This window comes from Dryobates pubescens, chromosome 13 (assembly GCF_014839835.1).
Source record: "Dryobates pubescens isolate bDryPub1 chromosome 13, bDryPub1.pri, whole genome shotgun sequence".
Lineage (NCBI taxonomy): Eukaryota > Metazoa > Chordata > Aves > Piciformes > Picidae > Dryobates > Dryobates pubescens.
Window position 1 is genome coordinate 21425594 of NC_071624.1, and position 120093 is coordinate 21545686.

The window sequence follows — 120093 nt, forward strand, 5'->3', positions numbered from 1 at the left end:
CTCTGGCAGGAGCAAAGGCTGAGAGCCCTGGGGCTGAGAGCCTGCAGAAGAGCAGCCCCAGAGGGCAGCTGAGCAATGCTCAGCAAGAGCTCAAGGAGCTGTGGGGGGCAAGAGGCTGGGGCCAGACCCTGCTCAGTGGTGCCCAGGGCCAGGCCAAGGGGCAGCAAGGGGCACAGAGTGGAGCCCAGGAGGTTGGATGTGGAGAGGAGGAGAAAGTTGTTTGGTGTGAGGGTGCTGGAGGCCTGGAGCAGGCTGCCCAGAGAGGTTGTGGAGTGTCCTGGTGTGGAGAGCTTCCAACCCCCCCTGGGCATTGTGGTGCTGGGCATTGTGCTGTGGGTGCCCTGCTGGAGCAGGGCTTGGCCTGGCTGATCTCCAGAGGTCCCTTCCATCCCCTCCATGCTGGGACTCTGTGAGCAGTGAATTAGCAGCCCTGGGGTGTGAAGCTGGAACCTTCCCCACTTGCCAAAGGCTTGAAGTAGCATCCCCCAGCAGCTGAGTTCCTTGTGTCATCCTCTCTCCTCTGCCTTCACCTCTCCTGAGCAGCAGCTCCTCACACCCCACTCTCCTGTGTCTCTCGAGTGTGCTGTCTTCTGCTGAGGCTCCCAGGGAGCAGGGCTGTGTCAGCCCAGCCTGCAGTGTCACACTCAGCAGTGTGCCAGACAGCTCCCAGACGCAGCTAGCACATGGCTCAGGGGGTGGAGGGAGCTGCTCAGCTCTCTGATCAGGGCCACGCTGCTGCTGTCATCCATTCACAAAACCCTTCCCTCCCCACGCAGTCCCCAGAGCCTGGGCCTGCAGAGCTCATCCATCAGGAGCTGGGCAGCTGGGGAGGTGACAGCCCCTCCATATGCCCTGCTTTGGCCCCAGGGGCTGTGCCTGGGGACAGCTGCTCCTCCTGCCAGGCTGGAAGCCCTTCACACCCCAGCCTATTAACAAATTGCTAATTACAGCATTAATCTGGCTGGAAAACGTGCTCTGCTTGCACAGGCTCCCTGGGAGGGCAGGGACACAGAGATCCAGCAGAGGAACAAGGGGAAGGCAGCCTCGGCGTGTGGGCTGCGCTGGGTTGTGTGCCAGGCTGCCCGGGGCTGCAGCAGGGCTGCTCTGTGGGGGTGCTGGCACCGAGCTGCAGCCTGGCAGACACTGTGGAGAGGGCAAAAATGTGAAGGGATGTGAGCAGCCAGGCCTCCCACACTTCCTGGGGGTGGTGGAGGCCTCCAGAGCTGCTCCTGCCTGCCCCTCACCCAGAGCCTTCCTCAGCAAAGGCTGAGTGCTTCCAGAATCACAGCTGTAGGGTTGGCAAAGCCCTCCAAGCTCATCCAGCTCATCAGCCCAGCACCACCATGGCCACTAAACCATGTCCCAGGTGTCCACACCTTCCTGGAACACCTCCAGGGATGGGGACTCCATCACCTCCTGGGCAGCCTGTGCCAGTCCCTGACCACTCTTTTCCTCCTTTCCAACCTAAACCTCTCCTGGCACAGCTTGAGGCCTTTCCCTCTCATTCTATCACCTGAACCTAGGGAGCAGAGCCCAACCCCCACCTGGCTGCAGCCTCCTCTCAGGGAGCTGCAGAGAGCAATGAGGTCTCCCTCAGCCTCCTCTCCTCCAGGCTGAACACCCCCAGCTCCCTCAGCTGCTCCTCCCCAGCCCTGTTGTCCAGACCCTTCCCCAGTTTCATTGCCCTCCTCTAGTCCTGCTTCAGCCTCTCAATGTCCTTCGTGGAGCAAGGGCCCCAAAACTGTCCCCAGGATTAGGAAAGCTCCTCAGGAGGTCTCAACACACAAGAGCTGCTTTGACAAGGACCAGGGAGCTGAACTGTGTTTGGTTTGCACTGCAAACACTTCCCTGTTGTAATGCAAATCCCCTGGGGTCCCAGCAAGCTCAGTTCTGCCAGCCCAGCACTCTGATTCCAAGAGCTTTGTACTGCACGATGAATACTTCCTCTTTTTGTGTCACCTGAGCAAATCACACACAGGCTGGGTGAGGAGTGGCTCCAGAGCAGCCTGCAGGAGAAGGCCTTGGGTCTGTCAGGTGGTGACAAACTCCCCAGGAGCCAGCAGTGGTCCCTGGCAGCCCAGAGCCAGCTGAGTGCTGAGCTGCAGCCAGAGCAGGGAGAGCAATAGCACAGGGAGGGGATTCTGCCCCTCTGCTCTGCTCAGCCCCCACCTGCAGCACTGCCTCCAGCTCTGGGGCCCCCAGCACAAGGACCTGGAGCTGCTGGAGAGGCTCCAGAGGAGGCCACAAAGATGATCAGAGGGCCACAGAACTTCCACTGTGGGGACAGGCTGAGAGAGCTGGCACTGCAAAAGGCTTCAGGGAGACCTTAGAGCAACCTTCCAGTACCTGAAGGGCTCCAGGAGTGCTGGGGAGGCACTTTGGACAAGGGCTGGGAGTGCCAGGATGAGGAACAATGGCTTTGAGCTGGGAGAGGGGAGACTGAGACTGGAGATGAGGAAGAGATTCTTTGCAGTGAGGCTGGGGAGACTCTGGCACAGGTTGCCCAGGGAGGCTGTGGCTGTGCCCTGCCTGGAGGTGTTCAAGGTGAGGCCTTCTGGTGCTGAACATCTGCAGGGAGGAGGACATCCACAAGCTCCCTGGGCAACCTGAGGTTGTTCAGGGAGCTTGTGGATGTTCTCCTCCCTGGTGGTGTTCAGGGCCAGGCTGGATGAGGCCTTGAGCAGCCTGTGCTGGTGTGAGGTGTCCCTGCCCATGGCAGGGGGGTTGGAACTGGCTGAGCTTTCAGGTCCCTTCTAACCCAACCACTCTGTGATTTTATGGTCTGTTCCTCCCTCCCCAGCAGCTACACTCCAACAGCAGGTCCCCAGCCAGGCAGTTTGAGATGCTCCCAGGTCTCTCCCTACACTCTCCGCGTGGGCTGCAGGCAGCTGCCTGTTGAACCCTGGGGCTGGGAGCTGTCACTGGCACAAACCACACTGTGGGCAGCAAAGTGGAGCTGCCCAGCTGCTCCCCACAGCCCTGGGGCTGTCACAGTGTCTGTGGGCAGAGCCACCACTCTGCCTTCCTCCCGTGGGGGCTGGCAGGAGAGGGCTGAGAGCTGGCAGCTCATCCCTCACCCCCACACTGTTGGAGGCTGTGTCAGAGGTGGCTGTGACATCAAGGAGGAAGGAGCAGGGTGGCAACTGACAGAGCTAAATCCTGTGGTGCTGAGGACTCAGCAGAGCAGAGGGGAAATGCAATCCATGTGCAGCAGCTCTGCTTCCAAAGCCTCCTCTGAAGCAACTGAGAGAGGATGTGGGCAGCCCCAGCCGGTGTCTCCCTGGCAGGGACTGAGTGCAGGCTGGCACTCCCTGGTTGCTTTCCTGGTGGGATGAAGAGGACCTGAGGCTGGGAAAACTGTGAGCTCAGGAGCTGGCAGGCAGCACAGGGGAAGCTGCTCACGGTGCTCCCAGCCAGGGCTGCAACTGTGCAAGGATGCCTTCCAGGGCCAGCGGGGCCAGCTGGGCACGGGGCCAAGGCTAAATTCACACCATTCTTTTACAAATCAGGTTGGTAAGACAAACAGGAGGCACAGAGCGGCCTGGTTGCCATGGCAACCTCGGCAGAGGTTGAAAAGTCTTTTGTAAACATCGGCTTGGACCTGAGGATCAGCTCCAGTTTTCTGCACAGAAGAGGGACGAGCACGGGGCTTAATGCATTCAGGTCATACAAACGACTCCATAAATCTCAGGAGGAGCCTTTCCCAGCCTCTCTGTTCCCCTTTCTCTCGCCCTCTCCACATGCACGGCACGAAGCTGTCTGAAACCCAGAGCCCATCTTCCCCGCTCCGGTTTCGGGCTCCAGAGAGCCCTGCGCCCCTCTTCCCTTGCAGCTGACCTTTCCCAGCTAATGCTCTGACGCACAGCCAGCCCCGGCACATGCCATGCCGTTCCTGTAGGGCCACAGCAGCTCCACAGGACATGTGGCTCGCTGAGGACGCCTGCACGGCAGCCAGCCCCGGCCCCGCTCCCCGACGCGGGGCTTCCTCCGTCCCCAGCAGACAAGCCTGGAGCTGGCTGCACAAACCCGCGGCTGCCGCAGCCGCCACCGTGCCCGCAGCGCCTGGGAGCGGATCCGAAGGCGGGCAGTGCAGCGTTCCCCGCGCCGGCCCCCGGCACGGCTGCTCGGCGGGGAGCGGCGCTGCCCCTCCTCACTGCCAGCGGACAAAGCGCAGGGGCAGCGCCGGTTCATTACCCAAGTGACACAAACAGATGGTGCAGGCAGCCTGCCGGGGAGGCACCAGGCAGCCCCGTATCGCTTACACCATCACCGCCAAGGCATTTGGCAGGCCTGGGGGTGCCGGAGCGAAACGCACTGAATTTTCCCCCTCCTCCGGGCGCTGCTCTCTCTCAGGGGCTGAGCCCAGAGCGCGGCAGATGCTGGAGCTGCTCTGCAAGGGGGTCCCGTGGGGGCCAGGTTGCACTCGCTGCAGCCTGCAGAACGTGCCTGGGGACACGGGGCGGGGGGGAAGCAGAGCCGCAACAAGAGCGGCTTTCGGGGGAGGCGAGCGCTGCAGCTGGGCCCGGCCAGAAGCCACGCAGGGACCGACTGCAGCCCGCAGCGAGGGTCGGGCACCGGGCTGGGGGCACCGGGCTGGGGGCACCGGGCTGGGGGCACCGGGCTGGGGGCACCGGGCTGGGGGCACCGGGCTGGGGGCACCGGGCTGGGGGCACCGGGCTGCACGCCAGGACCTCCCGAGGCCGCCACACGCCCATGTCCGCACGGCAGCCCCCCGGGCACGGCGCTCGCCCCTCCGTGCGCCGCTCGCTCGCCCGCCCGCCTGCCGCAGGCTCTGCCCCGAAACCGCGGCAGCGGCGAGCGCAGCGTGACGTAGAGTGACGTACGGCGACGCGCAGGAACGTGCGGTGACGTGGCGCACGTGCCGTGACGCGCCATGACGTGCCGCGACGTGCGGGCGGGGCGGGGCGCGGTGTGGGCTGGAAAATGGCGGCGCCCTCGGCCCCGCGGCCGCCCCGGCCCCGCAAGGAGCCGCAGCCGCTCGTCATCCCGCGCAGCGCCGCCGAGGAGCAGCGCCTCCGCCTTGAGCGGCTCATGAGGAACCCGGTGAGGGCAGCCGCCGGGCCGGGAGGGGGTAGAGACCGAGCCACACCCCCCCCTTCTTTCTCCGCAGGGTCTGGTAGGGAAGAGAGACCGGCTTACACACGCCCCGCAGCCCGGGAGGCTCCTGTCCTCCTGAAGGAGAGGCCGGCTGGCCCCCGCCCCTCCTGCTCCTCGCGTCCGTGAAGGGAAAGGGCCTGACACCGCCACCCCCTGCTCCCTTCTGTGTGGGGAGAGGCCGAGTCTATTCTTCCTCCTTCTTCGGGCCTCGAGGGGAGGGGGACCGAACCCACCCCCCGGGGGCTGTGAGAGGCGAGGGTCTGATCTCCCTGTTCCCTTCCCCGGGTCCTTGAGGGGGCGAGAGAAGAAACCCCCACTGCGGGGTGTGTGAGGGGAGAGGAACCAATGCTCCTCTGTGGCTCTGTAAGGAGAGAGGGACCGACAGCCACCCCACCTCCATTCCCCCTCCTCCCCAGGTCCGTGAGGAAAAAGGCACCGACCCCCCTCTTTCTCCCCATGTCTAACACCACTGTTCCCCGCATCTGGGAGGGGACCAACACTGGGTTGCCATGGGGGGAGCGGCACCCATCTACCCTGGGGCTCTGTGAGGGGAGGCAATCATTGCCCTGGATTGGCTCCCGAGACCTCTGCCTGCTGGTTTTAATGACCCTGGCTCCTCTAACCGGTGTGTTTTGATCCTTGTTCTGAGGAGGAGGAGGTGTTTGGCAGTTGGAGACTTACACTCTCTCTCTCTCTGTTCTTCCCCTGACCTTGCACCGTGTGTTTTCCTCCCCTGTCCCTCATAGCTCTGGCAGGGAGGGTGCACAAATGCCTTTCACCTCTTCCCAGACTGCTGCCAGTGGGGGTAGATGCATTGTTTGTGAGTGTTTGAGGTGCTGCCTTGCTTCCTTCCAGCTCCCATGCTGAACAGAAGCACAGACAGCTCCCAGTCCTGCTGGGAGAGGACCACAGGAGACCTCCTGAGTCCTCTTTGCTGCCTGCTTCCCATCCCTGCAGCGGGGCCTCCTCGCAGTTCTGCCAGCTGGTGGCAGAGGCTGCTGTGCCCCACACCACTTGTCCCACTGTGTTTTAAGAGTGCAGGCTTTGCTCCTGGGAGCTCACTGCTGGCTGCTGGGTTTGTTCTTGCAGGAAAAGACTGTGCCAATTCCTGAGAAGCTGAACGAATGGGCGCCGCGGCCTCCCCCGGAGTTCGTCAGGGATGTGATGGGTAAAGCTTCTTCAGCTGCCTCCCTAAACACACAAATGTCTTCAGCAGAGAAGGCCCAGAGAGGGGTTTGCTGCTCATTTTGCTGCAGAAAAGAGGTGTGAGGTCCTACCATCAATAAGGTTGGAAAAGAGCTCAGAGATCATCAGGTCCAACCTCTCACCCAGCACCATCTGATCAACTAAGCCATGGCACCAAGGGCCTCATCCAGGCTCTTCCTAAACACCTCCAGGGATGGGGACTCCACCACCTCCCTGGGCAGCACATTCCAGGGGCCAATCTCTCTTGCTGTGAAGAATTTCTTCCTCACCTCCAGCCTAAACCTCCCCTGGCACAGCTTGAGACTGTAGGTGCTCAGGGAGGGAGCTGGCAGCTGCACAAGGAGCCTGACACAAATCTGCTGCTTACACTCTGCTGTTTCCTGCAGGGATCAAGTGTAGTAGTTGTGTAAATTCCATCTCCAGAGGTTGTGTCTTTTCCCCTTCATCCTTATTGATGAGCCCTTTCAGAAGCTGCCTTCTCCTTGTTTCAGAGCCTTGGCCTAAAGCTTCAGAGTAAACTGCTCAGCTTCTTGCAGCTCCTCCCTGGCTCTTTCAGTGAACTTTGCTGTGTTCCTGAGCTGAGTGTCTCATTTTCCTGGGAGCTCCTGAGGTGCTGGCATCCTGTTGGTGCTCAGCACCCCCAGCTGCCTGGGTTGCAGGGCTCAGGCTCTTCTCTGAGGCATCTGTTGGGAAATGGCTGGCGGGGGGGGGTGGGCAGTGAGTGGAGTGTGCTATTGAAAGCTCCTGTGAGGCTTCCACCTGCAGCCTGGTGCCAGGAAGAGGGAGCAAACAGTATGAGCAAACAGTCCAAAACTGTCTTGCCTGGGCAGGTACCATCTGAGGAGCTTTGGCATCTCTCTGGCGACCTTTGGGTTTTGGTGTGAAATGCCAGAAGTCATCCAGCAGCAGCCCCGCTGGGATGTTTGAGCTCATTTCTGCCTAGCAGAGAAGGGGCTGTGCCTTTGATCCCTGCTTTTGTCTGTACCTCAGTGTCCAGCCAAGACTGGATTCTCTCCAGGGAGGGTAACTGAGCAGTACAGACTGGAGTGAGCCCTGAGTGTTTGGGCTTGCAGCTCGCTGTGGCTTTCGGCTGCGAGCGGGTTGAGCTCGCGCGAGACGAGGCCTTGGCTCTGGGCCTGGCTAACCTCCACCTTGCAGTGCCCTTTGGTGTCCTGGCCCTTAGCACCTGGCTGGGGGCATCTGGAAGCAGCTAGTTGAGGTTTTTTCTGGTAGGCTTAACTGCTCTTTGCTGCAGGTTCCAGTGCTGGAGCTGGGAGTGGGGAGTTCCACGTGTACCGGCACCTGCGGCGCAGAGAGTACCAGAGGCAGGATTTCATGGATGCCATGGCTGAGAAGGTCAGCAGAGCTTTGCAGCTTTCTTCCTCCTGACTGTTGGATGCTCATTACAAATCTGTTTGTCTTTTCCCTCCCCCACCATAGCATCACAGTATCACTCAGGGTTGGAAGGGACCACAAGGATCAGCTAGTTCCAACCCCCCTGCCATGGGCAGGGACACCCCACACTAGATCAGCCTGGCCAGAGCCTCATCCAGTCTGGGCTTAAACACCTCCAGGGCTGGGGCCTCAACCACCTCCCTGGACAACCCATTCCAGGGCTTCACCACTCTCATGGGGAAGAACTTCCTCCTCCCTTCCAGCCTGAATCTCCCCACCTCCAGCTTCATTCCATTCCCCCTAGTCCTAGCACTGCCTGAGATCCTGAGCAGTCCCTCCCCAGCCCTCTTGTAGCCCCCTTCAGATACTGGAAGGCCACAATGAGGTCACCTCAGAGCCTTCTCTTCTCCAGACTGAACAGCCCCAACTCCTTCAGTCTGTTCTCATAGGAGAGGTACTCCAGCCCTCTGCTCATCCTCATGGCCCTTCTCTGGACACCTTCCAGCACCTCCAGATCCCTCTTGTCCTAGGGGCTCCAGAACTGGAGGCAGTACTCCAGGTGGGGTCTCACCAGAGCTGAGTAGAGGGGGAGAATCACCTCCCTGGCCCTGCTGGCCACACTTCTCTTGCTGCAGCCCAGGCTCTGCTTGGCTCTCTGGGCTGCAAGTGCACACTGAGAGCTCCTGTTGAGCTTCTCCTCCCCCAGCACCCCCAACCCTCTCTCCTCAGGGCTGCTTTCCAGCCAGTCCCTGCCCAGCCTGGATTTGTGCCTGGGATTGCCTCCACCCAGCTGCAGGACCCTGCCCTTGGTCTTGTTGAACCTCATGAGGTTGGCTTGTGTCCACCTCTCCAGCCTGTCCAGGTCCCTCTGGATGGATCCCTTCCCTCCAGCTGTCTGCTGCACCACACAGCTTGGTGTCAGCAGCAAACCTGCTGAGGGTGCACTCAGTGCCACTGTCCATGGCACCCACAAAGATGGTGAACAAGCCTGGTCCCAGGACTGATCTCTGAGGGACTCTGCTTGTCCCTGGCCCCCACTGGGACATGGACCCATGGACAGCCACTCTCTGGGTGCAGCCATCAAGCCAGTTCTATATCCATCTAGTGGTCACCCATCAAACCCATGTGTCACCAGCCTGGAGACCATCAGAGGGCTGGAGAGCCTCCCCTCTGAGGACAGGGTGAGGGAGTTGGGGTTGTTCAGCCTGGAGAAGACTCTGGGGAGACCTCAGAGCAGCCTTCCAGGGGTCTTCAGGAGAGCTGGGGAAGGACTTTGTACAAGGAGTGACAGGACAAGGGGTAAAGGCTTCAAACTGGAAGAAGCTGGATTGAGGTCAGACATGAGGAAGAAAATCTTCCCTAGGAGGGTGGGGAGAAACTCAAATAGGTTGCCCAGAGAGGTTGTGGAGGCTTCAAGCCTGGAGGTGTTCAGGGCCAGGCTGGATGAGGCCTTGAGCAAGCTGTGCTGGTGGGAGGTGTCCCTGCCCATGGCAGGGGCTTGGAACTGGAGGAGCCTTAAGGTCTCTTCCAGCCCATTCTATAGTACTGTGATTTTAGTGTAGACTGTGACCAAGGTATGGCATGTGCTCATTCCAGCAAAGACTGGATGAGGAGTTCCAGAGGAAGCTGGAGAGGAACAAGATGATTGCAGAGGAGCAAACGGCCAAGCGCAGGAGGAAGCGGTGAGTGCTGCCCGGCCCTGGGAGCCCAGCCCGGCCCCGGGAGCCCGGCCCGGCCCGGCTGCTGACCCGGCCCCGGGAGCCCGGCCCGGCCCGGCTGCTGACCCTGCCCCGGGAGCCCGGCCCGGCCCGGCTGCTGACCCGGCCCCGGGAGCCCGGCCCGGCCCGGCTGCTGACCCGGCCCCGGGAGCCCGGCCCGGCCCGGCTGCTGACCCGGCCCCGGGAGCCCGGCCCGGCCCGGCTGCTGACCCGGCCCCGGGAGCCCGGCCCGGCCCGGCTGCTGACCCGGCCCCGGGAGCCCGGCCCGGCCCGGCTGCTGACCCGGCCCCGGGAGCCCGGCCCGGCCCGGCTGCTGACCCGGCCCCGGGAGCCCGGCCCGGCCTGGCCCGGGAGCTCGGCCCGGCCTGCATGCTCTGCAGGGAGCTGTGGCTGCAGCAAGCAGCTCAGAAGGCTGCCTGTGGAAATCAGAGAATCAATAAGGTTGGAAAAGACCTCAGGGATCAGCAAGTCCAACCTCTCACTCAGCACCATCTGATCATCTGGCACCAAGGGCCTCATCCAGGCTCTTCCTAAACACCTCCAGGGATGGGGACTCCACCACCTCCCTGGGCAGCACATCCCAAGGGCCAATCTCTCTCTCTGGGAAGAATTTCTTCCTCACCTCCAGCCTAAACCTCCCCTGGCACAGCTTGAGACTGTGTCCTCTTGTTCTGGTGCTGAGTGCCTGGGTGAAGAGACCAACCCCAACCTGGCTCCAACCTCCCTGCAGGGAGTTGTAAAGAGCAAGAAGGTCTCCCCTGAGCCTCCTCTTCTGCAGGCTAAGCAACCCCAGCTCCCTCAGCCTCTCCTCCCAGGGCTGTGCTCCAGACCCCTCCCCAGCCTCATTGCCCTTCTCTGGACACATTCCAGTGTCTCAATGTCCTTCTTGAGCTGAGGAGCCCAGAACTGGACACAGGACTCAAGGTGTGGCCGAAGCAGTGCTGAGCACAGGGCACAAGGACTTCCCTGCTCCTGCTGGCCACACTCTTCCTGATGTAGGGCAGGATGCCCTTGGCCTTCTTGGCCCCCTGGGCACACTGCTGACTCATGTTCAGGCAGCTGTCAATCAGCACCCCCAGGTCCCTTTCTGTTTGGCAGCTCTCAGCCACTCTGCCCCCAGCCTGTAGCACTGCCTGGGGTTGTTGATCACCTTGCTTCATGTCACTGCCTGATTCTAAAGGTAGCTGTTGGCTGGGCAGGCTCTCCTGGCTTGGTTTGCTTCCCAGGCCATCATCAGTGGGATGGCTTTGGACTGGTTGAGCTTTTGCTGCCACTGTGACGTGGGCTGCACTGTGTGTGTTCTACCCATGGCAGGGAAGGTTTGTGTGTACAGCCAGCTGAAATAACTGCCTGAAACAGCTGGCACCAAGCAGCTTAAATGCAAGGGTGGGGGCTGCTGAGTTGGGTACCTGTGTGGCTTTGGGCTAGCAGAGCATGGTGGGGCCTGATGCTGTCCTCTGTGAGCACTCCAGGCAGTCTGAGTCCTGCAGTGCTCACTGGTGGGTGCAGTGCTATTGAAGCCATCTGTTGCTGCCTACCTCTTTGAAAGCTCTGGCAGGTCACAGATTGCATCAGGCTGGAGGGGACCCTCCAAGGTCACCTTGTCCAAAATCCCTGCAGGCAGCAGGGAGATCTCCAGCTAGAGCAGGCTGCCCAGGGCCACATCAAGTCTGATCTTGAATATCTCCAGGGACAGGGCTTCAACCACCTCCCTGGGCAGCCAGTACTTCCCCACTCTCTTTGTGCACTCCTCCTGGTGTCCAACCTAACTCTGCCCTGCTCCAGTTTCAAACCATTGCTCCTTGTGCTCTCTCTGGGGCAGGTCTGGTAAGTTAGGTGGAACAGCTGAAAACTGCTAAATCCATCCCTGCCTTAGCTCTAGACACAGTGAGACAGCTACAGGGTTGATACCCTCTGGAAATAGTCTGAGCATTGTAGCACAGAGAGCCAAGAATCCAAATCCCACCATGCCTTCCAGAAGCAGCAGAGTACCACAGCCTGGCTCTCTCAGAGGCTCTGACCCTGGCATCCCCTCTCTTGCTCCTTTGAGGATTTCACATCTTGGAGCTTGAGAGCTGCTGCTGAAAGGCCCCTGCCAAGTGACTCACTAGCCACAGAAGTGCACAACACTCTCACTGTTGCCATCTCATTTGAATGTAGTGAGGCCCAGCAGATGGCCAGCAAGTAGGATCTGGCCTGCTGCCTTTTCCCTGCCTGAGATGGAGAGCAAATGCTCCACCAGCACATGCTGCCTGAGCACTGACACCTCCTTGGCCCCTTTTGCAGCCTAAGGGTGGAGGTACCAAATGGTTCTGCCCTGCAGGAGCCTCTTTAACTGCCCTCACCACTCTTTCTCTGCTGTGCTGACCAGACAGGTCCAGCACTTGGCTTTTTGTTTCAAGAGAACTAATTCATGGTGTTGAGAGAGAAGCAGGGATTCCAAGTTGCTTTGCCCTCTGTCTGCCATTGGATCACACACAGGCTGGGTGAGGAGTGGCTCCAGAGCAGCCTGCAGGAGAAGGCCTTGGTGGGGTCAGGTGGTGACAAACTCCCCAGGAGCCAGCAGTGGTCCCTGGCAGCCCAGAGCCAGCTGAGTGCTGAGCTGCAGCCAGAGCAGGGAGAGCAGCAGCACAGGGAGGGGATTCTGCCCCTCTGCTCTGCTCAGCCCCCACCTGCAGCACTGCCTCCAGTTCTGGGGGTCCCAGCACAAGAAGGACCTGGAGCTGCTGGAGAGGCTCCAGAGGAGGCCATGAAGATGATCAGAGGCTGCAGAACCTCCCCTGTGGGGCCAGGCTGGGAGAGTTGGTGCTGTTCAGCCTGGAGAAGAGAAGGCTCCAGGGAGACCTCACAGCAGCCTTCCAGAGCAACCTGAAGGGGCTCCAGGAGAGCTGGGGAGGGACTTTGGACAAGGGCTGGGAGTGCCAGGATGAGGAACAATGGCTTTGAGCTGGGAGAGGGGAGACTGAGACTGGAGATGAGGAAGAAATTCTTTGCAGTGAGGCTGGGGAGACTCTGGCACAGGTTGCCCAGGGAGGCTGTGGCTGTGCCCTGCCTGGAGGTGTTCAAGGTGAGGCCTTCTGGTGCTGAACATCTGCAGGGAGGAGGACATCCACAAGCTCCCTGGGCAGCCCAGGGAGCTTGTGGATGTCCTCCTCCCTGGAGGTGTTCAGGGCCAGGCTGGATGAGGCCCTGAGCAACCTGTGCTGGTGGGAGGTTGGATTCTTCAGGGCTGCTCTCCAGCCAGTCCCTGCCCAGCCTCTCTCAGTGCTTGGGATTGCCCTGCCCCAGCTGCAGGACCTTGCCCTTGGTCTTGTTGAACCTCCTGAGGTTGTCCTGGGCCCAGCTCTGCAGCCTGTCCAGGTCCCTCTGGATGGATCCTTCCCTCCAGCAGTCAGCTGGACCACACAGCTTGGTGCCATCAGCAACCCTGCTGAGGGTGCTCTCAGTGCCACTGTTCTTGGGAGATTCTCCCTATCCCACTTTGGTTGCTGTGCCATCATGGCAGGCTTCAAGCACTCCTTTGGGCTCAAACCCACCAGAGACACAGCTGGGCAACAGAAACTTAAAGAGTTCTGAGTTGGCTCTTGCTGAATTTTCCACTTGGAAGCCAAACTGAAGCCCAAACCCTCTCCTGAAAGCTGCTGTTGCAGGCTGCCTGTGGCCTTGCTCAGTGTGTGCATGTGCAGAGGCTTTCCAGTGCTGCCTGTGGCAAAAGAGTCTTTTGGGGTTGTGGTTTTCTCTGTTATTTTTTTTGCTTTGCTTTGTAGCCAGAAGTTGAAAGAGAAGAAACTGCAGGCTAAGAAAAACAAACTGGAGCAAAAGAAGCAGGAGAAAGGTCAGTGACATTTCACTTCTCTGCTCTCAAGGCTTTGTTCTTATCCCCACTTGGAGCCTTACAAGGGTTTGTGCCCACCCCCTGCCCCCAACCTGCTCAGGAGAGGGGTGGGAAACACTTCAGCACTGAGTCTTAAGCCAACCTGAAGACTCTCTTTGAAAGCCATCTGTGGTGAGATTTAACCTCCCAGCTCCTTTGGCCTGTTTGGGGAAGGCTTCTTTTGCCTCTCAGCTGGGGACATGTTGGGGTCCCTGTTGGCTGTGGGTGTTTTGCCCCATCTGTCCTGGCAAGCTGCAGGTTCAGCAGGTTGTTCACAGCAGCACTTTGCTCCTGGGCTGTGCCTTGGCTTCTTAAAGTGTGTTTGGAAAGGTGCACAGGAAAACAGGTGGGGAAATGGCCCAGCAGGAAACTTGGAGTGTGAGCAGTGGAGCCCCTGTGGTGCCAGCTGTTCCACCCCACATCAAATCAACACCAAGCACCTGACTGCCTTTGGTCCTCCCCAGACCTACCCTGCAGCAGTGTCACTTTGAACAGGCTGCTCAGGCTTCAGGGCTCTCCTTGCTTCCTTCCAGTGAGGGTGGTTTTAGTTTCCTCTTTCCAGCAGTGGCCCTTTGTGTCCTGTGCAGTAATCCAGAGCCTGGAGATGACTCCCTGCTCATTCTGCTGCAGCAGTGCCTTGTCTGACAGCTCCACCTTAGCTCTGCTCTGCTGTGCAGGGTTGGATCTGTTCCAGTTGAACTCTTGCCAGCTTCCCATTAGAAACACAGGAGGACAAATTAATCATTAAGTTAATTTTCCCTTCTGGCAGCACATGAATGGAGCAGGAGGGATTCATTTGGTTGGGGGGTGAGTGAGGGCTGCTTTAGGTTGGTTCTGTGCTGGTTTGCCTTGTTTTGGGGTTGTTTTAAAGTACTCATTTATGAATTGTGACTGGGAAAGGGAATTGAAGCAAGGAGCCAAAGTGCTGACTGGGAGGGACCAGAGTAAGCCATCCCTGCTGGGAGGGAGCAGGGCTGGAGCAGGGGCTGGTGCTGTGCTGTGGCACTGCCAGGTCCCAGTGCTTTGTTCTGCTCAAGTCAGTGATCTTCTGGAAGCCAGAAGCCAAACTCCCCTGTCTTTAGAGCAGTCCTTCACAGAATCACAGAACCCAGCAGGCAGGGGCTGGAAGGGAGCTCTGGAGATCATCCAGGCCAACCCCCTGCTCCAGCAGGGCACCCACAGCAGCTTGCCCAGGAGTACTGTGCCCAGGGGCAGTTGGAAGCTCTCCACACAAGGACACTCCACAACCTCTCTGGGCAGCCTGCTCCAGGCCTCCAGCACCCTCACAACAAACAACTTTCTCCTCCTCTTCACATCCAACCTCCTGGGCTCCACTCTGTGCCCCTTGCTGCCCCTTGGCCTGGCCCTGGGCACCACTCAGCAGAGTCTGGCCCCAGCCTCTTGCCCCCCACAGCTCCTTTAGCTCTTGCTGAGCATTGCTCAGCTGCCCTCTGGGGCTGCTCTTCTGCAGGCTCTCAGCCCCAGGGCTCTCAGCCTTTGCTCCTGCCAGAGCTGCTCCAGGCCCCTCAGCAGCTTTGCAGCCTCCCCTGGATTCTCTCTCCAGCAGTTCTCTGTCTCTCCTCAACTGGGGAGCCCAGAACTGGACCCAGGACCCCCTTGGCCTTCTTGGCCACCAGGGCACATTGCTGCCTCACGGGGAGCTTGCAGCATTTATCTTGAAGGAAGCAGCAAGAATAAAGGTTGGTGGTGATGCACGGGAGCTGCGCGGCGGTGTAGACCCCTGCAGGTACCGAGCGTGGCCGCACGGTGGCGCCAGCGCGCTGCGCCTGCCCGCCCGCAGCTGGCTGCCGCTGGCCGGAGCTGAGCAGGGGGCGTCGCGGCTTCAGGAACGGTGAAGGCACCAAGAGGTGGTGGCAGCAGAGTAGTGGCTCTTAGATGCAGGCCTCCCCTGGAGCCCCTCCTCATCTCCAGGGTCTGCTGTTTAATTTCTAGTAGGTGCTTTCTGGTCTTTGTGAGTTTGCCGTGAGCCTCCTTAATCTTAAAGTCACAGAGTCGTTTAGGCTGGAAGAGCCCTTTAAGATCATTGAGTCCAGCCATGCCCCAGCACTGCCAGGGCACCACATGGCCCTCAGCACCACATTACACACCTCTGAAACCCCTCCAGGGATGGGGACTCCTCCACTGCCTGGGCAGCCTGGGCCAGGCCTTGACAACCCTCAAGGGGAAGAAATTGTTCCTCATGGCCAACCTAAACCTCCCCTGGGGCAACCTGAGGCTGCTGCTTATTGTCCTGTCACTAGTCCCTTAGGTGTAGAGCCCAGCCCCCACCTGGCTCCAGCCTCCTCTCAAGGAGCTGCAGAGAGCAATGAGGTCTCCCTCAGCCTCCTCTGCTCCAGGCTCAACACCCCCAGCTCCCTCAGCTGCTCCTTCCCAGCCCTGTTCTCCAGACCCCTCCCCAGCAACTCTAAGGTCTCCCTGGAGCCTTTTCTTCTCCAGGCTGAACAGCCCCAGCTCTGCCAGCCTGTCCTCACAGGGGAGGTTCTCCATTCCTCTGATCATCTATTGTGGCCTTCTCTTGACCTGCTGCAGCAGTTCTAGGTCCTTCTTGTGTTTGGGACACCAACACTGGATGCAGTACTCCAGGTGGGGTCAGAGCAGAATAGAGGGGCAGAATGTCCTCACTCATCCTGCTTCTCACACTGCTTTTGATGCAGCCCAGGCCATGGTTGGCAAAGCCCTGTGTATCTGGGACTCCTTGGTGGTGAGATATTTAAGAAGGAAGCCCCATGGGAACGTGTTATCCATCTGTGCTAATTAATGTGACCTAATAGGCACAGGTTTGCTGAGCCCCTGAGACTGTTTGGTTGTGAAAGACCTCCTGAGGAAGCCCCCTGGGGCCATGTTCTCATTTCACAGCATCACAGAACTGTCAGGGTTGGAAGGGACCTCAAGGCTCAGCCAGTCCCAACCCCCCTGCCATGGGCAGGGACACCTCACACCACAGCAGGTTGCTCACAGCCACCTCCAGCCTGGCTGCAAACACCTCCAGGCAGGAGGCTTCCACCACCTGCCTGGGCAACCTGTGCCAGGCTCTCACCACCCTCCTGGGGAACAACTTCTTCCTCACATCCAATCTCAATCTTCCCCATTTCTAGTTTTGCTCCATCCCCCCCAGTCCTATCCCTCCCTGACACCCTCCAAAGTCCCTCCCCAGCTTTCTTGGAGCTCCCTGCAGATCCTGGAAGGCCACAATGAGGTCTCCTGGGAGCCTTCTCCTCCCCAGCCTGCACAGCCCCAGCTCCCTCAGTCTGCCCTCATCGGATCTCCTCCTGTTTGTGTTTTCAGACCCCAGCCAGCCTCAGGAGCGAGGCAGCAGCGAGGACGACGACGAGGACAGCAAGGAGGAGGAGGAGGAGGAGGAAGAGAAGGAAGATGATGCTGAGGAGCCCAGTTTTGTGATGGGCAGAGGCTGAGGGCTCGCAGGGCCAGCTGGCAAGCACTGTTCATCGCTTTGATCCGCAGGAGCATGGAAGCTTTCATCTCAGCCAAGCAGAAGCCATCGGCCTGCACCACATCTGCTTCGCGGTGAACGACCTTCACCTCCCGGGCCCGAGGGATGCTGACAGAGAAATGCCAACTGAGAGAGATCTCCTTTATTTCCTTCCTTGCTTGTGGAACTGCTGTGCAGCCTGCCCTGAGCTCGCTCTACAGACTCGGCCCACGAGCCTCTGGCCACCCCAGAGGGCTTCCTCGCACGGCCCCGGGGCGGTTTCGCTCTGCCTGACAGCTCAAACATATCCCTTCCCATTTAAGGCAAAGAGTTACTGTGAGGGCTCTGTGGTCTGCTGCTGGCCAAGCTGGGAGCAGTGGGCTACACAAAACAAACAAACAAACAAAAAAACAACAAACAAACCAAACAAAACCACACACAAAAAAAAAAACCAAACAGAAAAAGTCTAAGGGAAGAGTTTAACCTAAAGTAGAAAAGTGGTCTGGAGCCAGACCCTCCTGCACTGTGAGTGTTCTGAGTTGGGGCTTTTGTATGGGGTCACCTCTAACCCAAAGAAAATCAGTTTCTGTTGCTAGACAAGTCCTCTAGATTTTTAAAGCAGGATCCCTTTTCTATTGCTCAAAACTTGACCCTCTTTACTTTTCTGCCCTGCTCTTTTGTAAATGAATAAAGGGGACGTGTTGGATTGTTCTGTCTCCCTCTTTCTTCCTGGAGGTGGTGTCAGGCAGCACTGAGGTGCTGGCAGTGCTGCAGGAGAAAGGACAGAAAGACCCAAGTGCTGTGGGGCATGTGAGAGTGCAGGCAAAAGGAGCTGGCTGCATTTCCTGCCCTCCTTGCTTTTGGATTGGAACAATGGTTTGGTTTGGTGTTTTTTTAACCAAAAGACTGTGGCTGTAAAGCCTCCAAAGCCTGGGGCAGAAAGGCTTGGAATGGAATGGCTTTGCTTGCCTTCAGCTTCATGCAGTGACACTTGGCCTTTCTCTCTGCTTTGGCCTTGGGGTTCCCTCCTAGGAGCCATCACCTCCCTGTGTGTGTTTCTTTGTTGGTGCTTGACTGAAGTGCTTAGGCAGTGGTGGTTTTATTTGTAACTTGGGTGTTGTCTTCTCAGTGTCTCTTTGAAGTGCCTGATAGCTTTCAGACACACTCACCTGTCTGAGGAGCAGCTGGGGGTGCTCAGCCTGCAGAGAAGGAGGCTGAGGGAGGCCTCATTGCTCTCTGCAGCTCCCTGAGAGGAGGATGGAGCCAGGTAGGGGGTTGGGCTCTGCTCCCAAGGAACAAGTGATAGGACAAAAGGAAATGTGCTGTTTAGAAACAGGCTTAGGTTGGGCATGAGGAACAATTTCTTTCCCTTGAGGGTTGTCAGGGCCTGGCCCAGGCTGCCCAAGGGCAGTGGTGGAGTCCCCATCTCGAGGGGTTTCAAAGCCATAGAGATGTGGTGCTGAGGGCTATGGTTTGGTGGTGCCCTGGCAGTGCTGGCTTGGTGGTTGGACTCCATGATCTTCAAGGTCTCTTCCAACTGAAACAACTCTGTGATTCTCTGTCAGGACTGTGCTGCTCCTTCCTCTCAAGCCTTTGCCAATGCCAAATTATTCAAAGCAAAACCAAGTGAGAGAGAGAAGCTCATTTTAGCTTTAGCCTTTGCTGAAGAGTGCTGCCAGGAGCTTTGTCTGAGCTGACTTTGTGTCACAGATCCTCAGTGGTGGCAGCATGGTGGCAGGGAGGCTGATGTGATTTAAGTGCAAGTGATGTTGGTGTTTTGTTGCCCTGTGCAGAGCCAAACACTTCAGAGCAGGTAATCTCTGAGCTTCAGGGTCCACATCTCTACCACTCCCTGGGTTAGGGATCTGCATGAACTTTCCTGCTTCATCTCCAGGTGCTTTGGAGCAAGTTGTGACAGTGTTTACCTCTGGAGCACTTCAGCTGCAGATCAGATGTTGTGCACTTGTTGGTGTTTTCCCTGTGGAGAGGAAAATGAGTTAGGAGAAACAGAAGGAGAAAGTTGTTTGTTGTGAGGGTGTTGGAGGCCTGGAGCAGGCTGCCCAGAGAGGTTGTGGAGTGTCCTGGTGTGGAGAGCTTCCAACCCTCCCTGGGCATTGTGGTGCTGGGCAAGCTGCTGTGGGTGCCCTGCTTAAGCCAGGGGGGTTGGCCTGGCTGATCTCCAGAGGTCCCTTCCACCCCCCAGCATGCTGGGATCCTGTGAACTGCTTTACTGAAAGCCCCCTTAGGGCAGGGGAGCCCTGCTGGCAGGTCTGATGTGGATGAGCCATGAAGATGTTGTGCTGTTCCTTTGCTTTCCTGGATGGAGCAGTGAGAGTGTCACAAATAAACAGTGACTGTTCTGCCTCTGAGCTTGTCACTCTGAGCTGAGTAACTAAATGTTTGTGTCAGTGGAGCAGATGCTACTGCAGGAGGGCAGACTCCTCTTACTCCTGAGGCAGATGAACTTGAGTTTGTCCTGGTGCCATCCTGCCTCCTCTGGACGCCATCATTACCCGTCCTGAGTTACTCGTGCTCTTCCTTCTCTCAGAACTGAGCTTGGAGGTGAAATCCACAACAAACAAGATGAGGTGCTGCTGAAGGTGGCACCTTCCTCATGGCCCTTCCTGCTGAGCTGGCCAAATGCAGCAGAGGAGCTGCAGGTGGGGTGGGTGTTGCCAACAAGTCCCCTGCGTGCTTGTGGCCGTTCACATCGCTGCTGGAACACAGAAGCTCTTCAAGAGAGTGTCTGGAGGGATGTTTCGTCATTAAGAACAAATGCCAGTGCTCTCTTATCTCCAAACACGGGAAAAACATCATGCCTGGAGCATAGGAGAAGTGCTCCCACATGTAGTGACACGAGAAACACCTCCAGGGCTGCATCTCCTTCCAAGTGCCACACCGAAGGAGCAGCAGTAACGGAAAGGCTTTGAACTGCCAGGGAGTTTGACCCGCTTATGTTGGGTTCCTGAGCTGGATTCTCTCTGAGGGGAGTCCCTCTCCTTCCTCTGCTGGAGGCTCCTCCTCAGGAGCTGAAGTTTGCTGCTGTTTGATCTCCACCTGCCTTCCTGTGAGCCTGGCAACCTGCGGCAGCGGGATTCACCAAGCTCAGAGGTGAAAAGCACCCTCGGGGGCACCCCTCAGGGTCACCAACTGCTCGTCAGTTGAGTGTGGAGTTAGGGATTGTTTTCTGTTGTCCTTTCCCTCCCCTAGGCAGAAGTGAATTCTGAGGATGGGGTTCCCCTGTGATAACACCTTTGAGCTCTTTCTTTTTCTCTCCTTTTCAGGGCAGCTGCTCCTTCCTCTTCCCTGCAAGCCTGTCCTTGCTCTTTTGCTGGGTTTAGACAGGATTTCCTGCTGAGTCAGTCGAGGAGGAGTGCAGGAGATAGATGATCAGTAGACAGACAGCAGCCTGGCTTCCTCAGCCCTCCCTCGCTCCAGGAGCCTCCTCCACGCCTCAGCAGAGCCCAGCACTGTCTCCTGACTTATGTAAGTGGTGGTTTTTTGCTGTGTAATTAATCACTAATAAAAGCGCCTTTCCACCCCGCTGCACCGAGACCTCCTCTGTGGCAGGATGGAGAGATGCAAGCTGCAGACCCGGTGACACTTTGATCGATGAAGAGGTTCCCCCCCACCCCCGGCTATGAATTTTGGGAGCTGCAGACCTGTTGTCTTCTCCCACAGATGCAGGAGCGCCCCCCCCCCGCGAACCACAGCCGCAAGACCCTAGAGGGCCACAGCCCCCTAAGACCTCCTGGAGCCCAGCCCTCTCCAGGACCACAGCATCCCCCCAGGACCCCATCCCGGGGCTGGACGGGGTGCGGAGGCGCTGGGTTCAGCTGGGAATCGCCGCCTTCTGTAACGGCCGGGTCCGTTCCCCCGTTCGGCAAGGCCCCGGAGCCCTCGCGGTGGCGCAGGAGGCCAGCGACGCCCCCGGCCCCGATGCCGCAGGCCCCCGTGCCCGGCGCTGCAGGGCGGGGCAGCCGCCCCATGGCCCCGCCCCGGCCCCGCGGCCCCGCCCCATCGCCTAGGGGGCGGGGCTTTGCCTCGCCGTGGCCCAATGAGGCGTCGGTCACGTGGGGCGGGCGGGGCCTCCGCCGCCCCCCCCATTTCCTGCGGGTCACGTGGCGGGGCCCCGGCGTTGCCTTGGCAGCGGCGGAGGCGGCTCCGGCTAACGGCGGCGGGAGCTCCCGGGGCGCCGCGCCCCACACGGCCCGGCCCGGCCCGCCCCCGGCCCGCCCCGGCCTGCCAGCGCGGTGAGCTGCGGACCGCACCCCGGGGGGCTGGGTCCCGACCTGTGGGGTAAGGGGGTTCGTCCTGCCGGGGGTCCCGGGTCCCGTCCTATGGGGTAAGGGAGTCCATCCTGCCCGGGGTCCCGGGTCCCGACCTGTGGGGTAACGGGGTCCACCCTGCCCCGGGTCCCGGGTCCCGACCTGTGGGGTAACGGGGTCCATCCTGCTCAGGGTCCCGGGTCCCGTCCTGAGGGGTAACGGGCTTCATCCTGCCCAAGGTCCCGGGCTGTGGAGTAACCGGCTCCATCCGGTCCGGGGACCTGTGTTTGGGGGTAACGGGCTCCATCCTGCCCGGGGTGCGGTGATGGGGGGTAACGGGCTCCATCCTGCCCGGGGTGCTATGCTGAGGGATAACGAGCTCCATCGTGCCCGGGGAGGTGGGTGCCGTCCGGTGGGGTAATGGTCTCCATCCGGTCCGCGTGTTTGGGATGTGGGGGCTCATGCTGCATAGCTGGAGCATTTCCTGCCTGGGGTGCTCCAGGAGGAAAGGGCTCATCCTGCCCGGCTGGGTGCTGGGGAGGGAGGGGAGAACAAGTCTTATCCTGCCTGGAGTGGGGGGTACGAGCCTCATCCTGCCCCGCTGGGGGGAATTCCCAGCCCCAGGTGCTGGGGATGTGCTGGCAGGGTCTGCTGTGAGCAGAGGGTCCCACCATGCCTGGCGCTGTTTTGGCACTTCCCTGGGATGCAGAGGATGGGCAGCTCTCGGGGGTCCTATCCTGACCAAGGGATCTTCTCATGGAGAAGGTCCAGTGCGGGGATGCCCCTGACCCACGGTGCTGTTGGAAGAGGGATCCCAGCTCGGGGGGGGCAGTGGGTCCCATCCTGCCTAGGGAGGCGCAGCCTCGGCGTGCTGGAGGCCCTTCCCTTTATGGGGAGGATCCTGGCTGGGAGAGGATTTCATCCTGAGGATGCTGTTGGAGGGGACATCCTCACCATGGGGGTCACATCCTGCCCAGGCTGTGCTGATAGTGGCTGGGAAGGGGGAGGAGGAACGCTGTGCTCAGGGGAATGAGTAGAACCCTGGCCGTGGTGGTGCTCAGGGCTGATGCCCTGCTGGAGGGGTGCTGCTGTGAGGGTGTTCACAGCCACTTGTGGTAGTGGTGGGACTGTGAGCTCTAGGATGGCCTTCATGATTACAAAGGTCTCTTCCAGCCTCAGCAGTTCTGTGACATCCTGCCTGGGTGCTGGGGTGCCCAGGGGTGCTGCTGAGGGAGGTCCTGAGCCAGCAGAGACCCTGAGAAGCAGTTGCCCATAGCAGAGGGGCTGAGCTTGCTGCAGAACGAGGAGCAGCAGGGCCTGTGGTTAGGCTTAGCCATGGTCTGCAGGGTCTTGAACTGGACTGGGGAGAAAGGTGCTGGTACCAACACCAGTCTGGGGGGTCCCAAAGGCAGGCAGAGGAGCAGTGACAGCTCTCTGTGGGTGATGCTTCAGGGCAGGCTGGCAGCAGGAGGGGGATCCACAGGTCTGGGTCTGTCTGCCTGTCCCCTGCTGTGAAGAAATCCCCCAGGGTGGGCTTGCAGCTGCAGGGAGGCAGGGGGAAGGTGCTGCAGGCCAGGACAGCCTCTCTGGGAGGTGGTGATCATGGGGAGCTCACTTCTGCAGAAGGATCAAGTGGTGTGAAGGGTGGCAGTGAAGACCTGGCTGGGATGGACTCAGCTGGAGCTGGCTGCTGGGCTGAGGTCTCCTGGGGGAGTCCTAATTCTCCACCCAGAATGTAACAGCCCTGGGTGGCAGAACCCTGCAGAAGAGTCACTTCTGCAAGAGCCAGCGTCCTAAACCTTGAGCACTGCAGGGCAGGAGCATGAAGCCTGCAGAGGAACTCTGCCCTGGAGCAGAGGGCTGGCTGAAAAGTGTCCCCAGGGCAAAAGCTGCTGGAGGCACAGGCATGTGAAATGCTTCTCTGCTCTTCTGTTGCAGCCTTTGGAGCCCTCCAGCCAGGCCCTCCATGTCCACAGCCAGCAAGGTGAGTTCTTGCCTGACCAGTGCCTGCTTCTGTCTCCAGTTCTGGAGCCTCTGTGCCAGGAAGGATCTGGAGGTGCTGGAAGGTGTCCAGAGCAGGGCCACGAGGAGGAGCAGAGGGCTGGAGCTGCTCTGCTGTGAGGACAGACTGAGGGAGTTGGGGTTGTGCAGGCTGGAGAGGACAAGGCTCCAGGGAGACCTCATTGTGGCCTTCCAGGATCTGCAGGGGGCTGCAGGAAAGCTGGGGAGGGACTTTTGAGGGTGTCAGGGAGGGATAGGACTGGGGGAATGGAGCAGAACTAGAAATGGGGAGATTGAGATTGGATGTGAGGAAGAAGTTGTTCCCCAGGAGGGTGGTGAGAGCCTGGCACAGGTTGCCCAGGGAGGTGGTGGAAGCCTCCTGCCTGGAGGTGTTTGCAGCCAGGCTGGAGGTGGCTGTGAGCAACCTGCTGCAGTGTGAGGTGTCCCTGGCCATGGCAGGGGGGTTGGAGCTGGCTGAGCCTTGAGCTCCCTTCCAGCCCTGGCAGTTCCATGGTTCTCTGGGCTCCTGCAGTTGTTTCCTGGCTGGGGACCATCTCCTGAGCTGCTCCCCAGTGAAAATTCAGCCTCCTGGTATTTTTAGTTTGTTTTCCTAAGGCAAGAGGCAGATGTGATTGGGTCTCCTCTTGCTCTCCTCTCTAACCTCTGAGCTCATTTGTCTTTGCAGTGGAATTTCTCCCCAGGGGGCTGGAAGTTTCCTCTTGTGTTTTGTGGGGGGGGTGGAGGCCCCCCCTGGCCCAAGCTGAGGACGAAGCCCTCCTGAGCCACCCCCGAGCTGTACATTGCAGCATCCACACAGGATGTTGTCACAGGAAACAGCTTTTGTAACTCTGCTGCTCTCTGTCCTCCCTGGTGCCTTGCAGAGAGAGGGTTTTTTTTTCCCCTCTTTCTCTAAAATAGGTGATTTTTGCCTTTTCTGGAGGAGGGGGGAAGGTTTCTCCCTGCTGTTCTGTTCTGGTGGTTTTTCTTCCTCTGTGAAAGTTCTTCTAGGTTGTTTGGGTTTGGGTTGGTTTTTTTTGTTGGAGGGGGGAGTCTGTGTTTCTCTTTAGCCATTTGGAACTCCTGAGCAGGTCTGGAGCCATCCCAGTGTCCCTCCCTCCCCGCCAGGGGATGTAACAGAGGCCACAAACTGCCCAGGAGTTGTTCCCTTGAGCTCTTGCTGCCACCCTGAAAGTCATTCACAGCTTCATGGATTGCACTGGGCTGGAAGGGACTCTCCAAGGTCATCCTTGGCCAAGCCCCTGCAGTCAACAGGGAGATCTCCAGCTGGAGCAGGCTGCCCAGGGACACAGCAAGTCTGATCTTGAATGTCTCTCAAGCACCTCTCTGGGCAGCCTCTTCCAGGGTCTCGCCACTCTCACTGGGCAGAGCTTCCTCCTGATGTCCAACCTGAATCTGCTCCGGTTTCACAGAACCACAGAATGTTAGGGGTTGGAAGGGACCTCTAGAGATCAGCCAGTCCAGCCCCCTGCCAGAGCAGGGGCACCTGGAGTGGGTCACACATTGCCCCTCATCCTGTCACTCCAAGCCCTTCTAAACAGTCCCTCCTCAGCCTTCCTGTAGGTCCCCTGCAGGCGCTGGAAGGCTGCTCTGAGGTCTCCCTGCAGCCTTCTCTTCTCCAGACTGAGCAGCCCCAGCTCTCCCAGCCTGTCCCCACAGCCCTCTGATCATCTTTGTGGCCTCCTCTGGGCTCTCTCCAGCAGGCCCATGCCTGTGTTACCGTGGTGCTCCTGCCTCCCTCCTTGCCATGCCTGGGGGGCAGGGGGGTGGAATGTGAAGCCCACCGGGCACAAACAGGAGGCACAAACAGCCTTGGAGCTGCCAGGCTTTATCTGCTGCTGCAGTCTGTTGTTGTGTCTGGAGCAGCTCTGTCACGGGCTCAGAGCTGTGGGCAGTTGGTGTCCTTTGTAATCTCTGCCTCTTCCCTCAGAGCTTGCCTGCAGCCCAGGCTCTGGGGGCTGCTGGCACCGCGGGGGCTGCTGGCACCGGGAGCTGCCTGCCTGCGGGCAGGGCTGGGGCTCCTCCAGGAGCAGCAAGGTGCCCTTGACCTTGAGGTGTGGTGCTGGGGCTAATTAGTAGCACACCAGGTGTGATTCTGGGCATGCATCTGCGAAGAGGAGGAGGAGGAGCTGGGGAGTGCTGCTAGCCAGCAGGGTCCCCGGGGCTGCAGCTCCGCTCTGGCTGCCTGCCTGGCACGGCGGCGGTGGTCGGCGGCAGAGCCGAGTGGGAGGATTCAGCAGGGAGCTTGTGGGTTCCCTTCTCACCAGGGCTGGGCTGAGCTGAGCAGCCAGGCTCAGATGCTTGTCAGAGGAGGGAAATCTCTGCTCCAAGCCTGTGGTGAATTCTGCTCCTGTGCCTGGGGAGCTCCCCAGGGCTCTGTGGCAGCAGCCTGGCTGCGTGGTGCTGTGGGGAGGGGGTGGCTGGGACCTGATGCAAGCATTCAGCACCTGAAGGAGTCTGGCTGCTTGCTCCCCTCTTTCAGTGGGACCTCTTAGAATGATGGAATGGTTTGGGTTGGAAAAGAGCACTGCCAGGGCACCACTCAGCCATGGCCCTCAGCACCACATCTCTGTGGCTTTGAAACCCCTCCAGGGATGGGGACTCCACCACTGCCCTGGGCAGCCTGTTCTAAGGCTTAACAATCCTTTGGGGAGAGAAATTTTCCCTCATGTCCAACCTAAACCTCCCCTGGGGCAACTTGAGGGCATTTCCTCTTGTCCCATCACTCCATCCCCCACCTGGCTCCAGCCTCCTCTCAGGGAGCTGCAGAGAGCAATGAGGTCTCCCTCAGCCTCCTCTTCTCCAGGCTGAACAACCCCAGGTCCCTCAGCTGCCCCTCCCCAGCAAAGGCTGAGTGCTTCCAGAATCACACAACTGTTGGGTTGGAAAATCTCTCCAAGCTCATCCAGTCCAACCATCAGCTCAGCACCACCATGGCCACTCCTTTCTGGAACACCTCCAGGCATGGAGATCCACCACCTCCCTGGGCAGCCTCTGCCAATCCCTGACCACTCTGGCACCAAAGAAATTTTTCCTTCTCTCCAACCTAAGCCTCCCCAGGCACAATTTCAGGCCAGTTCCTCTCCTTCTAGCACCTGATCCTAGGGAGAGGAGCCCAACCCCCCCCTGGCTCCAGCCTCCTCTCAGGGAGCTGCAGAGAGCAATGAGGTCTCCCTCAGCCTCCTCTGCTCCAGGCTGAACACCCCCAGCTCCCTCAGCTGCTCCTCCCCAGCCCTGTTCTCCAGACCCTTCCCCAGCTTCCTTGCCCTCCTCTGGACATACTCCACACTCTTGAATCTGAAGCTGCTGGAGCTGTCTGGAAAGCAGCTCTCCTTTCCCTTTGGAATTGTCTTTTCCTTTGCCTGTGCTGCCAGGCAGCAGTGGAAGCAGGGGAGCAGGCTTCCTGGTCAGGTGTGGCTGAGATGTGGAGTGTGAGCAGCTCAGGAAATTCCACTCTCCCCTGCAGAAGCCTGGGAAGTCCATTTGACCCTGCAGGGCATCCAGCTCTGGCACTGCTGGGGAGGTGCTGGCAAGAGCTGTGCCTCTCCAGGCCCAGCTGTGATGAGCAGGGCTTCAGCTGGGGAAAAACTGCTTCCCAAAGAGCAAAGAGTGACTCCTTGAATGTGCAAGCTGCTGCTGCTGCTCTGAGATGCTGCTCCATGAGGCACAAGCTGCTGCTGCTGCTCTGAGGAGATGCTGCTCCATGAGGCACAAGCTGCTGCTGCTCTGAGATGCTGCTCCATGAGGCACAAGCTGCTGCTGCTCTGAGATGCTGCTCCATGAGGCACAAGCTGCTGCTGCTCTGAGATGCTGCTCCATGAGGCACAAGCTGCTGCTGCTCTGAGGAGATGCTGCTCCATGAGGCACAAGCTGCTGCTGCTGCTGCTCTGAGATGCTGCTCCATGAGGCACAAGCTGCTGCTGCTGCTGCTCTGAGATGCTGCTCCATGAGGCACAAGCTGCTGCTGCTCTGAGATGCTGCTCCATGAGGCACAAGCTGCTGCTGCTGCTCTGAGATGCTGCTCCATGAGGCACAAGCTGCTGCTGCTGCTGCTCTGAGATGCAGCTCCATGAGGCACAAGCTGCTGCTGCTCTGAGATGCTGCTCCATGAGGCACAAGCTGCTGCTGCTGCTCTGAGATGCTGCTCCATGAGGCACAAGCTGCTGCTGCTGCTCTGAGATGCTGCTCCATGAGGCACAAGCTGCTGCTGCTGCTCTGAGATGCTGCTCCATGAGGCACAAGCTGCTGCTGCTCTGAGATGCTGCTCCATGAGGCACAAGCTGCTGCTGCTCTGAGATGCTGCTCCATGAGGCACAAGCTGCTGCTGCTCTGAGATGCTGCTCCATGAGGCACAAGCTGCTGCTGCTCTGAGATGCTGCTCCATGAGGCACAAGCTGCTGCTGCTCTGAGATGCTGCTCCATGAGGCACAAGCTGCTGCTGCTCTGAGATGCTGCTCCATGAGGCACAAGCTGCTGCTGCTGCTCTGAGATGCTGCTCCATGAGGCACAAGCTGCTGCTGCTGCTCTGAGATGCTGCTCCATGAGGCACAAGCTGCTGCTGCTGCTCTGAGATGCTGCTCCATGAGGCACAAGCTGCTGCTGCTGCTCTGAGATGCTGCTCCATGAGGCACAAGCTGCTGCTGCTCTGAGATGCTGCTCCATGAGGCACAAGCTGCTGCTGCTGCTCTGAGATGCTGCTCCATGAGGCACAAGCTGCTGCTGCTGCTCTGAGATGCTGCTCCATGAGGCACAAGCTGCTGCTGCTCTGAGATGCTGCTCCATGAGGCACAAGCTGCTGCTGCTGCTCTGAGATGCTGCTCCATGAGGCACAAGCTGCTGCTGCTCTGAGATGCTGCTCCATGAGGCACTGTGAAACTCATACCAGCTTAAATCCCAGTTCCAAGCTGGGGCCCTGTCTGCAAAGTGTCTTTATGTCAAGCAAACCTCCTCTTGGCAGGGGGGAGTGGAGAAGGTTGAGATGCCAGCTCTGAGAGCACCAGCTGGGTGCTGCTGGAGCAGTCCCTGGCTGTACTCTGTCATCTTTCCTACTCCTCATGATCCTTTTGAGCACTTGGGGAAGGTCCTTTCTCTGTCCTGTGCCCTGCAAGTGTGCTGGTGGCATTTGGTCCATCACCACCTTGCTGGCCAATGTGCACTGCAGCTGAAGCAGTTCACAAGATCCCAGGAGGTTAGGGGTTGGAAGGGACCTCCAGAGATCATCCAGTGCAAGCCCCTGCCAGAGCAGGAGCAGAGAATCCAGCACAGGTCACCCAGGAACACATCCAGATGGGGCTGGGAAGGCTCCAGAGAAGGAGACTCCACAACCTCTCTGGGCAGCCTGCTCCAGGGCTCTGGGAGCCTCACAGGGAAGAAGTTCCTCCTCATGTTGAGGTGGAACCTCCTGTGCTGCAGTTTCCATCCATTGCTCCTGGGCCTATCCCAGGGCACAGTGAGCAGAGCCTGTCCCTGTCCCTTCCTTCCTGACCCCCAGTCCTCAGCTATTGATAGGCATTGATCAGATCCCTCTCAGCCTTCTCCTCTCCAGCCTGAACAGCCCCAGGGCCCTCAGCCTCTCCTCCCCAGGCAGTGCTGCAGTCCCTTCAGCATCCTTGGAGCCCTCCTTTGGGCTCTCTCCAGCAGATCCCTGTCCCTCCTGAGCTGGGGAGCCCAGGGCTGGATGCAATATTCCAGGTGTGGCCTCTCTAGGGCAGAGCAGAGGGGGAGGAGAACCTCCCTGGCTCTGCTGGCCACACTCCTCTGAATGCCCCCCAGGACCCCCTTGGCCTTCTTGGCCCCCAGGGCACACTGCTGTCCCATGCAGCACTTGCTGCCCACCAGCACTCCCAGCTCCTTCTCCTTGGGGCTGCTCTCCAGCAGATCCCCTCCCAGCCTGAGCAGGTTCTGAGCAGGTTCTTCTTCCTGCCCAGCTGCAGGACTCTGCTCTCATCCTTGCTGAAGCCCAGCAGGTTCCTCTGTGCCCAGCTCTCAGCCTGCCCAGGTCTCACTGAATGGCCTCACAGCCTTCAGCTGTCTCAGCTTGCCCAGAGCTCACAGCCCTGCCTCTGCTGCTGAGCCCCTGCCACCAAACCCCCTCCAGAGGCACAGAACTGTTCCAGCTGGACAAAGCCTCTCAAGATCCAACCCTCAACCCACCGGCACCACGGCCACTGAGTGGTGTCCCCAGGTGCCATGGCCCAGGGAGGGGGCATCCACAGCCCCTCCTGTCCCCTCAGCCACACAGCCTCCTCCCCTGGGCATCCACACCCCCTCCTGTCCCCTCAGCCACACAGCCTCCTCCCCTGGGCATCCACAGCCCCTCCTGTCCCCTCAGCCACACAGCCTCCTCCCCTGGGCATCCACAGCCCCTCCTGTCCCCTCAGCCACACAGCCTCCTCCCCTGGGCATCCACAGCCCCTCCTGTCCCCTCAGCCACACAGCCTCCTCCCCTCTCTGTGCTGAGCCTCCCCACACCCCGCTCCCTGCTTCGGCACCGCAGCCCCGGGCTGGGTTGGCTGAGCTGCGGTTAAGGGGGGGTGGGCTGAGCCATCAGAGGGGGCCTCAGCTTGGCTGTGCTGCCTCTGCCTGCTCCTGACCCTGCCCCTCCTGCCCCCTCAGCAGCTCTCCCACCATGAGCTCTGAGCTGAACGTGCCGGTGGATCCCTCCCCCCCCGCCTGCTGCGCGGAGCCGGGCGCCAAGGGCATGGACTACCGGGACTGGGTGCGGCGCAGCTACCTGGAGCTGGTCACCTCCAACCACCACTCCGTGCAGGCCCTCTCCTGGAGGAAGCTCTACCTCAGCAGGGCCAAGCTGAAAGCCTCCAGCAGGACCTCTGCTCTGCTCTCGGGCTTTGCAATGGTAAGTGTGCTGGGCAGCCCTGCTCTGGGCCAGGAACCTTTGGGGTCTCCTAAACCTATGCCCCCCCAGCCTATTCCCCCCTCCAACCTATCCTCCCCCCAACCTATTCCCCCACCCCCCAACCTATCCTCCCCCAACCTATCCCCCACTACATCCTCCCCATCCCCCCCCCAACCCATCCCCCAGAGTCACAGAATCACCAAGGTTGGAAGAGACCTCAGAGATCACCAAGTCCAAGCTGTCACCACAGACCTCATGGCTAACCCATGGCTCCAAGTGCCACATCCAATCCCCTCTTGAACACCTCCAGGGATGGGGACTCCCACCACCTCCCTGGGCAGCACATCCCAATGGCTAACAACTCTCTCTGGGAAGAACTTTCTCCTCACCTCCAGCCTAAACCTCCCCTGGCACAGCTTGAGACTGTGTCCTCTTGTTCTGGTGCTGGCTGCCTGGGAGAAGAGACCAACCCCCACCTGGCTACAACCTCCCTTCAGGGAGTTGGAGAGAGCAAGAAGGTCTCCCCTGAGCCTCCTCTTCTGCAGGCTAAGCAACCCCAGCTCCCTCAGCCTCTCCTCCCAGGGCTGTGCTCCAGACCCCTCCCCAGCTTTGTTGCCCTTCTCTGGACACCTTCCAGCATCTCAACATCTTTCCTGACCTGAGGAGCCCAGAACTGGACACAGGACTCAAGGTGTGGCCTAAGCAGTGCTGAGCACAGGGCACAATGACTTCCCTGCTCCTGCTGGCCACACTCTTCCTGCTGCAGGCCAGGATGCCCTTGGCCTTCTTGGCCCCCTGGGCACACTGCTGGCTCCTGTTCAGCTGCTGTCCACCACTACCCCCAGGTCCCTCTCTGTTTGGCTGCTCTCAGCCACTCTGCCCCCAGCCTGTAGCACTGCATGGGGTTGCTGTGGCCAAAGTGCAGCACCTGGCACTTGATCTCCCCCCAACCTTGCCCCTAAACCATCCCCCTCCTCCCCCCCCACCTCTTAGTGTTTTCCTGGCACCACAGTACAGTTTGAGTTGGGAAGGACCTCAAAGACCACCCAGTTCCACCCAGCCTAGGTGGACACCTCCCAGCCCAGGTTGCCCAAGGCCTCAGCCCACCTTGATCTGAACCACTGCCAGGGCTGAGGCATCCACAGCTTCTTTGGGCACCCCTTGCAGCGCCTCCCAGCAAGGAGGCTGCTCCTCTCAGGCCAGGTGGAGGAGCAGGAGCTGAGGACATGCTGTTGTCTCCTGCAGGGGCAGCAGGCATCTGCCTGGGGGGCTTCTGCTTGGCAGCTGCTGGAGGCTCGGAGGCTGGCTCCCTGGAGGCAGCTCAGGTCCAGCAGCAGCCTGGCAGCCAAGCCACACGCTGCTGAGGCAGCCAAGCCCTGCTCCCCAGCCTGCAGCTGCTCCCCCAGCAGCTCTCAGCACCCTGGGCTCTCCCTCTGCCCCGAGGCAGCTGGCTGCTGCCCTGGGGCTGTGCTTGGAGCTGCCCTGCCCCAGGGCCCTGGCGGTCGCTGCGGTCCTGCAGCTTTGCTCTTGCTGCCTGTGGCTGCTTCTGCAGGTCCTGGTGTCCAAACTGAGGTGGAGCTTGGCTCCCAGGCTGCACAGCGTGAGCTGGGAGATCCTGTTCTAGGCTGAGGGGTGAGAGGAGGCCCTGCAGCCTCAGCCCTGCTGCCAGGGGACTCTGTGGCCTGAGGGCAGCCAGAGCTGCTGTATTTTTGTCAGTGCTGCCTGTGGGGACTAATCCCTGGCAGTCTCCTCTTGTGCAGCCCTGGGGTGGTGGCCAGGAGCTGTTTGTGGAGCTCAGAAGCAGGCCAGATAAACAAGAGGCAGTCACTGGGCCAGCACTTGGGCTCCTCTGGGCTGGGCTGTGTCCCTGGGAGCCTCTCCATCTGCCCACCAGCTCCTGCTGAGCAAGAGCTGGGAGTGAGACTTGCAGCCTGTTTGGAGAGGGGGCTGGGGCTCAGGAAATGGGCAGGGCTGCCTGCTGCTGCTGAGGAGGGCTGAGGGCTGCCTGCTGAGGAGGGCTGCCTGCTGCTGAGGGCTGCCTGCTGCTGCTGAGGAGGGCTGCCTGCTGCTGAGGGCTGCCTGCTGCTGCTGAGGAGGGCTGCCTGCTGCTGCTGAGGAGGGCTGCCTGCTGCTGCTGAGGAGGGCTGCCTGCTGCTGCGGAGGAGGGCTGCCTGCTGCTGCTGAGGAGGGCTGCCTGCTGCTGCTGAGGGCTGCCTGCTGCTGCTGAGGAGGGCTGCCTGCTGCTGCTGAGGAGGGCTGCCTGCTGCTGCTGAGGAGGGCTGCCTGCTGCTGAGGAGGGCTGCCTGCTGCTGCTGAGGAGGGCTGCCTGCTGCTGCTGGGGAGGGCTGCCTGCTGCTGCTGAGGAGGGCTGCCTGCTGCTGCTGGGGAGGGCTGCCTGCTGCTGCTGAGGAGGGCTGCCTGCTGCTGCTGGGGAGGGCTGCCTGCTGCTGCGGAGGAGGGCTGCCTGCTGCTGCTGAGGAGGGCTGCCTGCTGCTGCTGAGGAGGGCTGCCTGCTGCTGCTGGGGAGGGCTGCCTGCTGCTGCTGAGGAGGGCTGCCTGCTGCTGCTGAGGAGGGCTGCCTGCTGCTGCTGGGGAGGGCTGCCTGCTGCTGCTGGGGAGGGCTGCCTGCTGCTGCTGAGGAGGGCTGCCTGCTGCTGCTGGGGAGGGCTGCCTGCTGCTGCTGGGGAGGGCTGCCTGCTGCTGCTGGGGAGGGCTGCCTGCTGCTGCTGAGGAGGGCTGCCTGCTGCTGCTGGGGAGGGCTGCCTGCTGCTGCTGAGGAGGGCTGCCTGCTGCTGCTGGGGAGGGCTGCCTGCTGCTGCTGAGGAGGGCTGCCTGCTCCTGAGGGCTGAGGGCTGCCTGCCCCTGAGGGCTGCCAGCTGCATGCAGAGAGGGCAATGGTGGGTGAGGGGTGTGAGGGTGTTGCATCCTGCAGTTCAGGAGCTGGGGGAAGGCAAACCTCAGGAACTTCCCAGGGAGCTTCCCTTGGTTTATTTGATCTTCTTCCTCTGCTTTTCCTCCCCCCTTCAGCCCCCCAGAAGGTGAATCATCTGCAGCAGCCTGGGCTGACAAAGTTGGCCACAGGGAAGTTGAGAAATCATAGAATAGAGCCACAGAATGCACTGGGCTGCAAGGGACCCTCCAAGGTCATCCTGTCCATCCCCCTGCAGGCAGCAGGGACACCTCCAGCCAGAGCAGGCTGCCCAGAGCCACAGGGAGTCTGATCTCCAGGGTTGAGGCCTCAGCCACCTCCCTGGGCAGCCTGTGCCAGTGTCTCCCCAGCCTCACTGTGCAGAGCTTCCTCCTGGTGTCCAACCTAACTCTGCCCTGCTCCACTTTCAAACCATTGCCTCTGGTCCCAGCCCTTGGAGGAAGTTCCTCCCCAGCCCTCCTGTAGCCCACTTCAAATGCTGGAAGGCTGCTCTGAGGTCTCCCAGGAGCCTTCCCCAGGCTGAACAAGTTCAACTCTCCCAGCCTGTCCTCATAGCAGAGGTGCTCCAGCCCCTTGATCACCTTTGTGGCCTTCTCTGGAGCCTCTCCATCAGGTCCAAGTCCTTCCTGTGCTGAGGGCTCCAGAGCTGGAGCCGGCCCTGCAGGTGAGGTCTCCCCAGAGCTGAGCAGAGGGGCAGGATGCAAGCAGGGAGCTCAGTGGGAGCAGGCTGTGGGGAGGGAAGGGTCCCTCAGCTGGGAAATGCTTTCCACCATGGATGTAGGTCAGTGACCTGTGCTGGGGTGGCAGAAGCTCCCTCCTTGCTTGGAGAAAGCCAAGTGCTCTCCTGCAGGCTCCTTTCACAACCTGAAGGCCACTCCTGTGCTTGCCCTCTGTGCCTCTGGGTTCCTGGAGCCCTCTCAGGCCCTCTGTGCCTGGCTCTCATTAAGGTGATCAGTAAATGAACTTTTGGGTGGTTGTGAAGCCATCTCTCAGGGTGCAGATCTCTCAGCCTGGCTACACAAGCAGCTGCCCATGCCTGGGGGGTGCTGTGCCACCACCACTGGGACTCAGGGGGGCTCTGTGGGGCAGAGCACAGGGACAGGCTGCCCAGAGAGGTGCTGGAGTCTCTGTCTCTGGAGGCTTCCAAACCCTGCCCAAACATCTTCCTGTGTGATGGCTTCAGGGGGAGCCTGCTCTGGCAGGGGGTTGGACTCAGTGGAGCTGCTGGAGGGGCTCCAGAGGAGGCCACAGAGATGATCAGAGGGTTGCAGAACCTCCCCTGTGGGGCCAGGCTGGGAGAGTTGGGGCTGTGCAGCCTGGAGAAGGCTCCAGGGAGACCTTAGAGCAACCTGAAGGGGCTCCAGGAGAGCTGGGGAGGGACTTTGGACAAGGGCTGGGAGTGCCAGGGTGAGGAACAATGGCTTTGAGCTGGGAGAGGGGAGACTGAGACTGGAGAGGAGGAAGGAATTCATTGCAGTGAGGCTGGGGAGAGCCTGGCACAGGTTGCCCAGGAAGGCTGTGGCTGTGTCCTGCCTGGAGGTGTTCAAGGTGAGGCCTTCTGGTGCTCAACATCTCCAGGGGGGGGAAGGACATCCAGAAGCTCCCTGGGCAACCTCAGGTTGCCCAGGGAGCTTCTGGATGTCCTTCCCCCCCTGGAAGTGTTGAAGTCCAGGCTGGCTGAGGCCCTGAGCAAGCTGTGCTGGTGGGAGGTGTCCCTGCCCATGGCAGGGGGGGGGTTGGAACTGGCTGAGCTTGAAGCTCCCCTTCTGTGCATCTATGAGAGGTCCTTTCCAAGCCTTGTGGCTGTGCCCCTGTGGTTGGCAGCCCCAGCCACAGGAAATGGCAGCCAGCCCTTGGCCAGCACTCAGAGCTAACCATTTGGCTTCTCTTCCCCTTAAGCTGCTTAAAATGGAGGCAGACAGACACAGAGCTGATGATGGTGATGGTGATGGCCACCAGCTGAGCAGCAGAGAGTGCTGCTGAAGTCAGGAGCTGTGGGGCAGGGCCACCTCCCACCAGCACAGGTTGCTCAAGGCCTCATCCAGCCTGGACTTCAACACTTCTCCAGGGAGGAGGACATCCACAAGCTCCCTGGGCAACCTGAGGTTGCCCAGGGAGCTTGTGGATGTCCTCCTCCCTGCAGATGTTCAGCCCCAGAAGGCCTCACCCTGAACACCTCCAGGCAGGGCACAGCCACAGCCTCCCTGGGCAACCTGTGCCAGAGCCTCCCCAGCCTCACTCTCAACAATTCCTTTCTCCTCTCCAGTCTCAGTCTCCCCTCTCCCAGCTCAAAGCCATTGTTCCTCACCCTGGCACTCCCAGCCCTTGTCCAAAGTCCCTCCCCAGCTCTCCTGGAGCCCCTTCAGGCTGCTCTGAGGTCTCCCTGGAGCCTTTCCCAATGCCATCTCTCCCAGCCTGTCCCCACAGGGGGAGGTTCTGCAGCCCTCTGATCACCTTGGTGGCCTCCTCTGGAGCCTCTCTCCAGTAGCTCCAGGTCCTTGTTGTGCTGGGGGCAGTGCTGCAGGTGGGGTCTGAGCAGAGCAGAGCAGAGTCCCCTCACTTATCCTGCTGGTCACACTGCTTTGGATGCAGGCCAGGACCTGGTGGCCCTCTGGGCTGCAAGTGACCATTGCTCCTCTCCTCAGAGCATGCCCTTGGCTGGGGATGAAAGCAAGAGGAGTCATCTGCAGTCAAATACTTTCCCTGCAGCCCTTCAGCTATGCAAACAAATGTCACCCAGGGCTTGGCTGTCACTGTATTTACTTCCTTGTCAGTGTGGCTGATTCAGACCTGTTCCATATTGGCTGGGAATGGTGAGGGGCTGATGGATATTCCAGCCACAGGCAGTGGCTTTGCTCCAGCTCCTTCTGGACAGGCTGCAGAGCACTGTGACCTTCCCTCCTTGCTCCCTGCCACCTCTGCTATTCCAGAGGTGAGGAGGATGTGGGTCCCCTCCAGGGCCAGGGCTGTTTGGAGGTGGGCTGAGGGAGCCTGCAGGTGAAGGAGAGTCAGAGGGAGCTCAGGAAACTTCCTGAGTGCTCCTAAGAGCTCTTAGTGCTAATGAGGCTCCTCAGCACTCACCCAGCCACTACAGGATGTGTATTGAAGAGCCCTGACAGAGCTGCTGGAGTGGTTGCCCTGAGCAGCTGCCAGACCATCTGTGTGCATGGAGCAGGGTCCACATTGAGCCATTTGTCATCCTCTGGCCTGGTGGGAATGGCTCAGGGTGAGCATCATCTGCACTGGGCTCAGGCTGAGCTGCCCTGGTGGGGCACAGCCTCATCAGAACACAGAATTCACCAGGTTGGAAAAGACCTCAGGGATCATCCAGTCCAACCTTCCACCCAGCACCATCTGATCAGCTAAACCATGGCTCCAAGTGCCTCATCCAGGCTCTTCCTAAACACCTCCAGGGATGGGGACTTCACCACCTCCCTGGGCAGCACATCCCAAGGGCTAACAACTCTCTCTGGGAAGAACTTTCTCCTCCCCTCCAGCCTGAACCTCCCCTGGCACAGCTTGAGACTGTGTCCTCTTGTTCTGGGGCTGGGTGCCTGGCAGAAGAGACCAACCCCCAGCTGGCTACAACCTCCCTTCAGGGAGTTGGAGAGAGCAAGAAGGTCTCCCCTGAGCCTCCTCTTCTGCAGGCTAAGCAACCCCAGCTCCCTCAGCCTCTCCTCCCAGGGCTGTGCTCCAGACCCCTCCCCAGCTTTCTTGCCCTTCCCTGGACACCTTCCAGCATCTCAACATCTTTCCTGACCTGAGGAGCCCAGAGCTGGAGTGCAGTGCAGCTCTGAGCTGCTCTGAGTGCTCTGGGCCTTAGCCAGCCTGAGCCCAGGACTCAGCAGGGGCATTCTGAAGCTTGATCAGGGAAGCACAGGAAGCTCTCTCAGGTCATCCAGCCCAACCATTATGTAGCTCTGGTGTCCCTCAGCACCACAGGCTGCCCAGGGAGGTTGTGGAGTCTCCTCTGGAGACTTTCCCACCCCAGCTGGCTGCATTCCTGTGCAGACTGCCCTAAGTTCTGCTCTGGCAGGGGGGTTGGACTGGATGACCTCTGGAGGTTCCTCCCAGCCTCTGATGTTCTGTGACACTGTGCTCTGCCACTTCCAACACCTCCAGGGATGGGGACTCTGCCACCTCCCCAAGCAGCCCTGTTGCAGTATCTGAGAACCCTTTCAGTCCAGAAGCTTCTCTCCAGCCTAAGCCTCCCCTGGTGCCACCTGAGGCCATTGCCTCCTGTCACTTGTGCCTGGGGAGAGGAGACCAACCCCCACCTGGCTCCAGCCTGCTTTCAGGGTTGGAAGGGACCCTCCAAGGTCATCTTGTCCACCCCCCTGCAGTCAGCAGGGACATCTCCAACTAGATCAGGCTGCTCAGGGCCACATGGAGTCTTGACTTTGGAAGTCTCCAGAGGTGGAGCCTCCACCACCTCTCTGGCCAGCCTCTCCCAGTGGCTCACAACCCTCACTGTGCAGAGCTTCCTCTGATGTCCAGCCTGAACCTCCCCTGCTCTACAGGTTGTAGAGAGCAAGAAGCTCTCCCCTCAGCCTCCTTTTCTCCAGCCCATGGCTGGACTCAGTGACCCTTAGAAGCCTTTTCCAACCCAAACCAATTCTCTGATTGTTAAAGCTAAGCCCACCCTGCAGTGCCTCATGGCTCAGCACAGTGCTCAGCACCATCCAAAGTCAAGCCCTTGATACCTTGGCTTCTGGGAAGAGAATTGCATCACACTGAGAAATTAATACTCTACAGCCTGTAGCAGCATCTTTAATGACTTCTAAATAGGTTGTGGCAGCTTGGCCTCAATTCTCTTGTCCCAGTCAGAAAAAGGCAGGAGTCTGTCTGGGGCAGAGCTGAGGGGCCTGGGGCAGCTCTGGCAGGAGCAAAGGCTGAGAGCCCTGGGGCTGAGAGCCTGCAGAAGAGCAGCCCCAGAGGGGAGCTGAGCAATGCTCAGCAAGAGCTAAAGGAGCTGTGGGGGGCAAGAGGCTGGGGCCAGACTCTGCTGAGTGGTGCCCAGGGCCAGGCCAAGGGGCAGCAAGGGGCACAGAGTGGAGCCCAGGAGGCTGGATGTGAAGAGGAGGAGAAAGTTGTTTGTTGTGAGGGTGCTGGAGGCCTGGAGCAGGCTGCCCAGAGAGGTTGTGGAGTGTCCTGGTGTGGAGAGCTTCCAACCCCCCCTGGGCATTGTGCTGCTGGGCAAGCTGCTGTGGGTGCCCTGCTGGAGCAGGGCTTGGCCTGGATGAGCTGCAGAGGTCCTTTCCAACCCCTCCCTGCTGGGACTGTTCTGTTGCTCCAGAGGCCATCCCAGTTTTCCCCTTTCCAAGTCTTGCTGGGGTTACTGAGCTGCTTTTCTGCCTTGCTGCCCTACCTGGCTCCTTGATGTTTATCTCTGCAATGTCTCTTAGGGAGCCAGCAGCTCAGTGTTAAATATTCATCACCTTGCACAGCTGAAGCCAGCCCTGGGGAGGAGGTTAGGTTGGGAGGAAACACCTAATTAGCTGCTGAGTTCTGCTCCTGCAAAGGGCAGCAAGCAGAGGTGGATGTGGAGAGTCCGGAGAGGAGAAGGCTCCAGGGAGACCTCATTGTGGCCTTCCAGGATCTGAAGGGGGCTCCAGGAAAGCTGGGGAGGGACTTTTGAGGGTGTCAGGGAGGGATAGGACTGGGGGGGGATGGAGCAGAACTAGAAGTGGGGAGATTGAGATTGGATGTGAGGAAGAAGTTGTTCTCCAGGAGGGTGGTGAGAGCCTGGCACAGGTTGCCCTGGGAGGTGGTGGAAGCCTCCTGCCTGGAGGTGTTTGCAGCCAGGCTGGAGGTGGCTGTGAGCAACCTGCTGTGGTGTGAGGTGTCCCTGGCCATGGCAGGGGGGTTGGAGCTGGCTGAGCCTTGAGCTCCCTTCCAGCCCTGACAATTCTGTGTGGTGGCAGCAGCCAGGCCTGCAGCTTGCTTGCAAAGCTAAAATGGGACACCCAGCTGCAGCTTCTCTTGAGCCTGCTGAATGCTGTGCCCATGGGGACTGCAGCACCCAGCAATGCACCACACACTTCTGAGGGACAGCCAGGGAGCTCCACCAAGCCATGGCACAGAGCAGTGCAGCACAGGGGAGGGCTGATCCCATGCAGCAAGGGAACTGCAAAGAGAACATCTTTGAGGTGATGTCATCTGCTTTAATTACCTGGACCTTGCAGAGGAGGGTGAGGCCCAGTCCTGCCCTGTTGTTTTCTCCTCTGTACAGCAGTCCCAGCAGGGAGAGGCTGGAAGGGACCTCTGGAGCTCATCCAGGCCAACCCCTCCTCCAGCAGGGGACCCACAGCACAATGCCCAGCACCACAATGCCCAGGGGGGGTTGGAAGCTCTCCACACAAGGACACTCCACAACCTCTCTGGGCAGCCTGCTCCAGGCCTCCAGCACCCTCACGACAAACAACTTTCTCCTCCTGCTCACATGGAACCTCCTGGGGTCCAGAAAAAGGAGCAGATGGCTCTGCTCTGGGGAGACCTCACCTGCAGGGCTGTGTCCAGCTCTGGAGCCCTCAGCACAGCAAGGACATGGAACTGATGGAGCTGGTGGAGCAGGTCTGGAAGAGTGACACAAAAACAATCAGGAATTTGGAGCAGCTCTGCTGTGGGGACAGGCTGAAGGTGTTCAGCCTGGAGAAGAGAAGCCTCCAGGGAGACCTCAGAGCAGCCTTCCAGTCCCTGCAGGGGCTGCAAGAAGGCTGCAGAGGGACTGTTCCCAAAGGCCTGCAGGGACAGGCCCAGGGGCAACGGTTTGACATGAGAGCAGAGCAGATTGAGATTGGATGTGAGGAACAAGTTCTGCCCCAGGAGGCTGCTGGAACACTGCAACAGGTTGCCCAGGGAGGTAGCTGTAGACCTCATCCCTGGAGATATTGAAGGTTGAGGCTGGACAGGGCTCTGAGCAGCCTGCTCTGGTGGAGGATGTCCCTGCTGGGTGCAGGGGGCTGGACTGGATGAGCTCTGGAGGTCCTTTCCAACCCAACCCATTCCATGGTTCTATCCATCAGCTGGTGTGGGTGCTTGGGGGAGGATGGGGCCAGTGATGAGCACTGGGTGCAGGTCCTTTCCCACCCAACCCATTCCATGGTTCTATCCATCAGCTGGTGTGGGTGCTTGGGGGAGGATGGGGCCAGTGATGAGCACTGGGTGCAGGTCCTTTCCCACCCAACCCATTCCATGCTCTGTGGTTCTTGGAGGGCTCAGCCCCATGAGCCAGTCCTTGTCCACTTGTGCTGAGCAGATCAGGGAGTGCTGAGCTGCCCAGGGGAGAATTCTGAGGCTGTAACTCACTCCTCTCTGGGCATGTTTGCAATCACAACAAACCTACAACCCTCTCAGAATAGAAAGCAGCTATTTTAGTTTAGCTTAAGGTAGCTCCTGTGCTTCCCACGGGGGGGTGGGGAAGCCTTTGCTGGCCCCTAGCCAGCAGAGCCTCCAGCCCTGGCTTCCCTCTGCATGCCCTCAGCAGGAGGGCACCCGAGGGGCAGGCAGGTGGCAGCCTGGCAGCTGCCTCCCACCTCCTCTGGCTGGCTGAGGAGTTCCTTCTGCTGCCTGGTGGGCTCCATGCAGCTCCTATGACTCAGGGCTGCAAGCAGGGAGCTGTGAGGTCAGGAAATCTCTTTTGGGTGGTGCACAGTAACCAGACAGGGAGCGACAGGTTCAAGCTTGAAGGTTTCAGCTCAACATGAGGAGAAACTTCCTGACAGTGAGGGTGGCAGAGCCCTGGAGCAGGCTGCCCAGGGAGGTTCTGGAGTCTCCTTCTCTGGAGACTTTCAAGGCTCCTCTGGATGCATTCCTGTGTGACCTGAGCTGGATTCTGTGGTCCTGCTCTGGCAGGGGACTTGGACTTGAGAATGAGCAGAGGGCTGGAGGTGCTCTGCTGTGAGGACAGACTGAGGGAGTTGGGGTTGTGCAGGCTGGAGAGGAGAAGGCTCCCAGGAGACCTCATTGTGGCCTTCCAGGATCTGCAGGGGGCTCCAAGACAGCTGGGGAGGGACTTTTGACGGTGTCAGGGAGGGATAGGACTGGGGGGATGGAGCAGAAGTAGAAATGGGGAGATTGAGATTGGCTGTGAGGAAGAAGTTGTTCCCCAGGAGGGTGGTGAGAGCCTGGCACAGGCTGCCCAGGGAGGTGGTGGAAGCCTCCTGCCTGGAGGTGTTTGCAGCCAGGCTGGAGGTGGCTGTGAGCAACCTGCTGTGGTGTGAGGTGTCCCTGGCCATGGCAGGGGGTTGGAGCTGGCTGAGCCTTGAGCTCCCTGCCAGCCCTGACAATTCCATGATCCTATAATCTCCAGAGGTCCCTTCTGACCCCTTACATCCTGTGATCTGAGATCTCTGGAGGTCCCTTCCAAACTCTAATGTGGTGTGATCCTGTGAGAGCACAGCAGAGGAGGCTGCCTCCACCAGCCAGCAGCTCCCCCATCCTCCTGGGGAGCAGGAGCCATCCATCCAGGCTGCCTCTCTCGGAAGCACTTCGGAGTGTGTACTTGACCTTAGGTGCTCTCCCCGGAGCGAGATGCTTTCCTGCACAACAGCCTTGAGAAGAGGGAAGAGCAGCAGCTGCTGCTGACAAGCTTTGTGTTCCTTTCCCTTCCTTCCCCCACTGCAAGAGGACACAGTCTGAAGCTGTGCCAGGGGAGGTTCAGGCTGGAGGTGAGGAAGCAGTTCATCCCAGCAAGAGAGATTGGCCCTTGGGATGTGCTGCCCAGGGAGGTGGTGGAGTCCCCATCCCTGGAGGTGTTTAGGAAGAGCCTGGATGAGGCACTTGGTGCCATGGTTGAGTTGATCAGCTGGTGCTGGGTGAGAGGTTGGACTGGATGATCTCTGAGGTCTTTTCCAACCTGGATCATTCTATTCTATTCTATTCTATTCTATTCTATTCTACTCTATTCTACTCTATTCTACTCTATCCTGTCCTATCCTAATCTATCCTATCCTACCCTATCCTAATCTATCCTATTCTGTTCTATCCTGTCCTATCCTACCCTACCCTATTTTATCCTATCCTAATCTATTCTATCCTGTCCTACCCTATCCTATCCTATTCTAATCTATTCTATCCCATTCTATCCTATCCTGTCCTATCCTATCCTATTCTATCCCAATCTATCCTATCCTATCCTATTTATCCTGTTCTATCCTGTCCTATCCTACCCTATCCTATCCTGTCCTATCCTATCCTATCCCATTCTATCCTATCCCATTCTATCCTATCCCATTCTATCCTGTCCTACCCTAACCTATCCTACCCTATCCCACCCTACCCTACCCCACCCCTATCCTACCTTACCCCGCCCTGCCCTGCCCGTTGCAGGTGGCGATGGTGGAGGTGCAGCTGGAGGTGCAGTACAAGTACCCGCAGATGCTGCTGATCGCCTTCAGCGCCTGCACCACGGTGCTGGTGGCCGTGCACCTCTTCGCCCTGCTGATCAGCACCTGCATCCTGCCCAACGTGGAGGCCGTCAGCAACATCCACAACCTCAACTCCATCAGCGAGTCCCCCCACGAGCGCATGCACCCCTACATCGAGCTGGCCTGGGGCTTCTCCACCGTGCTGGGCATCCTGCTCTTCCTGGCCGAGGTGGTGCTGCTCTGCTGGATCAAGTTCCTGCCCGTGGGCTCCCTCCCCAGGAGCGAGGCCGGGGGCGGCGGGGAGAAGGCGGGGGGCCACGCGGGCTGGCAGTCGGCGCTGGTCTCCACCATCATCATGGTGCCGGTGGGGCTGATCTTCGTCGTCTTCACCATCCACTTCTACCGCTCCCTGGTGCGGCACAAGACCGAGCGCCACAACCGCGAGATCGAGGAGCTCCACAAGCTCAAGGTGCAGCTGGATGGCCACGACAGGGGCATGCAGGTGGTCTGACCCCCACCCACCCGGGGGCGCTGCGACCCTCCCTCCCCGGGGGCGCTGTGCCTCCTCCCTCCCCGGGGGCGCTGCGACCCTCCCTCCCCGGGGGCCCTGCGACTCTCCCTCCCCGGGGGCGCTGTGCCTCCTCCCTCCCCAGGGGCGCGGCGACCCTCCCTCCCCAGGGGCGCTGTGCCTCCTCCCTCCCCAGGGGCCCTGTGACCTCTCCCTCCCCAGGGGCGCTGTGCCTCCTCCCTCCCCAGGGGCCCTGTGACCTCTCCCTCCCCAGGGGCCCTGTGCCTCCTCCCTCCCCGGGGGCGCTGTGCCCTCTCCCTCCCCGGGGGCCCTGCGACCCTCCCTCCCCGGGGGCCCTGCGACCCTCCCTCCCCAGGGGCCCTGCGACCCTCCTTCCCCAGGGGCACTGTGACCTCTCCCTCCCCAGGGGCCCTGCGACCCTCCCTCCCCAGGGGCGCTGTGCCTCCTCCCTCCCCAGGGGTGCTGCGACCCTCCCCAGGTCGGAGCCTGCTGCCAACCCCCACCCAGCCACAAAACACAACCAAAACCCAACCCACCCCAGCCCCCTCCTCTGCTCTTTGGTGATGGATGGTCTCCAGGCTTCACCACCGAACTGCTCCTTGCCTGCCCTGCCCTGCTGCTGTTCCAGGGGGCTGGGGGGGTTGCTGGGTCCCACACACCTTGCCAGCTGTGGGGTGGCACTGCCATGGGGGTTTAAAGGGCAGAAAAACTCGCCTTCAGGCAGCCCAAGGAAGACTCCTCTGGATCTTTGCCCTCGTTGCCAGAAGTCCAAGTGCCTCCTCAGCTGCCCACAAAGCTGTGTGTAGGACCTGCCTTACCTCTCAGCACTCCCTGCCTTGCCAGCAGCAGCAGCAATGAACTGGCAGCTGGCTTCTGGAGCTTGAAGTGGTTAATGTGGCTATCTCCAGCTGACCCTGAGGACATCCAGGAAAGCCCAGGAGGAGACTGTTGAGTGTTGATCACCCTTCCTTCCAGAGCCAAGTGTTCCATACACACACAGCCAGAAAGAAATCGGGCCTTAGCCTTTCTGCCTCTTCCTCTTTGTTGCTTGGTCCTTCCTCTTCCATTGTACCCAGCTCAGGAGGTGGAATTTGAGGCTGGGAAGTTCTGCCACACTTCCCTTCAGCAGCATCTGTCACTGGGAGCTCGAAGGGAGGCCAAGCTCGTGGCTCTGGGGTTGTTTTGTTCTCCTTCTCCCCAGAGTGCCCAGGGAAGGCTCACAGGTGGCTTAGTTTTAACAAGGACATGCTTAAAACAGAACAGCCCCAGGGACTTTAATGAGGCAAAACTCTGAGGGACTTGGGGGGGGGGGGAACCCAACCCACAGCAAAACCCAAGAGGTGAGGAGTGCCAGCAGGCTGTGGAAGGTTGTCTCCACATCATCCTTCGTTCCCCTCCTGGTTGGCATGCCTTTTGCCCAGCTTGCTGCAGGGAGCAGGCCTCAGCCCTGCACATTTCACTCGATTTGGGCCTTTTTCTCCTTTTGGTTGGGGGCAGCTGTAGCATTTGCCTGTGGAAACCGACTGCATCCTCCCTCCACCAAAGCAGGCAGCTCCCCTGGTGGCCCCCGGGGCTGTCAGCAGGGGCTGAGAGGGCTGGGCTCCAGCCGTGTGCCACTGAAGAGCCACCAGCTTCCCCTGAGCTGCTCCTCTTCAGCAGCAGAGGGGAGGCCACTTGCATGCCTGCGTTGCTTAGCAAGGGAAGCTTCTACCTCCTGCAGCACCCCGGGGTGGGAGAAGGGCTGTGAAAAACCATCTGCTGCCTGCCGGGGGCTTTGTGGAGGGGAAAGAGTGGTTTGCAGTCATCAGCTCTTGCAAGGGAGGGCCACAGAGGGCTGAGAGGGGCATGAGCACGTTTCCTTGGCCCTGACCCTGCTCTCTTCTCCCTGCTCTGAGCTCAGACACCTTGGAGCCTCCCCGGGGCTGCTGAAACCGGGAGGAGTGTTTGTCACGTTCTGTTTAACCCTGCTCCCTTCTTCCCCTGAGGGCTGAGAGCTCTCCTGGCAGTGTATTACATGCCAGCTCCCCAGGAGGGAGGGTGCTGTGCACACAGCTCCCAGGGCAGCTGGGCACAGGCAGCCTGCTCCATCCCCCGCTGCCGAGGAGCCTTGGGACCCCAGCTCCGATCCCGCTTGTGTGCAGGCGAGCCCGAGCCCGGCCGAGCAGGCTGCTTGGCACCCTGCCTGTGGCTCTCATCTGCTCTTCCCCTGCAGCTGGCATGGCCCAGGCTGGCTGATGGCAGCACAGAAAGCCCTCTGTGTGCGCTGCACCACCAGGCTGCACCGACAGAGCAGTGTCCTGGCCGGGAAGTGGGCGGTCAGGAACCCTCCTCTGATCTCCCCAGGAGCCTGCCTGCCCTCCCTCCCTCCCTCCTCTTTTTACCCTAATAAAAAAAGTAAAGGTTTATACAACAAAAGCCAGAGTTGAGTTTGCTGCCAAGAATGCATCCTGCTGGGTTCAGGTTTTGGGGCCTCTTGCTCCAAGGAAGGCACTGAAGGGCTGGAGTGTGGCCAGGGGAGCTGGGGAGGAGCCTTGACCACAAGTCTGGTGAGGAGTGGCTGAGGGGAGTGGGGCTGGGTAGGCTTCAGAAAAGGGGAGAGAGACCTCATCAGCCCCTGCAGCTCCCTCAGAGGAGGCTGGAGCCAGGTTGGGCTCTTCTCACATACAACAAGTGATAGGAGTGGTGGTGAATGGTGCCACAGCCAGCTGGCAGCCAGGCACCAGGGTGTGCCCCAGGGATCAGTGCTGGGCCCTATGCTCTTTAACATCTTTATTGATGATCTGGAGGAGGGGATGGAGTCCATCAGCAGTAAATCTGCAGATGACAGCAAGCTGGGGGCAGGAGTTGATCTGCTGGAGGGTAGAGAGGCTTTGCAGAGGGTCCTGGACAGACTGGACAGATGGGCAGAGGCCAAGGGCAGGAGATTGAACACATCCAAGTGCCAGGTGCTGCACTTTGGCCACAGCAACCCCAGGCAGTGCTACCGGCTGAGTGGCTGAGAGCAGCCAGGCAGAGAGGGACCCGGGGGTAGTGGTTGATGGTAGGCTGAACATGAGCCAGCAGTGACCCCAGGCTGCCAGGAGGGCCAATGGCATCCTGGCCTGCATCAGGAAGAGTGTGGCCAGCAGGAGCAGGGAAGTCCTTGTGCCCTGTGCTCAGCACTGCTTAGGCCACACCTTGAGTCCTGTGTCCAGTTCTGGGCTCCTCAGCTCAAGAAGGACACTGAGAGATTGAAGGTGTCCAGAGAAGGGCAACAAAGCTGGGGAGGGGTCTGGAGCACAGCCCTGTGAGGAGAGGCTGAGGGAGCTGGGGTTGCTTAGCCTGAAGAAGAGGATGCTCAGGGGAGACCTTCTTGCTCTCTGCAACTCCCTGAAGGGAGGTTGGAGCCAGGTGGGGGTTGGTCTCTTCTCCCAGGCACCCAGCACCAGAACAAGAGGACACAGTCTCAAGCTGTGCCAGGGGAGGTTTAGGCTGAAGGTGAGGAGAAAGCTCTTCCCAGCAAGAGAGATTGGCCCTTGGGATGTGCTGCCCAGGGAGGTGGTGGAGTCTCCATCCCTGGAGGTGTTCAAGAGGGGCTTGGATGTGGCACTTGGAGCCATGGTTTAGCCATGAGGTCTGTGGTGACATCTTGGACTCGATGATCTTTGGGGTCTCTTCCAACCTTGGTGATTCTGTGATTCTGTGATCCAGACAAAGCCCTCAGGTTCTGGGTCAGTTTTAAATGATTTGCCCTTTTTTTCCCTCCCTTTTCCCCTCCAAGCTAACAGATCAGTTTGACAGAGCTGGGGAGGAACACCACCAGACACCAGGATGGGTTTGGGGTGATCCTGCTGGAAAGCAGCTCCATGGAGAAGGACCTTGGAGTCCTGGTGGGCAGCAAGTTCTGCATGGGACAGCGGTGAGCCCTGGTGGCCAAGAGAGCCAATGGGGTCCTGGGGTGCAGCAAGAAGAGTGTGGCCAGCAGGGCCAGAGAGGTTCTCCTGCCCTGCTGAGACCACAGCTGGAATATTGTGCCCTGTTTTGGGCTCCCCAGCTCAAGGGAGACAGAGACCTGCTGGAGAGAGGCTACAGGGATGACTTGAACACCTCTGCTATGAAAGAAGGCTGAGAGCCCTGGGGCTGTTTGGTCTGCAGAAGAGTGGGCTGAGAGGAGGGAGACCTTATCAATGTCTGTCAGTATCTGAGGGGTGGGTGGCAGGATGAAGGTCCCAAGCACTCTGTGGTGGTGCCCAGTGACAGGACAAGGAACAACAGGGACAAGCTGGAACCCAGGAGTTTCCACCTCAACATGAGGAGAAGCTTCTTTGGTGTGAGGGTGCTGGAGGCCTGGAGCAGGGCTGAAGAGCTGAGGGCTGGGGGTCAGGAGGGAGGGGACAGGGACAGGCTCTGCTCACTGTGCCCTGGGATAGGCCAAGGGGCAATGGATGGAAACTGCAGCACAGGAGGTTCCACCTCAACAGGAGGAGGAACTTCTTCCCTGTGAGGCTCCCAGAGCCCTGGAGCAGGCTGCCCAGAGAGGTTGTGGAGTCTCCTGCTCTGGAGACATTCAAAACCTGCCTGGATGTGTTCCTGTGTGAGCTGCTCTGGGTGACCCTGCTCTGGCAGGGGGTTGGACTGGAGGAGCTCCAGAGGTCCCTTCCAACCCAAACCATTCTGTGACTCTGTGAGGTTTCTGGCAAGAAAAGGCAGCTTCCAGAGGCAGAAAAATTCAGCTGCACAAATGCAGGGCACAAAAGGAATGACCATTGTGGATCTGGGGCCACTTTGATCCACCAGAAGCCATCGTCTGCTCTCACCATGGGGGGGGGGAGGAAGCAGCAGGGGAGTGCAGAGAAAGGATTTCATCTAAAAGGGAAACCACAGCCCAGCATGGATGGGAAATGCTCATGGCTGCAGCGTGCTGAAGCAGGGAGCAGGGTGTGGGGAGGCTCAGCACAGAGAGGGGAGGAGGCTGTGTGGCTGAGGGGACAGGAGGGGCTGTGGATGCCCAGGGGAGGAGGCTGTGTGGCTGAGGGGACAGGAGGGGCTGTGGATGCCCAGGGGAGGAGGCTGTGTGGCTGAGGGGACAGGAGGGGCTGTGGATGCCCAGGGGAGGAGGCTATGTGGCTGAGGGGACAGGAGGGGCTGTGGATGCCCAGGGGAGGAGGCTGTGTGGCTGAGGGGACAGGAGGGGCTGTGGATGCCCAGGGGAGGAGGCTGTGTGGCTGAGGGGACAGGAGGGGCTGTGGATGCCCAGGGGAGGAGGCTGTGTGGCTGAGGGGACAGGAAGGGCTGTGGATGCCCAGGGGAGGAGGCTGTGTGGCTGAGGGGACAGGAGGGGCTGTGGATGCCCAGGGGAGGAGGCTGTGTGGCTGAGGGGACAGGAGGGGCTGTGGATGCCCAGGGGAGGAGGCTATGTGGCTGAGGGGACAGGAGGGGCTGTGGATGCCCAAGGGAGGAGGCTGTGTGGCTGAGGGGACAGGAGGGGATGTGGATGCCCAGGGGAGGAGGCTGTGTGGCTGAGGGGACAGGAGGGGCTGTGGATGCCCAGGGGAGGAGGCTGTGTGGCTGAGGGGACAGGAGGGGCTGTGGATGCCCCCTCCCTGGGCCATGGCACCTGGGGACACCGTTCAGTGGCCGTGGTGCTGGTGGGTTGAGGGTTGGATCTTGAGAGGCCTTGTCCAGCTGGAACAGTTCTGTGCCTCTGGAGGGGGTTTGGTGGCAGGGGCTCAGCAGCAGAGGCAGGGCTGTGAGCTCTGGGCAAGCTGAGACAGCTGAAGGCTGTGAGGCCATTCAGTGAGACCTGGGCAGGCTGAGAGCTGGGCACAGAGGAACCTGCTGGGCTTCAGCAAGGATGAGAGCAGAGTCCTGCAGCTGGGCAGGAAGAAGAACCTGCAGCAGCTCAGGCTGGGAGGGGATCTGCTGGAGAGCAGCCCCAAGGAGAAGGAGCTGGGAGTGCTGCATGGGACAGCAATGTGCCCTGGGGGCCAAGAAGGCCAAGGGGGTCCTGGGGGGCATTCAGAGGAGTGTGGCCAGCAGAGCCAGGGAGCTGCTCCTCCCCCTCTGCTCTGCCCTAGAGAGGCCACACCTGGAATATTGCATCCAGCTCTGGGCTCCCCAGCTCAGGAGGAACAGGGATCTGCTGGAGAGAGCCCAAGGGAGGGCTGCAAGGATGCTGAAGGGACTGCAGCACTGCCTGGGGAGGAGAGGCTGAGAGCCCTGGGGCTGTTCAGGCTGGAGAGGAGAAGGCTGAGAGGGATCTGATCAATGCCTATCAATAGCTGAGGGCTGGGGGTCAGGAGGGAGGGGACAGGGACAGGCTCTGCTCACTGTGCCCTGGGATAGGCCAAGGGGCAATGGATGGAAACTGCAGCACAGGAGGTTCCACCTCAACAGGAGGAGGAACTTCTTCCCTGTGAGGCTCCCAGAGCCCTGGAGCAGGCTGCCCAGAGAGGTTGTGGAGACTCCTGCTCTGGAGACATTCAAAACCTGCCTGGATGTGTTCCTGTGTGAGCTGCCCTGGGTGACCCTGCTCTGGCAGGGGGTTGGGCTGGATGATCTCTGGAGGTCCCTTCCAACCCCTGACACTCTGAGAGCCTGTGTGTGATTGGTCATGACGATCTCCAAGTCTCTTCCAACCTCAGCAGTTACTCTCTGATCCTCACTCTGTTTCCAAGAGCTCAGCCTTTGCTTCAGAGAGGACAGATGGCCTCAGATCAGCTTCTGCTACGAGCGGCTGCGTGGAGCTGAGGCAGGGACCGTGACTCAAACCTGACTGCTCGAGCTGCCAAGAGCAGAAATGAGAGCTGCCAGTGTGGCAGCCTGCTGGCCAGCTCGTTCCCAAAGCCTGCTTCTGCCCTGGGAGGGACAGCAGGGCTCAGGGATGACCAATGAGCAGAAAATAACACAGCCTTGGGGCTGAGCTCTGCCCAAGCTGCCTCTGCAGAGGAGCCACCGTCGGCCCTCTGCGAGGGCTGCTCTTTGCTCCCACAAGATCCAGGTCACACAGGGCAGCTGTGATTAATCCTGGCAGAACAGGAGTCTGCAGCAAAGGATAATTACTTTAATTAGCTGTCAGTGTGTTGTTCTGTCTGTGGAGACATGCTTGCTTACCCTTCTCCCCCAGGGAGCTGATCGCTGAAGGACTCATCTGAAGGGGGTGAGGAGCCAGCAGTGTCCCTGTGGCACAGCACAGCACTGACAGCAGAGTGACAGAGCCAGGGACAGGCCAGGGAGGGTTAACCTGCTGCAAGGGCATGGGCTGAACCTGTGCCCAGCTCAGCTGTGTGTTTCCAAGTTGCTTTCTTGGTTTCATTTAAGTATTTCAAAGCTGTTTGCTTGCTGCATGAATGCAGCAGCTCCTGGCTGCCTTCTGCTAACAGCTGCCAGTGCCCAGGACAGGCATCGAGGAAAGCAGCAGCCCAGCCCTGCCTGACTTCTGCTGTTACACTGCCAGCTGGCTGAGCCCATCCCACAGCCTCAGGAAAGTGGCACTGGAAGGGAGCTCTGGAGATCATCCAGGCCAAGCCCTGCTCCAGCAGGGCACCCACAGCACAATGCCCAGCACCACAGTGCCCAGGGGGGGTTGGAAGCTCTCCACACCAGGACACTCCACAACCTCTCTGGGCAGCCTGCTCCAGGCCTCCAGCACCCTCACAACAAACAACTTTCTCCTCCTCTTCACATCCAACCTCCAGGGCTCCACTCTGTGCCCCTTGCTGCCCCTTGGCCTGGCCCTGGGCACCACTGAGCAGGGTCTGGCCCCAGCCTCTTGCCCCCCACAGCTCCTTTAGCTCTTGCTGAGCATTGCTCAGCTCCCCTCTGGGGCTGCTCTTCTGCAGGCTCTCAGCCCCAGGGCTCTCAGCCTTTGCTCCTCCCAGAGCTGCTCCAGCCTCCCCTGGACTCTCTCCAGCAGTTCTCTCTCTCTCTCCTGAACTGGGGAGCCTAGAATTGGATGGAGGACTCCAGATGTGGCCTCCCTAGGGCAGAGAAGGTGGTGAGGAGAACCTCCCTTGCCCTGCTGGCCACACTCTTCTTCATGGGTCAGAGCAGAGGTGGGGGAATCACGTCCTTCTATCTGGTCACACTTCTCCATGCACCCCAGGACCCCACTGGCCTTGCTGGCTCATAGAATCATAGAATCAATAACGTTGGAAAAGACCTCAGAGATCATCAAGTCCAACCTATGACCCAACACCTCCTGACAACTAAACCATGGCTCCAAGTGCCACATCCAGTCCCCTCTTGAACACCTCCAGGGACGGGGACTCCACCACCTCCCTGGGCAGCACATCCCAGTGGCAAATTACTCTGTCTGGGAAAAACTTTCTCCTCACCTCCAGCCTGAACCTCCCCTGGCACAGCTTGAGACTGTGTCCTCTTGTTCTGGTGCCTGGGAGAAGAGACCAACCCCTTCCTGGCTATAACCACCCCTCATGAGGCCCAGCCCGGTCCCCCTGTTCCCCCCCGCCCGGCTCTTTGCACGCCCGCAGCGCTCAGCCCCTGCGCACAGCTCCTCCGCTTTATTTCTCGCCTCTGCCAGCAGCGCCAGCCGCCCGCCCGGCTCACACGGGTCTCCCTCGAAAGGAAAGCGCTATGCCCAGCAGCTCCCTGCCCAGCTCCTCCTGCGCCCCTCCGGGGCTGAACTCGGCGGAGAGCTCCCGGAAGGTGACTCCGACGCGGCGGCGGCGGATGTGGCGCCGGTGGATGCTGTGCTTCCAGCCGTAGCGCGCCGCGCCGCGCAGCACCAGCAGCGAGCGCCGCGCCAGGGCGATGCCCACCCGCACCTCCCGGCTGCCCACCAGCCTCGGCGGCGGCACAAGCCGCTCGCTCCGCTCCCGCCCTGCGTCTCCGCCTGCCGGCAGCGCTCCGCGGAGGCTCCCTTCCCCGTTTCCTTTCCCGGCAACGGGAAAGAGCTGGATGCTGTCCTCCGAGTCGCGGGACATGGAGAGCACGGTTGGGGAGAGCAAGTTGAGGCTAACCAACCTCTCCCCCCACAGCCAGCAGTCGTCGAAGTGCGGGTCGATGGCAGAGCCTCTCTCTGGCCTGTAGTCCAGATTGCACTGCTCCACGGGGAAGAAGTCACCCAGCACAGGGCAGGCCTCCATCTGTGCCACAATCTTCTTGCTGAAGCTTGGCAAACCACTGAAGCTGCCAGCTTTCAGCCTCTGCTTCTTGAAGTTCACTTTGGGTCCATAGTCCTGTTGGAAAAGAAGGGAAGGAAGTCACTGTTAAGGAAAAATTCCAGGATGAGTCTTTCTGGTGAGGCTGTGGTCCCCATGGGGCTCATGGTTAAGACTCTGGAGTGCTTGTCTCTCCCAGGGACTTGATCACCAGATAGCAAAGGGACTCAGAGAAGTGACATAGAATCATAGAATCAATAAAGGTGGAAAAGACCTCAGAGATCATCAAGTCCAAGCTGTCACTCAACACCTCCTGACAACTGAACCATGGCTCCAAGTGCCACATCCAAGCCTCTCTTGAACACCTCCAGGGATGGGGACTCCACCACCTCCCTGGGCAGCACATCCCAAGGGCCAATCTCTCTTGCTGGGAAGAACTTTCTCCTCCCCTCCAGCCTGAACCTCCCCTGGCACAGCTTGAGACTGTGTCCTCTTGTTCTGGTGCTGGGTACCTGGGAGAAGAGACCAACCCCCACCTGGCTACAACCTCCCTTCAGGGAGCTGCAGAGAGCAAGAAGGTCTCCCCTGAGCCTCCTCTTCTCCAGGCTAAGCAACCCCAGCTCCCTCAGCCTCTCCTCCCAGGGCTGTGCTCCAGACCCTTCCCCAGCTTTGTTGCCCTTCTCTGGACACCTTCCAGTGTCTCAGTGTCCTTCTTGAGCTGAGGAGCCCAGAACTGGACACAGGACTCAAGGTGTGGCCTAAGCAGTGCTGAGCACAGGGCACAATGACTTCCCTGCTCCTGCTGGCCACACTCTTCCTGATGCAGGCCAAGATGCCCTTGGCCTTCTTGGCCGCTGCACAATCACAGATTCATAGAATGGGTTGGGTTGGAAGTGACCTTAAAGATCCAATTCCAACCCCCTGCCATGGGCAGGGACATCTCCCACCAGCCCAGGTTGCTCAAGGCCTCCTCCAGCCTGACCTTGAACACCTCCACCAGGGAGGGTACACCCACAGCCTCCCTGGCCAACCTGTGCCAGTGCTTCACCACCCTCATTGTAAAGAATTTCTCTCTAATATCATCAATCTCTCTGCAATGAGGCTCTCACCTGTAAAGTAAAACCAAAACACCCACTTCTAGCACTGGGAGATCTAAAAGAGACCTAAGAGGTCTAAAAGAGATCTAAAAGAGGGAGATTGAGAGTAGAAGAAACTTTTTACAGTGCAGGTGGTGGGCACTGGCCCAGGCTGCCCAGAGAGCTGGGAGCTGCCCCATGGCTGGCACCAGTGCAGGTTAGGTTGGTTGGGGCTGTGAGCACCCTGCTGTGGTTGGGGATGTCCCTGTTGGACTGGATGAGCTTGCAAGGTCCCTTCCCACCCAACCCAGCCTGGGATTCTGTGAGAAGAGCTTCCCTTTTCCAGCAACATCTAGGAACAAGTGAGCTGCTGCAGGCAAACCTGTTTCCTCCGGCCAGACTGTGAGGGTTTCCAGTCATCTCGATCCATCAGCTCAACTATCTCAGCTTCTTCATCTTCAGTAATGAACTCCTCTAGGAGAGACACCCCTGGAAATGGGAATGCCCAGCCAGCAAATTCTGAGTGCTCATTTCCTACAGCCAGGCCTGATGCTGGACAGTAAGTGAAATTATCTTCTCCCTGCAGGAAATAGCAACAGAGAGGAAAACAGCAGTGGGAGACACTCAGCACGAGAAGGTGATTCTGCAAGCAGGACACTGAGAGGCTGGAGCAGGTCCAGGAAAGGGCAAAAAAGCTGGGGAAGGGTCTGAAGAAAAGAGCTGGGAAGGAGCAGCTGAGGGAGCTGGAGGTGTTCAGTTGTTCCCCAGGAGGGTGGTGAGAGCCTGGCACAGGCTGCCCAGGGAGGTGGTGGAAGCCTCCTGCCTGGAGGTGTTTGCAGCCAGGCTGGAGGTGGCTGTGAGCAACCTGCTGCAGTGTGAGGTGTCCCTGCCCATGGCAGGGGGTTGGAACTGGCTGAGCCTTGAGCTCCCTTCCAGCCCTGACAATTCTGATTCTGTAGTTTAGTAGTGACCTGGCAGTGCTGGGTTCATGAGCTGATGATCTGAAAGGTCTTTACCAACCTAAATGATTCTGTGATTGTGTATTTACACAAGCAGAAGATAGCTCTGCCTGGTAAGCTCCCTGCAGTGGAGCTCTGGCCTGGAGAACCAAGCGTTCAAGGCAGCCAGGCATCAATACCTGAGTGGTGTGAGGGGAAGTCACTTCTGCAGGTTGGGAAGCAGCAGCCCAAACTGCCTTGGGAGGCACAAAACCAATGGGGCCTGGCTCAGGCTGCCCTAAAACGTTCTGCCTTTGAACTAGGAAGAGATTCTTTAGAGTGGGGACACACTGGAAACTTGAGCAAGGCCTCATCCAACCTTACCTTGAACACCTCCAGGGAGGAGAACATCCACAACCTCCCTGGGCAGCCTTAGGTTGTCTTAAACACCTCCAGGGAGCCACAACCTCCCTGGGCAACCTTAGGTTGTGGGAAATAACAACGGAGAGGAAAACGGCAGTGGGAGACACTCAGCACAAGAAGGTGATTCTGCAAGCAGGACACTGAGAGGCTGGAGCAGGTCCAGGAAAGGGCAAAAAAGCTGGGGAAGGGTCTGAAGAAAAGAGCTGGGGAGGAGCTGGGGGAGCTGGGGGTGTTCAGTTGTTCCCCATGAGGGTGGTGAGAGCCTGGCACAGGTTGCCCAGGGAGGTGGTGGAAGCCTCATCCCTGGAGGTGTTTGCAGCCAGGCTGGAGGTGGCTGTGAGCAACCTGCTGTGGTGTGAGGTGTCCCTGGCCATGGCAGGGGGGTTGGAGCTGGCTGAGCCTTGAGCTCCCTTCCAGCCCTGACAATTCTGTGATTCAGCCTGGAGAAGAGGAGGCTGAGGGAGACCTTATTGCTCTCTACAGCTCCCTGAGAGGAGGCTGAAGTTAGGTAGGGATTGGTCTCTTCTCCACGGGAGCAGGTGACAGAAGGAGAGGACGTGGCCTGAAATTGTGCCAGGGCAGGGTTAGGTTGGAGAGGAGGAAAAATGTCTTTGGTGCCAGAGTGGTCAGGGATGGGCACAGGCTGCCCAGGGAGGTGGTAGAGTCCCCATCCCTGGAGGTGTTTCGAGAAAGGTGTGGCCATGGCACTTGGGGACAGGGTTTGGTGGCCATGGTGGCGCTGGGTGGATGGTTGGATGATCTTAGGTGGCTTTTGCAAGCCAAACAATTCTGTGCTGTCCATGATTTATCCCTGCAACCTTGATGCTGCAGTGTGCAAAGTGGCTGTACAGGGCATTTGCCAGCTGCTTTTGGGGAACAACCCTTCCCTGCTTTTCTTGCACCTGCTGGTTTGAAGGTGATTTTCTTCCCTACTAATATCCTGCAAAGAGCAGGGAGAAGAGATGATCCTCAGTGAGGAGATGGATGGTGGATATCACCCAGAGTGGCTGTAGAGGGGGTTTGTCACATCAGTAAATGTTGGATGAGGGAAATTGATGCCAATGGCCAAGGTCAAAAGGCCAAGCTGCAGCAAACCTGCCCTGTCTTGGTGAGACTCTGGCACAGGTTGCCCAGGGAGGTGGTGGAAGCCTCCTGCCTGGAGGTGTTTGCAGCCAGGCTGGAGGTGGCTGTGAGCAACCTGCTGTGGTGTGAGGTGTCCCTGGCCATGGCAGGGGGGTTGGAACTGGCTGAGCCTTGAGGTCCCTTCCGGCCCTAACAATTCCATGAAGCCCATGTGAGAGCGGGGAGCTGCCGGGTGCCTCTGCAAAGTTACTCCAGCAGAGCCACGCAGGTTCTGCTCACAACCACCCCGGGGAGGTCGCCGCACCTAGCCCTGGGGGGGGCTCTGCTTTGCCCCCAGCCCCTCCAAGGGCCATGCAGCCCCCTGGCAAGCCAAAGCCAGGTCCCAGGGGGGTGCCGCATCCCCTCCCGAGCCCCCTCAGCGCCGAGCTCTGCCGCCTCCCCCTCCCCTTCCCCAGCTCGCTCGGGACCCGCCGGCACGCACCGAGGGGCACAGAGCAGCCGCGCCCCCATGTCCCCCCCCATCCTCCCGCCGAACCGAGCCCCGCCCCGCCGCTGGCCCCGCCCCGCCGCCCCCTCCCCGGTACCTGCGGGGGCGGAGCGGCCTGCGCGGGCCCCTCGCAGAGCAGGCAGGAGCGGATCCCCTTGCAGCCGCAGCCCGCCGGCGCCTCCATCCTCCGGCTGCGCTGAGGATACGGCTTCCCCTCTCCTCCTCCCTCCGTTCCTCCCCGGCTCCTCTTCCTCTTCCTCTTCCCCTGCCGGCGGCGCGGCCCGCTCCAGGTGAGGGCAGCAGGGGCGTGCCGGGGCCGGGGCCGGGGGCGGCGGCGGGACGCGGGGGCCGGGCGCAGGCCGCGCGGGCCGGTGCGGGGTGGCGCCGGGGGGGCGGGCGCGGACTCGCTCTCCCAGCAGCCTCCGCGGCACGGAGCAGCGGTGCTGGGCCCGGCCGCCTCGCGGGGGCTGCTGGGAGTTGTAGTCCGCGCCCTCAGCGCACACCCCGCGGGCCGCCTGGGGCCGCAAGATCGGGGCACGGGGGAGGCGGTGTCGGCCCGGAGCCGCTCAGCGGCCAGCTCGGCGCCAAGCCGGGCCCACCGGCCCTGCCCGCGGGCGGTGCTGCGGCCTGCGCCCAGCCCCCGGTGGTCCCACGGCCTGCGCCCAGCCCCCGGGTGGCCGCGGCCCCAGGGACCGGCCCGGAAGGCGACCCCGGCAGCGCTGCCGGTCCGAGGGCATCGCTGTCATCACCGGCACGGCGTGGCGAGCGCCGCGGGCAGCCCCAGGCCCTCCGCTTCAGGCCAGGCTGTGCTCCAGCCGGAGCGGGGTACCTAAAGCCGGACTCGGGTTAATTTCAGGTCCTTTAGTCTGGCCTAAATCGCCACCTGCCGTGGGGCTGCTGACTGCGCCGAGGGGCTGCCGCGGGGCAGGAGGAGGCCGGGCGGCCGTTCCTGGAACTGGGTTGGGGGTCCGGGGGTCGCCTTTTGCAGCATCACCCGGGGGGTGTGGGGGTGGTGCAGCACGTGATGGGGCCTTGCCAGCAGCTCCCGTGGTGTGACAGGGGGCACAGCTGTGGCTGAGGTGTTGGTGAGGTCAAAAAGAGGGTGATGAGAGCGTCCACAGTCACGTTTGTCTTCCATTAGAGCTTGGGGAGGTTTACTCTTCTCAGAGAGAGGAATTGGCCCTTGGGATGTGCTGCCCAGGGAGGTGGTGGAGTCCCCATGCCTGGAGGTGTTCAAGAAAGGCTTAGATGTGGCACTTGGAGCCATGGTTGAGTTGTCAGGGGGTGTTAGGGATTAGGTGATAGGTTGGACTTGCTGATCTCTGAGGTCTTTTCTAACCTGGTTGATTGATTCTGTGATTGTATGATTCTGTGGTTCTATTCAGTTCAGCAGGTGATGCTCTGATCCTGTGGTCTGGCTGCTTTCAGTGACAGCTGAGCTGAAGGATCAAAGCCTGACCAGCTGCTGCTCAAACTGTTTTTCAGGCTGTTTGTGCTGGTGTATATAATCCTCCACCCAGGAGGGATTGTGCAGGCCCCCAGGTGTTAACAAAGCAGTGCCCTGTTGCTCATCATACCAGTGGTCCAGGGGCTGAAGGTATGTCAGGGTGCTGGAGTCCAGCCTAGGGACAGCTTGGTGCTTTGTGTGTTCCTCAGGCTGTGCTGGAGTGCTGTTCAGGCAGCCATGAGGCTTAACACAGAGAGACAGTTGTGAGCCAGGCCTTGGAGCTCTTCTCTCTGTTACTTCCCTCTGTTGGAATTTGTGTCAGAAAGAGTGGCAGGCCGTGAAGCAGGAATTTCCTGAAGCTCCTCTGGCCCTGTTGGGGTTGCTGTTCCAAGCCTCAGTGTAGCCATGGATGTGTGTGTGCTGTCCTGCCCACAGCCAGGCATGGAGGCATCTTTAATTAGCAATAACATATGGAATCTGTTGGTGTTTTTGCCTTGGTGAGGAAAGGATCTTATTGAAGCAGGGCTGGAGGAGGCCACAGCAGTGCTGGCAGGGCTGGAAGCCCTCTACTGTGAGGCCAGGCTGAGAGAGTTGGCCTTGGGCAGCCTGGAGAGGAGAAGGCTCCAGGGAGAGCTTCTGGTGGTCTTGCAGAGCTTCAAGGGGAGATCAGAGAGCTGGGCACAGACTTCTGAGCAGGGCCTGCTGGGCCAGGCCAAGGGGAGATGGTTTGAAGTGCAAGAGGGAGCTTGAGAGTGGAGAGGAGGAGAAATGTTTGGTGCTGAAGGTGGGGAGAGCCTGGCCCAGGCTGCCCAGAGAGCTGCCCCATGGCTGGCAGCAGTGCAGGGCAGGATGTGTGGGGCTGGGAGCAGCCTGCTGGGGTTGGGGATCTGACTGCAGGGGGTTGGACTGGGTGAGCTTTAAAGGTCCCTTCCCACCCACCCCAGCCTGGCATTAGCAATTGGTAGGTGTTTACATTTCTGCTAATTAATTCAAACTGGAGGGGAAATTGAGAAGCTGTCAGCCAAGAGTCTCCATCTGGCCAGGCCAGTGAGTGCTCTGTGCTGTGTCCTTGGGAGGGAGGTGTTCACCACAGGGGGGTTTCTTCTGGCTGTTGCTGTTTATGTGGAAGCCTGTTGGAGATCTTGGAGCAGAGCCCTGTTGCTGAGGAGAGGTACAGAGAGGCTCAGAAGAGGTGCAGAGGCTGTCCTGGTTGACAGCAGCTGAACATGAGCCAGCAGTGTGCCCAGGAGGCCGAGAAGGCCAAGGGCATCCTGGGCTGCATCAGGAAGAGTGTGGCCAGCAGGAGCAGGGAGGTCATTGTGCCCTGTGCTCAGCACTGCTTAGGCCACACCTTGAGTCCTGTGGCCAGTTCTGGGCTCCTCAGTTCAAGAAGGACATTGAGAGACTTGAAGGTGTCCAGAGAAGGGCAACAAAGCTGGGGAGGGGTCTGGAGCACAGCCCTGTGAGGAGAGGCTGAGGGAGCTGGGGTTGCTTAGCCTGCAGAAGAGGAGGCTCAGGGGAGACCTTCTTGCTCTCTCCAGCTCCCTGAAAGGAGGTTGTAGCCAGGTGGGGGTTGGGCTCTTCTCCCAGGCCTCCAGCACCAGAACAAGAGGACACAGTCTCAAGCTGTGCCAGGGGAGGTTCAGGCTGGAGGGGAGGAGAAAGTTCTTCCCAGCAAGAGAGATTGGCCCTTGGGATGTGCTGCCCAGGGAGGTGGTGGAGTCCCCATCCCTGGAGGTGTTCAGGAGGGGACTGGATGTGGCACTTGGAGCCATGGGTTAGCTGTCAGGAGGTGTTGGGTGAGAGCCTTGATGACCTCTGAGGTCTTTTCCACCCTTATTGATTCAATGATTCTATGAGAGGTGAGACCCTCCTGGTCTTGAGTGCCATCAGCCTGTGTACAACTGTCACCTACAGCAGGTCTGTCACTTGATCAGCCAAGGGAAGACCTTGCTGTGGTGTTGGGGGGGGGGCTGGGTGCCCAGCAGCTTCTGCTGCTTGTGTTGCATCCACGTGGCAAAGGCAGCACCAAACCCAGCAGCGAAGCTCATAGCATCCCTCGCCCCCCTGGAGCCTCCTGCAGGGGCTTCCTCTGCTGCTTCTGCTCCCTCTTCTGCTTCTTTCTTTGACCAGGAAGGCTACAAGGAGAGCTCCTGCAGCTGCCTGCTTCCAGCAGAGGGGTGGAGATCAAAGATGTCCAAGATCACCACAGAGCTGCTGCTGGAGAGAGCGGTGCCCAAGTCCACCAGGCTGCGGAAGATCGAGACGCTGAAGTGAGTGCCGAGCCCCCGGGCCTGGGGGGCTGCAGCTCAGCTCAGCCTGGGGCACACTTCCCCCTTCTTCCCTCTGTCCCCCCATTTGTTTCCTTTTTGCCCCTCCATTCTCTTTTTTCTTTTCCCCTTGGCTCCCTTGCTTCCTGCCCCCCCCCCCCCCTTGGCTCCCTTGCTTCCTCCTTGGTTGTTCTTTGTTATTTCCTTCCTCCTGGAAACAGAAGGCTGGATCCACAGCCCAGGAGGGGAGGTGGCCCTGCTGATGGGGGAGGACTGGGGGAGCTGCCAGCACTAGATAGCTTATCAGCAGTTCCCTCCTCTTTTCCCCCTTTCTGTTCTCTGTGTGCTGCCATCTTCTCTCTGCAGACCAGCCTCAGGCTGCTTTAAAACTGCTTAACCTTCAGGGATGCTCCCCAATACACTTTTGCCCTTGCTGGGTCCTGAAAGCCAACAAGAATCTCTTCTGGCCTGGATTTTGGGAGGTTTCAAACCCACTCTGGGCATTGTTTGCCCTCCCTTCATTCCTCCCCAGTGCTTTCTATCCCCAGGAGGTCTGATGATGTTGGTACCTCAAACACTGCAGGAAAGGAGAAGGAACTCTGACACACTTCACTAAATCCACCTCAGTTGCTCAGATCCTTAGCCCTGGAAGGTGTCTTTCCAAACCTTCAGTACAGTGGAACTCCCCTGTTGCAGGTCTGCCAATTCCTGCTTGGCACTTTGGTTGTTGCTGATGACAACCTCAGGAGGCTCAACAAGACCAAGGGCAAGGTCCTGCAGCTGGGGCAGGGCAATCCCAGGCACTGCTAGAGGCTGGGCAGGGACTGGCTGCAGAGCAGCCCTGGAGCAAAGGCCTTGGGGGTGCTGGGGGAGGAGAAGCTCAGCAGGAGCCAGCAGGGAGCACTTGCAGCCCAGAGAGCCAAGCAGAGCCTGGGCTGCAGCAAGAGAAGTGTGGCCAGCAGGGCCAGGGAGGGGATTCTGCCCCTCTGCTCCACTCTGCTGAGACCACAGCTGGAGCTCTGGGGCCAGTTCTGGAGCCTCTGTGCCAGGAAGGATCTGGGGGTGCTGGAAGGTGTCCAGAGCAGGGCCACGAGGAGGAGCAGAGGGCTGGAGCTGCTCTGCTGTGAGGACAGACTGAGGGAGTTGGGGTTGTGCAGGCTGGAGAGGAGAAGGCTTTGAGGAGACCTCATTGTGGCCTTCCAGGATCTGCAGGGGGCTCCAGGAAAGCTGGGGAGGGACTTTTGAGGGTGTCAGGGAGGGATAGGACTGGGGGGGATGGAACAAAACTAGAAGTGGGGAGATTGAGATTGGCTGTGAGGAAGAAGTTGTTCCCCAGGAGGGTGGTGAGAGCCTGGCATAGGCTGCCCAGGGAGGTGGTGGAAGCCTCCTGCCTGGAGGTGTTTGCAGCCAGGCTGGAGGTGGCTGTGAGCAACCTGCTGTAGTGTGAGGTGTCCCTGGCCATGGCAGGGGGCTTGGAGCTGGCTGATCCTTGAGGTCCCATCCAACCTTGCCAGTTTTGTGATTCTTCCATGCAGCTTTGTACCTGCAGGGGTTGTGCAGGGTTAGGTTTCATGAGGTCTATTTGGGGACCACTCTGAGCCTCTCCCCAGAGTGCCACAGTGGCAGTGCTCTGCTTTGCTGCCCACTGGCTTCTGGTCTCCCTTTCTGTGCTTTGCCTGGTGAGGTTTCTGAGAGAAGGAGAAGTGTTCCTGCTCTGGCTTCCTAATCTTGTTTACCTCATTTGCTCACACTTTGTTTAGATTTAGGAGGCCTTTGTTTGCTGAAGGAACTCAGCCTTGTTTTGGCTGTGTGGACTAGAAGCTCCCTTTGAGGCTCAGCTAAATGATCTGATCAGATCTAAATGACCCTTCTCTTAATATCATAAACTCACAGACTGCTAGGAGTTGGAGGGGACCTCTGGAGCTCATCCAGGCCAAGCCCTGCTCCAGCAGGGCACCCACAGCAGCTTGCCCAGCACCACAATGCCCAGGGGGGGTTGGAAGCTCTCCACACCAGGACACTCCACAACCTCTCTGGGCAGCCTGCTCCAGGCCTCCAGCACCCTCACAACAAACAGCTTTCTCCTCCTCTTCACATCCAACCTCCTGGGCTCCACTCTGTGCCCCTTGCTGCCCCTTGGCCTGGCCCTGGGCACCACTCAGCAGAGTCTGGCCCCAGCCTCTTGCCCCCCACAGCTCCTTTAGCTCTTGCTGAGCATTGCTCAGCTGCCCTCTGGGGCTGCTCTTCTGCAGGCTCTCAGCCCCAGGGCTCTCAGCCTTTGCTGCTCCCAGAGCTGCTCCAGGCCCCTCAGCAGCTCTGCAGCCTCCCCTGGACTCTCTCCAGCAGTTCTCTGTCCCTCCTGAACTGGGGAGCCCAGAACTGGACCCAGGACTCTCCCTAGGACAGAGTAGAGGTGGAGGATAACCTTCCTCAACCTGCTGGATACACTCAGGACCCCATTGGCCTTCTTGTCCCCCAGGGCACATTGCTGCCTCATGGGGAACTTGTCTCCTAGCACTCCCAGGTTCCACCCTGTGCCCCTTGCTGCCCCTTGTGCTGTCCCTGGGCACCACTCAGCAGAGTCTGGCCCCAGCCTCTTGCCCCCCCCAACTCCTTTAGCTCTTGCTGAGCCTTTCTCAGCTCCCCTCTGGGGCTGCTCTGCTCCAGGCTCAACATTCCCAGGGCTCTCAGCCATGCTCTTGGACCCAAAGTGCTGCTGTCACAGAGGAGGGGGATCTCTTCCCCCCCCCCCCCCCCCCCCCCAAATCTGTTGTACATTTGCTATTGCAAAGGAGAATCCCTCTGGCTTGGTGGCAGCCTTGGCATCTGATTTGGATGGTTTAGGTTGGAAAGGACTTGAAAGATCACCTAGTTCCACCCTCCCTGCCAACAGGCAGGGACTGCTTTCACTAGGCTAGGTTGCTCCAGGCCTCATCCCACCTGGCTTTGAACACCTCCAGGCTTGGAACATCCTCAGCTGCTCAGGACAGCCTATTGCAGTGCCTCAGCACCTTCAGGAGGGAGAACTTCTTCCTGATGCCCAGTCTAAAGCCAGGTTTTTCCAGCTAGGAGCCCTCATCCCTTGTCCTGTCATGCTGTGTCTTTGTAACAAGTCCTTCTCCAGCAGCTCTGTAGCCTCCTTCAGATACTGGAAGGCTGCTTCTGAGCTCTCCCTGCAAGTTAGTTCCAACTTCCCAAGCTGGGAATTTAGTTCTTTGGAAGCAGCCCAAATGATCTGGGGACCTACCTTGCTCTTGGCCTGAACTGACTTCCTTACTCCAGAGAAGAAAACCTCTGGGCTGGCTCAGCAAGCTGATCCAGTTTGCCCCAAGGGGGTGGGAGTGCCCCAGGCTGGAGCTGTGCCAGGGGAGCCTCAGCTTGGACATGAGGAAAGATTTCTTCCCAGCAAGGGCTCTCAGGCACTGGCCCAGGCTGCTCAGAGCTGAGCTCCAGCTGCCAGAAGGTCTCCAAAGCTGAGGGAGAAGCTGGAGGGGAGGGGAGGATAGGATAGGATAGGATAGGATAGGATAGGATAGGATAGGATAGGATAGGATAGGATAGGATAGGATTAACCAGGTTGGAAAAGACCTCAGAGATCAGCAAGTCCAAGCTGTCACTCAACACCTCCTGACAACTCAACCATGGCTCCAAGTGCCACATCCAAGCCCCTCTTGAACACCTCCAGGGATGGGGACTCCACCACCTCCCTGGGCAGCACATCCCAAGGGCCAATCTCTCTTGCTGGGAAGAACTTTCTCCTCCCCTCCAGCCTGAACCTCCCCTGGCACAGCTTGAGACTGTGTCCTCTTGTTCTGGTGCTGGGTGCCTGGGAGAAGAGCCCAACCCCCACCTGGCTACAACCTCCCTTCAGGGAGTTGGAGAGAGCAAGAAGGTCTCCCCTGAGCCTCCTCTTCTGCAGGCTAAGCAACCCCAGCTCCCTCAGCCTCTCCTCCCAGGGCTGTGCTCCAGACTCTTCCCCAGCTTTGTTGCCCTTCTCTGGACACCTTCAAGTCTCTCAATGTCCTTCTTAAACTGAGGAGCCCAGAACTGGACACAGGACTCAAGGTGTGGCCTAAGCAGTGCTGAGCACAGGGCACAATGACCTCCCTGCTCCTGCTGGCCACACTCTTCCTGCTGCAGGCCAGGATGCCCTTGGCCCCCTGGGCACACTGCTGGCTCCTGTTCAGCTGCCATCACCCACTCCCCGTCCAGGTCCCTTTCTGCCTGGCTGCTCTCAGCCACTCTGCCCCCAGCCTGCAGCACTCTCCCAACCTCCAAGGACCTTGGTGGTGGGGGGGTTTCCCCTTCCTTTTGGCAGGGAGCCCCTGCAGCCCATTGCTGCCCTGCTTGCTTTCCAGCCTCTCCAAGCTGCAGCTGAAGCCTGGGGACCTGGACCCTCGCTTGTTCTCCCGCCTGAGGCACCTGCAGAAGCTGGATCTCTCTGACAACCTCCTGGACAAGTTCCCCAGCAGCCTGGCCCTGCCTGACCTGCGTGTCCTCAACTGCAACAACAACAAGCTGGAGGATGTCACTGCCCTCAAGCAGTTCCCCCTGCTGGAGGAGCTCACCTATGAGAACAATGTCTACCTGACAGTGAGTCACCCCCCACCTGTCCCCCTCCTTCTCCCCCCCTGCCCAGGGAAGCAGAGAAGCCAGCAGCAGTGATGCCTCCTCCTCCTGGATCCTTCATAGAGTGATGGAGAAAGGACCATAAAGGTCATCCAGTTCCAACCCCCCACCCCACTGCCATGGGCAGGGGCACCTCACACCACCACAGGTGGCTCAGGGTCTCATCCAGCCTGACCTTGAACACTTCCAGGGAGGAGAACATCCACAACCCAGAGGGGAGCTGAGCAATGCTCAGCAAGAGCTAAAGGAGCTGTGGGGGACAAGAGGCTGGGGCCAGACTCTGCTCAGTGGTGCCCAGGGCCAGACCAAGGGGCAGCAAGGGGCACAGAGTGGAGCCCAGGAGGTTGGATGTGAAGAGGAGGAGAAAGTTGTTTGTTGTGAGGGTGCTGGAGGCCTGGAGCAGGCTGCCCAGAGAGGTTGTGGAGTGTCCTGGTGTGGAGAGCTTCCAAAGGCACCTGGGCATTGTGGTGCTGGGCAAGCTGCTGTGGGTGCCCTGCTGGAGCAGGGCTTGGCCTGGATGAGCTCCAGAGGTCCCTTCCAGTGCCACTTTCCTGAGGCTGTGGGATGGGCTCAGCCAGCTGGCAGTGTAACAGCAGAAGTCAGGCAGGGCTGGGCTGCTGCTTTCCTCGATGCCTGTCCTGGGCACTGGGAGCTGTTAGCAGAAGGCAGCCAGGAGCTGCTGCATTCATGCAGCAAGCAAACAGCTTTGAAATACTTAAATGAAACCAAGAAAGCAACTTGGAAACACACATTTAGGTCTCCCTGGAGCCTTCTCCTCTCCAGCCTGCACAACCCCAGCTCCCTCAGTCTGTCCTCAGAGCAGAGCAGCTCCAGCCCTGTTTGTGGCTTGACTGGGGAGCTGCTGCGACCTGAAGCAGCCCTGAGCCGCAGCAGCCCCTGGTTCCCTGGGGCAGGGCCTTGCTGTGTGCTGGGGCTGCAGGCTGGGAGCAGGGCGCCTGGCAGCGCCCCGGGCCGAGCCCGGGCACACCGCCGCCGCCTGCTGGTGGCTGGCAGTACTGCAGGGGCGCTGCAGGGCTCTGCCTGCCCCTGCTGATCCCAGCTCCAAGGAGAGCATTGATGAGCAGCTGGAAGGTGATGTTCAGGTTCAAGCTGGAAATCACAGAAAAGGTTTAGTTGGAAGGGACCTTAAAGCTCAGCCAGCTCCATCCCTCTGCCATGGGCAGGGACACCTCCCACCAGCACAGCCTGCTCAAGGCCTCATCCAGCCTGGCCTTGAACACCTCCAAGGAGGGGGCAGCCACAACCTCTCTGGCCAACCTGTGCCAGAGTCTCCCCACCCTGTCAAGAATTTCTTCCTCATCTCCAGTCTCAATCTGCCCTCTCCCAGCTCAAAGCCATTGCCTCTCATCCTGTCACTCTCAGCCCCTGTCAAAAGTCCCTCTCCAGCCTTCCTGTTGCTTCCCTTCAGGTACTGGAAGGTTGCTCTAAGGTCTTCCTGCAGCCTTTTTCTCTCTATGCTGAACAGCCCCAACTCTCTCATCCTGGCCCCACAGGGGAGGTTCTGCAGCCTCTGATATCTTTGTGGCCTCCTCTGGAGCCTCTCCAGCAGCTCCAGGTCCTTCTTGTGCTGGGACCCCCAGAGCTGGAGGCAGTGCTGCAGGTGGGGGCTGAGCAGAGCAAAGCAGGGGGGCAGAATCCCCTCCCTGTGCTGCTGCTCTCCCTGCTCTGGCTGCAGCTCAGCACTCAGCTGGCTCTGGGCTGCCAGGGACCACTGCTGGCTCCTGGGGAGTTTGTCACCACCTGACCCCCCCAAGGCCTTCTCCTGCAGGCTGCTCTGGAGCCACTCCTCATCCAGCCTGGATTTGTGCTTGGGATTGCCCTGACCCAGGAACAAGACCTTGCCCTTGGCCTTGCTGAGCTGCATGAGGTTGGCCTGGGCTCACCTCTGCAGCCTGCCAGGGTCCCTCTGGATGGATCCCTTCCCTCCAGTGTGTCAACCACACCACACTGCTTGGGGTCCTCTCTGACTTGCTGGGGGTGGCTCAGGCCCACTGCCTGTGTCACCAGCAGGAGGTGACATCACAGATGGCTTTTGCTGGCTGGACACATTCCCCTCTGTGCTGGTGTGAGCCTTAACTGTGGTTTGAGAGCTCAGATGATAACAAGTTGAGAATTCCTCCCCCCCCTTTCCCTGGCAAGGAAGGGGAGAGGGAGAAAAAGAGAGAAAAAGGGGGGGTAGGGGAAGGGGCAGGAGGTGAATCTGTGAGAGTTGCCTTGGAAGGAGGAGAGGTGAATCTTTTAACTCTCTAGAGCAGTGCCAGGGAGGCTTTGCAAGGGCCAGGGGTAAGGACAAAGAGGAGAATACACAAAGCCAAGCCTGGGTGGCCTTGGGGTTCCCTGGATGTTGGTGGGTTCAGTCCTTCAGAGAGCATGGGTGCAGCTTGGAGAGAGAGCCAGGCCTGCCCACAGGGCCAGGGCAGGAAAGCAGCAGCAGCTGAGAGCTCTTGGGAGCAGGCCAGGCAGGAGAAGAGGCCAGCAGCAGCAAATGGCCTCCTTGAGAGGCTGGCTGGGCAGGAAGGGGGAAGGGGATGGAATGGGATGGGATGGAATAGGATGGGATGGAATGGAATAGGATGGGATGGGATGGAATGGGATGGAGTGGAATGGGATGGGATGGAATGGAATGGGATGGAATGCAATAGAATTAACCAGGTTGGAAGAGACCTTTGAGATCACCAAGTCCAACCTCTCACCCAGCACCATCTGATCAACTGAACCATGGCTCCAAGAGCCTCATCCAGGCTCTTCCTAAACACCTCCAGGCATGGGGACTCCACCACCTCCCTGGGCAGCACATCCCAAGGGCCAATCTCTCTCTCTGGGAAGAATTTCTTCCTTCCCTCCAGCCTAAACCTCCCCTGGCACAGCTTGAGACTGTGTCCCCTTGTTCTGGTGCTGGCTGCTTGGGAGAAGAGCCCAACCCCCACCTGGCTCCAGCCTCCCTTCAGGTAGCTGCAGCCAGCAGACCACCTTTGACCCAGGGGAGCCTTCCTCCTGGGAGGGGAAACCCAAGTCCCTCTCTGCCTGCCTGGAGCAAGCTTCTTTCCTCCTCCTGAGGGGCTGGGCTCTTTCACACACACACAGCCCCCACCAGGATGGGTGTCAGCCAGCACACCCTGCTCCTTGGCTGTGTTCTGTGCCCCCTGTGACTGTGGTGCCCTCTCTCCCCAGCTCAACGACGACTACAAGGCGATGTTCCTGCTGGAGAACCTGCGGCTGCTCAACGGCAAGGACATCACCAAGCTGGCCAACCACGTCAGGAGAGTCAACAGCCAGAAGCTCACCAGCAAGGTGAGGTGGGAGCTGCTCTCTCCAGCCCCAGCAGTTACCCAAAGCACACAGTCTCACCCAGCTGCCTGCTTGCAAGAGACCTGAAGGCTCAGCGAGGCTGGCCACAGCCCAGCAGCTGTCTGCAGACAGCTCCCAGGCCGTGCCCCGAGCTCCTCAGCCTAACAGCCTTTAAACCCCTCCAGGGAGGGGGAGTCCAACCTGGTGGCAGGAGACAGAGAAGCACAGAATCTCCTGGCTGGAGAGGACCTTAAGATAGAATCATAGAATCAATGAGGTTGGAAGAAGCCTCAGAGATCAGCAAGTCCAAGCTGTCACCCAACACCTCCTGACAACTAAACCATGGCTCCAAAGTGCCACATCCAATCCCCTCCTAAACACCTCCAGGGATGGGGACTCCACCACCTCCCTGGGCAGCACATCCCAAGGGCCAATCTCTTTTGCTGGGAAGAACTTTCTCCTCCCCTCCAGCCTAAACCTCCCCTGGCACAGCTTGAGACTGTGTCCTCTTGTTCTGGTGCTGCTTGCCTGAGGGAAGACACCAACCCCCACCTGGCTACAACCTCCCTCAGGGAGTTGTAGAGAGCAAGAAGGTCTCCCCTGAGCCTCCTCTCACTGAGTCCAACCATAACCTAACCTCTCCCTGTACACAACTCTGACACCATGGCCCTGAGCTCCTCAGCCAAACAGCTTTTAAACCCCTCCAGGGATGGGGACTCCACCACCTCCCTGGGCAGCCTGGGCCAGTGCCCAAGGACCCTTTAGGTGCAGAAATTTTTCCTAATATCCAAGCTGAACCTCCCCTGGGGCAACTTGAGGCCACATCCTCTTGTCCTGTCAATTGTCACCTGGCACAAGAGCCCAACCCCCCCTGGCTCCAGCCTCCTTTCAGGGAGCTGCAGAGCCATGAGGCCTCCCCTGGTGCAGCTTGACACCATCCATGGCTTCAGGAATTGCCATCCTGAGGTGCTTGATTCAGCCTGACCTTGGTGCCTCCACTGCAACCTGCTGGAAGGGAGCTCAGCAGGCCCCCTGCACCAGCAGGATGGGCTTGGTGCTCCCACAGCATCTCCAGGGAGCACATTTTGAGGAGGGCTGGTTGCATTCTGCAGTGTAACCATCTCCTCTCAGGCCATGCCTCTGGGGATGGAGCCAGGCCTGGGTGGGGGAAGCCAAAGGAGCCCAGCCCCAGTTCTGCTGCTGTTCTTCTTCCTCATTGATGCAAATGCTCCACATCCAAACAGCTTTTAGACCCCTGCAGAGATGGAGAGTCCACCACCTCCCTGGGCAGCCTGGGCCAGTGCCTGATGACCCTCTGGGGAAAGAAGTGATTTTGAATGTCCAACCTGAACCTCCCCTGCTGCAACTTGAGGCCATTTCCTCTGACTTGTACTTGGAGAAGAATCCAGCCCCTGCCTCACTTCAACCTTTCAGGAGATGTAGAGAGCAAGAAGGTCTCCCCTGAGCCTCCTCTTCTGCAGGCTAAGCAACCCCAGCTCCCTCAGCCTCTCCTCACAGGGCTGTGCTCCAGACCCCTCCCCAGCTTTGTTGCCCTTCTCTGGACACCTTCCAGCAAGTCAACCTCCTTCCTAACCTGAGGAGCCCAGAACTGGACACAGGACTCAAGGTGTGGCCTAAGCAGTGCTGAGCACAGGGCCCAAGGACTTCCCTGCTCCTGCTGGCCACGCTGTTCCTGCTGCAGGCCAGGATGCCCTTGGCCTTCTTGGCCCCCTGGGCACACTGCTGGCTCCTGTTCAGCTGCTGTCACCCACTCCCCCCAGGTCCCTTTCTGCCTGGCTGCTCTCAGCCACTCTGCCCCCAGCCTGTAGCACTGCCTGGGGTTGCTGTGGCCAAAGTGCAGCACCTGGCACTTGGATGTGTTCAGTCTCATGCCCTTGGCCTCTGCCCATCTGTGCAGCCTGGCAAGGTCCCTCTGCAGAGCTCTCCTACCCTCTCACAGCTCAACTCCTGTCCCCAGCTTGCTGTCAGCTGCAAACTTCCTGCTGATGGACTCCATCCCCTCCTCCAGATCATCAATAAAGATATTGAACAGGCTGGGGCCCAGCATTGATCCCTGGGGCACACCACTGGTGCCTGGCTGCCAGCTGGCTGTGGCACCACTCACCACCCCTCTCTGCCACAGGAGCAGAGCCAGCAAGGGCTGTGTGTGACACTCACCCTTCCAGGTCAGTCCAATCATCTCCAGCAGTGGGAGAAGCATGGTGCTGCCATTCCACCTGCAGAAACCTCCCCATCCAATGTCCCTGGTGGCCCTGGCCCCAGGAATGGGGAGCACAAGCCCAAGCTCAGGAAAGCCTTGCTTTTTCCAGCATCCACCAGCACCAAGGATTTGTTCTTCCTTCTTTGAGCTGTTTGTTCCCTTGGTCACTCACACAGTTCAGCTCCTGGCAGGTTGTCCCCACAGAGCTCAGGATCATCTACAGCACAACTCTGATATGAGAATCAGGGAGCTGTGCAGGACTGCTCTTACCACTTGGATTCTGCTTACCTGATCTTCTTAGTTTCTTCTCTGTAGCAGTGGGGCAGAGCTCAGACACTGAAGACTGGGATGGCTGATTGTGCTCAGTGTTATCCCAGACCCCCAGCAGGGAGGGTTGGAAGGGAGCTCTGGAGCTCATCCAGGCCAAGCCCTGCTCCAGCAGGGCACCCACAGCAGCTTGCCCAGCGCCACAATGCCCAGGGGGGTTGGAAGCTCTCCACACAAGGACACTCCACAACCTCTCTGGGCAGCCTGCTCCAGGCCTCCAGCACCCTCACAACAAACAACTTTCTCCTCCACTTCACATCCAACCTCCTGGGCTCCACTCTGTGCCCCTTGCTGCCCCTTGGCCTGGCCCTGGGCACCACTCAGCAGAGTCTGGCCCCAGCCTCTTGCCCCCCACAGCTCCTTTAGCTCTTGCTGAGCATTGCTCAGCTGCCCTCTGGGGCTGCTCTTCTGCAGGCTCTCAGCCCCAGGGCTCTCAGCCTTTGCTGCTCCCAGAGCTGCTCCAGGCCCCTCAGCAGCTCTGCAGCCTCCCCTGGGCTCTCTCCAGCAGTTCTCTGTCTCTCTTGAGCTGGGGAGCCCAGAACCAGCACTCCAGATGTGTCCTCAGGAGGGCAGAGCAGAGGGGGAGGAGAACCTCCCTTGCCCTGCTGGCCACACTCTTCTCCCTGCCCCCCAGGACCCCATTGGCCTTCTTGGCCCCCAGGGCACATTGCTGCCTCATGTGGACCTTGTTGTCCCCCAGCACTCCCAGCTCCTTCTCCTTGGAGCTGCTTCCCAGCAGGTCCCCCCTCAGCTGTCCTGCTGCAGGAGGTTGTTCCTCCCCAGGGCCAGGACCCTGCCCTTGCCCTTGGTGAGCTTCATGAGGTTCCCTGTGCCCAGCCCTGCATCCTGGCCAGGTCTGGATGGCAGCACAGCCTGAGGGGCCACTGCTCCCCATTGGGTGGCAGCAGCAGACTGAGGCTCCACTCTGTGCCTTCATCCAGGTCACTGATGAAGATATCAAGCAACACTGGTCCCAGTGCTGACCCTTGTGGACCACCTGGCAGCTGCTCCCTGTTAGCAGAGCACTCAGGACCATTTGCTGTGGACCCAGAGGCATGAGGCATTGCTCTGGGTCCATGCAGAGGGCATCTGCTTAGCCACACTCACATGAGCCTGGCTCAGAGGTTTGCCATTAGCTGAGGGCATGGTTTGAACCCTGCTGACTGGAAGCTGTTCCAGCATGGAGGTAGCAGAGCCTCAGGCTTGGGGACTTTGGGTCTTGGGGACTTTGGGCTCCTGGGGACTTTGGGCTCCTGGTGGCTGTGGGCTCCTGGTGACTGTGGGCTCCTGGTGACTGTGGGGACCTGGTGACTGTGGGCTCCTGGTGACTGTGAGCACCTGGTGACTGTGGGCCCCTGGTGACTGTGGGCTCCTGGTGACTGTGAGCACCTGGTGACTGTGGGCACCTGGTGACTGTGGGCTCCTGGTGACTGTGAGCTCCTGGTGACTGTGGGCTCCTGGTGACTGTGGGCTCCTGGTGATTGTGAGCACCTGGTGACTGTGGGCTCCTGGTGACTGTGGGCTCCTGGTGACTGTGGGCACCTGGTGACTGTGGGCTCCTGGTGACTGTGGGCTCCTGGTGACTATGGGGACCTGGTGACTGTGGGCTCCTGGTGACTGTGGGCTCCTGGTGACTGTGAGCACCTGGTGACTTTGGGCTCCTGGTGACTGTGGGCTCCTGGTGACTTTGGGCTCCTGGTGACTGTGAGCACCTGGTGACTTTGGGCTCTGGTGACTGTGAGCACCTGGTGACTGTGGGCTCCTGGTGACTGTGAGCACCTGGTGACTTTGGGCTCCTGGTGACTGTGAGCACCTGGTGACTGTGGGCTCCTGGTGCCTGTGGGCTCCTGGTGACTTTGGGCTCCTGGTGACTGTGAGCACCTGGTGACTGTGGGCTCCTGGTGACTGTGAGCACCTGGTGACTGTGGGCTCCTGGTGACTGTGAGCACCTGGTGACTTTGGGCTCCTGGTGACTGTGAGCACCTGGTGACTTTGGGCTCCTGGTGACTGTGAGCACCTGGTGACTTTGGGCTCCTGGTGACTTTGGGCTCCTGGTGACTGTGAGCACCTGGTGACTTTGGGCTCCTGGTGACTTTGGGCTCCTGGTGACTGTGAGCACCTGGTGACTGTGGGCTCCTGGTGACTGTGAGCACCTGGTGACTGTGGGCTCCTGGTGACTGTGAGCTCCTGGTGACTGTGGGCTCCTGGTGACTGTGAGCACCTGGTGACTGTGGGCTCCTGGTGACTGTGAGCACCTGGTGACTTTGGGCTCCTGGTGACTGTGAGCACCTGGTGACTGTGGGCTCCTGGTGACTGTGAGCACCTGGTGACTGTGGGCTCCTGGTGACTGTGAGCACCTGGTGACTTTGGGCTCCTGGTGACTTTGGGCTCCTGGTGACTGTGAGCACCTGGTGACTGTGGGCTCCTGGTGACTGTGAGCACCTGGTGACTGTGGGCTCCTGGTGACTGTGAGCACCTGGTGACTGTGAGCACCTGGTGACTGTGGGCTCCTGGTGACTGTGAGCACCTGGTGACTGTGGGCTCCTGGTGACTGTGGGCTCCTGGTGACTGTGAGCACCTGGTGACTGTGGGCTCCTGGTGACTGTGAGCACCTGGTGACTTTGGGCTCCTGGTGACTGTGGGCTCCTGGTGACTGTGAGCACCTGGTGACTGTGGGCTCCTGGTGACTGTGGGCTCCTGGTGACTGTGAGCACCTGGTGACTGTGAGCACCTGGTGACTGTGGGCACCTGGTGACTGTGGGCTCCTGGTGACTGTGAGCACCTGGTGACTGTGGGCTCCTGGTGACTGTGAGCACCTGGTGACTGTGGGCTCCTGGTGACTGTGAGCACCTGGTGACTGTGGGCTCCTGGTGACTGTGGGCTCCTGGTGACTTGGGCTCCTGGTGACTGTGAGCTCCTGGTGACTTGGGCTCCTGGTGACTTTGGGCTCCTGGTGTCTGTGGGCTCTCGGTGACTCCCTGGCCATGGTGAGGTCTCGAGTGCTGCCACGAGTGCTCTTGTGCTGTTGTGCTGTTGTGCTCTTGTGCTGTTGTACTGTTGTACTGTTGTGCTCTTGTGCTCTTGTGCTGTTGTACTGTTGTGCTCTTGTGCTCTTGTGCTCTTGTGCTGTTGCGCTCTTGTGCTCTTGTGCTCTTGTGCTGTGGCTTTCTGTTGCCTGAAGTCAGTCTTCCTGCCTAGGTTACTGCTCACTGGGAGAAGTTCTTCGCTGGCCAGCTGCCTGAGAAGCACACAGCTGAGCAGCTCAGGTCCATCAAGGAGAAGTTCCTGGAGTCAGCCCAGACCAACATCACCTATGGCCCCAGCTCGCTGAGCGAGTTCACCCGCTGGCGGGTAGGTCCCGGCCCGCCTGCCCCTCGCTCCTCCCGGCCAGGAGCCTGCAGCCTGCCTCCCAGGGCCTTTGCTTCGGGGCTGGGGGGCTTTGGGATCAGCTCCTGGGGCTCTCACAGACAGGTGGTGTCACTTAGAATCAGTAAGGTTGGAAAAGACCTCAGAGATCAGCAAGTCCAAGCTGTCACCCAGCACCTCCTGACAGCTAAACCATGGCACCAAGTGCCACATCCAATCCCCTCTTGAACACCTCCAGGGATGGGGACTCCACCACCTCCCTGGGCAGCACATCCCAGTGGCCAATCTCTGTTGCTGGGAAGAACTTTCTCCTCCCCTCCAGACTAAACTTCCCCTGGCACAGCTTGAGACTGTGTCCTCTTGTTCTGGTGCTGGGTGCCTGGGAGAAGAGACCAACCCCCACCTGGCTACAACCTCCCTTCAGGGAGTTGGAGAGAGCAAGAAGGTCTCCCCTGAGCCTCCTCTTCTGCAGGCTAAGCAACCCCAGCTCCCTCAGCCTCTCCTCACAGGGCTGTGCTCCAGACCCCTCCCCAGCTTTGTTACCCTTCTCTGGACACCTTCCAGCATCTCAACATCTTTCCTAACCTGAGGAGCCCAGAACTGGACACAGGACTCCAGGTGTGCCCTACCCAGTGCTGAGCACAGGGCACAATGACTTCCCTGCTCCTGCTGGCCACACTCTTCCTGCTGCAGGCCAGGATGCCCTTGGCCTTCTTGGCCACCTGGGCACACTGCTGGCTCCTGTTCAGCTGCTGTCCACCACTACCCCCAGGTCCTTTTCTGCCTGGCTGCTCTCAGCCACTCTGCCCCAGCCTGTAGCACTGCCTGGGGTTGCTGTGGCCAAAGTGCAGCCCCTGGCACTTGGCCCTGTTGAATGCCATCCCGTGGGGCTGTGCCCAGCTTCCCCCTCTCCTGCCTCCCTTGCCTGCTTCGTTCAGCAGCTCCAGAAGCGCTCGGCCTGAGCGTGCAGGAAGTTGCAGGGAGTGCCCTGAAACCCTGCCTGGCAACTCATCAGCATTAGTGACCCTTGGACTAATTAGCAAGCCTGCAGTGGCCTCCCTGCTTCATTAGTTGCAAATCAGGGAGCCACAGAATCGTTCAGGCTGGAAAAGGCCCTTAAAGGTCATTGAGTCCAGCATTAACTCAGTGCCAGCACTCAGCCATGGCCCTCAGCACCACAGCCCCAGGGCTTTGAAACCCCTCCAGGCATGGGGACTCCACCACTGCCCTGGGCAGCCTGGGCCAGGCCTTGACCACCCTCAAGGGGAAGAAATTGTTCCTCATGTCCAACCTAAACCTCCTCTGGGGCAACTTGAGGCCATTTCATCTCATCCCATCACTTCTTCTGTGGGAGCAGAGACCAACCCCAGTCTGGCTCCAGCCTCCTTTCAAGGAGTTGTAGAGAGCAATGAGGTCTTCCCTCAGCCTCCTGTTCTCCAGGCTGAGCAACCTCTACAGCTCTACAACTACCTGAAGGGAAGTTGTAGCCAGGTGGGGGGCAGGCTCTTCTCCCAGGCCCCTTGTGACAAGAGGAGAGGCCATGGCCTGAAGCTGTGCCACAGTGGGGGGTGGCTGCTGTTGTTGCTTGTCCATTTCCAACTCCTCATATTTGCTTCTAAGGTGAAAATGATTGCAGAGGAGTTTCTGTCCTCCTCGCTGGGCCTGGAGTTAAACACAGATCCTGAACCAGAGGAGGAGACAGAGGAGAGTGAGGAAGAAGCTACAGAAAGCCCCAGGGAAGCTGCACTGGATGTCTCTCAGGTAGCTGCTTTTCCACTTGGATTAGCAACCTCCTTTTCATCCCTTGGGAGTCAGCAGCACTTGGCACAGCTGTGCCCCTTTGGGAAGTGTGAGGGCAGCCCCAGGCTCCAGCCTCTGTTCAGCAGCTGAGGTTTGTTCTTTATGGCTAGATAAAGTGGGAAAGATGAGTTGTTCTCCAAGAGGAGACAGCTTCCATTCTCACAGGAGACCCAGGAGAGTTCATAGAATCACAGAGTGGTTGGGGTTGGAAGGGACCTCTGGAGCTCATCCAGGCCAAGCCCTGCTCCAGCAGGGCACCCACAGCACAATGCCCAGCACCACAATGCCCAGGGGGGGTTGGAAGCTCTCCACACCAGGACACTCCACAACCTCTCTGGGCAGCCTGCTCCAGGCCTCCAGCACCCTCACAACAAACAACTTTCTCCTCCTCTTCACATCCAACCTCCTGGGCTCCACTCTGTGCCCCTTGCTGCCCCTTGTGCTGTCCCTGGGCACCACTCAGCAGAGTCTGGCCCCAGCCTCTTGCCCCCCACAGCTCCTTTAGCTCTTGCTGAGCATTGCTCAGCTCCCCTCTGGGGCTGCTCTTCTCCAGCTCTCTCTTCACAAACACCTGCAGGGTGGTGTCAGGAAGGGGCCAGGCTCTTGTCAGTGCTGTGCTGTGATAGGACCAGGAGCAATGGACACAAAGTTTCTCCTCATGCTGAGGTTCCAGCTTGTGTCTGTTGTCCTTGTCCTGGCTCTGGGCACCACTCAAAGAGCCTGGCCCCTTCACCCTGCCACCCACCCCTCAGATATTTACAGCCATTGAGAAGGTCTCCTCTTAGCCTTCTGGAGCACCTGTGTGGACAGACTGAGGGAGTTGGGGTTGTGCATCCTGGAGAGGAGAAGGCTCTGAGGAGACCTAATTGTGGACTTCCAGGATCTGCAGGGGGCTGCAGGAAAGCTGGGGAGGGACTTTTGAGGGTGTCAGGGAGGGATAGGACTGGGGGGGATGGAGCAGAACTAGAAGTGGGGAGATTGAGATTGGCTGTGAGGAAGAAGTTGTTCCCCAGGAGGGTGGTGAGAGCCTGGCACAGGTTGCCCAGGGAGGTGGTGGAAGCCTCCTGCCTGGAGGTGTTTGCAGCCAGGCTGGAGGTGGCTGTGAGCAACCTGCCGGAGTGTGAGGTGTCCCTGCCCATGGCAGGGGGGTTGGGACTGGCTGGGCCTTGAGGTCCCTTCCAGCCCTGACAACTCTGTGGTTGTACAGACTGAACTGCCCCAGGGCTCTCAGTCTCTTCATGAGTGTGGTGCCACTGGCTCCACCTCTCCTGTGAAGGTGGAATGTTTCTGATGGCAGAGCTGGGCTGGTGCCTGGGCAGCCTGTGGTGGTGCTCACCTTAGAAGTGGCTGCAGATTGAACCACCCCCCCCAGTCCATGGCTAGATTTGGGCTTCCCCATCTTACACAGATCACAAGTCACTGGGATGAGGAGCAGGAGATGAAAATGAAGCTGGTGGGGAGGAAATTCCTTTAGCTTCTGCCTCTAGGGCCTCTGCAGCTCTGGGCTGTGCAAGCCTTGGCAGCCAGGCTGTAGCCATGGGAGGGCACTTGTGGCATCTGAGCAGTGACCACCTCTGGCTTCCAAATGATCTGCACATCTCCAGGAAGCTAGAAACCTTCTCCAGAAACTGACAGTCTGCCTTACAGATCACACTAAAGCCCAGCAAGAGGAAAAGGAACAATTCCAAATCAGTCTCTGGAAGCAAGAGGTCCAAATCCCAGGCAGACCCCAAGGAGGAGGCTGCAGTCACTCCCAGGAAGTCCAGGCACGTGCAGGAGGTGCCAGCTCCTGATAAACTCAGGGCCTCCAACCAGCCAGCCAAGCAGGCAAGCCCTGAGCAGGGAGCTGAAGGGACACAGAAGAATGGAGAGCAGTTTCCCAAGGGACAAAGCAACAGGAGGTCCAGCCAGCTGACAGGGGAGCAGAAGAGCCAGGAGCAGGACAATGGAGTCGTTAGCTTGACCCCAGTGAAGAACTCCAAGGGCAAGGTAGGTTCATCAGGCCCCCCTGGGGGACTGGATTTGGCCTCTTGGTTGAGTGGGAAGAGCTGCACTCAGATTTCCTGGGAGCTCTGCACAGCACTGGAGCTGAGGCCTGGCCAGGTGCACTGTGAGTTACACTTCTTTGTTCTTCTTTGTTTCTTTCCTTGTTGTTTTTACATCTCTCAGAGGCATCAGGGAAGGCTCCCCCTGGAGACTGGGAATCCCCTGCCAGGGGCTGGATGGACCAAGGGGCTCTGAGGTGCTGCACTGAAAGCCTGTTCTTAGGAATGGGACTGGCATGACATGCTCTCAGGTCACACTGATGGCTGCCTAGGGAAAGGTGTTTTGGTTTTGACCACCCCCCCCTCAGCTCAGCCCAGAGGGTATCTAAAGGGTTCTTCACCTCCTCTCTGCAGCAGGCAGTGGGGGTTGCTGCTGGGGGCTGCTGGGAACACCTTCTCTGGAGAATCACCTGCTGGCTTAGGGAGCCCTGCTGGCACCTCAGGCTCTCCTGGGCTCTGGAGCACACACAGAAGGGCTGCAGGGTGCTGCAGTTGGGCTCAGGTTGCTGGTTCTGCTGAGGCAGGTGGCTGTCAGGGGGGATGGATCTGCTGACTGGGGCTGGTCTGTTGTAGGAGAACGTCAGTGCAGAGCCCTTGCACTTCCTTCAGTGCCACAGCAAAGGCAACAGCAGAGAGGACTTTAAAACCCAGCTCTGGTCAGGTGTCTTCGAGCCCTTGCTAGACTCTGGAGCCAAGAAAGGTGAGCTCTGAATTCCCAGCATCACAGAATCCATAGGGTTGGAAAACACCTCAGGGATCATCCAGTCCAACCTCTCACCCAACCCCTCCTGACAACTCAACCATGGCTCCCAGTGCCACATCCAATCCCCTCCTGAACACCTCCAGGGATGGGGACTCCACCACCTCCCTGGGCAGCACATCCCAAGGGCCAATCTCTCTTGCTGGGAAGAACTTTCTCCTCCCCTCCAGCCTGAACCTCCCCTGGCACAGCTTGAGACTGTGTCCTCTTGTTCTGGTGCTGCTTGCCTGGGAGAAGAGACCAACCCCCACCTGGCTCCAACCTCCCTTCAGGGAGTTGGAGAGAGCAAGAAGGTCTCCCCTGAGCCTCCTCTTCTGCAGGCTAAGCAACCCCAGCTCCCTCAGCCTCTCCTCACAGGGCTGTGCTCCAGACCCCTCCCCAGCCTCATTGCCCTTCCCTGGACACCTTCCAGTGTCTCAATGTCCTTCTTGAGCTGAGGAGCCCAGAACTGGCCACAGGACTCCAGGTGGATTCCCAGAACCACTCTGGGATCTCCATGGGTTAGATCCCTGCTCCTTCAGGCTGTGGTCTCTGCTGTCAGGAGGAGATTTGCTTGCCCAGTGCTTCTTTGGCTTGGAAAACAGGAGCCTGGGAGAGCAGCAGGCAGTGATAAGCTGCAGTCTGCATCTGTGCTCCTGGGATCTTCTCACCTCCTTTCTTTCCTGTTTCAGATCCTGTTGTGAGCTCCTCCAGAACTGTGGCGACGTGTGGAGGGGAATCTGTCTGTCTGATTGATTGTGAGACAGGCATGGTGCTGAAAAAGTATAAGGTGGCTGCAGAGGTATGTGGGAAGAGAGAGCATGGAGTGGAAATGCCATAACCTGCTGTAGATGTCACAGAATGGCTTTAGGCTGGAAGGGACCTCACAGATCATCCAGTTCCAACCCCACTGCCATGGGCAGGGACACCTCCCACCAGCCCAAGTTGCTCAAGGCCTCATCCAGCCTGGCCTGGAACACCTTCAGGGAGATTGGATGTTAGGAAGAAGTTGTCCCTTCCTCCTTCTCCCATAGCCTCCACAGCCTCCCTGGGGCAGCCTGTTCCAGAGTCTCACCATCCTTGTACTGAAGAACTTCTTCCTCAGCTCCACTCTAACCTTGCTCTGCCTCAGCTTCAAACCATTCCCCCTTGGCCTGTCTCTAGACACCCTCAGGAAAAGTCCCTCTGCCACCTGCCTTCAGGGACTGGAAGGTTGCTCTAAGGTCCCCCTGGAGCCTTCTCTTCTCCAGGCTGAACACCCCCAGCTCCCTCAGCCTGTTCTCAGAGCAGAGTTGCTCCAGCCCTTGGATCATCCTTGTGGCCTCCTCTGGGTTCACTCCAGCAGCTCTGTGTCCTTCTTGTGCTGGGGCCACCAGAACTGGGGGCAGGATTGGAGGTGGGGTCTCAACAGAGGAGAGCAGAGGAGCAGAATCCTCTCTCCTGCCCTGCTGCCCACACTCCTTTTGATGCAGCCCAGGCCATGGCTGCCTTCTGGGCTGCATGAGGGCACTGCCAGCTCGTGGTGAGCTTCTCCTTCATCAACACCCCCAAGGCCTTTATGTGAGTGTGTGCACAATGGATACCTCAGAGAGCTCTGGAAGGCTTCTGGACAGGGTTTAAAGGGGTGAAGCCAGTCTGAAGAAGCTGGGGTTGCTTAGCCTGGAGAAGAGGAGGCTCAGGGGAGACCTTCTTGCTCTCTCCAGCTCCCTGAAGGGAGGTTGTAGCCAGGTGGGGGTTGGTCTCTTCTCCCAGGCACCCAGCACCAGAACAAGAGGACACAGTCTCAAGCTGTGCCAGGGGGGGTTTAGGCTGGAGGTGAGGAGAAAGTTCTTCCCAGCAAGAGAGATTGGCCCTTGGGATGTGCTGCCCAGGGAGGTGGTGGAGTCCCCATCCCTGGAGGTGTTCAGGAGGGGCTTGGAATGTGGCACTTGGTGCCATGGTCACCATGGTCTAGTAGTCATGAGGGGTTGGGTGAGAGGTTGGACTTGGTGATCTCTGAGGTCTTTTCCAACTTTATTGCTTCTGTGATCCTTTCAGCCTGGTTTGCTTCTGGTTTTCATGTGTGGAAGATGAGTTTGCCTCTTGCTCCTCAGACAGGGTCACGTAGGTGCATCCAGGCCTGCTCCACACCACAGCGGAACCAAGCTCCCGTTGGAGTCTGTGGATCCTCCCGAGGCTTGCTTTGAGCTTCAGTGCTGCCCCTTGCATAGTCTGTCCATTTCACCTGGGGAGTTGCCTTACCTGTGAGCTAGCAGCCATCCCTGCTGGCAGTTCTCTTTCCCCACTCTCCTTGGTTTCTTTGCCCCCCCCAGGAGTTCTTCAGCGTGGCGTGGACCACCCTCACGATGGCCAACAGCGACAGCCGCAGAAGATCCCACAACATCTTGGCTGCTGCTGGCAGGAGAGGCATTGTCAAACTGATCCATGTGGCATCTGACTTCTGCTATGGGGAGATAAAAGCTCATAAAAAGCCCATTGCCACTGTCTGCTTCAGCCCAACTCAAGCAACTCACCTCTTCAGTAAGTCTCTGCTTCAGGAGGAGCTCCGTGCGGGAAGGGCTCGGCTGCCTTAGCGAGGGCAGCCGGCGCCAGCGCAGCTGCGCTCACCTGGACAGACACTGTGGAGAGATGCTTTCCCACACTGCTTCAGCCCCAGAGCCTGGCCCTAGCTAGGGGGCAGCAGCTCCCCTTGCCCTGGCAGGAGCTCTCAGGGTGGCTGTCACACACAGCCTGGCTCAAACGAGCCCAGCAGTGGATCCGTTCCGCAGGGATGAGTAAGAAGAATGCCAGGCAGAGCAGGCTGTGGGGGCAGCTGGCAGGGCCCTCCTCCAGCACAGCCACAGGGGACAGAAGCACATAATGGGGCTGTTGGAATTCATTCCTTTCCAGCTGACTTAATTGCTTGTGAAGAAATGAAATCTGAGTTCTGTGCCTCCTCAGCTCCTGATGCAGGAGAGAGCTTAGCCCCAGTGGCGCCCACAGCGGCTCAGGGCTTAGAGACTGGGAGGAGGTGAAGTGAACCATCAGGTTACAGATGGCATTGTCAGGGTTGTGAAATAAGCTGTTAAGAGAGCCACACCTGCACCCCACAGCACATTGTTCCTCTTGCCTGCAATTACCCACATCCTGGAGTGGTTAGAGTGCTACTTGAACCATTGAACACCAAAGCCGGTTTGAAACAGAGGGATCTGTGGTGGGGGCTTCTCCAGAAGCAGCTCAGGAGGGCAGAAAGCAGAAGCCTGGAGGGACAAGGAGATGATTTTTACATCCATGCAACAAGCAAGGCTCATTGGGTTGCACACAAGTGAAGTGAGAGGCTTTGCATGCTTGTCTGGGGAACCTTTCACCTCTGAGTAGGATCCAGATCACTCCAAGCAACCTGGTAGGATTTAAGACATTTAATGTCTACAGTTGTAGCTTTCCCAGCTGGGTATCACCACAGTAAGCTGTGGGTACCTGGAATCAAGTGGCACCAGCATCAGAGTAGAGGCTGAGGTTGTAGTTTAGGTTCCACTGAAAGCCATGACTGGGACCATAAGGCCAGAGGGGCCTTGTGGAATCACATCAGCAGGAAACAAACTGAGTGCAGGCTGAGAAGGTGAGGTGCTGGCCATGGGGTCTTGTGGAGTCACATCAGCAGGAAACAAACTGAGTGCAGGCTGGGAAGGTGAGGAGCTGGCCATGGGGTCTAATGGAGTCAGATCAGCAGGAAACAACCTTTGAGTGCAGGCTGAGAAGGTGAGGTGCTGGCCATGGGGTCTTGTGGAGTCACATCAGCAGGAAACAAACTGAGTGCAGGCTGGGAAGGTGAGGAGCTGGCCATGGGGTCTTGTGGAGTCACATCAGCAGGAAACAACCTTTGAGTGCAGGCTGAGAAGGTGAGGTGCTGGCCATGGGGTCTAATGGAGTCAGATCAGCAGGAAACAGCCTTTGAGTGCAGGCTGAGCAGGCCAAGTGCTGGCCGTGCATGTTTGAGTGTCTGTGGAGTGCTGAGGCAGGAGCCCTGGTGCCTGCTGCTGTGCTTTAACCAGCTCTCTGATGCCCCAGCCGTGAGTGCTGAGCCTGTGCCATGGGTAGCAGTGGCAGCTGGCAGGAGCAGAGCCTGATGAGCAGTGGTATCACTACCTGCCTCTCTCCTGTGTCCCACAGCTGCATCCTATGACAAGCGGATTGCACTCTGGGATATTGGGATTCCAGACTCTGACTACAATTTCAAAGCAAGGTAAAGATGAGAAAAAAACACCTTAGATGTGGCCAGTCCAGGAGCCTGGAATTACCACCTTGCAGCCCCACTCCACTGCTCATTGCCTCCTCTTCTCTTGCAGCCAGCTGCTGGTGCTGGAGGCGCTCTCCATTCCCTTACGCATCGCCCTGGTCCCCACCCGCCCAGAGCAGTACCTGCTGGCTGGCTGTGAAAGTGGCTGCTGTGCCTGGAATATCAAACTGGAGAAGGATAAAAAAAGCAGGTGAGAACCAGGAGCTGGGGGAGGGGGAAATGTGGAGTTGGTTTTCATGAGAAGAAGCCATAGGCCTAGAAGAGGCTTCATGAGCTGAGGAAGAAAAGCAGCGTGCCCCACCTCTGGCCCACCAAGCCTCAAACATCCTGCCCACAGCCAGCAAAGGTGCTGGCACAATCATAGGAGCATTAAGGTTGGAAATACTTCCAAGTTCATCCAGCCCAACCTTCTACCCAACACCTCTGTGACCACCAGAACACGTGGCCCAAGCCACAGGCTTCTTGAACGCCTCCAGGGATGGGGACTCCACCACCCCCCTGGGCAGCCTGTGCCAGCCCCTGACCACTCTTGCAGCAGAGAAATTTTCCCTCATCTCCAACCTAAGCCTCCCCTGGCACAATTTCAGGCCATTTCCTCTCCTTCTAGCATCTGATCCTAGGGAGGACACCAACCCCCACCTCACTGCAACCTCCTCTCAGGGAGCTGCAGAGAGCAATGAGGTCTCCCTCAGCCTCCTCTCCAGGCTGAACACCCCCAGCTCCCTCAGCTGCTCCTCCCCAGCCCTGTTCTCCAGACCCTTCCCCAGCTTCCTTGCCCTTCTCTGGCCCTGCTCCAGCCCCCCAAGGTCTCTTGAGACCATTTCCTCTTGTCCTGTCATCAGTTACTTGATGCTGAAGGAGCCTTCAAAGCCAGCAGCCCTCAGTGTGCACTGGTGCTCCAGGCTGCTCTGAAGAAGGCTGGCACAAGTGTAACACAATACCCTGAACCTTAAGGGAGTTCTCACCTTAGGACCATAAATTCTTGGCTGGAGTTCCAGGCTCAGACAAGTTCTGTCCTGCTCCTGGCACATGAGGTTACCCAGGAGATGGCCACGCTGTGGGAACCCAGGAAAATAAACAGGAGAGGAGCAAGTGAAGTCATTCCATGCTGACAGATGCTAGTCCTGGTGCTTGCAAACCCAACTGCAGTCAACCAGCAGGCTCCTGAGCAAACAGTTTGCTGCTGTGATAATAAACCCAGGTGGCCAAAGCCCTGATTCAAGTGGGAATTCATCTGAGTTTGGCCAGAGGCTAAGACACAACTTCCCTTCTGGGTCCTGTTCCTGAGCCCTCTTCTACTGCTGCCCAGCCAGGACTTGACTCATTTCACCTTTCCTCCCCTTCTCCTCTAGGACTTTTGAAGCCATATTTGAGTTTCCTGATGAGGATGGAGAGATGACATCATCTCACAGGGTTGATGGCTTGGCTTTTCTCAATGATGATGTCATTGGTGAGTCCTGAGGGCAATAGCCCAGTCCAAAGAGATACTTGGGCTCCACAGCAGGCTGAAGGCAGCATGATGAGCAGAGGGACTGAAGAGGGTGCAACTACCCCTCCTGCAGAGCTTGGGGGCTACCCAGGATGGGTTTAGTCACCCAAAGTCCCATATCTTCTCCTAGCACTCAGGCTGGAGGTGCAAAGCAGAACTGGAGATCAGAAGGACCCTTCCCAAGCATGGTGCTGAGGTGGAAGGCAAGAAGGAGAGCTCCTTCCTGCCCAAGGGCTGGTGGCAGCTGTACCTTTCTGCAGGGAAATGCGGGGTTCCTGCATCTGGGAGGCTTGCTAAAGCATGGGGTGGGTCTTTATGAGTAGCTCATGCTTGTCCTAGTGTTCAGGAACAGGACTGAAAATACCTCTGAGGCCTCTGATTATCCCAGAGTAAGGTGGAGGAGGTGGCAAGAGTTCTGTTGGTCTCAGGTCCCTTCAACAGCCACCTTCTGGACAGACCTCCTTCACCAGAGGCCAGCCTTTGTCTTGTAGCACTTCACTGCCAGGCAGCTGACTTCTCCTCCCCTCCTCTCTCCCCCAGTTTCCAAGAGCTCCAAACCAGGCTGCATCTACTTATGGAGCTGGTCTCGGACGTTCGACACCAAGGCCAAGGGCTGCCAGCGAGCAGTGGCTGCTGTCATCCTGGCTGAGCTGGAGTGGTCCAACACAGACCTCTCCTACCTGACACTCAGCACCTGCCCAGGTAGGCAGCACGCTGCTGGGACAGGCAGAGGCTGTACCAGAGGCAGTCACATGTGTGCTTGGAATAGCCATGCAGAGCTTTCCCCCATCAGAGGTGGCCCTGGCTGGGGGTAGAACCTGGGAGCTGCATCCCTGCCAGAGCAGGTGTGGCTGCAGGGTGTGATCAGATGGAACCTCCTGGGTTCTGCTCTGCAGGGAGACTCTGTGAATCCCAGAATGGTGGGGGCTGGAAAGGACCTGAGAATTCCCTGTCTTCAAGAGAGACAGGGAACTGCTGGAGAGAGTCCAGGGCAGGCTGCAGAGCTGCTGAGGGGCCTGGAGCAGCTCTGGGAGCAGCAAAGGCTGAGAGCCCTGGGGCTGAGAGCCTGCAGAAGAGCAGCCCCAGAGGGCAGCTGAGCAATGCTCAGCAAGAGCTCAAGGAGCTGTGGGGGGCAAGAGGCTGGGGCCAGACTCTGCTGAGTGGTGCCCAGGGCCAGGCCAAGGGGCAGCAAGGGGCACAGAGTGGAGCCCAGGAGGTTGGATGTGAAGAGGAGGAGAAAGTTGTTTGTTGTGAGGGTGCTGGAGGCCTGGAGCAGGCTGCCCAGAGAGGTTGTGGAGTGTCCTGGTGTGGAGAGCTTCCAACCCACCCTGGGCATTGTGGTGCTGGGCAAGCTGCTGTGGGTGCCCTGCTGGAGCAGGGCTTGGACTGGATGAGCTCCAGAGATCCCTTCCAGCCCCTCCCTGCTGGGTTCTGTTATGTCCTTGTGCTGGAGAGAGGCTTTCCCTGCCACAGGATCCCCTGCCCTCCCTCAGCTCTGCTCTCCAGCTGGGTGGCCTCTCAGTCCCGCGGTGGTTTCCCAGCTGCTTCCTTTGCTCTTCCAGCTAAAGGCTATGTGTTCTGTGGTGATGAGAAGGGCAGTGTGTGGATGTATCACCTCTCCAGCCACCTCACAGCATGGTCCTCCCCTGCCAAGGGCAAACGCTCAGAGAAGAGGATCCCTCCCACACAGGTAAGGGCTCCTTTAGCCTTCATGGAACCACAGAATCAATAAGGTTGGAAAAGACCTCAGACATCAGCAAGTCCAACCTATGACCTAACACCCAACACCTCCTGACAGCTAACCCATGGCTCCAAGTGCCACATCCAATCCCCTCTTGAACACCTCCAGGGATGGGGACTCCCCCACCTCCCTGGGTAGCACATTCCAATGGGCAACAACTCTCTCAGTGAAGAACTTTCCCCTCCCCTCCATCCTGAACCTCCCCTGGCACAGCTTGAGACTGTGTCCTCCTGTTCTGGTGCTGCTTGCCTGGGAGAAGAGACCAACCCCCACCTGGCTCCAACCTCCCTTCAGGGAGTTGCAGAGAGCAAGAAGGTCTCCCCTGAGCCTCCTCTTCTGCAGGCTAAGCAACCCCAGCTCCCTCAGCCTCTCCTCCCAGGGCTGTGCTCCAGACCCCTCCCCAGCTTTGTTGCCCTTCTCTGGACACCTTCAAGAGGCTGAGCTGGGCTTCTTCCCAGCAGCTGCAGCTGACCCAGCTCCCCTCAGCAGGTTTACACCAGAACACTCCTGGTTTATCTGCCCTACACTCACAAGCAATTAGAACCACAGAACCACGGAACTGTTGGAAGCTGGGAGAGACCTTGGAGATGAAGTCCAACCACTCACTCAGAGCTCACAACCACACCACTGCTGCTCAGCCACAGCCCTCAGCACCACATCCACGTGGATTTTAAACCCCTCCAGGGATGGGGACTCCCCCAGCTCCCTGGGCAGCCTGGGCTAGTGCCTGAGAGCCCTTGCTGGGAAGATATTTTATCCTAATGGCCAACCTGAACCTCCCCTGGTGCAGCTTGAGGCCATTTCCTCTTGTCCTGGCTCTTCTTGCATGTGAGGTAGACCTAAGAGCAATCCCAAGTGTGGCAAGGCCAGCTTTCAACTCTCACACAAACCCACCTGGAACTGGGAGCCATAAAGCAGCTCTGCTCCTGAGTTGTGCAGCAGAAGGGCCCTCAGTGGGTGGTTCAAGGGGAGAGCATGAGAATGGGCAGCACTTCCCTGAGGGGTCAGAGCAGGGCAGCCAGAGGGGCTGTCCCCTGGCAGAACTGCACCAGGCAGGCTCACAGCTCCCCTGTGCTCATCAGCTGCTGGGGTTGGGTCCTCTGGAGAGTGTCCTTGAGTGTTGTGTTCAGTTCTGGGCCCCTCACTGGACTAAGGCCATTGAGGGGCTGGAGCATGTCCAGAGGGCAGTGAGGCTGGTGAAGGGCCTGCAGCACCCTGCCTGTGAGGAGCAGCTGAGGGAGTTCAACGTGGAGGAGGCCGAGGGGAGACCTCATCCATTCCTCCTCCCAGAGCTGCTCCAGGCCCCTCAGGACCTTCACAGCCTCCACTGGACTCCCTCCAGCAGTTCCCTGTCTCTCAGCTGGGGAGCTCAGGCCTGCAGCTGTGGTCTCCCTGGAGAGGAGGGGAAGAGCTGCCATCCTTTCCTCCTTGCCCTCCCCAGATCCTGTCGTGGCCGGAGCTCCGCGCCAACGGCGAGCAGCTGACCGAAGTCTTCGTCAACAACGTGGTGGCAGACCCCAGCTTCAGCTACCTGGTTGTGCTCACCAGTGTCAACATCACAGCCATCTGGAAGAAGTCCTAGTCCCTTGTGCCACCTCTCCACCCCCTTGCTTTCAACTAGTGCAGTATTAGTGACTGGTACCCATGTAACCGTGACCTTTTCTAGACCAGCTGTCCCGTGGCAGAGCACAAACCAAACACTCGAGGCAAGAGTTTGTTTGAAGCCATCACCACCACCACCTCCTCCTCCTCCTCCTCAGCATCCACTTTCTTTTACTGTAAGTTTTCACCATTTGGTGCATTTGTTTTATAGAAAGGATGATTAATAAAAGGTGTTCAGTTGGCAGTGCCTGGGAGGGGAAGGCAGTGTGGGGAGGGGAAGCAGTGTGCAACCCCTGCCAGCCTGCAGCAGCTGCTGGCTCAGGGAGGGCAGTGCAGGGAGGGCAAGCAGTGTGCAACCCCTGCCAGCCTGCAGCAGCTGCTGGCTCAGGGAGGGCAGTGCAGGGAGGGCAAGCAGTGTGCAACCCCTGCCAGCCTGCAGCAGCTGCTGGCTCAGGGAGGGCAGTGCAGGGAGGGCAAGCAGTGTGCAACCCCTGCCAGCCTGCAGCAGCTGCTGGCTCAGGGAGGGCAGTGCAGGGAGGGCAAGCAGTGTGCAACCCCTGCCAGCCTGCAGCAGCTGCTGGCTCAGGGAGGGCAGTGCAGGGAGGGGAAGGCAGTGTGCAACCCCTGCCAGCCTGCAGCAGCTGCTGGCTCAGGGAGGGCAGTGCAGGGAGGGCAAGCAGTGTGCAACCCCTGCCAGCCTGCAGCAGCTGCTGGCTCAGGGAGGGCAGTGCAGGGAGGGGAAGGCAGTGTGCAACCCCTGCCAGCCTGCAGCAGCTGCTGGCTCAGGGAGGGCAGTGCAGGGAGGGGAAGGCAGTGCGCAACCCCTGCCAGCCTGCAGCAGCTGCTGGCTCAGGGAGGGCAGTGCAGGGAGGGGAAGCAGTGTGCAACCCCTGCCAGCCTGCAGCAGCTGCTGGCTCAGGGAGGGCAGTGCAGGGAGGGCAAGCAGTGTGCAACCCCTGCCAGCCTGCAGCAGCTGCTGGCTCAGGGAGGGCAGTGCAGGGAGTGCAAGCAGTGTGCAACCCCTGCCAGCCTGCAGCAGCTGCTGGCTCAGGGAGGGCACTCAGCAGAGTCCCCAAAGCAGCCTCCAAAGCCACAGCCCAGGGTTCTTCAGTAGAAAAATAGAATTTATTGCAGTGACATCCAACAAATCAACCAAAACCTTAACCCTTCTCCTCCTGGCACAGCGCTGCTGGGCTGTGGGAAGCCAAAAGGCTTCAACTTCTCTCTGCTGGCGGTGGAAATGAAACCTAAAAGGGGCAAGAGGAGAAGGAGTTGCCGTGAAAGGAGGGTGAAATGGAGCACTCAGCTGATGGGCACATCCTGCTGCAGCTGCAGGGTCTTCACTCAATGCCTTCCTGCTTGTCCTTGATGGCAACCTGGAACACAAACAGAAACAGAGGTGCTGAGGGCTGAGCTAGAGGAAGGTCCTCGAAGCACTGCTGAGTGTCCTGTGAAACACTGAGAGAAAACCACTGCTGGGCAGCCAGGGACAGAGAGCACCCAACCAGCCTGGGCAAGCAAACCACTCTGAAAAGCTGCCAGGCTCCACCATGTCTTGACAGGAGTCCTTTCCTCTCAGAATCCTTGCAAAGGACCTCTGGAGATCATCCAGGCCAAGCCCTGCTCCAGCAGGGCACCCACAGCAGCTTGCCCAGTACCACAATGCCCAGGGGCAGTTGGAAGCTCTCCACACCAGGACACTCCACAACCTCTCTGGGCAGCCTGCTCCAGGCCTCCAGCACCCTCACAACAAACAACTTTCTCCTCCTCTTCACATCCAACCTCCTGGGCTCCACTCTGTGCCCCTTGCTGCCCCTTGGCCTGGCCCTGGGCACCACTCAGCAGAGTCTGGCCCCAGCCTCTTGCCCCCCACAGCTCCTTTAGCTCTTGCTGAGCATTGCTCAGCTCCCCTCTGGGGCTGCTCTTCTGCAGGCTCTCAGCCCCAGGGCTCTCAGCCTTTGCTGCTCCCAGAGCTGCTCCAGGCCCCTCAGCAGCTTTGCAACCTCCCCTGGACTCTCTCCAGCAGTTCCTTCTCCTGAACTGGAGAGCCCAGAACTAGACCTAGGACTCCAAAACTGTCCTGAGTGGGACAGGAGAGAAGAACCACCCTTCCCCTGCTGGCCACACTCTTCTCCATTCACCCCAGGACCCCATTGGCCTTCTTGGCCACCAGGACACACTGGTGGCTCAGGGGGAACTTCTTGTCCCCCAGCACTCCCAGCTCCTTTAATCCATTTGCTGCTCCAGGCTGCAGCACCCTTCCCTTTGATTAGCTTTGAACTGCTGGAGCCCGAAATACTTTGGCAAGCAGCAGCCTCACCCTGAACCTCTCCTCCAGGAGGGAGAGCTCGCTGATCAGGTCTGTGATGGCATTGGTGAAAGCCTCCTGGGGGCTGTAGTCAGGGGTGGTCTGGACACGGATGATAATCTTATGTTCCAGCGGGTGTGGGACTTTGTACCCTGCAAACAGCACCTGGGGGTCCTTCAGTAGCTGCCTGGGGAGGGGGAAAAGCAGCAGTGAGCAACCCCTCAGCACCCATACAGAGGCTTTTTAGACGGAAAAACCCCCAGTTAACACCCCCACCCCCGCCTCGTTTCTGCTGGGCTTTCCCAACCCGCCTTCAATTTTAACTCCCGGTTTAGTTCCCAGCCCTCGAGCTCACGACTTGATGATGTTCCCCAAGGTGTGATCTTCCTTGTTGATGGTGAAGAGGCAGGCGTTGGGCACCTTGGTGTCTTTGTTGATGGTGATCCTGTGAGGGTGGAGACAACTCAGTTACCTCCGGGGGGGCTTCCATAGAACCACAGGGGGCTGGGGGGGGGGGGGAGGGGGGTCCCGGGCTCCCCGTACGGGGAGCCCGGGACCCCCCTCCCCCCCCCCCAGCCCCCCGCGGCTTCATCGAAGCCTTCAACCCCACCACAGCTCACTTCTTCTCGCCCTCAAAGAGCAGGAAGGACTCGAAGGCCGGAGGGGCGTTCATCCTGCGGCCGCCGCTGCCGCCGCTACAGGCTGCGGAGCTTCACTTCCGGTCGCTTCCGGCCACTTCCGGTCGCGCCCGACCGCGGCTCGGCGGTGACAGCGCCCCCTGGCGGGAGGGAGGAGAAAGGGCCTCCGGCGGCAGTGAGCTCAGCCCGGGACGGGGTGGCGCCGGTGGCGTCGTGAAGAGCGCGGCTAGCAGGGGGCAGCCCGTGAGGTCGCCAATGTGGCCAGCAGAAGGGGAAGGCTCACGGCGATGGCACCGGCAGGGATGGCACCGGCAGTGGTGGCACCAGCTACACCCTGTGCCACATGCAGTGATGGCACCAGCAGTGGTGGCACCACTTACACCCCGTGCCACCAGCAGTGATGGCACCAGCTACACCCTGTGCCACCAGCAGGGATGGCACCGGCATTGGTGGCACCACTTACACCCCGTGCCACCAGCAGTGATGGCACCGGCAGTGGTGGCACCAGCTACACCCTGTGCCACCTGCAGTGATGGCACCTGTTACACCCTGTACCACCAGCAGTGGTAGCACCACTTACACTCTGTGCCACCAGCAGGGATGGCACCAGCAGTGGTGGCACCACTTACACCCTGTGCCACCAGCAGGGATGGCACCAGCAGTGGTGGCACCACTTACACCCCGTGCCACCAGCAGGGATAGCATCAGCAGTAGTGCCAGTTACACTCTGTGCCACCAGCAGGGAAGGCACCACTTACACCCTGTGCCACCAGCAGGGATAGCATCAGCAGTGGTGCCAGTTACACCCCGTGCCACCAGCAGGGAAGGCACCACTTACACCCCGTGCCACCAGCAGGGATGGCACCAGCAGTGGTGGCACCACTTACACCCCGTGCCACCATCGGTGGGACTGGCAGCAGAACCATTGGTGGCTTCACCACCAGTGCCTGACTGGTACCACCAGACATGGCACCGAGAGAGGGACATCAGTGATGACATGAGGAGGGCTAACACCGGTGCCACCCTCAGCCATGCCCCCAGCTGAACCCCCAGTGATGCCACCACCATGGCCACCAGACATGGCACCAATGCTGCCAGCAGTGCCACCCTCAGCAGCGCCACTGGCAGGGCTTTCACCCTCTCCCCACCACTGATGTCCCCACCAGCAGTGCCTGCAGAAATGGCACCAGGAGAGCCACCGGCGCCACCTCCAGTGCCACCAGCAGAGCTGTAACCAGTCCCAGCGCTGCCCACCTCCAGCCACCAGTGCCAGTCCCCGTGGCCAGCAGCGTCCCCACCAGTGCCACACAGGACAGGGCTGCAGGGTACAGAGAGCCTTTATTGCCACCACCTCGGTCCCCACGGCGGGGGGGGGGACACCCCCAGGCCCCTCACGTCTGCAGCTGCAGCAGGGCAGGGGCCGGGGGGTCTGGGGGCTGTGCCAGGCGGTGGTGACCCTCCAGGTCCTGCAGCACCTCAAAGAGCCGACTCAGCCCCTCGGGCAGGGGGGCATCTGGGGAGGGGGAGCAGCAGTGAGACCCCTGCACCCCCCCACAGGCTCCACCGCTGCCCCCCCAGCCCCTGGGGACCAGAGCATCCCCAGAAGCCCACCCCAGACCTTACCTTCCCCCCGGGGGCCATCCCCAGTGTCCTCTGGCTCCTGCAGCTCCCAGTACTTCTCCCTGGGGAGGAAGGGGAGGATGGGAGGGAGCCCTGGCAGGAGGAGGGAGGGGCTGCAAGGGTGTCTGCGGGGGGGAGGGGAGGGGGGGGCTCACCTGAGGGTCCCTCGGAGGCCCTGGAGGTGGTGGAAGAGGCGCTGCGCCTCCGCGGCAGGCTCCAGGGGGTCGCTCCAGTCCTGCAGCCTGACGCCGTGCCGGGTCCGGTCACAGCCCAGCCCTGAGGGCCAAGGGTTCAGGATACCAGGGGACCACCAGCACCCCCCGTCCAGCACCCCCCGTCCAGCACCCCCCCTCCAGCACCATAAATTGCTGAGGCTGGCCGAGACCTCATCCAGCCCAGGCACTCCCCCAGAGCTCACAGCCACACCACTGCTGCTCAGCCACTGCACCCCAGCCCTCAGCACCACTTCCATGTGGCTTTGAAACCCCTCCAGGGATGGGGACTCCCCCAGCTCCCTGGGCAGCCTGGGCCAGTGCCTGAGAGCCCTTGCTGGGAAGAAAGGATTCCTAACATCCAACCTGAACCTCCCCTGGTGCAGCCTGAGGCCATCTCTTGCCCTGTCACTGCATGTGAAAAGTTCTGGCTTGGGTCTCAGTGCAGGAAGGACATTGAGGGCTGGAGCAGGGCCAGAGAAGGGCAATGGGGAAGGGTCTGGAGAACAGGGCTGAGGGAGCTGGGGGTGTTGAGCCTGGAGCAGAGGAGGCTGAGGGAGACCTCATTGCTCTCTGCAGCTCCCTGAGAGGAGGCTGCAGCCAGGTGGGGGCTGGGCTCTGCTCCCTAGGATCAGCTGCTAGAAGGAGAGGCAATGGCCTGGAATTGTGCCAGGGGAGGCTTAGGTTGGAGATGCAGCAGAGAAAGTTTTCCTCAAGAGTGGTCAGGGACTGGCAGAGGCTGCCCAGGGAGGTGGTGGAGTCCCCATGCCTGGAGAGGTTCAAGCAAGCTGTGGCCATGGTGGTGTTTATCAGACCTCCGGTCTCAGAGCTGTGACCTACCCCTGGCTCCAGCCTCCTCCCAGGGAGCTGTAGAGAGCAATGAGGTCTCCCTCAGCCTCCTGAAGACTAAACAACCCCAGCTCCCTCAGCTGCTTCTCACAAGACATGTCCAAGACTCTTCATCAGTTTAGTTGCTCTCTGGACCTGCTCCAGCCCTCAAAGTCCTTCTTGGAGTGAGGGACCCAGGACTGACCCCAGGGTTCAAGCTATGGCCTCAGCAGTGCCCAGTCCAGGAGGACAATCCCTGCCCTGCTCCTGCTGGCCACACCGCTGCTGCTCCAGGCCAGGCTGCTGGTGACCTTCTTGGGCACCCCTGGCTCATCTTCAGCTGCTGCCAACCAGCACCCCCAGGCCCTTTTCCCCCAGGCAGCCTCCAGCCCTCAGCCTGGAGCCTTCCTGGGGTTGTTGTGCCCCAAGGTCAGGACCCAGCCCTTGGCCTTGAGCCTCATCCCACTGGCCTCAGCCCATGGATCCAGCCTGGCCAGGTCCCTCTGCAGAGCCTCCCTACCCTCCAGCAACTCTCAAGCTGTGCCAGGGGAGGTTTAGGCTGGAGGTGAGGAGAAAGTTCTTCCCAGAAAGAGAGATTGGTCACTGGGATGTGCTGCCCAGGGAGGTGGTGGAGTCCCTGTCCCTGGAGGTGTTCAAGAGGGGATTGGATGTGGCACTTGGAGCCATGGTGTCGTTGTCAGGAGGTGTTGGGTATTAGGTCATAGGTTGGACTTGATGATCTCCGAGGTCTTTTCCAGCCTGGTTGATTCTGTGGTCCCTGGGTCACCCCCTCAGTACCTGTCCTCTCCTTCTGGTGGCAGCAGCTCCACTTGTCGCCGCGGAAGACCCCGGGGTGGTAGGCGGGGAGCAGCTGGGGGTTGTTGCCGCAGACCTTGCGCAGCGCCGACAGCCACTGGTTCAACTCATTGACACTCTGCGCGGTGCAGGGAGGGGGTCAGAGGGACCCCCGGAGCCGAGGCACCTCTCGGGGTGCACCACCCCCCACCCGGGGCCTCATCCCACCTTGCACTGGAGGTAGGCTGTCTCCTGCTGCCCACCCACATCCCTGTAGACCACCTGCATGACGTGGGAGCTGCCGAAGCTCTTCTCCTCCACCTTCTCTGCTGCCAGGATGTTGGCCAGGGCGATGGCACCGCTACGCTGCCAGGGGGCAGGGACGTGGCAGGGGGCGGGGAGGAGGGGGTCAGTGCCCCCCATCCGCCCGGCCTGCCACCACCCTGCACCCACCGCGCCGCGCACCCCTGTACCTCGGCGCCAGGGCTCTTGCCGAAGCTGAGGGCCTCGCCGGTGAGGCAGAAGTGCAGCTTCCCGGAGGTGGCGGCGAGCAGCGGCCCCCTGCCCCGCGTCTTGTGGACGAAGAGCAGCCCCTCCTTCACCACCGCCCGCCCCTCGCCTTCCTCCTCCTCCTCCTCTTCCTCCATCCCCACCAGCTGGCTGATGAAGTCCTTCATCCGGGCGATGCCCTGCTGCAGGGTGGGCAGCAGCGGGGCCAGCCAGGTCTCCTTAGCCCTCCCAGCCGCCGGCTCCATGTTGCCCACCAGCTGGACAGCCTGCAGACCCCCGGGGAGGGCGATGTCACCAGCCGCGGGCACAGCCCTCCCCAGTCGGAAGCGGTAGGGAGCCCCCCCCGAAATGCCGACTCGGGCGGCACCCCCGCCCCGGGCGCTGTCCCACCTTGGCCAGGAGCAGCAGGGTGCGGCTGGTGCGGGCATCGGCGTGGCTCTGGCGCAGGTGGAAGAGCTTGGGGGCCAGGATGGCCGGCGAGAAGAAGCGCAGGCACAGGAAGCTGGTGACGGCCACGAAGCCGGCGTGCTGCGGTCAAGAGAGGTTGGGGGGAGATGGGTCAGGGTCTGCCCCAGGGCGGGACACCCCCTGCCACCACATCCATGCACGGGACAAGGGCTGATGGCTGGCACTGGAAAAGGAAGATTAGGTTAGAGAGAAGAATTTACATTGAGCCTGGCCCAGGCTGCCCAGAGAGCTGGGAGCTGCCCCAGGGCTGGCACCAGGGCAGGTCAGGTTGTGTGGGGCTGGGAGCAGCCTGCTGGGGTTGGGGATGTCCCTGGGGGCTGCAGGGGGTTGGGCTGGATGCACTTGGAAGGTCTCCCTACCCACCCCAGGCTGGGACTCTGTGAACACCTGGATCTGAAGGAGTCAGTGGCTCTGGGAAGTTGCTTCTGCCCTGAGCATGCTGAGCCCAGCAGCTGGGCACCCCCTGCACCTCAGCTGCACCCCAGCATGGTTCCACGGCACACGGAGGCAGCAGGGACATGTGGCGCTGCCTCCCAGCACCAGGGCTGCTTTAGACTCGAGGTGAGGAGAAAGTTCTTCACTGGAATGTGCTGCCCAGGGAGGTGGTGGAGTCCCCATCCCTGGAGGTGCTCAGGAGGGGATTGGATGTGGCACTTGGTGCCATGGTTTAGTCATGAGGTCTGTGGAGACAGGTTGGACTCGATGATCCTCGAGGTCTCTTCCAACCTTAGTGATACTGTGATAGCGTCTGGGTGCAGCACAGCCCTGCTGTCCCCACCCCTGGAGGGCTGCCACAGACAATGGGACTCCAGTGAGCACAGCTGCAGACTGCACCCCCTCCCCGTTTGCCCCCTGGTCCGTCTCCCCCCCGGGGCCGCCCCACCTGGTGCTGCGGGAAGCGCCCCGCGGCGCGCCGGAAGAGCTGGCGGAAGGCGGCGCGGATGGCAGGGGGGCAGGCGGGGGCCGACTTGCAGATGGCATCCAGCAGCTCGCCCAGGTATGCCTGCAGGTGCTGGCGGCCCTGCTCGATCACCTCGCCCTCCGTCTGCACCCGGTGCAGCCCCGAGCATCTGCGGGCACCGGGCGGCGTCAGCCCCGGGGCCGGCGCCCTCCCCGCGCCCCCTGCCCCCGCCTGCCCCTTACCCAACGTCTCTGAGCTCCACCTTGCCAGGGTCCAGCTCCACCTGCTTCTTCTCCTCGAAGACTCGGGCGATGGTGGGGCCCAGCACGGCGTGCAGGTAGGGCATCCCTGCCACCTACCCGGCGACCACGCAGCCTGTCAGCTGAGGGGCAGGGCTGGCACCCCCGCGCTGCCCAACCAGGGGCACTCGGGGCACCTTTCCCAACCTCCCAGGCCTCCCCCCGCGGGAGCTGGCCCCGGTGGGGACAGCCCAGAGCCAGGGTGAGCTGTGAGGAGCAGGTTTGGCACCTTGAGGAAGGACTCCATCGACTTGGAGGCCAGGGAGTTGCTCCGGAACAAGGTGTTGGGCTCACCTGCAAGGGAGGAGAGGGTCTGCGGCCTTGGGACTGGCCATGGGTCACCCACTGGGCAGCTGGGGGACATTTGCAGGGGCTGTGCCCTCCACCCATGGACATTTCCATGGGAGCTGTGGGGACTTCCTAACCCCAAAGCACCACCTGCTCCATCAGCCCAGGAGGGTCCCACCAGCAGGCTCCCCCAGAGCAGTGTGATGGCTGAGCCTCAACAGCCACCCCCCCCAGAAACAAATCACCACACAAGGGCTTGGAGGTTTTGCAGCCCCAGGAGGTGGTTGGAAGCCTCCAGCTCTGCTCCCTTCTCCAGCCTTACAGGGCTTGGCCAGCTCCAGCTCGAAGAGCAGGTCCAGGAACTCCTTGACCAGCCCTTGGCCCAAGAAGAGTTTAACCAAGTTGGTGGCGAGCTCCTGGCGGCACTCAGCTGTGGTGGTCTCGTCCAGGAGGGTGACCAGGTGGACTTGGCCGTCCTGGTGGGGAGAGGCACCCCCATGTGATGGCCCCAGGGAGACAGATGCCTTGGCAGAGAGCTGGGGGAGGGTGGGTGCCCTGGCAGGGCTTCACCCAGAGCCCTCACCTGCAGCCCCGACTTCACCTCCTGGCACAGGAGCTGGAGCAGGGGCTGGTAGCAGTGGGAGGGCAGCACCGTCTCGTCCCGCAGCTTCACCTGCAGCTGCAGCGAGCCCAGGCTGCCTCGGCGCCTGCAGGAGCATGGGGTAGGGGATGGGGCAGGGGATGGGTGGGCAGAAGGATGCACGGAGGGCTGGAGAAGACCGTCACCAAGCAGGAGGCGGCCCAAGAGCCCGGCACAGCCTGGGCAGCCCAGACAAAGGCGTGCCCAAGAGCTGTCCCTCCAAGGGGAGGATGCTTCCCACGAGCGATGCCCCGCGGGCACCGGGACCACCCCGCCCCGCAGTGCCGGCACTCACTCATCCTCCCTCGGCTTGGACTTGTCTGGCCACAGCCTGAACCAGCCCTCCTCCTGCCCGGCCACCTCCAGCCCCTGCACGCTGAACACCACCTGGCAGGGGAGGGCAGGAGGGGGTGAGGCATGCGGCGGGGCAGCCCCCAGCCCTGGCAGCGGAGAGAGGAGGTCGGGGACGGAGGGGTCTCACCTTGCCCAGGAAGTCATTCCTGCCCACCAGGTCCCAGTCCCACACCTCCACGCACAGCTTCTCCGCGGCGGGCTCGGCCAGCTCGAACTCGAAGGTCTCGTTCCAGCGCGGGTAGCAGGACCTCTTCACCACCTGCAAGGGCAACCCCCCGCGGACAGCCTGCTGGGCAAGTCAGGAAGGAGCGGGGAGGGCTCCTGGCCAAGGGTTGGGCTTCTCAGCGGGGCGACTTTCAGCGCCGGCGGGCTGGGGGCCGGGATGCACCGAGGGGACACTCACGGCGCTCTCCTGAGCCCGGCCGTTGTAGCGCAGGCGGACGAAGGGGTCGGAGGCTCCGTTCCGGTCCTTCCTGGCCAAATCCCTGCCGAGAAGAGAAGCAGTTTGCCAAAACACCCGCGGGCACCCACGGTACCCACTGCCCCCCTCAGCACCTCAGGATGCACTCCCCAAAGACCAGCACATGAGGTGGGTTCTGCCTCAGGACCTCTGCTAGCTGCTGGGTGGGGGGGAGGATGCTCTCTGCATAAGGAAGGATCACAGAATCCCAGCAGGGAGAGGCTGGAAGGGACCTCTGGAGATCATCCAGGCCAAGCCCTGCTCCAGCAGGGCACCCACAGCAGCTTGCCCAGCACCACAATGCCCAGGGGGGGTTGGAAGCTCTCCACACCAGGACACTCCACAACCTCTCTGGGCAGCCTGCTCCAGGCCTCCAGCACCCTCACACCAAACAACTTTCTCCTCCTCTTCACATCCAACCTCCTGGGCTCCACCCTGTGCCCCTTGCTGCCCCTTGGCCTGGCCCTGGGCACCACTCAGCAGAGTCTGGCCCCAGCCTCTTGCCCCCCACAGCTCCTTTAGCTCTTGCTGAGCATTGCTCAGCTGCCCTCTGGGGCTGCTCTTCTGCAGGCTCTCAGCCCCAGGGCTCTCAGCCTTTGCTGCTCCCAGAGCTGCTCCAGGCCCCTCAGCAGCTCTGCAGCCTCCCCTGGACTCTCTCCAGCAGTTCTGTGTCTCTCTTCAACTGGGGAGTCCATAACTGGCCCCAGCATTCCAGAACTGGCCTGGCTGGGACAGAGTAGGGGTGGGGGAGAATGTCCTTCTACCTGCCACACTCTTCTCCCTGCCCCCCAGGACCCCATTGGCCTTCTTGGCCCCCAGGGCACACTGCTGCCTCATGGGGACCTTGTTGTCCCCCAGCACTCCCAGCTCCTTCTTGGAGCTGCTTCCCAGCAGGTCCCCCCTCAGCTGTGCTGCTGCAGGAGGTTGTTCCTCCCCAGGGCCAGGACCCTGCCCTTGCCCTTGCTGAGCTCCATGAGGTTCCCTGTGCCCAGCTCTGCAGCCTGGCCAGCTCTGGCTGGATGGCAGCACAGCCTGAGGGCTGTCAGCCACTGCTCCCAGCTTGGTGCCAGCTGCAAAATAGCTGAGGGGACACTGTTGGGTGGTGACTGATGGTCACTGATGAAGATGTTGACCAACACTGGCCACAGTCCTGGCCCCTGGGCAGGACCACCAGCTCCAGGCCTCCAACTGGACTCTGCAGTACTGATCACAACCCTCTGAGCTCTGTCCTTCAGCCAGTTCTCAACCCACCTCACTGTCCACTTCCAACCCACACTTCCTGACCTTCTCTTGGAGGATATCATGGGAGACAGTGTCAGATCTCCTCCAGATCTGATCCAAGACACAGGTTTCCTGCCTCTCCTCTGAGTTGGCTCTGCTGAGGACCATAGCTCTGCTCCTTGCAGCCCTGAGCCATGGCACAGTGTGATGGTTGAGAAGCCCCAGCAACCCTGGCTCACCACCCACAGCCTCCTGTCCCTTAGCCCCTCCTCACCTGGCCTCCAGCACGGTGCAGCAGAGCCTCCTCCGGTCCCCCTGGCTCCCCAGGACCTCCAGCCGCAGGTGGATCTCTCCCTGCACCTCCTCGTCAGGGTCCACCTCACTGAGGCTCACCCAGCCGCTGTATCCTGTGGGCACAGGAGCACCCCCATGAGAGGGAGGGTCTGTGGGAGGGTCCTGGGGGCTGGCTTGTCACAGGGATGGGAGATGTGTCCTCACTGGGAGCCTCTCCCCCCGCCGCCCCTACCCTTGGGGTGCTCCAGCAGCGTGTCCCGGGTGATGCAGACCTTCCCGATGACGTCGTCACGGCTGCGAAACAGCAGCAGCAGGCCCTGGGCTGGGACCAGAGCCACCTGCTCCACCAGGCCCCAGGCAGCACAGCCCCTGCCCTCTGTGCCAGGGGGCACGATGGCACTCCGCTGGCCTGGCCTGGGGCCACCACGTGGAGCACATCAGCCACCCTTTGCTGGAAGACATCTCTGGGGAAAGAGCTTCAGCAGGTTGTGTCCCAAAGCCCAGGCCAGCACAGCCTGGTGTCTGCAGCCAGGGGGCTTCTCTGGGGCCTACAGCAGGGTTGAGCCACCAGGCTCTGAGTGCCTGTGCCCAGCCCCCAGTGCCAGCCTCCCATACCTGAGCGCGTCCTCGTCCATGACGTAGATGGAGATGCTGTGGAAGCTGGGCTGGAGGTGCACCTCGTACTCCTCCCCCCAGAACGGGGACAGAGTCTTCCACACTGTGGCAGTCCTGCAAGGCAGACAGCACCGGGGACTCACAGCTCCCTCCCCAGCCCTGGGAGCTTCCCAGCTTTTGGTCACATGCAGCTGGAAGAAGCAGCTACAGTTCCGAGCCCTCAGCTCTGGCTCTGTCCCTGTCCTTGGCCTGCCTCATGGCTCTGGGCTAGCAAGACATGGGGGGTGGCTTGCAGGGTGGGAGGTGGCCAGGAGCTGTTGGACATCTCACAGCCTGGGTCTGGAGAGGTAACTCAGCCCAAGGCAAAGAATTCAGTAACAACAACAATAACAATAATAAAGAAGGGGAAGAAAGAAGGGGAAGAAAGAAGGAGGAGTAAGAAAGGAGTAGAAGAAGAAAGGAAGAAGGGGGAAGGGGAAAAAGAGGAAAGAAGAAAGAGAAGAGCAAAGAAGAATACAAAAGAAAGGAGAAAAAGAAGGAAGAAGAGCAAAGAAGAATAAAGAAAGAAGAAGAACAAAGGAAAAGAAGAAGATGCTGTCAGGACAGACAGATCCCTGCCTGCAGCAGGGCAGCTGGAGGCACTCACCAGGAGCCAGCTCTGCCAGCATGCCTGGGGAGCTGCCAGGGACGAGCAGTCACTCACCTGATGATGGCCTCATCGTCGACCTTCACGATGCAGTATGGGTCACTGCTGCCCGTGCTGGAAGGATACAGCAGGGCTCTGTCAGTGCCACCAACCACGGCCCTGGGCCCTGCCCCCACCCCGGGGGGCTCTCACAGGCATGGGCACCCCGAGCCTTCAGCTCTGGCACACAGCCCTGCAAAGGAGGGGGGCTGGCAGGCAGGGACACCTCAGAGCTCTGGGGTGCTGGGGGACGAAGGCCCCAGGGGGTGGATCTGGCCACCGCTGCAGGCATGTGGTGACCCCAGCTGCACTCCCAGCCCGGGGCAGCACCTCCCGGAGCGCGTCCGGCGGCCGCGTCCCGCCGGCAGCTGGCAGCGGCTCTGCTCTTCCCAGCAGGAAGGTGAAGAAACAAACAAACCCCCACCCTTCCTGAGAGGCCTCCAGCCCCTCACACACAGCCTTCCCCAGCCCCGGCGCCCCCCGGGCGATGGGGACAGCCGTGGGGATGCAGCGGCTGCGAAGGGCGGGCACTGCGTGCCGGGGCACCCGCGGGCTGCTGGCAGCCACCGCCACGTCCTGACCCCCCTGGGGACACCCTGAGCCAAAATCCTCATCACCAGTTTACAGCTGCCTGCCCCAGCTCATCCGGGAGCAGCTGGCTCGGTGGCAGGCAGGGGTGGGGGGCACCAGCCCGAGGCAGAGGAGCCAGCAGGACCCAGGTGCTGGCCAAGAGGGTGTAAAGGTTGTGGCTCCAGCTGGCACGGAGCTGCTCCGAGCTGGGTTACTCATTAACACCCAGCCTGGCAGCCTCCACTGCCAGCCCTGAGCAGCCTGGGGAAGGGGGAAGTGCATGGGGTTGGGATCTGGGCACCTTGAGCATGGAGGGACTGCCCCATCCCAAAGCCAGGGAGGTGGAGAGGCAGCTGCTGGGGGGATTGAGAGGGGCTGGGGGATTCAAGTCAGAGCTGAGTGTCCTGGAGAAGGTGGGGCTGGGGTTTGGAGAGCCTGAGCATGGAGAAACTTCCTCATCCCAAAATAAAGGAGGAGGAGAAGCAGCTGCTGGGGGGGTTGAGAGGGGCTGGGGAACTGGAAGAGGTTGGGGAGTTGAGAGGGGTTGGGGAATTTGTCAAGTCAGACCTGAGTGCCCCGGAGAAAGTGGAGTGCATGGGGTTGGGGTGTGGAGAGCAACTTCCTCATCCCAAAACCAGGGAGGAGAAGGAGCTGCTGGGGGGGGAGGTTGAGAGGGTTTGGGGGATTGAAAGAGGCTGGGGAGTTCATCAGCCAGCCTTGGGCACCCTGGAGGAGGTGGGGAGTGCATGGGCTGGGGTCTGGGGACCCTGTGCATGGAGGGACTTCCCCATCCCAAAAGCAGAGAGGTGGAGAGGCAGCTCCTGGGGGGACTGAGAGGGACTGGGGAATTGAAAGAGGGGTTGGGGAGTTCATCAACCAGCCATGAGCACTCTGGAGAAGGTGGAGAGTGCATGGGTTGGGGTTTGGGGACCCTGTGCATGGAGGGACTGCCCCATCCCAAAGCCAGGGAGGTGGAGAAGCAGCTGCTGGGGGGATGGAGAGGGGCTGGGGAGCTGAAAGAGGCTGGGGAATTTGTCAAGCCTGACCTGAGTGTGCTGGAGAAGCAGGGTGGGGAGTGCATGGGGCTGGGGTTTGGGGATCCTGAGCATGGGAGGTGGAGAGGCAGCTGCTGGGGGGATTGAGAGGGGCTGGGGGATCCATCTGGCAGCCCTGAGCATCCTTTAGAAGGGTGGAGAGCACACAGATCAGGTTTGGGGACGCTGAGCATGGAGTGACTTCTCCATCCCCAAATCAGGGAACTGGAGAGCTGGTTGCTGGGGGGACTGAGAGGGGCTGGGGGAGTGAGAGGGGCTGGGGTGCTCCCTGCCCTGCAAAGCACAGCCGTGGGGGTTTCTCCAGGCACAGCTCTGGCAGCCCCGGCCCCAGCCCTCCCCCCCCCCCCCCCCCTCCCCCCCCCCCAGCATTTCGGCCACGCTTGGTGCCGGCAGCACAGGCAGGTTGCTAGGAGCAGCTTTCTGCCTGCCTGCTCCCAGCTCCAGCTTCCCCCTGAGAGGGTTTAATGAGGGCAGTGGATGGAGAAGCATCAGCCAGAGCTTGCTGCTGGCATCTCCTGCCTCGCACGCCCCGGGGAGCAGGCAGGGAGCAGGCAGCAGCAGGGGAAGCTCTGCCCGTGCCCAGCAACGCCGGGCAGGCTTCCCGCGGGGGCTGCCCCTCCGCTGGCGGTGGCAAAACCTTGTCCCCAGCCCGGGGACACGCTGCCGGCCCCCGGGACACAGGTTGCCATGAAACTGCTCTTGCGGCACTCGGGCACGGTGTGCCGCGGGGATTAAACCCCGGAGCAGCACAAATCCATCCCCCCCGCCTGCTGCAGGAGGGGCCACGGTCTGCAGAGCATCCCCACCCCCGGACGCCGAGCAGCAGCGCCCAGGAGATGCTGGGGAGGAGGCAGATGTGGCTGGCAGGCTCCCGGCGGGCGCTGGGCGCTTCGCTGACACCCACGCAGAGCACAGCTCCCTTTGGCCGCCCGCCCCGCTCCCTCCACGCCAGCGTGGGTGGCAAGGCTGAGGGGTTTGGTGGAGGGGAAGGAGCTAGGAAAGGGGAAGGCTGGGCTTTGGAAAGAGGAAATGGAGCTTTAGAGCTTGCTGGCAGGGTATAAATTAGGGAGGGGGAAGAAAGAGGCTTGCCCCCTGCAGCCAGCCGTGCCCCCCCTGCAGCTAGCCGTGGTGCCCCCCCTGCCGCCAGCCATGCCCCCCGCAGCCAGCCATGCCCTCCCTGCAGCCAGCCGTGCCCCCCCTGCAGCCAGCCGTGCCCCCCTGCAGCCAGCCATGCCCTCCCTGCAGCCAGCCATGCCCCCCTGCAGCCAGCCGTGCCCCCCCTGCAGCCAGCCATGCCCTCCCTGCAGCCAGCCGTGCCCCCCTGCAGCCAGCCGTGCCCCCCTGCAGCCGGCCGTGCCCCCCTGCAGCCAGCCGTGCCCCCCTGCAGCCGGCCGTGCCCCCCTGCAGCCGGCCGTGCCCCCCTGCAGCCGGCCGTGCCCCCCTGCAGCCAGCACAGCTCCAGGGGCTGAGGGACTGAGCTTCGTCCTGCCCTTGGGGAGGGGAATAAGATCACATCAAATCAGCTGATTCTCCTCGGTTCCCTGCAGGGAAGGGGCGCGGGGAGGATCTCTGCAGTGCTCAGCTGGGAAGGGGCTCAGCCTCCTGCTCCCCTTGAGGATCCCTGGAAGGGGGGAGGTCGGGGGGGAGCAAGGGCAGAGCCCACCCGGGGCTGAGCTGAAGCCTGGCTGCGTTCTGGCCTCACGGTGGGCAGAGAGGCGCCAGAGGGAGGAAGCGGCAGCGGTTTCCTGCTTCTTTATGGCCACTTTCATGGCTTGGTGGCTGCAGGGTGCCAGGCTGCAGGGTGCCAGGCTGGGCGGGCACTGGCTTGGAAAGAAAAACCAACCAGCAGCCCTCCTGCGGTGGAAGGAGGTGGGAGACCTGCGGGCACAGCCACCAGGGGTCTGGCAGCAAGGTTAAGCCCCCCCGAAATCACACAGGGGGTGAGGGGGCTGTGGGTGGCATCGGAGGGGCCACGAACTGCAGCTGCATCGGCCAGATCCTGCTCCTGCAGGTCCCTGGGTGGGTTCCATGGGGCTTTAGGGGTGCCCCAAGCAGGGTCTGGTCTGCACACACCCCCAGGGCTGGCACCCCACAGAGGGATTGCCCCAGTGGTGATCCCAAAGGCTGTGCCAGGGCAGAGGATCTCCCTGGCAGCCAGAGGGACAGCAGCCAGACAGTGCCAAGGTCAGGCAGTGCTTGGGCAGTGTCAGGTCTGCTGCTCACAACTCCCTCCCCACTCTTGCTGCCCAAAGCCTCCAGTCTGGATAACCAGAGCCTCCAGAAAGACAGCCTCTGAAAACCCAGAGCCTCTAAACTCCAGAGCCTCCAAACCACAGACCCTTCAAAGAGACAGCCTTTGAAAACCCAAAGCCTCCCATGTCCAGAGCCTCCAAACCTCAGAACCTCCAAACCCCAGAGTCCCAGAGCCCCCAAACCCCTAGAATCTCTACACCCCAGAGCCCCTAAACCCCCAGAACCTCCACAGCCCAGAGCCTCCAAACCTCAGAACCTCCAACCCCCAGAATCTCCAAACCCCCCAGAGTCCCAGAGCCACCCAAACCTCAGAACCTCCAAACCCCAAAGCCTCCCAAACCCCCAGAGCCTCCAAAAAGCCAGCCTCTGAAAACCCACAGCTTCCAAACTCCAGAGCCTCCAAACCCCAGAACCTTCACACCCCAGAGTCCCAGAGCCCCCAAACCCCCAGAGTCCCCAAACCCCCCTGAGCCTCCAAACCCCCCTGAGCCTCCTGGAGCAGGTCAGAGCTCCCAGCAAGGACTTGTGCCAAGGGATTTAAAGCCCAGGCTCTGACACATGTGGTTTAAAAAAAGCCAGCGAGAGAGGGAGAGTCAAACCCCACAACTCCTGCTCCTTTCCTTGTTTATCCTCTTTTTCCATGACGGCTGCGGGGATTTTTTCGCTGCTTTTCCGGCAGCCCTGCCCCTGCCCTCCTGCCGAGCTCCTCAACGGCCACCTTGACGGCTCAGGACCACCCCGATGCCGTCCTCCTGTCCCAGCACTGTCCCCACATTCCCTGGCCACCCCCCCCCCCCCCCCAGTAAGGCTCAGAGCAATGAGGACAACGGCAGGAGATGAGGACAGCCCTTAGGGGGCTGCCAAGGAGGGAAAGCCCAACGCGGGGGCGGGGGGGGGGCTGCCAGTGGAGCACCCAGGATGCACAGCCAGGAGGGCTGGGAATGGTGAGAGGGTGACAGAGCCACCGGGGCTCCCCCCTGTCCTTTCGGGGTCCTGCTGCTTGTTCAAAGGACCCCACTCAAGGGCCAGCTGCAGGTGGTGGGGGCATGGTGGGGGCAGCTTCCCCCCCAGGGGGAAGCTCTAAAGTGGGGGCACTGCTTGGGGTATCCTAAAGCATTGGGTGCTACTGGGAGGTAAAGTCCCCGAGGGTGGCCCCAAATCAGGGGGTGGCATCACAGAAATCAGGGGGTGGCATCACAGCACTGCTGAGGGACGCCCCAAAAGCACAGACAACTACTGGGGACACCCAGAGGTAGCCTGGGGCAAATCCCTAAAGTAGAGGCACTGCTGGGGGACAGCTCAAAGCCCCCCTGGGGGGAACCTCCAATGCAAGAGGATCCCCAAACCATACTGGAGAGAACCCCCAAAGCACAGGCACAGCTGGGTGGACACCCCAAACCCGCTCTGGAGGGGAACCCCCAATGCAAGAGGACCCCAAAGCCATCGAGGAGGGAACCTCTAATGCAAGAAGACCCCAAAGCCACTCTATAGGGGAACCCCCAAAGCACAGACACTGATGAGGTGGACACCTCAAAAAAACCTGGGCTAACCCCCAATGCAAGGGGACCACAAAGCCAGCCTGGAGAGAACCCCCAAAGGGCAGGCACCGTTGGGGGTACCCCAAGTCGTTCTAGGCAAGACCCCGAAGCAGAAGGGACAACCTTAAGCCACCCTGGGAGCGTCCCCAAAGTGCAGGGACCTGTTGGGGGCACACCTGACAGCACTGTCAGGGTTGGGGGGGGTCCCTCTCCGGGTGTGTCGCTCCAAACTCCTCCTCACCCCCACCGTGTCACTCACATGTCCTTGGCGGGCAGGTTCCTGGCCTCCACGATGCGGATGGACAGCGCGCTCCGCCGGGCCATGGCGGGCAGCGGAGCCGAGCCCAGCTGAGCCGATCTGAGCTGAGCTGAGCCGACCTGAGCCGAGCCGAGCTCAGCGGAGGAAGCCGAACGCAGCCTCGAACCCGCGGACGCAGAGCCCCGCGCCCATGTGCGGGCGGGCCCCTTCGCCTGCCAATCACTGCGGGGAGCCGGCCAAGGGGCGGGACAGGAGGCCAGTTCCTAGCAGTGATTGGGTGACAGCATCGGCTGTCGGCCAATAGGCGGAGTCCGGCGGGCGGGGGGCGGGACCGAGCCAGGAGTGGGAGGAGCCGGAGCCGGCCGGGTCCCCGCTAGGTCCCGCTCCGCCCCGGGGGACTCGGAGCGGATCTCCTCTGCGCTGGCACTTAGGGACAGGATAGAGCTACATTGGGACCCAGCGGCCACCCGAGCCCGGGGGCTGCACCCCCGAGCCAGCACCGGCCTCTCCTCGCTGACCTGCTCCCTACACGCCCTGGCTCTGTGGCTTTGACCTCTTCATTAAGCATCCGCCCCCAGATGCAGCATCCCTGGAGTGACTGTGGTCATATCTCGGGGGCTTGGTGCCATAAGGAGACAACGTGGAGCCTCAGGCAGTCTGCTGATGGGAGCAGTGGCTGACAGCCCTCAGGCTGTGCTGCCATCCAGCCAGACCTGGCCAGGCTGCAGAGCTGGGCACAGGGAACCTCATGGAGCTCACCAAGGGCAAGGGCAGGGTCCTGGCCCTGGGGAGGAACAACCTCCTGCAGCAGCACAGCTGAGGGGGGACCTGCTGGGAAGCAGCTCCAAGGAGAAGGAGCTGGGAGTGCTGGGGGACAACAAGGTCCCCATGAGGCAGCAATGTGCCCTGGGGGCCAAGAAGGCCAATGGGGTCCTGGGGGGCAGGGAGAAGAGTGTGGGCAGCAGGGCAAGGGAGGTTCTGCTACCCCTCTGCTCTGCCCTAGGGAGCAGCTCTGGGAGGAGCAAAGGCTGAGAACCCTGGGGCTGAGAGCCTGAAGAAGAGCAGCCCCAGAGGGCAGCTGAGCAATGCTCAGCAAGAGCTAAAGGAGCTGTGGGGGGCAAGAGGCTGGGGCCAGACTCTGCTGAGTGGTGCCCAGGGACAGGCCAAGGGGCAGCAAGGGGCACAGAGTGGAGCCCAGGAGGTTGGATGTGAAGAGGAGGAGAAAGTTGTTTGTTGTGAGGGTGCTGGAGGCCTGGAGCAGGCTGCCCAGAGAGGTTGTGGAGTGTCCTGGTGTGGAGAGCTTCCAACCCCCCCTGGGCATTGTGGTGCTGGGCATTGTGCTGTGGGTGCCCTGCTGGAGCAGGGCTTGGCCTGGATGATCTCCAGAGGTCCCTTCCAACCCTTCCCTGCTGGGGTTCTGGAGTGGGGACAGGGGAACAGGTATCCTGCAGGACTTCCTCAGCACCTAAAGCCAGGGCTCAGGGCTGGCAGGTGCTGCCTGTCCTTGGCATTTGTGCCTGGGCACCACAAGGACACGACAGGGACGTGCTGGGGACATGCTGCCCCTCTGCCTCCCCCACAGAGGGGAACAGGGTGATGAGCAAGTCCCCTGACACCACCACTTGTGTGTCCCCATGTGCCACCTCTAGCCCTGCATGGCTCGGGGCTGCATGTCCCCCCCTTGCATGTGCCCCCCCTAGCAGCTGCTGTGTGAGAGGGGACAGAGCCCCCAGCCCCTCACAGCCACTCTGGGTTAAACAGGGGCTTCATCCTGAGGGGACCCCCAGCCCCTCACAGCCACTCTGGGTTAAACAGGGGCTTCATCCTGAGGGGACTGAGGGCACAAGTTCCTGCTGGGTGAAGCCATGCTCAGGCTGAGCTCCGTGGGGCTTGGGTTTCCTTGGCTGGGCTCCCTGGAGCCTGCTGCTGGCAGCAGCTCAGTGCAGCAGGGGCAGGTTGGTGACACCCCTGGCACCCTGGTGAGGGCACTGTGCCCACGGGTCAGATGTAAATGTGCCACCACCCCTGGTGCCCACAGGAAAATAGAGCTATTCATGGGGGGGTGTGGGAGGGGTGTGGGGGGCACCTGCCTGACAACACCCAAAGAGGCACAGCCACCCTGCACTGCTCCCCAGCCTCCCCTTCCTCAGCACCAGGGGAGGCTCTTCCTGCCTGGGCAGAATCAGGTCCCACATCCCCCAGTGCAGGACCAGGATCCCACATTGCCCCAGGGCAGGATCAGGAACCCACAGCCTGGAGCAGGATCAGTGCCCCACAGCCCTGTGCAGGATCAGGAACCCACAGCCCTGTGCAGGATCAGTGCCCCACAGCCTGGAGCAGGATCAGTGCCCCACAGCCCTGTGCAGGATCAGGAACCCACAGCCTGGTGCAGGATCAGTGCCCCACAGCCTGGAGCAGGATCAGTGCCCCACAGCCCTGTGCAGGATCAGGAACCCACAGCCTGGTGCAGGATCAGTGCCCCACAGCCTGGAGCAGGATCAGTGCCCCACAGCCTGGTGCAGGATCAGGAACCCACAGCCTGGTGCAGGATCAGTGCCCCACAGCCTGGTGCAGGATCAGGAACCCACAGCCCTGTGCAGGATCAGGAACCCACAGCCTGGTGCAGGATCAGTGCCCCACAGCCTGGAGCAGGATCAGTGCCCCACAGCCCTGTGCAGGATCAGGAACCCACAGCCCTGTGCAGGATCAGGAACCCACAGCCTGGTGCAGGATCAGTGCCCCACAGCCTGGAGCAGGATCAGTGCCCCACAGCCCTGTGCAGGATCAGGAACCCACAGCCTGGTGCAGAATCAGTGCCCCACAGCCTGGTGCAGGATCAGTGCCCCACAGCCTGGTGCAGAATCCGTGCCCCACACCCTGGTGCAGGATCAGTGCCCCACAGCCTGGTGCAGGATCAGTGCCCCACAGCCTGGTGCAGGATGAGGAACCCACAGCCTGGTGCAGGATGAGGAACCCACAGCCTGGAGCAGGATCAGTGCCCCACAGCCTGGTGCAGGATGAGGAACCCACAGCCTGGTGCAGGACCAGGAACCCACAGCCTGGAGCAGGATCAGTGCCCCACAGCCTGGTGCAGGATCAGGAACCCACAGCCTGGAGCAGGATCAGTGCCCCACAGCCTGGTGCAGGATCAGGAACCCACAGCCTGGTGCAGGACCAGGAACCCACAGCCTGGAGCAGGATCAGTGCCCCACAGCCTGGTGCAGGATCAGGAACCCACAGCCCGGTGCAGGACCAGGAACCCACAGCCTGGTGCAGGATCAGTGCCCCACAGCCTGGTGCAGAATCAGTGCCCCACAGCCTGGTACAGGATTAGGGATTCTGGACCAGGTTCCCAACAGCCTATAGTACAGGATCAGGCCCCCCACAGCCCACCCTCCCCCTGCATGGGATCAGGGACCCATGTCCTGGTGCAGGATGTGGCCCCAGGCTGCCGGTCCCCTCTTGCCATCTCATGGCCAGTGAAGGAAGATCAGCAGCACCCAGGCAGGGCTGTGCCAGGGAGAGACCCTCCTCTGGGTTTGGGACATGGGGACACTGCTGTGGGGTGACAGGGAATGGGGAGGAGCCCTCATCCCCAGTTCCTGGGGACAGGTCTGTGCCCCTCACCCCCATGCCAGGGCTGTTGGGCATCGGCCTCCCCTCACTGCCTCTTACCCCAGGAGACTTGCCCCAATCCAAAGAGGGTGCAGGTGGCACCACATGCCCCAAGCTGGGGGTGAAAAGGCTTCTCCCACTCCACAGCAGCCCTGGACACATCCTGCCCCAGGTGGCAGCAGTGCCACAGCCAGAGCCCTGCCCGGGGAGATGGGGACAAGGCCACCAGGGCTGCGGGAGGTGGTGAGAATCCAGCGGGTGCCAGGCCCAGGGGGCACACTCAGGAGGGGGATGCTGGGCATAAAGCACTCGGAAAAGCCTTTAATGGTTCATCCCCTGCTCAGTCACCGCTCCCTGGGGCTCTGCTCCGCGGAGCAGCCCTGGCTGTGCCCCCGGTGGTGGCAGGCATCATGCCACCGGCACCAGTGGGGCACTGGTGAGGGCACTCAAGGGTGCAAGGGGAGGTGATGAGGTGCTAGGGGGGTGGTGGGGTGGTGGCAGGGAGGTAGCAGAGGGCCGTGGTGGGGCTCAGAGGCGGGCAGCCGGCTGGTCGTAGACGTGGTGGGTGTTGTACCGCCGCACCGACACCACCTCCGGCTTGCTGAAGCTGCCGCTGACATCGCAGGTGTCCGAGCTGCCGAGGGAGGAGCTGGTGAGGGACGAAGGAGGGGGCCACGGGGTGCCAGGGGCACCCTCTGGCGCAAATCCCATCTGCCCAGCGCCCAGCAGGGCCCCTGGGCAGTGGCACTCACCCCCAGAAGACCAGCATGGCCAGCAGGCCAGCCAGCAGGATGGCAAAGAGGATGGAGAGGATGGTGGTGAGGGCGATCATGCCACCGCTGTGCCCGCTGCCCGGCACCGGGATGCTGCTGGGGTCCTCGGCTGCGGGGAGAGAGGAAGGGGAAGGAGCAGGATGCACACCCCAGGGCAGCGTGGGGGGGACGGACACCCAGCCAGGGCGGGGGGCACTCCTGGGCGCTGGCAGGGGGGCAAACGCAGCCTGCAGACCCAACGTGCCACTGCATGGTGCCGTCCTACCCCAGCACGACCCACAGCGGTGCCCTGCCTCAGTTTCCCCACTCGCAGGATCCCCGCAGCCTCAGCTGGTGGTGCTCAGTGTGCAGCTGCCCCCCTGCCCACCCCGTGCCCCCCTCCCCCGCCCCCCAGCACCCGAGGGGCAGGAGGAGCACCCGGGCAGTGCTACCTGTCCGCAGGGTGATGGGCAGCGACCACTGCGTCTCGGCCACCGGAACGGAGCCGTTGAAGGCGAGGAACTTCACCCTGGCACGAAAGAGGAGGTTGGATGTGCGCCCCCCGAGGTGGGGGGCGGCTGGCAGGCCCGGAGGGGGGGGGGGGGGAGGGCAGTTCGCCATGAGGAGGCTCACTGGTAGGGGCCAGAACCGGGCAGGGGTCCGTTGCAGGTGGGCCTGGAGGTGTCGTTGGCACAGCTGGTCTCGATGCCGACGTGCAGCACCGCGATGCCCTCGGAGGGCTTGGGGCAGGCGTAGTTGGGCAGGGTGGTGTTGAGGGTCATGTAGGCGCGGGCGGGGCTGGGGAACTCCTGGAAGGCCCTCTCGGGGGTCCCCGGCCCCAGGCTGTTGTTGAAGTCATTCACGGCTGCAGGGATGGGGACACGGGGAGCGGGGGGGTGAGGAGGGAGCCATGCGCCCCCTCTCCCTCCCCCTTGCCCGGGGCCGCTCCAGCACCTACCCTCGGGGACGGCGACCACCAGCCAGATGTTCTCGGTGGGGAATCTCTCAAAGACGCAGCGGGGCTGCTCCAGCACGAAGGTGGAGGCGGTGATCCGCCCCACCAGGGCAGAGCTGGCCAGCTCTGGGGTGTAGCCGAGCGTCACTGCGGTGGGAAGCCGAGAGGGGAGTGCAGCAAGGGTGCGGACCCCTCACTGCAGCCCCCCGACCCACAGCTCCTGGGGCTCGGCATGGGGCTGGGCACAGGAGGGAGCTGCTCCCTAGTTCCCCTCCTGCCCCCCCGGGTTTGAGCTCAGAGACGAGGTGGATCGTGAAAAGGAGAACCAAAACCACACCTGTGCTACCACCCCCCGGCGAGGGACACCCCTGCGAGACCCCCGGGGCACCCCACCCTGTGCCAGCAGCCCGGGAAGGTGACACCAGAGACGTAAGGGGCAGCAGCCAGCATAGAGAGGGCAGCAGCCAGAACAGAAGGGACAGCAGCCAGCACAGAATCATAGAATCAATAAGGTTGGAAAAGACCTCAGAGATCATCAAGTCCAAGCTGTCACCCAACACCTCCTGACAACTCAACCATGGCTCCAAGTGCCACATCCAGTTCCCTCTTGAACACCTCCAGGGACAGTGACTCCGCCACCTCCCTGGGCAGCACATCCCAAGGGCCAATCTCTCTTTCTGGGAAGAACTTTCTCCTCACCTCCAGCCTAAACTTCCCCTGGCACAGCCTGAGACTGTGTATAGAGGGGGGCAGCACCCAGAATGGAGAGGGCAGCACCCAGAATAGAAGGGGAAGCACCCAGCACGGAGGGGGCAGCACCCACCCTGCACAGAGGGTGCACCGCTCTGGGCCCTGTCCCCCTCGATGTGCACACCCAGCGCACCACCACACGTCGGGGCCGTGGGGGACCCCCCGGCGGCGCCGCTGGCGTCGGGGCACTCACCCAGGCCGTGGGCCGTGGCCAGCAGCAGCAGCAGCAGGAGGAGCAGCGGGGCCATGGTGCGGGCGCCTGGGTGCCGCGGGCGGGAGTGCGGCACAGCGCCGAGGCCGCAGCGGACCCGCCCGCGGCTGCCAGCCTCCCACATTCCTGCGCCAGCCCCGTGGCAAACAGGTCGGGCTCGTTCGCCCGGGCAGCCGCCCCACGCCCGCCAGCCAGGGCGGCGCAGCACCGCCGCGCTCGCCGCGCCGCCGGCCTCGGGCCTCGCCCGGCCCCGGGGGCAGGGATGCCACCCCCCGCGCCGTGCCCACCGCGCAGCCCGGCGGGCTGCCCGCTCCGCGCGTCCGCTCCCACCGAGCCGAGGCCGCGAGGGGGAGTTTGAGGTGCCCCCGCCCTCCACGGCTGCATCCCCCTGTGGGTGACAGCGGGGGGCTCGATGGCCAAGGGCACCGAGCGGGGCGGCGGGCGGAGGGGGCACCGCCGTGTGCTGGGCAAGGAGGAGGCAGCTGCGATGCCAACTGCGAGTTTTTACTTGGTAGAATATGGAGCAGGAGGACGAGAGGCAAAGCAGCCCAGGCCTGGGGGGCTGCCCCCAGGGCCGGCGGGCGGGGGCTGGGCCGGGGGGATGTGATGGGTCCTGTAGGACTTGCGGGCGAAGGTGTCGGTCCCCAAGTCCTGGTGGCACAGGGATGCCCACACCTCGGCTCTGCAGGGAGAGACAAGAGGCATCAAGCGGAGCCCTCTGCGGGGGGCGCTCTGCCAGCCCTCCCCTCCCCAACCATCTCCAAGGGGCCTGTTCCTGCCAAACTTCCCGACCCCCCTTCCCCCAGTTCAAGACCACAAAAGGCTTTCAGAAGCTTAAAAGCCTCTGCAGGGCTCCATCCCTCTGCTGGGGGGGCTGAGGAGGGCATGTCCCCCCGAGCACGTCCCCACGCGGACCCCATACCCCACGGCGCTGAGCACTGCCAGGGCCAGCACCACCCCCATGCTGGCCAGGATGGAGGTGATGACCACAACGTCACTGCTGGCACCACGAGTGGGCGAGGGGTCGATGGCACTTGGGCTGCTGGCTAGAAGGAGATGGAGTAAGGGGGATGGGAAGGGGTGCACGGGGGGCAGGGAGGGCTCAGGGATGGTGTGGTGGAGAGGGGAGGGATGAGGCAGCCAGGGGAGACCAGGGATTGCTTCTGCCCTCGGGGCTGGGGGTGATGGCACAGGGTTGATGCCACGCTGTGTGCCAGCACCCCAGGCAGGCAGGAGCAGGGGAGCCGGGGGCAGGGCCGTGCTGTGGGTACCTCTCCGCAGAAGGATGGGCTCAGACCACCTGCTCTCTGCCTTGGGGCCCCGGCGGCCCATCAGCAGGAACTTCACCCTGCAGAGTGGGCACGGAAGGGGCAGGGTGGCGACACGCCCTGGCTGCGGGGGGTGGGGGGTGGCTGCCACCGGCCTCACCTGTACGGCCCCGGGGAGGGCAGGGGCCCGTTGCAGGGCTCCCGGGCACCGTGGGCGCCGCAGGCTGTGTCCCCCCCGACCCGCAGGACAGCCGGGCCGGGGGCCGAGCAGCAGTGTGCGGCCACCTCCATCTCCAGCGTCATGTAGGAGCCCCTGGTGAGCAGCTGCTGGTACAGGGGCACCTGAGCCCGGCACGGGGGGTTCCTGAAGGCGGCCGAGGCTGCGTGGCACAGGTGGGGGCTGAGCAGCTGCAGCCAGGGTCCCCCCACACCCCCCTGCCACGGCCGGGAGCCTGCCCCGCAGCCGCGGGCACTCACCGTTGGCAAAAGCCACCACGAGCCAGATGGCATCGGAGGCGTTGGCATGGTGCTGGAAGATGCAGCGGGGCCTCTCCAGGGCGAAGGTGCTGGCAGTGAGCTTCCCCGGCAGTGCCATGGGGGACAGGCGGGGCACGTAGGGCAGCAGGGCTGGGGGAGCAGGTGGTGAGCGGGGGGCACCCCGTGCCCAGCACCATCCCCTCCCTGCTGGGGTCCCGAGCGTCGGTGCTGGCACAGCGGAGCCTTGGGAGGTGCCAGCAGTGCCGGCGCCACGGGGACAGCAGCGCTGTAGGGCCCCCACCCCCCCCCAGCCGTGCCCAGCCCCATAACCACCCCCTGGGCACAAAGAGCCCCGAGGTAAGAGCTCGCAGCCCCTCTGAGCCCCTGCCCCTTGTCCCCGGGGAAGTCACCCAGGCCCGCGGCCGTGCCCGTCCCAGCCAGCAGCAGCAGCACCCGCGGCAGCTCCATGGTGTTGTGCCGGCTCTGCTCAGCCTGTCCCACTGCCGGGGGGTTGAGCCACCCCACAGGGCCCCCCAGCAGGGCCGGCCTGGCCCCGTGTCCCCTCCCAGCCCAGCATTCCTGCACCGGCCCTGCCGGCCCGGCCAGAGCCGGGGGGCAAAGGGACCTGCTGCACCTCCCTGTCACCCACTGCCCCCCGTGGGGCCCAGAGCTGAGGCACCAGAGAGGGCAGAGAGGATGCAGGACCTGGGATGGCAAAGGGAAACTGAGGCACAGAGGAAGAAGGTTTCAGAATGGTTGGGCAGGAGTTGGAGGCTGGGTTGGGGCCATGAGGGCAGCTGGGCCCTGGTGACCCCTCCAGGAGCTGGGTGGTGGACAATAAGTTACCCATGGGACAGCAAGGAGCCTGGGGGCAGGAAGAAGTGCAGGCAGCAGGGCAAGGGAGGCTCTCCTTCCCCTGCCTGTGCATGGCACCAGCAAGACCATCCCAGGCATCACCCTGGCCAGGCTGCAGGGCTGGGCACAGGGAACCTCATGGAGCTCAGCAAGGGCAAGGGCAGGGTCCTGGCCCTGGGGAGGAACAACCTCCTGCAGCAGCACAGCTGAGGGGGGACCTGCTGGGAAGCAGCTCCAAGGAGAAGGAGCTGGGAGTGCTGGGGGACAACAAGGTCCCCATGAGGCAGCAATGTGCCCTGGGGGCCAAGAAGGCCAATGGGGTCCTGGGGGGCATGGAGAAGAGTGTGGCCAGCAGGGCAAGGGAGGTTCTCCTTCCCCTCTGCTCTGCCCTCCTGAGGCCACATCTGGAGTCCTGGGTCCAGTTCTGGGCTCCCCAGTTGAGGAGAGACAGAGAACTGCTGGAGAGAGCCCAGGGGAGGCTGCAGAGCTGCTGAGGGGCCTGGAGCAGCTCTGGGAGCAGCAAAGGCTGAGAGCCCTGGGGCTGAGAGCCTGCAGAAGAGCAGCCCCAGAGGGGAGCTTACAAATATCTGTGGGGTGCCAAGAAGAAGGGGCCAGGGACAGGCCAAGGGGCAGCAAGGGGCACAAACTGGAAGCCAGAAGGTTCCATGTCAAGAGAAGGAGAAAGTTGTTTGGTGTGAGGGTGCTGGGGGCCTGGAGCAGGCTGCCCAGAGAGGTTGTGGAGTGTCCTGGTGTGGAGAGCTTCCAACCCCCCCTGGGCACTGTGGTGCTGGGCAAGCTGCTGTGGGTGCCCTGCTGGAGCAGGGCTTGGCCTGGATGAGCTCCAGAGGTCCCTTCCAACCTCTCCCTGCTGGGGTTCCAGGACTCCCTGCAGGTGCCCCATCCTCACCCTGTAGGCAGTGCCAGGGTGAGCGCTGTGCCCACACCCAGCTGGCTTCAGGTGCAGCCAGCCTTGCCCTGAGGGCAGGGAAGGACCTGGAGCCATCACAACCAAAACTCATCCAAACACCCTGTATTCAGGGTCAAGGCTCCCACCCAGTGCTGGGCACCCAAGCTCTGGGGCCACCCCACGCTGGCATTTTCCCCACCCAGCCTCCCCCCTCCCTGGGGAAGGGCCCCCCCAGGGCCCTGGGATGGAAGCAGGGCAGGGAGAGTGGAAGAGGAACTGCTCCAGGCAGGGGGAAGCTGGGGGTTGGGGGGGGCACCCAGGGGGATCTGTGTGCTCTTCCCCTGCTGTTTGCCAAGGGCAGTGGCTGCCCACCCCTGCGTGGGAGGGGATTTGCCCCCCCCCCCCCCGTGCCAGGGGCTGCACCTTCAGCTTAAGTGGAAATGGGGCAGTGGAGGATTACAGAGGCCAGCTGCCAGGGAGAGCTGGGCACAGCTGCAACCCCCAGCCCTCCTCCCTTCTCCAGCCCCAGCCTACCCCCCCCCCCCCCTCCTCCCCCCCAGGAAGAGCTGCCCTGGGGGCTGTGGGTGCCCCTGGCCACGTGCCAGCACCCCCAGCCCTCCTTGGCACTCCCCAGAGGATGCCAGGGAGGGTGGGGGACACTGAGTCACAGTTTCAGCCACTGGGACAGGAGGGCAGCAGAGCTGGGGGGGAAGCAGTGCTGGGATAACCACAATGAACTGCTGCAGCAAGCTGGTACTGCCAGGGGGAGGCAGAAATGCCTCTCCTGGGTCTCCAGTCAGGGGGTCTCAAGGCTTCAACCAGAGCTGCTTGAGGCTCTGTCCCCATCCAGTTCCCACCAGCACCCACACCAGCTCCAGTACCTCTGCCCCAAGCTGGCTGCTACCCCTGCATCAAGGCAGAGAGGGCACCAACTACAACCTGGCCAGGCTGCAGAGCTGGGCACAGGGAGCCTCATGGAGCTCAGCAAGGGCAGGGGCAGGGTCCTGGCCCTGGGGAGGAACAACCTCCTGCAGCAGCACAGCTGAGGGGGGACCTGCTGGGAAGCAGCTGCAAGGAGAAGGAGCTGGGAGTGCTGGGGGACAACAAGGTCCCCATGAGGCAGCAATGTGCCCTGGGGGCCAAGAAGGCCAATGGGGTCCTGGGGGGCAGGGAGAAGAGTGTGGCCAGCAGGGCAAGGGAGGTTCTGCTACCCCTCTGCTCTGCCCTAGGGATCAGCTCTGGCAGGAGCAAAGGCTGAGAGCCCTGGGGCTGAGAGCTTGCAGAAGAGCAGCCCCAGAGGGCAGCTGAGCAATGCTCAGCAAGAGCTAAAGGAGCTGTGGGGGGCAAGAGGCTGGGGCCAGACTCTGCTGAGTGGTGCCCAGGGGCAGCAAGGGGCACAGGGTGGAGCCCAGGAGGTTGGATGTGAAGAGGAGGAGAAAGTTGTTTGTTGTGAGGGTGCTGGAGGCCTGGAGCAGGCTGCCCAGAGAGGTTGTGGAGTGTCCTTGTGTGGAGAGCTTCCAAAGGCACCTGGGCATTGTGGTGCTGGGCAAGCTGCTTGGCCTGGATGAGCTCCAGAGGTCCCTTCCAGCCTCTCCCTGCTGGGTCCTGAGGCTCAAACCCTCTCCCTGCACAGCACTGCTCAAGCTCCCAGGCCCACCCTGAGGCAGGGAGGCTGCAGCTGATTCACGCTCAGGAGGGGCCATGCCCAGCAGGAAATTCTGGCTGTGCAGAGGGCTGGGTGAGCCCTGCTCCCTTTTTGCCTCAATTCACTGTTTTGATTGATCTGGGGACACAAAGCTGAGGCTTCAGCTCCAAATCTCCTCCTTTCGCAAGCAGGGCAGGAGAGGAGCAGGCAGAGCCCCGGTGGTGCTGAGCTCAGCAGCATGGACTGGGACCTGCTGCTCCTCAGGAGCTCCTGCAGCATCCCCACACACTGCTGGAGCACAGAATGGGTTGGGTTGGAAGAGGCCTCCAAGGTCATTCAAGTCCAACCTCAGCCCAGCACCACCATGGCCACCAGACCCTGGTCCCAAGAACCCCTCCAGGGATGGGGACTCCACCAACGCCCTGGGCAGCCTCTGCCAGTCCCTGACCACTCTGGCACCAAAGAAATCATTCCTCATCTCCAACCTAACCCTCCCCTGGCACAATTCCAGGCCATTTTCTCTCCTTCTATCACCTGAGCCTAGGGAGCAGAGCCCAGCCCCCACCTGGCTCCAGCCTCCTCTCAGGGAGCTGCAGAGAGCAATGAGGTCTCCCTCAGCCTCCTCTCCTCCAGGCTCAACACCCCCAGCTCCCTCAGCTGCTCCTCCCCAGCCCTGCTCTCCAGACCCTTCCCCACCTGCCTTGGTCTTCTCTGGGCCTGCTCCAGCCCTCAATGTCCTTCTTGGGGTGAGGGACCCCAGGGTTCAAGCTGTGGCCTCCCCAGGGTCCAGCCCAGGGGTACAATCCCTGCCCTCTCCTGCTGGCCACACCACTGCTGCTCCAGGCCAGGCTGCTGGTGACCTTCTTGGCCACCTGGGCACCCCCTGGCTAATCTTCAGCTGCTTGCAACCAGCACCCCCAGGCAGTTTGCAGCCACTCTGCCCCCAGCCTGGAGCCTTCCTGGGGTTGCTGTGCCCCAGGGTCAGGCCCCAGCCCTTGGCCTTGTTGAGCCTCACCCCAGTGGCCTCAGCACATCGACTGAGCCTGGCCAGGTCTCTGCAGAGCCTCCCTGCCTTCAAGCAGATCCAAGCTCCCAGCCAGCTTAGTGCCACAGAATGTGAGGGGCTGGAAGGGACCTCCAAAGCTCATCTAGTTCCACCCCCTGCCAGAGCAGGGTCACCCAGAGCAGCTCACACAGGAACACATCCAGGCAGGTTGTGAATATCTCCAGAGAGGGAGACTCTACAACCCCCCTGGGCAGCCTGCTCCAGGGCTCTGGCACCTCACAGGGAAAAAAGTCTTCCTCCTGTTTCCAAGGAGCTTCCTCTGCCTCAGCTTCCACCACTGCCCCTTGTGCTGGCATTGGGCATCCCCCAGCAGAGCCTGGCTCCAGCCTCTGGGCTCTCACCCTGCACAGCTTTAGCAACAGCAATGAGGTCACCCTCAGGCTCCTCCTCTCCAAGCTACAGAGCCCTCAGCTCCCTCAGGCTCTCCTCATCAGGAAGATCTTCCACTGCCTTCAGCATCTTTGTGGCTCTGTGCTGGACTCTCTCCAGCAGTTCCCTGAGGTCCTTCTGGAACTGAGGGGCCCAGAGCTGGACACAAGATTCCAGATGTGGCCTCAGCAGGGCAGTGCCACCTGCAACCTGCCTGGGGGTGCTTCAACCCCCACAGCCAGACACACCTGCTAAGAACATTAAAGAGAGCTGGGCCCAGTGCTGAGCCCTGGGGAGCAGCCCCCAGCTGGAGCTGACTCCATCCCCCACAGCTCCCTGGGCCTGGCTCCCCAGGCAGGTTTTCAGCCACCCAAGCCCTGAGCTTCCTCAGGAGGATGCTGTGGGCAGCGGTGCCAAAGGCTTTCCTGAAGCCCAGAGGGGGTTGAGGCTTTGCTCCCCAGAACCTGCAGGAGCAGGAAGGGCCCTGGGGAACCACTCCAGCCCTTGACAGCTCCAGAAAGCCTCTTTGGGTTTCTTATTGGCACAAAGATTGCTCTGCTGCTGCTCCACAGCCTGCTGCCCCCAGGAGGATGCCAAGCCCTGTCCTGGCTCTCCTGGTGACAGGGCAGAGGGCAGCAGAGCTGCTGCTGTGCCACCCTGCAGGCCCTGCAGCTGGGGCTGGTGGCCAGAGGAGGAGTCAGGAAGAGCTCCAAGGCTTCAGGCAGCAGAGGATAGAATAGAATAGACTAGACCAGGTTGGAAGAGACCTTCAAGATCGAGTCCAACCTATCACCCAACACCACCCAACCAACTAACCCATGGCACCAAGCACCCTGTCAAGTCTCCTCCTGAGCACCTCCAGGGATGGGGACTCCACCACCTCCCTGGGCAGCACATCCCAAGGGCCAATCTCTCTCTCTCTCTGTAGAACTTCCTCCTCCCCTCCAGCCTAAACCTCCCCTGGTGCAGCCTGAGACTGTGTCCTCTTGTTCTGGTGCTGGCTGCCTAGGAGAAGAGACCAACCCCCACCTGGCTACAACCTCTGTTCAGGGAGTTGGAGAGAGCAAGAAGGTCTCCCCTGAGCCTCCTCTTCTGCAGGCTAAGCAACCCCAGCTCCCTCAGCCTCTCCTCCCAGGGCTGTGCTCCAGACCCCTCCCCAGCTTTGTTGCCCTTCTCTGGACACCTTACAGCATCTCAACATCTTTCCTAACCTGAGGAGCCCAGAACTGGACACAGGACTCAAGGTGTGGCCTAAGCAGTGCTGAACACAGGGCACAAGGACTTCCCTGCTCCTGCTGGCCACACTGTTCTT

General features: G+C 60.6%; 8 protein-coding genes across 8 annotated transcripts; 3 read left to right on the top strand and 5 right to left on the bottom strand.

Annotated features, from left to right (window-relative positions):
- Window positions 1-4920: 4920 nt before the first annotated feature.
- On the top strand, window positions 4921-17152 carry PRKRIP1 (PRKR interacting protein 1). Its single transcript, XM_054166448.1, has 6 exons — window positions 4921-5064; window positions 6208-6286; window positions 7580-7680; window positions 9316-9401; window positions 13205-13272; window positions 16618-17152. The coding sequence occupies exons 1-6, from the start codon at window positions 4945-4947 to the stop codon at window positions 16743-16745; spliced, it is 582 nt and encodes a 193-aa protein (XP_054022423.1). The 5' UTR covers window positions 4921-4944; the 3' UTR covers window positions 16746-17152.
- A 3742-nt stretch (window positions 17153-20894) lies between these two features.
- ORAI2 (ORAI calcium release-activated calcium modulator 2) lies at window positions 20895-42736 on the top strand. Its single transcript, XM_054166659.1, has 4 exons — window positions 20895-21015; window positions 22969-23014; window positions 29665-29905; window positions 42165-42736. The coding sequence occupies exons 3-4, from the start codon at window positions 29678-29680 to the stop codon at window positions 42711-42713; spliced, it is 777 nt and encodes a 258-aa protein (XP_054022634.1). The 5' UTR covers window positions 20895-21015; window positions 22969-23014; window positions 29665-29677; the 3' UTR covers window positions 42714-42736.
- An 8532-nt stretch (window positions 42737-51268) lies between these two features.
- ALKBH4 (alkB homolog 4, lysine demethylase) lies at window positions 51269-56127 on the bottom strand. Its single transcript, XM_054166597.1, has 3 exons — window positions 55937-56127; window positions 53291-53488; window positions 51269-51910 (listed from the first exon to the last, which is right to left on the bottom strand). Exons 1-3 carry the CDS (start codon window positions 56021-56023, stop codon window positions 51275-51277), a joined length of 921 nt encoding a protein of 306 aa, XP_054022572.1. The 5' UTR covers window positions 56024-56127; the 3' UTR covers window positions 51269-51274.
- Window positions 56128-57059: 932 nt separating this feature from the next.
- LRWD1 (leucine rich repeats and WD repeat domain containing 1) lies at window positions 57060-87337 on the top strand. The gene is made up of 16 exons (XM_054166598.1): window positions 57060-57436; window positions 59420-59559; window positions 63915-64149; window positions 67378-67497; window positions 73241-73393; window positions 75029-75169; window positions 76856-77197; window positions 77827-77953; window positions 78685-78794; window positions 80305-80512; window positions 82142-82214; window positions 82318-82458; window positions 83621-83718; window positions 84298-84459; window positions 85320-85447; window positions 86940-87337. Exons 2-16 carry the CDS (start codon window positions 59480-59482, stop codon window positions 87078-87080), a joined length of 2259 nt encoding a protein of 752 aa, XP_054022573.1. The 5' UTR covers window positions 57060-57436; window positions 59420-59479; the 3' UTR covers window positions 87081-87337.
- Window positions 87338-88209: 872 nt separating this feature from the next.
- POLR2J (RNA polymerase II subunit J) lies at window positions 88210-90134 on the bottom strand. Its single transcript, XM_054166695.1, has 4 exons — window positions 90029-90134; window positions 89764-89853; window positions 89421-89595; window positions 88210-88476 (listed from the first exon to the last, which is right to left on the bottom strand). The coding sequence occupies exons 1-4, from the start codon at window positions 90079-90081 to the stop codon at window positions 88441-88443; spliced, it is 354 nt and encodes a 117-aa protein (XP_054022670.1). The 5' UTR covers window positions 90082-90134; the 3' UTR covers window positions 88210-88440.
- A 1296-nt stretch (window positions 90135-91430) lies between these two features.
- LOC104298376 (ras GTPase-activating protein 4-like) lies at window positions 91431-106023 on the bottom strand. The gene is made up of 20 exons (XM_054166696.1): window positions 105912-106023; window positions 100255-100311; window positions 99552-99665; window positions 99169-99230; window positions 98917-99049; window positions 97365-97446; window positions 97089-97220; window positions 96903-96994; window positions 96551-96674; window positions 96290-96443; window positions 95909-95973; window positions 95623-95735; window positions 95363-95549; window positions 94402-94539; window positions 93975-94277; window positions 93730-93867; window positions 93505-93640; window positions 91822-91942; window positions 91670-91728; window positions 91431-91559 (listed from the first exon to the last, which is right to left on the bottom strand). Exons 1-20 carry the CDS (start codon window positions 105974-105976, stop codon window positions 91438-91440), a joined length of 2397 nt encoding a protein of 798 aa, XP_054022671.1. The 5' UTR covers window positions 105977-106023; the 3' UTR covers window positions 91431-91437.
- A 3997-nt stretch (window positions 106024-110020) lies between these two features.
- On the bottom strand, window positions 110021-112231 carry LOC128897708 (uroplakin-3b-like protein 1). The gene is made up of 6 exons (XM_054166968.1): window positions 112057-112231; window positions 111237-111380; window positions 110912-111143; window positions 110731-110807; window positions 110283-110408; window positions 110021-110161 (listed from the first exon to the last, which is right to left on the bottom strand). The coding sequence occupies exons 1-6, from the start codon at window positions 112229-112231 to the stop codon at window positions 110055-110057; spliced, it is 861 nt and encodes a 286-aa protein (XP_054022943.1). The 3' UTR covers window positions 110021-110054.
- A 467-nt stretch (window positions 112232-112698) lies between these two features.
- Window positions 112699-114407, bottom strand: LOC128897709 (uroplakin-3b-like). Its single transcript, XM_054166969.1, has 6 exons — window positions 114350-114407; window positions 113940-114089; window positions 113623-113842; window positions 113466-113542; window positions 113117-113240; window positions 112699-112876 (listed from the first exon to the last, which is right to left on the bottom strand). The coding sequence occupies exons 1-6, from the start codon at window positions 114405-114407 to the stop codon at window positions 112699-112701; spliced, it is 807 nt and encodes a 268-aa protein (XP_054022944.1).
- Between the last annotated feature and the right edge of the window lie 5686 nt (window positions 114408-120093).

Bases quoted from the DNA above. Each gene is read 5' to 3' on its own strand.
- ALKBH4 (XM_054166597.1), bottom strand. From the start codon at position 56,023: ATGGAGGCGCCGGCGGGCTGCGGCTGCAAGGGGATCCGCTCCTGCCTG. The intron at 53,489-55,936 runs GTACCGGGGAGG...TATTTCCTGCAG, and splicing joins AGGCCGCTCCGCCCCCGCAG to GGAGAAGATAATTTCACTTA. The intron at 51,911-53,290 runs GTTTGCCTGCAG...CTTTTCCAACAG, and splicing joins AGTCTGGCCGGAGGAAACAG to GACTATGGACCCAAAGTGAA.
- PRKRIP1 (XM_054166448.1), top strand. From the start codon at position 4,945: ATGGCGGCGCCCTCGGCCCCGCGGCCGCCCCGGCCCCGCAAGGAGCCG. The intron at 5,065-6,207 runs GTGAGGGCAGCC...TTGTTCTTGCAG, and splicing joins AGCGGCTCATGAGGAACCCG to GAAAAGACTGTGCCAATTCC. The intron at 13,273-16,617 runs GTCAGTGACATT...TTGTGTTTTCAG, and splicing joins GCAAAAGAAGCAGGAGAAAG to ACCCCAGCCAGCCTCAGGAG.
- LRWD1 (XM_054166598.1), top strand. From the start codon at position 59,480: ATGTCCAAGATCACCACAGAGCTGCTGCTGGAGAGAGCGGTGCCCAAG. The intron at 64,150-67,377 runs GTGAGTCACCCC...CTCTCTCCCCAG, and splicing joins AGAACAATGTCTACCTGACA to CTCAACGACGACTACAAGGC. The intron at 80,513-82,141 runs GTAAGTCTCTGC...TGTGTCCCACAG, and splicing joins TCAAGCAACTCACCTCTTCA to CTGCATCCTATGACAAGCGG.
- POLR2J (XM_054166695.1), bottom strand. From the start codon at position 90,081: ATGAACGCCCCTCCGGCCTTCGAGTCCTTCCTGCTCTTTGAGGGCGAG. The intron at 89,854-90,028 runs GTGAGCTGTGGT...CCACCCTCACAG, and splicing joins CTCTTTGAGGGCGAGAAGAA to GATCACCATCAACAAAGACA. The intron at 89,596-89,763 runs GTGAGCTCGAGG...CCCCCTCCCCAG, and splicing joins TTGGGGAACATCATCAAGTC to GCAGCTACTGAAGGACCCCC.
- LOC128897708 (XM_054166968.1), bottom strand. From the start codon at position 112,231: ATGGCCCCGCTGCTCCTCCTGCTGCTGCTGCTGCTGGCCACGGCCCAC. The intron at 111,144-111,236 runs GTAGGTGCTGGA...CCATCCCTGCAG, and splicing joins GGTGGTCGCCGTCCCCGAGG to CCGTGAATGACTTCAACAAC. The intron at 110,409-110,730 runs GTAGCACTGCCC...CTCTCCCCGCAG, and splicing joins GCCCATCACCCTGCGGACAG to CCGAGGACCCCAGCAGCATC.
- ORAI2 (XM_054166659.1), top strand. From the start codon at position 29,678: ATGAGCTCTGAGCTGAACGTGCCGGTGGATCCCTCCCCCCCCGCCTGC. The intron at 29,906-42,164 runs GTAAGTGTGCTG...TGCCCGTTGCAG, and splicing joins TGCTCTCGGGCTTTGCAATG to GTGGCGATGGTGGAGGTGCA.
- LOC128897709 (XM_054166969.1), bottom strand. From the start codon at position 114,407: ATGGAGCTGCCGCGGGTGCTGCTGCTGCTGGCTGGGACGGGCACGGCC. The intron at 113,543-113,622 runs GTGAGGCCGGTG...CCCACTCTGCAG, and splicing joins CCCTCCCCGGGGCCGTACAG to GGTGAAGTTCCTGCTGATGG. The intron at 112,877-113,116 runs GTATGGGGTCCG...CTCTCCCTGCAG, and splicing joins GCAGTGCTCAGCGCCGTGGG to AGCCGAGGTGTGGGCATCCC.
- LOC104298376 (XM_054166696.1), bottom strand. From the start codon at position 105,976: ATGGCCCGGCGGAGCGCGCTGTCCATCCGCATCGTGGAGGCCAGGAAC. The intron at 99,666-100,254 runs GTGAGTGACTGC...TCTGCCTTGCAG, and splicing joins GACGATGAGGCCATCATCAG to GACTGCCACAGTGTGGAAGA. The intron at 96,675-96,902 runs GTGAGTGCCGGC...ATGCTCCTGCAG, and splicing joins TCCAAGCCGAGGGAGGATGA to GCGCCGAGGCAGCCTGGGCT.